This window comes from Bombus vosnesenskii, unplaced genomic scaffold (genome assembly GCF_011952255.1).
Source record: "Bombus vosnesenskii isolate JDL3184/JDL3185 unplaced genomic scaffold, Bvos_JDL3184-5_v1.1 scf7180000014540, whole genome shotgun sequence".
NCBI classification, from domain to species: Eukaryota; Metazoa; Arthropoda; class Insecta; order Hymenoptera; family Apidae; genus Bombus; species Bombus vosnesenskii.
This window is the reverse complement of record NW_022883508.1, coordinates 83,367-205,262: the sequence shown is the minus strand read 5'-3', so window position 1 is coordinate 205,262 and position 121,896 is coordinate 83,367. Positions and strand designations below refer to the sequence as shown.

At 35.0% G+C, this 121,896-nt stretch overlaps 1 protein-coding gene across 1 annotated transcript; it reads left to right on the top strand.

The window, feature by feature from the left end:
• The first annotated feature begins 9,889 nt into the window (after positions 1–9,889).
• On the top strand, positions 9,890–102,048 carry LOC117240066. Its single transcript, XM_033505923.1, has 4 exons — positions 9,890–10,022; positions 92,016–92,279; positions 95,809–96,038; positions 100,052–102,048. The coding sequence occupies exons 1-4, from the start codon at positions 9,890–9,892 to the stop codon at positions 100,385–100,387; spliced, it is 963 nt and encodes a 320-aa protein (XP_033361814.1). The 3' UTR covers positions 100,388–102,048.
• The last annotated feature ends 19,848 nt before the right edge of the window (positions 102,049–121,896 follow it).

Genomic DNA, 121,896 nt, shown 5'->3' with positions numbered 1-121,896 from the left:
TTGAGCATCGTTTTATTTAAATTCTGGGTTACATGATAATGGAAAAATAACTTAGCTCTTAAAGAACCGGAAAAGTGCGAGTAATTGTGAAATAACATATTTAGGGAAGGAAAAGTTCAAGATAAGTTGACAAAGTTTTGAAATTGTTACGTCACGAAGTATATTTCCGATTTGATAAAGGGTATAGAATTAATTGTCTCACTTTAAACATGCGAAACAACGGGAAATTCATTAACCGTCTGCTACAGTTCTATTTACATTTCTAGGTATTTCTTTCGCTTCATTTGCTGACTTGGCAAATTTGAACTGTGGGCTTTCACACTGAACGGTCAACAAACAACTTTCTACGCTGTAATGCAATTTACAAACCAATCAAAGTATAAGAATGAGAATTTTTTCTTCGTGGAACATGAGTCGACAGAAACCATTAGAAAACGAGCAATTGTTTGACGTTGTATTTATGATGTTTATGTGCTGTTTAATACTCTGGTAAACAGTATCCAATGTAATCATAATGTAAGTAATTATATAAAAATGAATTACTGATTTATTAATTTTGTGCTTATGCTACTACGATATTAAATAATCTATATTCATGCATCTACAATTTTTATATTTGTATTGCTTCTATTAGTATAAATTAATCTAATCTGCGTGTATGCAATACTAAAAACAACCTCTCAGCTTTGAAAGTTTTTATTAGCATGTACATACCTTTCTTTTCATTAAAATCCATTTGTGCTATTGTCTGACCAAAGGTGTATTTATACTACTTACGCCCAACTTCACGTGTGTTTCTATCATACATAAATTCTAGCCTGTTATACATAAATCTTTGAATCCAATCTTGAATCTTTCTATCCAAAACACTCTCAAACAGCGATCAACAAATAAAATTTCATTTTTGTTTTGGAAAAGAATTTCGTATAAAAAATGAAAAAATGTCGTAAAAAATAGTGTTAACAACGTGGTTTCAACAGAATTGTGTATATATGTACTGTGGGTCATGAATATAGGTTGCTATTGTAGTTGCAATTGTTTTTTCAAGTTACGTCGAAAAAGAGTAAACTATACGGTATTTAAAACAGATAACTTTTACTATAGTCAAATCCCACTACATCACTGTGCAATTTCATTTTAATTCATACGCTGTTAAATCTTATTCTCGTTCATTGTGGATATCAACAATTAGCGCAAGAATTTTAAAAGAATTCGAAGGAAGATTAACAAATTTTTATTTTTCAAAAAATTTTTAAATTACCGAATTTTAGTACCACCATGAAAAATATATGTGATATTTAAGAATTTAAGACTACAAACTTAATTAGGCTACTGTTATATGATCCTAAGCATAGTTAAACTATGTTTACAGTAGACTCATTCTGAAGAATAAAATATCTAAAGTCTGAACTACGTACTTATAAGAATATTACTCATAAGAATCTATTCGACTGGTTTGATGTATTCGTCAGGGCACATATTCGCTGTACCCATAATCTTACTCAGAATTCAGACGATCGTACACGATAATATTAAAAATAAAATTTTGTATGATAAATATACTATAGCACGCGTGATATGATTAAAAGTCCTTGCTATAGTAGATCGTACAACAAAACTAAGAGTGCAAAATTCCTTTTTACACCTAATACAACAAAGATTGATAGTAATACAAAAACTTAAATTCCGTCAGCTTCGAAACCGTTCTATGTCCATTTTCGCGTTTCCCAATGGCATTGTATCGAGTTCAATTGCAGGCTGGGGTCATCAATGATCGTTTTATGACCCTAATTACCATTTCCACCGAGATCCATTAATTAATTATTAATTTCAGCCGGTATTGTCCTTTCGAAGGGAGGCGACGATTTACTTTCGTATCCTGTCTCGTTATAACGTGATATTACGAATACAGTTTATTATGTGTCCCTCGCTTTACCATGCGAACCAACCATTGCCATCGAGATAATTTAAAGAACAATATGATAATAAGCGAGCAACCATGGTTACAGGTATCAACTCGTAAAACATTCATGTGCTTAACATCCACTTGCTGCGCTCATTGTTCGTTACTTCGGAAATCTACATCGTGTATTATGTCTTTGGAGACTTCCGACGCGATAAGTTTGTATATTCTGCGTAATGAGATAAGCATAAAGTATTTTCGACCTCGTTTTAATAGTAAGAATCGTGTTGATAATACTTATATTAGTTACAGTTTCTTGTATAAGTTAGGTTTGAAGATGTTTCAGGTTGTATATGTATATTAAAATTTATAGAAAGAGTCTTCTGTGTTACAAGTTCAATTATGTGAAATAATTAATGGCGCTCTTCGTGGGTATGAGTTTTCGGATACTATGATGATATTTTGAGAGACTCTCGGGCGAAGGAATTCAGAGTATGAATACTTGATGAGCGGAACGAGGGTAGAATAGTGAAGAGTCTTCATTTCATATTTAGTTGTACTTATGTAGTTATATATAGTTGTATTTGTTGTTTAAATATCATTTTTTTAATACTATCTGTGTTAAGTAATTTTAAGCTTGAAACATATGTTGAAATGTACAACAAACAGCACACGTTTGATACTGTTCAATGAAAACTGTTTTGTTTTCGTCAACTTTGCAAATGTACATACTCAAGTATATAAAATTTACTGTATTAAAATCCAACACGCCGTCTCTTGCGTTAAGGAATTCTTCAAACATATGTCTTTCGGAAAATGTAAAGAGAAAGATCAATTTTGTGGAACAAAGCAACACCGATGGGATTTACCATCGAGCGAACCAATAAGTTTTATTTGCACAACAACTTTATTAAATTTCCCATTTCTTGCTTTCGCGCGATACTCGTGCCTTTTCACGGTTTTTTTTTTTACAGAATCGTATCGATTTGTTGTTTTTCCCCTCTTTTTTTATTCCTTTATTCTAGAACATGACACGATACACTGTACACTATTACTCATAAGTACCTGAATACTGTGATCAATTTGTAATAGCAATATCTGAATTTTATCAACGTGCATAAATTAATAATGAATAAGTAATTAGAAGCCACGCTAACTACTTTTTAGGAATTATTAGATACAAGTTTTACTGTTTAGTACTCTATATGCATATTACACTACTACAATATATTGTATATATAATAGATATATATATGTGTGTGTATGTATATTACTAACTCACTTCATTTATAAATATTCTATTCTATAAGGCTTGACAACAACAGACGCCAATTTTATATAAATAAATATAAAAAAATCAGTTTAATTCGATTATAATATTCTGTTACAAATAGTGGGGATGGTTATAAGGAATAAAATCATTGAAGTTTGATTTAATCGTAATCAAAGTACATGTTGTTAAAAATAAGCAAATATTCAGATACTTTTGAGGGTTAGTGTATATCGAATCGATGGTGGAACGCGCGAGAGCATACAAGAGTCCTGGCAGCAGCGAACGGGAAACGACTTAATTTATAATCGTTGATTTTAAATTCAATACGGGCTATCCCCACACAACGAATAATTCTCCACGGTGATGAATATTAATCGATGTTTAATCGATATTCCAGGAAAGGTTGCCTACTACGGAAAGCCGGCTTATTCTATTCACCTTCGTCTTCGCGTGCTCGTAGAATAGTATTTTCTATTTTCCATGTTTCACACCTTGGTGCAAGGTGTTTTGCATGTGGATAATGAATAAAGAAGAGAGGTAAGGGAATAAAATATAGACTGTGAGAATAATTCTTTTGTTGGGCTGACGAGTGTTGCTGCATCACGTTGGATGATGTATTTTTTGGTAAGTTTTATCTGTTTCCATTTTTATTTCCTTATCTTTTATAGTTTATAGATATATTCATATACTTATATTATACATACTTTTATTGTATTTTGATAAACATTCTGTTCGTTTTATCATGAGGGGTTATCGTTTCTATTGTATCGAGAAAAGACTCTTACGATATGATTGTAAATAAATCTCGACTTTTTCTTTTGATATTACTGAGCTTCTACGATCCGCTCATGAAGAAACATTATTGAGCTTATTAGGAAACAATATTGATTGCATCTTTTAACTTGATATAAAGTTTGAAAATAATTGTTACAAAGAATTATTTGAATTTAATATAAAATGTAGAAAATATGAACATGTTGGTGTATACTATATGTAAGTTTAAAGTTACTGAATTTGAGAAACGAAAAACATGATGTATAACTTGTCCTTTTAGTTGTCGCTTGACAACTAAAATTACAATTACAACAAAATTACAAAAAAAAAAAATTAACAATCTTAACTTTAACTATTTACAAATTTATTTTACAAAATCAATCTGAATTTACGAATTTATCTGTACCGAAAACCACGAATACCATTCAAAACTCAAATATTCAGATGAAAGATCTGCGAAATATTATGATACTAAGAATGTGCTTGAAGACTACAAAGATTTACCAAATCTTCTCAAGACTTACGTTCACGAAAGTCTATTCTCATTCAATAATCAACTTCCTTCCTAATCGCTTTAATTCCTTTTATATTCTTTGCAATACGAAGTACGCGCGATTTAAAATCTCCAGAAACACTAAAAAATTTAGATATATAAGATATGCAAAATATCTGAAGAAAAATTTTCATTATAATTAGTTTATGGATGTTTATGTACCTATATAAATTCCTATTTCTATGAGCAAAATTACAAAAATGGAATTTTATCCCACTAAATAGAGATTTGTTTCACTCTCTAAATATTATAACTAGACTGTGGATGTTTATGCACTTGTGATACAAATCTGTATCTAAGATCCATTTCTTCAGTAATTCAGAAATATAAATTCATATAAATAACAGCAGTGCACGTATAAGCAAATAAAACTATATTTATAGACTTAACGACATCCAAAAAATTTCAGAAACGAGCTCATTAATCGCATGGATCCACGAACAGCGACGTATTCTACGATTTAACCCAGTTACTCGCCGCTTGAAGCTGGCCAAGATTCCCTCCCCTAAGAGTCTTCCACATCTATCCCCCTGGCTCATTTATTTTTCTTTTTTTTCGAAATTCCATGAAGGGAAAGATGGTTAATGCCATTTCTTTCAAAAGACTGCAGCGTGAGAGAATTTTTCAATTAGCTTCGTTCAGTGGCCGTTAGATACCTGCATGACAAAGTGGTGTGAGTACCTACCAGCACGATATTCCAGGCGAACTTTCAGTTGAGTCTGCGTAATTATAATCACGATCTCATTGAGTTTTCACTGTTTAACGATATCTCTCGTCAAAAAGTTAAAAATTAAAATATTATACGCAAGAGAAAATTCTTAGCTTTAAAGCCATGTATAAAATGATCTACTTTTATACATACAGTATATGAAACGAGAGATGACTATCGTAATTATATCGAAACGGAGCTGAAAATATATATGGAAATTACAAGATATTATTGGAAATACATCTACCAACATATCGCGCAGATCGCCAAAGTATTCGAACACCTAATTTTTCGCTATATTAAAAAGCCAAAATATTTAGCGAGACCATCTTTCGCACTAATTGTATGCTCAAGACTGTTCGCGTGTATTAATTTTTCATTAAATACAAGGATATGTTTGCAATAAATATCTTGTAACTTCGCTACACGCTTTCGGACACTGTTTCACATTTAACTGTTATAATCACGATAGTCGTGTCTCGTTATGGCGCTAACGAAATTCCAAAAAATTGCATGGTAAGTGTCCAGATGTTTTCGTGAGCCACTGTATAAATATACAACATCCGAGAGAGAAACGGGAAATCTTGGAATAATCGAAATATTTCGTTATTTGTCACAGAACGAATAACCGTGTCCCATTAAAAATTCAATCTACACAATGGCAGTTTTCCGATTCGCGTTATGGGTAATCGACGATTTGACTCTACTGATCAAATAAAGGGATGAAATCGGGGTATCTGATGCGCGTTCTATTACAGATTATCATCTTGGTGTTCCTACGTGACTTGATTAATCGTCCGATCTGTATATTTAATTCCTTGGCGTGCAATCGATAGTGACTCGCGTCGCCGACACCGGAACAATTATCCGTGAAGCAATACTCGAACGTACGTGCTATGAATTTCCGGAGTTGACGGCCGATTTGAATAGGACAGTCCGATCTGTCCCAAGGAGATCGTTGGTCGTCGTAGTTCCAGTGGAACGTGAGACAGATTAAATGAGCTCCGTGATCTCGAAATTGAAAATGAGCTTCTGGAACCCTTCTGTATGTTCACATTCCTTGGTTGCTTCGAGTTCTCTTTCTTTCCAATGAGTAACGAGCTAATGTCAAATAAGAGTCTTGATATGATTTTCAGATTTTCCGAATTTGGGTTGATAATATTCGGTTGGCTACATAGTAAGGTCAGATTTCTGCAGTAGATAGTGTTCTTTTGCTTTTCAATAATAAGAACACAGTAAGCTACGTATCCCAGTAATAACGATATAATCGGCAAGTGAGAGATTCTATGTGAAAAGACAAGTATCGATACGATTCAAATAAAATTGTCAGTTTCGTAATGTTCGACAAATTGCTTCGAAGTGTCACAAACGTCACGAATTTTCAGAATGCTTACAGAGCTTCAAATATGCCCAAACGAAACTCTTGCTGTTGCTAAAAAAATTAGCGAAGTGAGATCGTGTCAAAGTATTAAAGGCCCTCGAAACTTGTACAGTATTAAATATCCCAGAAACTTCCAAAGCGTTAAAAATCCCCAAAAGTTTCAAGATACTTAAATATTCAAAACATTCAAAACAGCGCGTCGCAAAGGAGACTCTCGATCTCTATCGAAAGTCATCTTCAATCAACTCAAGTAAGCATCAAACACTCTCTTACAAAAATCTCAAGCGAGTATTTATTATTTCAGTTGGACTTTATGGGAGTTGTTTGCTTGATGATCTCATATTCTAAAGTTTTCTAATACGATTACATGCCTCGAATTTTTCGTGTTATTCGATACAAATATATTATAATGCTTTATAGGATAAAACCATCGAACAAACATCTCCGATGTAATCCAACGTAAGCCACTATACACGAGACCTTTCATCGCTTCACAAGCAATTGTTATTATCCACCATAACCAGGTAGTATCACGCAAACATCTGATGAAACTTAGCCGTTGCGGAGTGCAGAGTCGATTTTCAACTTATTTCCCACATTAATTGGTTTATGGATCAGGCGGGTGGAGCGTGTAGCACGTGCCTGAGCAGCGAGTTGGTAGGGGATGGTTCGTGATCGACGAAGGCAATGAACGAACAGCGGGGTGAGGCGAAACAGAAAGAAAGCGCGTTCAAGCAAAACAAGAAACACGCGGCGACAAGAGAGAACGGTGAAGGAGCGCGTGCACTGGAATGGGGCAAAAGGGCGAGGTAAGGAACGAGCAGAGAGAGCGAAAGAGCGCGTGCGACCGAGAGGGCACGACGATCTAGAGTGGAGGAGCATGCGCGGGTGGGAGTGGCACCTTATTCGTCGTGCAGCTCCCGCCAAGGCTTTCTGTCAACTACGAACTCTCGGACGGAAAAGATACCCTGTCAACATATCGCGACGTGTACGATCGACACGACAAGTTCTCTATAATCCAACAGTTTTACAGTGAAACGTTTCGTTGATAACGTGACACTCGGACAAAATTCGACACCGTGTGCGATTGTGAACGTCGGTTTACACTTCGTTTTGTATTCCGTGCGTGTAAACGTTAGGTAACATCCTTCAGTGAAATTCTGTTTACATTCGAAGTCGTGCCCAAGTATCGACACAACTTGTTCAGGAGTGTATATAACGGATAGTGATAGAGGAATATAATTTAATCACGAAATACCTACACCTTATGAGGATTATATGGGTTCATGGAGGACAAGTGATCGGATGCAGCAAGTGTGATTAGAGTGATACAGTGATACTGTTCGATCGTATCGATCGATAGGAAGAGAGATGGTGACAATTAACCATATCGCGAGGCAGTGTCACGTGGTGTGCGGCTAAGTGGCACGTGGCTGTGTCTCGTTTGAATGCGTTTTAGAGTGACACAGGAAGCATCTCTTAGTTTTCTGCAGCAGGTTACCAGAAGTCAACGCGGAAGCCGACTACTGCAGTACCGTAAACACATTGTACAGTAGAGTGTACGTAAATCATTAGACGAAACAATCTCTTTGAAATTGTATTTAATTCCATTGGAACACCTAAATGTTGTTTAATTGGATGATTAACGAACTGAGAGGAATATAGTCGAATGGTATCGTCGGTGAAAAACATGTATCTTTCAGGAAAATAGTGGATAATTAATTCGGTTACTAATTAGTCGCTGACCAAAGTGACAAATACGGGTGGTTGACGAACTGGTTGGTTCGACGGATTTGCTGATTAAACTCGCCATCGGATGACCTGGTAGTGTTCGGATGAAAGGGCGGGCTAATGAGACCGGGGAGACGCCTCGAAACCTTCTCGTAAGAACGCGGTAGATACCGGAAGGACGGACGGAAAGTATCGGCAAGATTGGCAATTTCCATCGAGAGTGGATAGAAAAAAGATGTGGGTCACTTGAAGTATATGAGCAACTGCAACCGGTTTCTCTTAGCTATTATCGAGCAACTAAGCGATCCGTGAGCTTCAGCAGTGCGTATGGTCAAGAGTCTGGGATAATAGTGATGTGAGAATTTTGAAAAAATTAAATGAGTTTTATCGTGAGATTATAAAAAGTGGTCAAAGGTGATTTAAACATAGTGTCGACAGAATGATTTGTTAAGAATATTTCAAGTTTGAAATGAATTTCCAATATAAGGATTAAATGTATGTAAATTTCTCAAAGTCGATCTATCGCCTCGATTAATGGTGATCGAACTGATCTAGGTATCTATAAATTCTAATAGATTGGATTATTGGAAACGTTTGAAGCTTGTGCCCCAACGTTACACGAAGAAAATATATATACATCCGTTAAAGAGAAGCTATTTCCTCGATTTACGTTCCAGCATGGAAATATAATTATAAAAGATGATCGACGTGATTTGTGTGTCTATAAATCGGATTATCGGAACTGGATAAATTGGATTCTTGTTGAAACATAAATCTCCTAAAAACCATCTATTTCCCCGACATACGTTCCGCTATAAAAACATAATTATAAAAAGTGACAAAAGCGATTTAAGTATCTATAAATTTCATTAGATTGGATTACTCGATCTAATCGAGTCTATGATCCAAAGATACACGAAAAAGATACGAATTGTCTTATAAAGGATTTATTTCCTCAATCTACATTATCCAGTTATAATTATAAAGTGTAATTAAAGTGATTCTATCTGTCTATAAATCCGTGCATTAAACTAGATTAAAACAAAAGAAGAAGAAAACCTAAATCTCCAAAGAGTGACTTATATTGTTAATTTTTAAGCAAAGGATCAATCCAAAATAGAAGAACTCTGATAATAGCGATATTTCTGATCAAGCCCAAAAATCAATGTTTCAATAATCTGGAATAACGAATAAAGAGCGGAGGAAACGTTCGAGACGGTATTACATCTCGCCACCTCGATCCAAACGATCCGAATGTCCCCGCCCATCGAACGTTTCGACGTTCGGTGTCGACCACGAATTGCTGGAAGAATTCGAAGGAGCCTTTGAAATTCTAGGACGAGATCGGAAAAGAGCAAGAGGATAAAAGGGAGGAGAGGAAGTGTAATCTAGTAAGGTGGAAACTCGCCAAGTGGTAAAGAAGTGCGAGGTGTCCTGGATCGAGGCTATCCAGGTGTCCCAATCTGTTGGATTAACAGTCGCAGGGTGCAAATTACAAGACGCGAGTGGTTCCCTCGAGGGACGACCGGTCTGCGCGGAGACATTTCTCAGATGTCGAGCGAACGATGAAGCACTCGAGGCGAGCGAGTGGCTCGAGTGTCACTTCGATCGCGAGCGATTCGTGTTCCAGGTGCAAGGGGATGTGTCCGACGAAAATGCGGCTCGCGCTACTGCTGCTCTGCTCTCTGTTCGGGACAGGTGAGAAAACGTCTCTACTTCTTTCTAAGAATTCGCTTAACACTTATGGGCAGAAGTTTGTAGAATTAATCGGAGTCGGAACTGGGGCTATAGAGTTAATTCCTATTTTGGGTGAAATTTGAGCTCGCCGCACATTTTTTCTTATTTTAGAGGTCATTAACAATTTAATATATTATTATTACTAGACTGTGGATTTTTATTCATTTGTGGAAAATTTGAAGGCACAAAAATACACAGAAAATAAAATATAAAATGTGTGAAATATATTATTCCTTACAGTATTTAGTACATGAAAGAATTAGTACGTGAATAAAAGAATACTACTTAGGTACCGCTCCTTAAATTACGTTTATAAACATATGAATCTGCGTAAATATCTGCAATCTAATTATTACTGTCTAATAATAGAGAAGGAGCGGAAGATCTATCACTTGCAGTGGATATAAATAGCATTGTAATGGTATTATTATGAGACGACAGTATTGAAATAAAGAAAATTAGAATCACGATTGTAGAATTTTTTTCTATTCAGTCTATGATGTAGATTTTTAAATCTATTATAATATCTATAATAGTGACTAATAGTAGTGTGTGGATAATAGATTGTGGATCAATGAAATCAATTAGGTTATATCGGTATCGAAGTGAAATTTTAATTCTGATATTGACAATAGAACTGAACAAAGCATGGGCAAAATGATCAATTGAAGAGATTTTTGAAACAGATAATATTTTGTAAAATATTTGGATAAAAGTTTGTTTTTCTCATTGTATTGTGTATTTTCTTGTATATCTTTCATTTTAATTTCACAATAAATTTAATTTCAATTTAATTTGGTTTGGTACAAATTTCATACTTTAGTCATGAACAGTTCGAGTGTTAATTGTAAATTGAAAGATCGATGGAACGCGCGTATAATATTTCATTGTTTTGCTTTAGATATTGTGCTAATGCAGGAAATAGCTAAAGCAGTACACCACTATTCACAAGTCGCAGAACATATACAATACTACGTTTACGATAGAGATAAATGAGAATGCTCTGGTTAGGAAATGAAGTACACACTTGTTAGCCGTGTGTTCGGATAATATTAGGAAACGTAAATTGTGTTTCTATTTTACCGATTATTTTTCGTTTTACGGATCTCCAAGCATTCGTGAATACGTATACACATTATTAACTTGTTTGAATATTTAAAATTACAAAGAATTTCTATACTACAATTCAGTTTATTCAAAATGACTGTCTTTTTTTTCTCCTGTATATTTTTATATTCGGAATTTTTTTGAGTACTTATGAGAATATTTTCTCAAATGAAAGAAATCAAATCCAATTAAATCATAAATTAAAGCTTGTTTAGAAATCAGCAAATTTTGAGAAAATTTTCAATGTGAGACTGGAATCTGGAAGCAGGTTCTTCATATTTTTCTGCGAACTAGGAAATTTCGCAGCGATTGGGTACAAAATGATGTAGTTTAAATTCTTCCCTGTTTCTTGCTTTCTGTTGAATACAAAAGGCTGATGGGCTGGTAGACAAATTCATCGAGGGCCATAAATTTCCGTTTCTTCTTAACGCTTTAATCTCTGATGCCCGGCAGGGAATTTAATCTTCGCCTAGGATAATTGAAACTTTTTCACGGGTTTTCGCCTGCTGTTTACCGGCTATCTGACCGGATAGCCGAACGGTTGGTAAATTGAATCGCGTTTTTCGTTCAGACTTTGGCTTTGAGACGCTTAATTGCTACGGCGAGATTCAACCAGCTCTGAGAAATATAGCCGGCCGCTGTATTCACCCGCAACGAAACATCCTTGATCCCTTGGCGCTACTCCTGTTGGAGAAATCGTTTATTTTAGGGCGACTGGCAACCGAGGGGCGGAAGTTATTAACGAATGTAGACACGAGGATGATTCACGGGACAAGATTCTTCCATTTGGCCAGCCATCTGTTGGATTCTATAGAACGTAGTTTTGAACGTAGTGTTGGGTCTGAAAATATGCGAAATGGATGATAGTCTAGATGTTTGTGATCTTGAACAGAATTTTTGCGGCACAGGTGTTAAGTTGGGAAATATCGAACTGATCAGAACCTTTAGGATGAAGGTGTTAACTTTGTGAAATGTGAAAAATAGCCAACAGCTGAGTGTTCTTGGATTCAGATATTGGGATTTGGGTTGGTATTATATATATATAACAATTCGTAGGATAAATAATTTTAATTTTATTATTATAATTTCAATTTTCTCGAAAACAGAGCGTGCAATGAAAAATTACATTTTTTATTTTCCATTTAATTTTGCACGTATAATCGTTCCTCTGCTGTTTGTAATATGATTACGAAGACACCCTGTAAGTGAGTAATTCCAGCTGAACCATGGAAGAAAATCAATATCATTCCATCAGTAACATAAATATTCAGAAAACTCAATTATAAAATGGAATACTGTGCATACTAGAATAAAAATCAAAAGATTAATAGGAAATAATGAGAAGTAGTTTAATTTAGTCCATGATTCCAAATTTTTATTTTATTTTGTATCAATAATTCTATTATATCTTCGTTCGGAAAGTAGATGGACGAATTGCAACGAAATATTATATTACAATACTGACGAAAAAATAGATTTTTCATTGATATAGTGTATCATAACAGAAATTGACAGTTTTCAGTGTATTAACCACATGTTCATCAATTTCAACGTTTGTCGACATGTAACGTTAGAGCTTAATTAAATATACGTCAAAGTGAAATTTTCAGATCGAAATTGTTATAATTTCTGTCATCTGAATGTTTACTGGGATAACATTGATCATAAGAGCGCATTTGCGTTCAAATTCTAGAATATTTTATAGTGAATTATGTATTGAGATGAATGACACTCTCTGCTTTTTTCATCATGTTTTATACACTCGGTGAATCCGAAATTTTTTGTTGTATACGTAAGTGGTTACGAGAATACTTTATATATTTTTATGAATTTCGAGTGTAAAATATACCTTTTGAAAATGACGTTTATCGAGCATACCAATGGCTGCTACACAATGTCTAAACACTGACATTGTTTTGCATACGTATTGGATTCCATAGAAAGCATCTTCTGAGAAGAGATGTTGAGAAGAGCCTATTAGTTCAATATACTTTCAAATATTTCCTAACGTTTGTAATATCTATTCTTTGATATTCTGCGTCGTTACATGGAGAACAAATTATATTTACATTTGAAAAAATTAAATCGACCCATTTCAAATTAAGTTGTCTTTATTAAATTTCAATTTCATACTTATGAAAATGCATGGTTCTGTTGTTAGGATCAATATCCAGATTAAATGATACACGCGAAACGTGAAATTCATAGCAATGTTCTCCTTAATTAAAACGTCGCATTTAAAATATCTAGTAAATTTAATTAAAAATATTATTGTTCCTTTCATCTTTTTATTATCCTAATAATGGCTTATACAGCTATACAGCTTATGCATTTATTGAAAATTGAAAATTATATAGAATGCACGTATGAAAGATATATGAAATACCTAAAGCACAATACCAGTAATATTTGATAATATTTTGTAAAACAATTTTCTATCGAGATTCTATATTTTTAATTACGTTCTCAGAAACATGAATTTGCACAAAAATTTGAATACAGCTTAAAAAGTAAAAAAAAAAAAAAAATGGAAAATTTAAACTATTTCGACGTATTAAAAAAAATGTAAGAAAATCCTAAATAGAATATATTAACTAAGGATCGCACTGTATTCGTCATCATTTTATCTAATTCGTTGTCATTTTGAAGATGTAAAAACTAAATAACATGCGTGAAACGCAAAATTCGCGCCAAATGCAACGATTAGAACGAACTTTTCTAATTCGAGCTATTCGACGCGAACGTTTTCAGACGCAATCGCCTTCTCTCAACTCGTACAAAAGAGCGAGTTGAAAATCGTGGGCGAAGCTTTAAAAGCATTCCGTGGACTAACCGCGGCACTTGTTAAATAATGAATCCGGTAATCGTCGTTTATAACGTAACGTTTCAACCGCGCGTTTCTGTAATTTTCATTCACGTCGGACGATAAATACGAACGAAAATATATGTACAAGTAAATCGCGAGATGTTTCGACGAACGACTGGTGATAGCGAAAGAGCGTGGATTGGCAGGGCGACTGAAATCCCGTGTAATAAATATTTCAGCTAACCAAATATTTTAATATATTTCACCTACACAATTCGTTGTTTGACGAAACGAGGCGTACCAGGTGCAATTTCGCTTTTTATCGGGGTGATATTTGTTCCACGCGTTGTAAAACTCAAACGCATGATATTTTGATTAAAATCATAACTGGAAGTACATATAGAAATCCCAAGCGAATCGCGTAAAGTTTGACAGGTGATTACATTTTGAAAAATATCTTCCTTTTCATTAAGATTTTATTCTTGCATCGATCTATTTGGCTCACTAGCAGCCACGTTAATTTACAGAAGGCTGCAAATCAAATGAAGAATTCTAACATGTTTCGAGAACTTCAATAGACCTGATTTTGAATTTATAATCAGAATCACTTGTTTAGAATTTTCTTTGATATGGTACAATCTTCCAGTAGACAATAGTAGTAGTACGGTGGAATTTACGATAATGACATCCACTGCAGCTCACATTGAACTTAAATTTTCAGAGGGAAATTCTTTGTAATTTCTTTATGCAAATAATACCTTCAAGTTCATCCTTGAATTTAAATTTAAATCTTTTTTCCAGCTGAATTTTAAGCTTTTATGGTTAAATATTTTTAACCTCGTTGCAAAGAAAGAGCTTTCTGTTTAATCTTGAGTTTTCAAGCTCAAAGGTTTGTTCAAGCTCTCCACGAATATGTGAATAGTCTTCAGTTTGACTTGAAGCTTCCGAGTGTTCCTTTATTTCCTATTTAAATGTGTGCTTTAAATATTAAATATATTTGCTTAAGCTTAGACACAGGTGATTTTGAAATAATTGTATTTGTTCCCTCTTATTTATTCATAGCTTTTGCTATTTTTTAAAATTAATTCAACATGACTTTTACATATGGTTGTGTATTTTAGAACGCAACACGTTTCGTCATTTGTCACGATGCGTTGTTTACACCTAGTTACCTGTTATTTTTAACAGGAGTACCTGTTTGCTTTGGCCGTTGTTACATCTGAGTGTAACAAATTGCGCAAATTAGCATGATGTGCGTACCATGTTCTGAGCTCTCTCATCATTTCCATTTATATTCATGAATTGCATCCTTAGAGTTAAATCTGTGTTCTTTCGTTCGTTGTTATAATATTTTTTACTTACAATTTATGGACTTAGAAATAATTTGTGAACTACAAAATTTTGCAATCCAATTAAAGAAATTTCATTTCTATTCGTAATTTTGCCAAGTTTAAATATTTCCTACGTTCAGTTTTTCCTAAAGATTGGTATATTTTCGTGAAATAATAATTTTATAGTGTTATCTTATAGTACTTAAATTTCACAATATTTTTAAACCATCCAAAAATTTAATATCGATATTTATGTTAAACAGCAACTTTAATATTTCCTTGTATGATTATTTCGCAAGTAAGAGTAGAATATTTTCGTGAAATATGTACTAACTTCAATTAATTTCTTTTGACAGTTAAGATCCTTCAGACATTATATCGTGCATATTTTTCTCTATTTATAAATGATACAAAAAATTATAAACATGTAATAATTTAATAATTCAGATCGAAGTTTAAATTAAGTGTAATTTCTTGCACTTATTCTATATAAGATCCCACCTTTTTTTCGATGTTAGCAAATATTAAAGTGAAATATGTTTCTACGCGCAAATCCTTTACAACTGTAAAGGAATGATGGCAAATGGGAAATCGACTCGTGGCTTCGAAACACCGGAAACGTTGTTATACCGAGTCGCGTAGTGAACAAAGGGTACGTTGCGAATAAATTCGTGAAATACGACGCGGAAAGAAAAGAGGAAGAAAAAAAACAAAGGACAAAATGAAGCGAAAGTAGCGTACGCCGTTGAGATGGAGGAGGGAAATCAATTTATAGAGGAGAATTTAATGTGTCGTCACAAGCAACGTTGGATCATGAAGTTGGCGAACAAGGTTTCGAACTCGTTATTGAACTCATTACTGGCTTAATTAAGGAAGAAAAGTCCAGGTTAATTTTGAGCATATTCCCGTTACGTAAAATTGGAAGGGAAAATTGTACTCGACGTATCATTCGTACATCCCGTCTGGTTAAAGTCGTATTTCATTAATTTTTCACATCAATATAAATATTTTCCAATTTGAAATGTGACTAAATTATGGAAAATCGTTTGTGAATAGTATAAAAAATGAAATGCTTTATTTTACGTTAGAGGAAAGTATCTCCTTCCTCTTTTAATGTAAACAGCAAGTGTTTCCCCTCATCCGATAAGCTGTGTATATTAATCCCGTGTCTCTTGGACGGAAATTCAAATTTTATTCATGGACTACGTGATATATACAAACTTAGTTGTCAAAATATTCTCCTTTATTCAAGGAAGTCATCTGAAATTACATGAACATCGACAGTCTTCCAAAGCTGATATAAAAGGATAAAATACTTAAATTTAAGATAATCATCAGAAATAAATAAATTTAAAGGGATTGAATTAACTTATCCGCTTAATATTGTATCTACTATCTAATATTATCCATTTCACTCTTGAAGGTGCAGCTGATCCATGCGAAATACGTTCACATTGAAAATTCCACGCTTCAATACGAATGAGCACGCGAATTTCGTTGTCTCTGCGAATATTTCGTTCCTTTTGCCTCTACAAATCATTTATAGGTGCGTAACCTTTTCTTTTGAGATAAAAATTGTAAAGAATTTTTGTTTCCATCGTTTGAAAGGAATTTCTCGAATGGGGGCAGAATTGGTCGTTTGCGCGATTCCTTGCTATCGGTGAAATGGGAACTGCTTAGCTAGCGTTTCTACAGGAGAAGTTAAATGACGTTGAGTTGAAAGCGTGAGGATTCTGATTTCCTCTTTGAAAATCTTGTTCGAATCTCGTTGGAACATAATTTGAAACATATATACATGTACTGCCACTCATGAGTATTCACACATTTCTAATGATCTGTGATAATAGTAAGCACGTGAATTTTAGCAAAATCTATAAACTGTAATAATTGAATCAATATGAATTAGTAACTAGAAACAACACTCACTACCTTTTTATGGAATTAAAATATTTTATATGGATATTGAACTAATACATTTTACTATTTACGCTGTATATTATTACATACACTTTCAATTTATCCGTAAGTTTTTGTACTTCTGAATGGTAGTGTACATGTAAAATTCTAATTCCACAAAATTCTTTATCCGTAACAAATGGCTGACATTCCATGAAAAGATTTGAACATTAAATTAATATATACACTTATCGTTACTTGAATCAAGGCAGATAGTTGTCCATTCGAAATTTAGAAAACGAATACTGACGAATCTGTCTCGCGAGTGCTTAGAAGTGCTCGTCATTAGTCACCTTGAATGCAAATCTGCTGAATGTAAATCAGGCAATATATCAAGTAGATAGGTGACCAGATTGATTTATTGGTCCTCTGTTATTGAGCTCCCTAAGGAGAGGAAGTAATAACGCCTTCTAGAGATATCATAGCTTCGACAACGTATATCGATCGTAACTTGTGCTTGAGGATCTTATGATCGCTATAAATGCTTTTGTCGTTCATGATTCTTCCATGCTAGAAGATCTTTGACAATTAAATGCTGGATTGTAGACTGATTTTAATAATCATATTTGATATGATGTTAATAAAATTTGATAATACAACAACAGTCTGATCACGTGTATATCTATTTGATAAAACAATTTAAACAGCTCGATAATATTTATTGTTATAACATTAATTAAACCCTTGGTTCTATTTACAAAACCTCAGCATTATCGTCTGAACTGATTTGCTACCATCAGATGTATTCAAACAATTTTCCTTACACATAATTTTCAAATAAAATTAATCTTTCATTCCGAACGAGTCATAGTAGTAACTAACCAAACATAGCTAACTATCAGTCTTAAAAGAACAGAAGAAGGAACTGACTTTGAAAATTCTAATTTATTTACTCTACATATTATACGTATGGTATATAACCCCATAACACATAAATTTTCCTTATACGAGTATGTGCTCTTCAAACAGAATTAATTGCCCATCCTCAACTAGTAACAAAAGTAACTAATCAAACGTGACTAACTAACAACCTTAAAAAAACCTTAAGGTGGAAACCTAACTGGCTTTGAGGATTCCAGGTGTTTTATCTACTTCATCCATCACATGTATGCTATGTAATTCCTACATATCAATTTTCTTTGTGTAAGATCTTCAAACAGAACCAATCTCCCACCCTCCATGCAGCAACAAATAATAATCTAAACAGGTCGAAATACCCACCTCAATATCGTGAGAAACGAACGACGTAGTCTTTGTAGACTCCGTTCTATTTATCCTATTCATATAATACATATACGATGTATAATATACGATGTATAATTCGAAAACGACGGCGTACGGAAACGATCTTGCTCCTGTGATCGGGAAATCGATGGCTCCTTAGGAGAGCAGTAGCGACTGGAATAAATCAGACTGCATCTGGTCGTAAACAGCCGCAGCGAAAGGAAGGATGGAACCGCGAAACGTTTTCATCGGTAGTGTGCCAGAGAGTGGCGCGGCGAAGGGCGGAAAGGGGTGACGGCATGATGGAGGTTGTGCAGAAAGGGAAGAACCGGCTGAGAAGCGGAAAAGAAGCTGCCTGCACACACAGAATGCTTCGGTGTGCACGCGAAGAAGGCCGGAGATTATGCAAACGGCAGCCAATTCGATTGAAGTGCACCGCAAATAACTGCAGTTTTAATCCATTCGACTAAATGCGTTCATGGTCCGCATAAGGGTTGCCACCCATTAGAATATCCAGCGAGGGAATCAGCGTAGTCCCGAGGTCACGCGACTGAAGCGCAGCAGCTTGGTGTCGGCTCTTTCATTAAGTTTGCATTATCAGACCAACCCAATGATTTACGGATTACGAGCTTCTTTGAACATTGTCACCAGTAAGCTTTAATTCGTGCGTGATCTCCAGGGTGCTGGATCGAACCGTCAATGTTTGGTATGCTTTTCAGTCTGCTTTCTGGTTTTCGAATCTTTAGTTTAAGGAGTGATAGTGAGAATTGTTCCTAAATAAGTAATTGTGTGTGAGTGAGATGAATGTGAGTCACTGGAAATATTAAATATTAAGGATAGTAGAAGTATTTTAAGTATTTAATGCGACAGATCGAATATACGGAGACTTCAAGGGGCATCATTTCTGTTTTTAGTTTTAGAGATGATGTTACAAATAGCTGATAAATAATGTCTGAGTAAGGTAAACGTAGATTATCGGAAATGTTAAGCATACCGGGTATTTGAAGTTTTCCACGTCAATTCTCTCATCTCGTGCTGAAACGTTCGGCTCCCACAAAAACTGTAACCAACTAATTTCATCTTATCTGAAACAGAAAGTCTCGATCATGAGTAATCGTGCTCGTAACGAGTACGAGATAATTTTTCATGTCCGGATGCACCGCAAGAAAAATTGCAGCGGATTCTCTCCGAAATCGATCAGAGTAAGCTGACCGATGGATTCACGACGGAACGCGATCAATCACTTCGTAGTGATCCGCCTGCGAGGTAAATGAGCTTCCCACTCTTTCCCATGATCAAGCAAGAAAATAAAGACCGAAGGACAAGCATGGAATCGTTCGACCTCTGACTAACGAACCTCCGATAAAATTGATTAAGATACGTTTGACTGTAGATTCGATCGGCGATTTTGTCAAGACTTATGTGATTACTTCCAATGCAATGCTGCACTTACTTTGATCTTAGTTTCTAGTAAAATTCATATAGTGTGAAATTATTACTAGACTGTGGATTTTTCATGCATTTATAGGGAATCTGAAGGTTCAACAACGCACAGAATGTACGTAATTTGCAAAAATACATAGAATGTCCAAAATACAGTACTTTCTGCAATATTTAGTAGATAAAACAATTTTCTACCTAGGTTACACTTCTTTAAGTATATTTATTAAGATATGTCGCTATTACATTAATCAGAGGTGATAAGAAATTAGGATGTAAGAGTATTTTGATACTTATACAAAATATAATTAACCTAAGTATAATGAAAACACAATGAAAGAACAAAATCGAGTTGACATCATTTTATTTGCAATTATTTTCTATGAAATGTATGTTTTTGCTTAATATTCTTTCATGCTATCTTCTTTTCGAACATTATTATTTTATAATCTTATAAAGTATGAAGAAATTAAAGTACCTACCCGTAGCATTACGGTAGATACGTATACAAATTTCCTTTATATGGAATCCTATCTATTCAGCCCTCTTTCCGCCCCCTAGAAATACAACTAGAAAAAACATACAGATAGTAGTGCTCCCTACTCGTCGTTAAAGCACGTTTCGTTTCAAACATATCGCTTTTCGTTTCTCTATGTTTTATTTCGAGATATTTTTTACTTATTCGTGAACGTCTAAAGCGGAAATGTAGAAAATACAGACCGTTTGTAGCGGTAATTCAGCGAAACAGAAGGCGTCCGAAAGATCGCGCGAAAACGTTGAAATGACATCGTTTCGTGCGTATTCATATCGAAATTACGTTTCCAGTCGTCTCGCGATCTGAATAGCACTGCCGCCAGTAGGGATATAAACAAATATCATTCGGGGAAAGTTGGTGAAAGAGAGCAATATACAGACCGCAATATTTCGACCTTATATTGTGGACAATTTTCTGGCTTTTATCGTTTTCATAAGCACCATGGTTGGTTCACTCGACTCTAATCCCGCCTCTTTCTCTCATTTCCTACCTTTCATTGACGCTTTCGAAAAGTTGTTCAGAGCTGGATGAGAAGCCTCTCTTTAACATCCATCTAACTGTCATTTTATCCTTTAGACTGATTACATATTCCTTTTAAAGGCTAAAATCTTCTTTTCGAATACCATTCGACGATATTTTTCAACTGGAAGTTGTTAACGAAATCAAAACTTGACCGATTTTGTTTTTTTCTTTTTATATATTGAAGGATTATGTAATGTGATAAAAATAAATTAATATACGTAGTAATGTTTCTTAATGAAACCCAATGTCAAATTAAATAACGTTAGATAATAAATTGCAAACACAAAAGATATGAAATCAGACATTTTGATCGATTTAATAGATCTAACGTTAGAAACAATTGGAATTTATTGAAAAAAAAAATTGAAGATATTAAAACGTACATTTATTTCTAAATATATTAAACGAAAGTTTTTTTTCACAAAAATAAGACGAAATTTGATAAAGGTCGTTTTTATCTTTCAAATTTTGCTCAAGATATTTGTCCTCCTTTTTAAAATTTGACAATTCAATGTCATATAAATTCAGTTGATCTGTGGGATACGAGCTACATCGTTTTTCTTCAGAGGGAAAGCTATACGTAAGCTAAGAGATGTTTTATTAAAAGGTGTCAGTTCAAGTGAAAAGTTCTCTTTGCAGAGTTTAATAAAAACACGTAGCGAGTGCCAAGTTGTCGTCGAATAATCCGTGGACTTCTTATGAATTTCTCAGTTTGCTTGGAGAGAAGTTCAAAGTGCACCGTTGTTCAAAGACGCTTCGAGTCGAACTGTTCTGTCTCTGATTCTCCAAATTCTCTTCCGATGTCTGGATACGACAGAAAGTCCTCGAGGATCGTAGATCTACTAAGAATGTCGCATTGAATAACCTTTTGTCACTGTGAGGAGCTTTTTTCTTTTTCTCTTCTTCGAATCTACCATAATCTGCCACACGATGATCAAGATTACTAATGATTCTATTAGTATAAAAAAGAAATTTCTTTAATTCACCGACTGTAAAGTATAGATTTGTCCATTTTTCTTTATCCTAAAAAAAAACTCTTCGATATCGTGGTACTTTCAACTTTCTTATCGGCCAATTATATATTTTACATTTTTTGCTCTTTGAGTATCTTTATCAGAGCAAAAATTGATCCTTTCCCTCGTCAAAAAGGCCTTCAATTGTACTACATTGTTAGTTTTCTTATCAGGTGGCAAAGTAGTATTACCACCATCAAGTGCTCATGAAAGAAAGTCTCCCTTTTTTCTCTTCTGTTGAATGTTCCTTTTCGAAACAATGTGAAAGATTGCTAATGAACGATAGAACTTTTTCTCTAGAGTACAAATTGATTCTTTTCTCTAGTCTACAAATTCCTCCTTGCAAAAAAGGGAGCTTTTAATTTCACAGTATTTTTAACTTTTTTTTACTAGGCAGCATTGTGGTATTTTCACAATCAATTGGTTATAAAAGAAACCTTTCATCCATTGTTTTGTTACAATAGAAGATTATCGATGCTTCTACAGAACTCTAAAAGTTCCCTTATTAAGCAGCACAAATATTTTCTTTATCCCTCGAGCTTCTTTACCAAAGCGCATCATCATCCTGTTTTCCTTAAATAACCGATATTTATATTGCATAACGTTTTTCATATTATCCGAAATCTTCTCACCACAAACTTTCCGTGCAACTTTTTCACCAAAGTACAACTTCACTTTTCTTCTATCAGTCTGCAAATAAATAATATCTAAATTCTATGACGTTTCTCATATTTTCATAAAAATTTCCCTTTTCCTTTATCCTTGAATCCTCTTGACAACAAATCTTTCCGGATCTTCTCTTCGCTTCAAAGAAATAATGTCTTACTATAAATCGATCCCCGCTTCACGGAAAAAAAGTTTATCCCATTCTCTCTCAACAAAAAAAAAAAAAAAAAAACGGGAATATATTTCAGTTTCATGCCACATTCGAATTTTTCTTATCACGAAATTACTCTCTACGTCTCTCAAACATTTTGCCGATTTCACCCTTCATCCCCTCCGCTGAAACCTTCACTTCTGTTACATTCATCGTCCGTATGTATTTAAAACTTCCGTCCTCGTAGAATTAACTTGCAGTCCCAGTGGAAATCCATCCTAGAGGCCGGCTCTCGATCAGATACCTTCTAAACGCTACGCATTTCAATCGTACGCAACAAGCAAAAATCAACTAGGGAAAAAGACAAAAAAGAGTAAAAGGAAGCATCGAGGGATTACGCGCAGTGTATTAATCACGATGTAGAGAGGGTCAATATCGGGCGTCCTTTTATCGAGGATACTCTGGCGTTCGTAACGAGCGGATTCTCGACGAAGACGACTCGTCTCAGCCATTAAACGTAGCAGAGGAACTGGAATTGGCCCGCGTCCTCCGGATTACGGTTGAAGACGAGCGAGGAAACGCGTTTCCCGAACGTAAACGCCACTCGACCGCCTTATTGGCCGTGTTACCGAACCTCTTGGTTCACGTAAAGCGAACGTTATCTCGCGACGAATTTCGTACTTCTATCTACTCGACGAGTATCGAAAGCACCGATTATCGTCTGGTAGATTGCGCGTGCAAGAGGAAATGTTTATACGGTACCAGTTCGTCCTCGAGATTTAACGGCCGAAAGATTATGCTGCGAAGGGGGCTGAGTTTAAGGATGAAATAGCAGAGGAATCGTCGAAATAGCTTTCTAGATACGAATGATATATTTAAGCTCGTTTCTGTATAGTACGATATTATAGTTGATTCTGTGTTTGAGTAGTGGGCAGAATGTTTGAATTTATCTTTCCGGGGAAGGTGCTGGTTTCTAGCCTGAGTGGAAGTGGAACGGTTGAATTTAGTTTCAGTGGAAGTAAGTGAGATGCTAGGGGATTTAGTTTTACTTGAGAAAATTAGCTAGATACGTTGTTCGTTGCTTGTATTTTAAATTGGAGGTTGTTTGGTGAAATTTCGTCCTTTGGGAGGTCAACTCCGGAAGTTTGTAAATGCTTCCCTCCGAGTTGCGGATAGCAGTTTGTAAAATATAATTTAAAACATAAAATGTATGTATCGCTCTCTTAAACGGGAAACTGTTTGAGGTACTTCCGGCTTTCGAGGGATGGATTCTGAAAGTTCGAGATGTTTAACTAAAATGTAATAGCCTTATAAAGAATTATACCAAATAAATTTGTATCTTTCTGACTGTGCTAGAAACTGTGTTTCCAATTTACAGTATCTCGAAACTTCATACAATTTCATTTTCCATTTTTGCATCTGTCGAAAAGAAAGGAAACAAAAAGACGCATACTCTTTAACATACTGAAATATGTGTTGCTCTTTGAAGTCAATCAGTCTGTTGACACCTACACCAGCAATTTCCAGGAATCGTGTAATTTTCGGCCCATTACATCTCCGCGAGCCGCCTTTATTCCATTAAATGAATAAAAAATCCATTTGACGTTGAAAATGGACGTACACACCTGCAAATCGCTTTTCCGCTACATTGTACGATTCTCGTGAAATAGAAATGAAATTCCTCTCAGATTATGCTAATGACACGCAGTAGAACGTTTGATCCAATTAAAGTAAGCTTCAAAACGGTGGAATCGGTGTTTTCCTTTTTAACTCGAAAACAAATAATGAAAGCTTCTACGGAATTTTCATCGTAACAGCACATTTTTCGAATTCTGAAGAGATGAAAGAGTGTCGCGAGTCTTACAGTACCGCAAAGAATGATTTACGACGAGCGTGGAACCTTTAACGAAACGTTGACGTGAGTTGAAGGATGTTACTACGAAGACTCCGGTTGTGACGCCATGAAATTTCAAAACAGACGACGCTACGCTTCTGTATCTTCTGCTTTATGTACGACTCTGCTTCTTCTGCGAAACTCTTGTAAAAATACACGTCGCGCAGCTACGCTTCAGAGGCGAATAAGAGTAAATTTTTGCGCTCGCGGCATATAGTGAAAATAGAGGGCCTCCTCGTGAATTCTACAATTCGAGGAATAGTGACATTCTTGTTTCGTGCAATGTTTGCTTTAATTCAGCAGAGAGCCCGGCAAATTTTCAGTAACCATTCTTCGAGGTTTTTCAAGTTGCCCTCGTTTCGTTCTACTCATCTCTTCCTCTTTTGACTTTAAATAAGGTTTTCTTTGTGACTTTTTGCTGCTGCAATTCCTATGAGATGTTCATGTAGAAAGTATAGATCTGTGAAGTGGATCAAAAGTAATTTCATTTTGAATTAGTTACAGGAAGACCAAGATCCTTTATCTTTACGATTCTTTTTTGAAGCTTTTTTGTAGTTCGTGACCTCGGAAGATTAATTATTATTATGCCTTTGCGTGCTCGGTGAAGCTTATCGTTGTTTTACAATTATCCTCGAGAATATTAAACAGTCTTTACTATTAACGACGGTTCTTTATTCTTCCTTTAGTGAGTTACAGCACTTTTCTCATATCATATCGTCCTCCCTTTCTCTTATTCCAAATATTTACCGCATACTTCTTTTTCATAATAGCGAGTCAACAAATCTTCCGATCACTTTTTTTCGTTTCATCTAAATATAAACTGTCTTTACTATAATAACCTCCGCGAAGATTCACCTTCCATTGCATCAACCTTATAAATAGGTCAGCATGATTCCCATTTCGCTTCAAATCCCACTAAAGCAGATTAACCTCTCCGATTATCAAACATCTTGCTCTATTTCTAGCCGCGAGTCTTCCATGTTCGTAACGACTGCGAATTGTATCGACAACGAGGACGTTTGACGCGCTCAGCCACCGCTAACGGACTTTATAAATCAGTTAGCAACGCCTAATACAACCTTGCTCGTACGAGAATCTCGAAAGTTTCGAACCTGTCTCTGTCAGTTAGTCGTCGGGTGTCTTCAGCGCAGCGATTAAAGTTATCTGTCCGCCGCAGCTCGGCGGCTGTAATCGCTCGTACAAATAAGCGAAATAGTTTATATCGCGTTCCCACCGGGAGAAAAACGAATTCCCTTACGCTTGGTTAATGGATTAACGCAGGAATTATTCTTTCTGTCCACCATCGTCTCATAGTCGTAGTCGTGGTACGTAAAACGAATGCAAGGAATGCCAACAGAGGGGTGGATAGGAGCTGACACTATAAACTGTCACGGTTTATGAGCGGTAAAAAATTGCGAGGCGAATTTGAATGTACGCCAGGTTGGACTAGCTTTAATTACACGGAACGCGGCGGGAGACCAAGGATTAACGCGATGAACTAGGTTAGGTGTTTTCTTGGGACGTTAATGTTACATTAACTTCCGGGCATATTGGAGAATAAAGACGTTACGGATATGGCTGTTTTCGATTGGAATCGGTAGACAGGAAGTTTTACGTAGCTAGAACAAGCTATAGCTCTGAAACTATAAGAGATAGAAAAATATTTAGCTTTAAAATATCATGAAATTCTTTGAAAAAAAGTAACGAATTGATACGAATAAGTACTTGTATAATAAATATAGTATACGTACAGAAGAGATGGCTGTTATATGGTCAGATTCCGAATAATGATTGGTATAAAGTTACTAATACTCACAGGTAAATACCAATATTAAAGTTTCCTTTTACCGTTCTTATAAATATTTTTCTTCGAATTTGAGGTTTTAATTTTTGAATTTGCAATATGTATCGAGTTCCGTACATATTGAGCGTAAATTTGCATTCATAAATTTATATCTAAAGTTAGAAGCAAAACATTAATATGGAATTTTTGTTACATAGTAATTATTTGTTAGCTGTGATATATATATTTAATGAAAATTTGATTATCTCTTCGGCAGAGATTCCTTGATGAAGTAGATTCCTTACATGCGTGTAATTTTATTATTTAAACGTAAAAGTGTGTATATGTCTGTGTATGTTAAGAAATAGAGGATGGATTTGCAACAAACATCTACACGTTAATTATTACCATTTGATGCGTTCCGTTGAAATAATAAAACATATGTTTCGACGGAAAATTATGTATTCCTGTTATTTTTTAAATTAAATAAATGTTCGCGAATAAATATTTATTTATTTACGAAAGCCAGAAAGTGTTTTTCAGCTTGTTGCACTACTTTTAATTTGTTGATTCTTTCTGACATTACTTTTCCAGGTCAACATTTTAGGTGGCAAAATTTAGCGAATAGATTTTCCCTGTTTGTGATTTTTTTATTGGAATATCACTTACACCAGATGGTGTAACTTGAACTTTTGTAACTCTAAGCTTTATTGGAGTATCGCTTATACACCAGGTGGTGTAGCTTTAAGTTTAGCTGATAGGAATTTGGAAGGACGTTTATAACAAATTAGGCAAGTAAGGAGACTAAGCAGTGTGCAAGTCAGGGGTGGAAGAACGACGATGATGTATCTATGTCAGGATAATAAAGTGGAATGATTGAGAACGGAGTCAGTTGATAGAGAAACTGAAAGACTACTAGACGGTAAACGAATTTTTAATTGTGAAATTTCAAACAATCAAACAGTATAAAGCAAAATTATAAAAGAAGCGTAGCACTTGGGATTCATATATTTTTCTAAAATAATAAACTTAAAGTTGTGGGCTTGCAAATTGTAAAAAGTTAATCAATAAAACTTCCTTCATGGTCAAGTATGACAAATACGATTAATAATATTAACAACAATACTGCAATTAAGAATTTACAATTACAATCTCATATAAATAACAGAACTTGTGAACTAATAATTAGATAAAGTTTCGATTTAACGACAAAGACTCTTCCTGCGCACCCAAGTTTGCATATCTATTTTACCAAACGATCTCCAAAGGCAGCTATGGTTCAAAATATCTGTGACAACATCCGGTAACCTTCAAACAATCGATATCGCGAGTAACATCTCTAATTAAGAATTTAAAATTAATAAAGGTAGGGAATTTCTGGTTTAACAATTATTAAAGCTTTGATTCAACAGGAAAGAATCTTTTTCTTCCCATTTTTACTAAACAATCCTACTAAATTGCCACAGTTTGCGATATCCTGTGATTACAAAATTAAAAACTACAATTAGTAGCGAGAAACGAAGTTTGAACTTAATACTTGCGAAGCTTTCTCCATATTCGAATATTAGTTAAACGTTTCCTACGAACAAATATGAATTAGAAGCGTGCAGCTCTTCTTTCGAGTGCATTCAGAAGTGAGATTTTTTAACTAGACATTTTTGAATATTTTTGTCGACTCTTCAGCGTGTAACAAAATCATTAATTTCACCTAATAATCCTACAAAAGATCCATGCTTCGCAATATCGGCAACAATATCCGGAAAACTTCAAATAACCAGTCTTCATTGATATCCTCGCATCTAATCCCTTTAGCTCGATAAATCTCACCTCCAGTTTAGAAGTCTTCCCGGAGAAAGGTAACGAAAGTAGCCAGAAGCAATCAGACGGAGCACACGTAGTTGGTCTGGTAATCCTCGCGTCGTCAAACTCTAATCCGGCGAAAGAAGTTTTGCCAAACAATCCCCGCTTTTTTCTCAGGCGTTTCCGCCAACAATACGTGTCTCACAACTCGCAACGATTCGCTCCTTTCGGTCGTGATTCGACCGTGTTTCCGTGTAGACGCTTCCGGTTAGGATATTATTGTTCCTAGAAATTTGTACAGTAAAGAACGAAATCCAACAGATAAGGTATCTTTGTCACGTGTTTTAGAGTTTTTGAGGCTAGATTGCATTGGCTAATTCGACACGGTGGATGCCATTTTATGTTCCAAAGAATCTTCTTGCGAAATTTCACGAAAGCGATAGTTTGTTATTAAAAGGATATTAATACCAAACGCTTTCTTTTATTCTTTGGTAGGAGAGATTATAGGATTTGCTTTTTTCCATATTTCTGTTAAGCACCTTCTTTTTGTATCTGGTATTATTCTTATTGGTCTTATTATTGTAATCTGGTAAATTATGGACAAAGCAAAAATCTTTTGATAACTTATATAGCCTTTAAGTGTTAAATTCTCCATAAATGTATAAAAATTCGCGATCTAGTGACGTTCGTATTTAATCATTACCGATATCCATTCTCCATCCTCCATCTTCCAAAAATCATAACATTGCCTAGACATGAAGCGAAACCGAGCCACAGAAACGAGCTTAATTATGCGAGTCTCTTTAAATCTGATTAGCTGGAAGCAATTTGTGCTGCCGGTTAGTTCGCAAAGGTTCACGGTCCGAATGATTTCCGGATGTAATAATACCGTGGTAACGAACGTATGCGCGCGCGGAATACCGTTGTAATCAAAAAGAGAGAGGCGGACAGAATCTCAGACAGAGGAACAGAGATGGAAATTCTCGACAGGAAACACAAGTAACCCAGAGGAACGCCGAGACGAAGAGAGTCCTTGCGTCTACTTAGGTCGCATCATTTTCATATGTAAACATGTACGAATAAAGAGAAAACGGGCGGGGCTGGGATACGGCAATAAGACGAATGGTTGCTGCTGTTATCCCGAGGCGGTTTCGCCGACCTAGCGGATTTCTACTCTGTTTGAATTACCACAAAGATAATGCCACTGTCTGCTGGAAAATTCAATTTCACGCGGGCTATTAATTCGAAGGAGTCAAGGTGTTCGTCTCGTTGATTCTTAACTTGAAATTGTAGACTCGCTTATTCGATACAGATAATTCTTATATTATACTATTGTTGTAGATTTCTATCGTTTTAAGGATAGTTGGAGAACTGATGGAGAATTGTTGGCGATGAAGGAATTTAGATGAAACTTTAGTGGTAGATGGAGGTAAAATGAATTTATTTGGTGATTTGGGGAATGAAGTGTAAAGTTTTGAAGTAGTCCAGTGATTTCTGGCCGTTCTACTGTTTCAGCTGTTGTTCGAACTTTGGTGATACAGTAAGGATTCATAGTGTCTGCAATTCTAAACAACTGACTTGATTAATTTACTTTATCGTAATAATAAACTTCCCAAAATTTCCACCAAATCAAAGAGTGATCTGGTTTTTAAAACTCCTCTATATTATTACAGTAAGAAATCTGTAAATTTCACAATAAAATTCATTCTTTTCATCCAAAGTCCTCTGTTCAAATTTCAATTTCCTATCTGCAAAGCATCATCATATATCACCGAAAACCTTCTCGAACAAATCAATGACAAGAAATTCCTTAAAGATTGCTCTCGGTCCTAGTTGGAATTGTTCGTGGACCGAAAGCATATGTAACATTCTGAGAGCTAGACACTCTCAGGGGTTGCCATTACGGCAGCGTTTTCACCGAAGACTGCGCGATTAAAACGCTGCCGTCGTCGTAACGAAACAGTCCGGCAATTTCATTTGCCAGTAATTTCGAAATGCTATTTCTTCGCTGCCTTGGGCGCCGTCTTCGCAAAACGCTCGAAGATCAAAGAGACGCTGTTAACTCGCTCGAAGAAACGGGACTAGGCAGAGTAGTACAAGATAAATGGAACTTTTATGACGATTATTTGGACGTTCTCGAGTCTCGTATTCAACCTGATATTTTAGCAATCGATAAGTACAGATGTTTTTTAATTAGTGAGTCCTTATGCACTGCTCCGGTGCCTCTGATAAGATGGAAACGTAAATTCTCTAAGGTGGATTTTCACTGTATGTTATATAAGTTGGCTTTAACTCCAGTATTCTTTTGTGGAGGGTGCTTTTTTGTGAATGATAAAGTTGAAAAGGTATAATTATTCCTTTGAAGGGAATTATGGGATTTAGATGTGAGATTAGGTACTGCTATTAAGCTTGGGATTTTAATTAGGAATTTTCAGGCATTCAAAGAAGGGTATTTTTATAGGCTTCTTAGCGTTGTTTCGCTCATTGATTCATTTTCCATCGAATCGTTTTTTTTTCTTTATAAAGTTAAGAATTAAAGTTTCTCGATCGTGTTTTGCTAACCATAAATAAATATCTTTCTTGTTATTTTGCAGATGATGGCATAAACTGGTATAAAGGGTAGAAACTGGTATAAACTCTTTCTGATAGGAACGTTTAAAGTTTAATGGAAAATTTAATGAGCCTCTAAAAACATATTATGCACGAAATTACTTCACTACCGATATTAAGTCTCATTATAACAACATAGAACTTCCGTTTTAATTACTTCACACAATCAATTTACATACAGTTCGTACACTTAATAAACAAACTATAATTAAAATTAAATATTTTTATTTCGGACAAATCTTTGAAAGTTACTTTACTTGAGCCATTCTCAATTCTTGAAAATACATGTAATATGTACAATATAATGCAAAAATTCCAGCTCGTGAAATACTTGTAAAATGATTATTTAAATAAATGATATACCTCTCTCTTTAGCTAGACTTTATTTTGAAATAATTATCTGTTGGCTTCTTTGAACAAGCAAATGATATTTTTTCGAATTATTTCATTTGTAGCGGCACATGAGCGTGGGAAAGGTCAACGGAAAATTCGAATCTGGGAGAGACCCATATTATTATGCCTTTGTATACTAACGATTGTTTTGGTTTACAAGGTCTAGAGGCAAACGAATTCGGGACAGATTTGTTATTGCCGTTTCTTGTAATCTTCAATGGGAGTTACATAAGAAGGTTGGAACAGAGTATTGTTATTCTTTCTTCGATCGGCATAATAGTATTGAGCGAGCGACGATTATAACTGGAATACGCTATTTCTTGTACTTATATTGATTTTAATACATCGTACTATTACGAATTCATCCACTCGTTTCTTTATAAAACAAACGCGTTTAATCCACGTTTAATCCATCTCACATTATTTACTTGTAGTTTTGTACTTTAGTAATAGAGGTTTTCTAAAATCTCTCAAATTCTATAATGTCGATATTATCAAGTGCATTAGAAATACTAAATTTATCGCAGTATACACAAACTCAGACACGTATTACTCAAAAGTAATAGAAATTTTAGAATAATTTGGTTATATTGATTATAATACAAACGCTTGGAAAATATAATATCTAAAATTCAAATTATTAGTTATTTCAATTTAAAATAAAAAATTATTTATTTGATGTGAACAGAAGCAATTGCTCTATGCTAATTCTAGAGTAACATGAAGTAGTTAGAACGATTCATATATTAAATTATTATTTCGTGCCTCTATTTCAAAATAAATTTCAAACTTACATTCATTCATGAAAATAAAATATTTTTGTTTGGTCCAAAGCTTTTGCACCGTACCATACATACATACTTTGACAATCACACCATCCGTATTATACGATTCCATTAAAACTAACGATGTTTGAAATGGACTCAATTATAATATAATTCCTCATCTAAATCATAATCACAATTACATTCCAAATCAAACGCGGAAGGTTTCGGTCTACGAATGAGCTCCTTGGTTCCTTTTATTCCCTTCCGGCTCGACCTATGTCGTTAGCCTGAGGTAAGTCAATTATCTACTATACTTCCAACTTGGTAAGTTGATTATACACCACCAAATTAGTAAGTGGATTAGCCATTATCACCAAAATGCAGAAACTATAAGATGTAACAAAATTACATTCTAAAACGATTCATTTCAAATAACGATATATCAGAGATATTCTGTTTCTTAGCAATGACGGTATATGATTCGTCATCTCGACACACCCGCGCTCAACAGTCTGAGAATGGTTTGTATTTTTTATATTTGTTTCAAAACTGTGACGAAAGTTAAGTTTATGTCAATTAATTGGAAAACATTGATTATCTCGTCATTATTCGAAAAGTACAGCAAATTTTTTAAATCTGTTCAGGCTATCGTGTTGTATATAAAACAAAAAGGCGAAGCTTCATCTTTCCTTGTTTCTCTCGCAAACTTGTCATTTATAAAGCAAATTAAAAGCTATATATAACGAAGTAAATACTATGTAATGTCGCAGAATTGGAAACAGAGGAATTAATGAACTTCTGGTGCGGACACGCGTTGTATAATTTGTGACGTTTTAACAACGTTATTAAAAATCCACCACGATAAGCATTGAATCGAGTTTTAAAATCCGTGAAATCCCCGATGATTTATGTATGAGAGTGTACAGGGTCGCATACTACGCTCGTCACGATGCTTGGATTCGATTCGATACGCGCGCACAATGCATTTCCACCCTACTGTCGGTCTCTTTCGTTTGCGTGTAACCTGCACAAAACATGTGGCATTAACTTGGTCGGACGGCACAGTGACCCCTGGACAATTAACAATGAGACTCGCATAATAGCGGTGCATAAGCCGATTGCGAAATTATCGTCGCGCTGTCGCACGCGCCTCGAAATCGCGCAGCGTGTCGCGCTCGTTCCACGAGTGACTAATCGTGAATGATTGTGACACAGTTTTGCGAGTTGCGGATCTGTTTTCGATTGACAGTTAATTGAAAACTGTATCGTGAATGTTTTATTTCGGAGTAGAATTTGACTTTTATGAAATTTTAACAACGTTATACATCCACTGATTCGTTTATGGATCAGTTGTGTTGGAAATTAAAAATCAGATACTTTATTTACGTAACAAATATTTGTATTTTTCTTCTTTTTATTCGTTACTTTTTTCCATAAGCTTCAGGATATGCGGAGTACATTCTTTTCTGAACATTTTGTTTAATACGTATAATTATACAGTGATTTGTTTGGCGATACGCGTGTGTAGCTCCTCCGGATGTATACTTAAAAATTTATCATAGACGCTACTAAATGTTTCTCGCCTACTGTCAAACCGACATTTATTGCTTCGTTACTTTGAAAAATCTTCCAATTGCAAATACTGGAATTCTGATACCTTGCAATTTAAAACCATTTAATTCCAAATATCTCAACTTTAAAATCACTCAATTTCTAATGCTTCAATTCTAAATCCTTCCAGTTACAAATACCTCAATTTTAAAATTGTCCAGTTCCAAATACTTCAATTCTGAATACTTCGATTCTAAAAAGTACATTCTAAAATCTTCCAAAGATTCTGATTCTAAACCATTCCAATAGCAAACATCTCAATTTTAAATTCTTCCAACTCTAACGCCTTCCTGGTCACAAATATTTCAATTCTGAAATTTTCTAATTCCAAATATTGTTTCGACCACTCGCGGAGAGACGCGATCGCGAGGAAGCACGCCAACGGGAGTCGTAAATTCCCGTTACGATTAGATAATGGACGCCACGAAGATGATCGATCCACTATTTCGATTAGGATAATAGAAGTGGTTAATTGAATATTACACTGATGTAACAAGTTGTAAATGACAGTTTATTCCAACAACTTGGTGAAGAAGACAGTTACGCTGGTGCGTATGTATAGGATAAGTGAGTGACTGATCTTCGGGTGTAAACCCGGTCGAAGGAATGTTGACTGTTTGAAAGATGGAAAATCAGTGATGTTCGGTGACGATGCTGTAGCGGAGGAAAGCTAAGGATGGGTGTGTCTAGCGCACGGGACCATCGGATTTGTTGGTGACGATTTTGGCTAAGAGAGTGAGGGAAATAGGATTCGTTGTTAATTGGTTAAACGAAGGTTGGTGGACTAAGGTGGAAGGGTCTTAGTCGCCCTCGATAGAAAGTGGTTAGTAGGAGGAAAGTTGCATCGTATGTGAGAAAAACTAACTTTCCCTTGTCAAGCCGTAGTAGGCAATGGTGTTTAGAAATGATTCGGAAAACAGATGTTTGTTGGGTCGGAAGTACCTTAGCTAGCAAATTACTGGGATTTATGACGGGTCCTTAAGAATATTGAGGGTACGCAGCGAGGATGAGCGGACATCTAGTTCCCGCTTGGCCAGCGGTGTGTGGCCTGGTCTAGGTACAGTGTTGCCCGACGCAACAAATATGTTAATTTAAAAATCGTTGAATCGTAAATACCTCCTAATACCCTGCAATAGCCTCGCGCCATTAACATTCCTTATTCAGGCATCGAGAATCCCGTTGTATTCCGATAATATTCATTGCTAAACCGCTCTGAATAGAATCGAAACCAAGTCCCGGTCTTAACGTGGTAAGGAGAGTCGTCTTTGATCAGCGACCAACTCGAAAGCGCTGCTGCGTGTGTTTTAAACACAGAAAGCCAACACGGTGGAAGCAGCGCGTTTCAAAGGATGCTCGAAGAGGTTTTGCTCCAAAGTCAGACGCAAGGAAATATGTAATTATGGTTGCACGGTGTTCGCATGCATTTGTAACCGTTGTCCGTAGGAGAGCTTAAGGGACGAGAAAGGGCAATAGCGGTGGAGATTGTCTCTTGGGGGTTACCGTTGAACCGCTTTCTGTCGGTTGTTGCGTTCCTAAATAACTGTTTACTTTGCTTGTGCCTCGGCGCAGCCAACAGTAATACCTCTCACAATGACATTGGAGAACGAGATTTACGTCAGTTTCGTGTCACGCGTGCTTTTCCCTGTCGTCGTTACCTGTTTTCCCCCTCTCTTTCTGTTTTTTTTTTTTTTTTATATTTTTCGTCTGTTTCAAATGATTCACTGTCGAAGTGGGATCAGTCCACAGCAAATCTAACAGAATTCCTGGCTTATCTGGCACTCGTGATTTTTATATCCACTCCCATTCCTGTCACTTCCTGTATGTTTCGCTTCTCCCTATTTTTTGGCTTTGGTTTTAGTTGTTTTTTGTGATTTTGCTTCCCCTTTTTTCGTTTCGGTTAAATTATATTTGTATGTTTACGCGTATTGAAATTATGTTTTGGAAGGCGTTTTGGAGAAAAATTCGAAATGATGATTAACGATTGTGGCAGCACAGCGCGGCTTCGTGGCGCAGCATTTATCTCTTTTCCGATAGTCTGATATCCCGGAGCCAGGGAAAGAGGTTACTTTCCTTGTGACTTGACGGTGGTTAAATAGAAACTGTCGTTAAGACGTTGTTTTACGGAGACGCGTCGTTCTAATTTTGGTTTTATGTATCGAGAATGAAATGTTATAGTACTATTAACGGTTAATGTGAATTTAATAACACTGGCCTTTCATCTCTTTATCTTGATTTTACTTTTTTCGAAGTCTTTAGGTTGTACACTACACAAATTTTCTTCCTAAACGCAATAGAACTTGAGAAATTTCGAAATTCTAGATAGAATACATACTCTTGTTAGTTTAACATTAGAACACTTACAAGAAATAAGATAAGCTTGAGAAATCACTGGAAATTATTAAGATTTTTATAATTATTACTTTATTTTAGACTGCGGCTTATAGAAAATCCAAATATTCTATGTTATAGCAAGAATCCGTAAATGATAGTCTCCGTTTTGTATCGCTGTTTTAATTCCACGTGTGAAACTTAAATCTTGCGGGCTTCATTGATTTTCCCGATAAATTTATCCAAAATTTTCTCAATGAAATTTAAATCAAAGGGTTGTAAGCATCTACGTATAATCCTCGACGTATTATTCGTTGTGGTTCAAAAAATGGCTTATCCAAATCTTCTCTGCGTAGCCTGGATCTATATTTTGCATGAACGCATAATTCTAATTGATTAATCATTTCTCCGAGAATCTACGACTATTATTGCGTTTTTTACGAGACAGCAAGTATCTTTCAATATTTTTGAACGTTCCCCATAAACATACGTAAATATCAAAACCAATCAATACGATCACACGAGAAATTCCCGAAATTCTCGGTGAACCAAACTGGTGGAAACACATCGCCACGGTAATAGAATCCTCATCAGAGGACATCAGAGACGCTTGGTGAAGTATCACAGGAAACACAGCGATGGAATATTTCGAGTGGCACAAAAGCAGAACGGATAACCCGAGTTGCCTGATATCTCCGTGTTGCAGGAGACATTTACGAAGAAGTGTCCTGCAAGCCTCATCCTTTTCGGATCCGCTTGAATATTTCAACGGCGCGGGTGTCAGATCAAAAGGTACACCGAGACACGAATTTCTACGATCTTCACAACAACCAGTAGTATTTCTCTTTTTTCCACTCCACGCAACGTCGAGCCACGAATTTCAAGAAACCACGATGTCACCCGAAAATTCAAAGGATTCAAACTTATTCGCCCCCTTCAACCGTAGGCTTGAGTATTAAATTAAAATTATCCAGAAAGGCTTCTTTGGTAATCCCACGGAGAGAAGGATAATTAAACCGGAAATCGAGGATTATCCTCAACGAGGCTTTCGTTTGTCGAAGTTTCTGACTTTCTAATTGATTCGATGAGATAGCTTGAGTTTTCGGTTAAAAGGGATGGAACGCCAATTTGCAAGATATTGTAGGAGATGCATGCATATTAGGTTGATCGAAAGTTTATTATTAGGTTTTAATTGCGTCTTCCTAAGTAATTTACCTTGGAATCTCCGAAAATCGCACGCGCCATCGAAATACGTATACGTATATGTAATTATATGAATATAATTATTCTAAATAATTTTCACTTGTATTTGTACCTTGCTTTTTAAAGATTTTTTAAGGACAGATTCGTGGTTGAGTAAAAACTGACTTGCGCACGCATTTTTCATCTGCATCTTTCTTCCTTTTTTCTACACTTCTTTCACACTTGATTCAAGCAGACTTTGCAGATATTCCTACAGAACATTCAGTCACGTCCGCTGAAAATCTTGGGTGACCATGCATTTTGCTTTTATACCTCCAATCTGGAATATACAGTCCACTCCTAACAGTGAAAACTTTGTTACTCGCTTCAACGCATTCGCACGAGATACCTGTCCTTATAATATCTTTCAACAGGTTTTTAATTTTAAGAATATAAAGGTTAATGTTTGGAAGAAAAGGCACGTTTAATGTTTTCACCCCCTTCTAGAAGCTTTCACAATTTTCGATTTTTAAGGGATTACCGTTAGTTAAAATTAGTCTGTTGAAACTAAAACAACGAAGAAAAAAGTTTCCACAATCTCGTCTGTAAATTATAAGATACGTAGAAGCTTTAAACACGATATTTATAGAAGTAGGCTTATAAAAATTTAAAATACAACATAACAAATGTCAACTTCATTGCATAATTAAAATATTTATCTTTATCGTCTACTCTATTCTAGTTATCGTCTATTCTAGTTATACGTACCGGGTAAATCATGCATACTTAACATACTTAAAAAGGCCTCAGTAAATCTTCTTATGTTGTTAAGGATACAAATCTATTTTAAGCAGTTCCTTCTCCCTTCGAATTCGAAATTAGATTCTTCTTAAATAACGGAGCATTAAAATTCAAACAAAATCAACCACTTCATTAATATCAAAAATTAATTCTGCTGGAAGAATCTTCTTCGGCAGTTTCGAACCGAAGAAAGCCAACTAGACAGACCTTCGGTTCTTCTTCCTGAATTTCTACTTGCCCAATTTAAGAACGCAATATGACGGCGTCCAATTTCAGTCTGTAAGAGATCTTTCTTATGCATACTAATTTCTCTAGGATATTCATCACGAAGAATTCCTACTGCTTCCTCGTTTTCATGAAAACGATGACCCGACGTGTTGAAAGGATTAAATTTAAAGTTGCAAATGTTTATCTAGATTAAGGAGTGGGGTCGAATGCCGAGGCGCGCTAGCTAATCCCTCAAACAGAAAACTGGGATCCGGACCTCGAATATAACCGGCAAAGTTGACCGGCTAACTTCATTATCTGTTTAGAAAGTTCGTTTATTTTTGGTAAATGAGCTGTATTTCACGTGGTATCTCGTGTTAGCGCCCGGAATACCAACGCGAAAATTCTCCACCTCGTAATTTATTCACGTTCACGCGCGAATGCGCAAACATTGCTATGGCTGCCCGAGAATCGCGAATTCGAGCGATATTTTCTTCGTTTTTTGGCACCCTTCCATACGCATCACTAATATATTTTGCATGTTATATTAGAGTGAATGGAATTAGAAAAAAATTAATTTTCTAAAACGTATATGTATGTGTGCGCGTGCGTAGGAGTTTTCAACAGAATTTTTTTATTCCATATTTGCGGACGGAAATTTGAAAATGAAGGGGAAAAATGTATTTTTGTCTGCTTATTGGTGAAATCTTGTTGAGATTATTATTTCGAATGTATGCCAGAAATTATTGCAGATGTTTAATTAATTTTTGTTTTATTCTGTATTGCAGAGAATCTTTTTAAAAAATATTTCCATCGAAGCTCATTCTCGAGAAACGTACGAAATTTCTCAGCAGAATTTTTTAATTAGATGTGAATAGAAGCTTGGCAATAAGTAAAATGGAAAAATATTTTGAAATGCGGACTTCAATCATCTAACAGAACCATTTTCCCCGCATAGATTCCACTTATATATATGACTGAAATCGGCACGTGAGTAAGTAAGAATTGAAAAATAAGGAACGAAGGATTCTCTAAATAAGTTGAAAATAAAAATTCCTCTAAATACAAATAAAAATCCTGGAACAAGAATATCAATCGATTTCGCTGAAAAGAAGTTAGTTCGTTCTACGTACATTGATAAACGCAAACAGCTTATTATCGTCTTCTTCCGATCTAAGCAGAAAGACGTAGCTTCTCTATCCGATAACGATCTTCTTTTCCGCTATATTTATTCGAGGGAACGATACAAATGCTGCAGTAAAGTATTCGTAATATTCGAATAGTAGAAACATTTGTATGATTTATAATGTATGAATATTAGCGAATTTAATTCCGGCAGAAATCGCATAACTTTTCTAAAGGAAGAAAGATGGCAAGGAATAAAAGTCTGTCGACGTCTATTTGCGAGAGTGAAATAGTTCGCAGCTGTTTTGGATTGTCGAGTTGCTACAACTTAAGGGGGGCTAAGATTAATTCGTACAAAATAAGGCATGTTTTCGTGAATTATTTGTGACGACACAGTTAAAATCTCTTTATTAAAACCAATAGCACAATAAAGTATGACATTCGAAGAATATTGTATAAAATTTTCACAGAGAAATATTAAAAAATACGGCAATGGCAGCAATTATTCGGATGTGTCTGGGAAAAAAGTAGAATTGCTCATAACTTGGTGCTGGATCATCTGAAATCAAAAAATCAAAGTTCGTTCGTTAGGTAACAGTCTTTCCCGGGTAACGCTGGGAGGGTTTTTCGAAATTTCAATTTTTCACTTTTTTGTTTTTGAAAATTAGCCGCAAATTTTCGCAAAATCGGCTAATTTATCCCTTCAAAGTGTTCCAAGAAAGTGAAAAATTGAAATTTCGAAAAACCCTCCCAGCGTTACCTGGGGAAAACTGTTACCTAACAAATGAACTTTGATTTTTTGATTTCAGATGATCCAGCACCAAGTTATGAGCAATTCTACTTTTTTCCGAGACACATCCGAATAATTGCTGCCATTGCCGTATTTTTTAATATTTCTCCGTGAAAATTTTATACAATATTCTTCGAATGTCATACTTTAATGTACTATTGGTTTTAATAAAGAGATTTTAACTGTGTCGTCACAAATAATTCACAAAAACATGCCTTATTTTGTACGAATTAACCTTGGTCCCCCTTAATGAAGGGAAATCGCCGATTGTTAATTAATATCTTGATTATGCCAATGCCAACAAGTTGGAAACGTCTCGTATCCTTTTACTTAGAGACGAGTCTTTTCCTTTCTTTCTTTGTCTCTCCCTTCTTTCCTTACATTTCTCACTTTTATTTTTTAAGAAATGTAAACAGATCGCAATTATTAGATTTTTATATTATCAATAACAGGAGAATTAGCCCTTCCTTCCTTTATCTTTTACTTCTTTTTACTTCTATTTCTGAGGCAACGTAAAAAGATTTAAGGTATTAGTACGAGGAAATAATAGAATTTTCATTTCGATACTACACGTGTAGGATAGTACAATTCATTACGAAACATCAAGTTGATATTCGTATTACAGAATATGGGAATAAATTTTATTCCTCTCTCCGTTCAGCTTGTTTTTATGGAATCAACTTTAATTCAGACTGAAAACCGGAAGAAAAAAGTGTTGCGTTATTAATTTACATGTGAAGTGCTCTTATTTTGCCGTGGAAAAATTCAAAATGAAAAAGAGCGAGGAAATGCGACATCGAGTTCTATCAACTATTCAATGCCGTAAGGAACGTGGAAAATTAGTAGATATGTGTTTTTCTCATTGGCGTGAGAAATTTAATTGATACAGCGTAATTGTATAGGACAATTACAATAAATTTTGTAAAACAGTAATTGCAGATAAATTTATTTTGAAACAATTAACAATGCCTACTACAAAGATGAACGATCCGTGAATCGTTGACAATGTACGAACATTGAATCGTTTAAAAATCGAAACACTCGTGGCGGAAGAATTCATATCAGAGAGTTATCGAATCGCCTTTCGGGCAAGTAGTCAGGAAACTAAAGTCTAAATCTGTGCGATGCGCCCGACGAGAAACCCACGATGGAATCTGCCATCAATAATTGCGCGCGTTTGGTCGCGTTTCCATCGGGGCGAAGAAATCGCGCTTCGTGGGTGTCGCGAAAATAATTCGTGACCTGTCAACTGATGCGACATTGGCGCGTGCTGACGCGTCATCGCGGAAAGAAGTATATAACGGAAGTTACCGCCGATTCATCAAAATCACCCTAGGCAATCGACACTCCGGAACTGAAAATACAACAAAAAATATATAGGTATATACCTATACGGACGAAAATAAAAAACGGTGGAATCGCAGAAAGCGAAAACTTCCGAAAAAAAGTGAGAAATGAAAAATCGAAGTCGAACAACCCTCTGATATCGATTCGAAATCGAAATGCAGCGATCCGTTTGACGCGAGATTATTGGACGTTCGATCATATAGCTCGAATTGTACGAAGAATAATTGGAAGAAGGTTGGATTAATTTTCTATCTATCTATTCCATAAAAGTGTAGCAATTTTTCGTTCACGATTATTAACTCATCATTAATTTGTACATTTTAGTTAACTTAACGTATTTTTACTACAAATCAACCAAAATGTGTCTATACTTATGAACGATAATATGTGTGAATAAAATCTTGTTTTCTCCCACGAATTATATATCTTTTCATATGTATTTCATTTTAATCTCTTTGAGATACAATCTTCGTAAGATTCGCGTTTTATTTATCCATAATTCCAGTAAGTGTTTTTTTTTTTTTTTTTAATATAGCTGCATCATTCCTGCAGTAATCCGATTGTTGTGTCGCACGTTTCACGTGTCGATAACAGGCAGTATCCCAACATTGCAAATATTTGTAGTGTCACTAATTTGATGACGAGGCAACTGGCATGTGAAAATGATCGTTAAGTCTGGTGCCGTACGTTCCACCGAGAGCCTGTTCGGCTGATTCCGATGAAACTCTCGTCGCGGGGATCCTCGATTCGCGTGACATCAATTTATCGAGCTTGTTCTGTTCAGCAATCGGCTTGAAATGCCCGGCGATTGTCGAATAATCGGTCTATCTGGAGTTCGCCGCATGGACGTGATCGAGTTGAATCCGTCCAGCCGATTATCGTCGATTGCCGCTTCTAATTTATAATTTATCATGGTTTATGTTTCCCTATTGCCCACGCGGTACGTGTTCGCGCGATTGACTCGATTTGTTCGAATAAATACGGTGAGAAAATATGTACGGTTATTGTTCGATTGTTTGATGTTTCAATTAATTTTCAAGCCATATGTGTGCTATAGTGAATATTTAAACGAGCAGCATACGTCGATTTTTTATGTTTAATAAATATCTAATTTGAGTAATAAGGTTTATTGTATGCTAATATTGTTTGGTGTTTGTTCTTCATGAAATGTTATGTCGAGTTGTTTCTAGAAATATTCAATTTGGATAGCTGGGTATGAATTAATTTCAAACGAAATTAGAATGATTGTTTGAATGGATTTTGGAGTATTCTATACGATTTTGTATATTCTAAACGTTTTTATTTCTTTAACAAATTTATGCATTTATTCGCAGCTTAATAAGAAAGATAAGATTAATACAAATATCTTTCCACTAATAATGGTTAATGACTGTGTATGTGTAATTATTTTTCTTAGAAGAGGAAGAAATAAAGTTATCTTTTTTGGTCCTAATATGTACTGGTAATACCGAGAATACACCAAAGGATTAGAAAAGACAAAATCATCCGGTACCTTTCTTCATTTCGTATATATGAAAACACAACTAATTAAAAATTCTCACGTTAATCAATACACCTATCTATAAAGAGATCAATGGACTGCAAAATAGAATTTAAATACCTCTAAATATAATGAACTCAACCAGAAAAACCACAATAACGAATTAAATCTCACAAAAAACCCGATTCTTCATCCCCTTGCTAATCCAAAGTGCCAAAACCACGCTAAACCGCGACGGTTTGTTAACACGTGAAAGTTTCCGTCCATAAAAAGTCGTGAAACGCTATTCAGACACGGTGGAACGGTAGAAGCGGTGAACTTTGGTCGCGTGTTTACGTCTGTACAGGCGTGACGGGCCTAAAACAATAGAGAAAAAGCGGGAAATGAGAAATCCGATTATTATTCGCGTGCAGCCAGCTGTGCAGCTCGTCGATAATTCGATATACAACATCAGAAATAATAGATACTCTCTGTTCCATTCGCTTCCTCCGTCATATTTTCATTCTACGAAACATCCTCTCTCCGTTCTTCCACTTCCCTTTTTCAACTTCCGGAAATCCGGAAATATGGAGAATACACGGAATTTTATATTTTGAATCAGGTACATCCTTTGTCGTGTCTTTTAACATACGAGAAGGAGTTATCTTGTTAGAGTATCGAGAAAACCTTATCTGAATTTACAAATTTCCATGAAAATACATGTACGAAGATTATATTAATAATAACCGTTATCGTGTGATGTTCGATTTTTTCCATGATGCAAGAATCATTGAATACGATCAACGATAAATGTAGAGATATTGATCTCTATTTTTTTGCCGACGTAAGACTTTGAACAATGTCTTACGACAAAGAAAAGCTGTTGTAGAAATATTTGGGACACTACCCAAGAAGCCGCAGTTCAGTTTCGTCGATACTTTTCAATACCTCTCAGCAGTAAGAAGATTTCCCTCTGTTCCTTTTGAAGCCATGCAACATTCATTCGATTCGACTTTATCACGAATAATAATATTATCTCCAATCTATTATAGTCTCTCCGATTCTACCATCGAAATCTCTCAATGGCATCCATTTGCTTTTCGAGCATCTACAAATCAAACGTATCGAGATCATGCGTCTTATCGCGACGATAAGTTACTGTAAAGGTCGAAGACGATCTTCATTGCTGAATCGCGAGAAATATTAGGGTAGTTGAAAAATTCTACCAGGTTTCCCTTGTATATTTATAACTAGACTTGAGCAAATCTGAGTTGAGACTGAGATAATAGATGATGAAATTATTTCTCTATCGTCGAGATTTCGTACATTTTTTGTGCTTCTTCCTCCTATACGAAAGAATAGTAGATCTAATTTTTTGTAGAGAATATAATACTATACTAATACTAATACTTGTGTTACGTACGATAATTCTTAAGCTATGAAATTTGCATATATTTGAGCCGTAAACAGCGTAATTAAATTATTTTACAACTGATAATAATGTTAATAATAATTTCACAATTAAAAATAATGTAGAATGTCAATCGATTCAAGGTCATAATAAAAGAAACGTTCCCACCATTGTTCTACGATAAAATAAACTACGATAAACACTGCGATCCTTTTACTCTTCGCACAAAGACAGACCTGCAGTGATCACACAGGCCATAAAATCATGGATAAAATGCTTATGATGCTCCCAAACGCCAAACTCCAAGTACCATTAAGCGGTACCAAAAAAATTTACCTTCTCCAATTTCACCAACCAAGCGTAATCTCGACGAATCTCGGTATCCCGTGAGTTCCATTCGCATTTTGAAGAATCCACTCTTCGTGGATATCTCGGCACACGAATAAATCGTCAATGGCTGTAGGGGAACGCAATAAAACACGATGATCGTTCAACGTGGAACGCTTCCGTGGATCGATATAAAACGAGATATGCCTGGTCGCGACGCTGCGAATGGGCCTCTCTGATCGAATGAGAGAAAAGAAAAAAAAAAAAGATAGCCAGAGATGAAACGACGATGATGTAGAATGAGATGGGCTGTGGGAAAAAAAGAAACGAACGAAAGGGAAGATCCGTTTATTGGCGGTGGCGCGTAACAATGGCACCAGGCCTGGTAATTGACAATGAGGGGAAAAGGTAATGGAGGCGGTTCTGGTGTCGTTCGCCAGGTTCCTCTGGTCGATCTGATCGTCGTGGCTCTGATCGCCATTGTCCCTTGGATCTGTGCTGGACTCGCGAGTGGTCTGCCGAGTGGGAACTCGAATTTATTATTCGGTCGCGTGCTTCACGTCGGCCGCAGAAACAATAGGAAAACGAGAGAGGAAGCGGGCCGGTCCGCAAACGTTCGAGGACCACTCTCATCTGTCGATCTCCTCTCTCCTCTCGTTTCTCTCTCTCTCTCTCTCTCTCTCGTTCTCTCTTTCTCTATCTATCTATCTATCTCTCGGTCTCGAGTTGTCTACTCTTGTCGGCAATGTGGCTGGTCCAGGGAGGCGCTACTACACGAGCTGGACAATCGATCAAAGCCATCGACGCGTGTATGAATCGAGAATATCTTTAGGGTTCAGTGTGCGTGGTGTCTCACGACGAGGTGAAATGGTTCGAGTATAAATTGACTTTATACCCCTGTTTATGAGTTTGGACAGCCAGCAAGATCGTAGAAGATGCGATGATTAGTTCAGATTAATTATGTCTTATAATTAAACTGCGGATTTTTATGCAATTTTATATTTTCGTGAAAACGACTAGAGGAATATTTGAATGGAGATTTGTTGTACTTCTTAAGGAATATAACGAGAATTCTGCCTTGGATAATTTACACGTATCTGTATATTATATGCATATTGTAAAAATCCACTGTCCACTTGTGATATACGATAAGTTTAATATTCTGCGCAAAGTTCAAAATCGAATTTTAAGCATGATGACTCAAAAATAACCCAACCTTGCTATATCGACAGTTCCACTAAAAACCATATAAAAACTATATAATTTAAAATTTATAGTTTATACCTGATATTGAAGTCTTGCTAAAAAAAAAATAACACAAGGGTTTTAAGCGGGTGTGTACATTACCGTACATACACAGGTATATACATGTACATAAGACCGTATGCACCGTGCACGTACGTTTGACGATGAACAGCGTATCGTGTCAGCTTCGATGGTCCTGAAGATCATGGAAGAGATAGAGAGGATGATTGGAATTTCATGCCTCGGACGATTTTCTTCTCTACATTCTTTTCTCTTGATTTTTACTTGGTTAGAAAGGTTGTGACCGACGGCACGCGAGTAATGAGATTGACGAAGCGCAGGTGACGCGTTAGCGCCGCTTCGGTAATCGAGATCGCTATATACAACCTTTGCTGGTGACACCGACGCTCTTATTTTAACGATAGATTGAAGATTTTATGGTAATAGTCTGTGTACCAGAGAAGCGAGCCGTGATAGGCTGTTGAACCTGAATCTATTCGCATGCGTTTTTTTATCTCTCGGTGCATGATATGAATATGTAAAATAGAAGACTGTTCCTCGTGTAAGTTTGCATCGGTATTTGTATACTGGTATGCACTTAGTGTATGGTATATTTTAGGTTTTTCGATATTTCTAGAATCAAGGATGGCTTTTGGTTTGTATTAGGTCTGCGTTTTTGAAATTTTAGATTTTTACCATTTTCGTAGGTTGCTGCGTTTAGACGTTTTTTGATTATTGCTGATGTTGTTTGAATTTCTAGATTTGTAGAATTTTTTGTTGTATCTGATCACTATGTGATCTGTGTTTGTAGAACCTTGGAATTACATATGAATAATGTAAATGGTTTCAGTGTTCGATACTTTAGGTATTTGGTATCCTGGATCTTTGATCATTCTGGTATTAATAATTTGGTATTTTCAGTGCTCTTGAAATTTGATGCTTTCCATATTCCATATTTTAGCTATATATATTCTCGATTCTACATTTCTTTATGTTTTAGAATTTTCGATGATTTCTTTATTGCTATTTCTGGTATGTATGCAATACTTTCGATGACTTTCATCGTCGATATCCGCTTAAACGACTTGCTATACAATCGGTCATCGGCTATTCTATTTACAACCCACAGGACCTACTTCCAACATCCAGATGTTTCCATGATTCTTTCATCCGATTACTAAATCCTTGTTCACCGAACGAACGAGTTAGAAGCAGCAACTTCAGCACGATTACCGTTCATTAGCACATATAACATTCGTTCTTATCCAACATGACCGATAATCCTACCAGAATGAACGAGAACTTGGAATCACCTGTGTCCCCTGAATGTACACCAAAAGCATCTTGGTTCGTCGGTTGGTTTCACACCCTTAACCAAACATTGATATTCATTTACTTTCATAGTCTTCAACGAATGGAGGAACACCAGGCTACACATAACTTGCAAATATGCGTAATTAATGGCGGACGAGCGTAGGTGGTGTCGTAGCCATTACACGTGCAACATGAAGCAACATCGAATTACTTTCACGTGGTTCCCAGCACGACTCTGCAATTTCCAGCTTTTTCCGATATCAGAGTTGGTTTGACGATAGGAGTTCTCGTGGAAACACACACATCAGGCGAAACTTTCATTTTGTTTAAAGTGTATACGGGAAACCGTGTAACTGTGGAGAATTTTTCGAATTTCTTTGTCGAGCGTGTAGTTAACGTTATCGTGTCGTTTTTGACTTTTTTTTTTTTATTCTTCCGAAGATTCGGAAACGTTGGGACGATAAAACTATGTAATGGTCTCTGCATTGTTTCCAGTTGTTTCGAGTAGTAGTAGTGGGATGGTTAGGAGGTTTTGAGGGGTGGTTGTTATATTTTTCTGGAAGGTAGCGGAATTTTAAAGTGTCAATTAGAAGTATATTCGAGTATCGATATTTTTTGAAGTATTTATAATTTGAATTTATCTTTGTGCTATAAACAATCACCACAATAATTATCCATGTATTGAACCCTCTTACACCCTTGTAAACAATTCTTTAATTCAATTATTGATAATAGAAATATATTTCTCCTGATCTTAAATTAATAAATCTAGCCGATTAATAACAACAAGTATCTTAACATTTGTGAACACGAACGTAAATATAAGTACAATTAAAACGAAAAAAAAATATATATAAATAGATTACAAAATATTAGGATTAAAAAATCAGACTGTATGCTACCTGTGATACTGTTTTATGTGATACGTGATACGTGTACGTGTTATACGTATGAATACAATCAAGGCAAAAAAATAACGTAAATAGACAAACAAATATTTAAAAAATCTTAATATACATACCATATCAATACACGAAGAAAATAAATTAAACTGCACGTCAAAAACTAAAATGTGTCAAACATCCAAACGACGATAGCATCGAGGAGCCGGTCAAGCGAACGAGCGGTCATGAGTGGACGTTAAATCAAAATGGAAGCATCCGTGAAACACGATTCGGTTCTCTGACGCGCATTATTTACCGTGTACTTTTACACCGCCCTGCCGATTGTTCGACAGAATCCACCGGTACGTTCGTTGTTAAATTAATGATTAAATCGGCTGACGAAACGTGGTAGCGCACGCATATTATAGGCGTACGCACGAGGAACGTGCGTACGTGCGTGCAATATTCCACGACCGTGTTTTACGTATGCTTCACGGCAGATCTGAGCGATCTATAGCGCTCGAGGTCGTATGGCAGTGTGTGTTAGTTCACACAATACGTTGCCGATTTGGTGCAACATTCTGGTTGACTTGTGTCGATGTGTTTTCAACACGTGCAGCAAAAAGGTCCCCTCGAATTTGTTTTTTTCGTCTTTTTTAATGCTTAATCGTAAAACAACTTTGTATATTTCGAATCGTTTTACCGTAGTTATACCGTTTGATCAGTGAATCGAGAAATAGTTCTGTCCTTTTCGAAGAAGTTTCGTTGTCTTCGATTTCGTTTCCCCATGCCTTTCTGCATTTTTTTCTTTTAAACATACAACGAACTTAGAAATGAAAATTTTTATACTTTAAAAATTCCACTATTTCAATGCTTTTTAAATACTTGTGTTCTTACACGCTAGATAAAACAATGAGTTTCGTGTAATAAATGTTCCATCCTTTTCCGAACCACCATTTCCTTTATTTAACGGTAAAGAAAATATTATTATGAGCTTTAATACTTTAGAATTTTAATTACAGAAAGTTTCATCCCCTCCCCTCAACTTACATTTTTTAATCCTTTTCAGTCCATATATTTTAAAGGAACTTTTTATACGTTAAAACGAATGCTGTTACTTGAGAATTTTAATTAGAAAAAGTAGCTTCGTCCTCTTTGAATTTATCTTCCTATTACTTTTCGTTTCCTTTTTCTAATGCTTTATTTTTCCACGAAGTAATGAATCAATTAATATGTATGTTCTCTGATACAAACGTAATTGAGGGTTTTAGCAGAATTTCAAAACCAAGTTGAAAAAGAACTATGGAACAGATAATTGTACGAAAACATTGGTATTTTGCGCTATGCTTTATGTGGAAGTTATATAGAATCTGTGTCAAAGATTTTCGTTCAACTGATGAAACTTTTAACTCTGATGTTCTACTTTGCGTTATCCATTTGATCTGTACTAATCAGAAATGAAATACACACTAAGAGGATTAAATTATGGACAGAGATTTCCACTAAACGAGAACGATCAACATTTTTCAAGATATCGAGATGCATTGGATATAAAAAGTTGAAGATTACGTAATCCAGAATTTTTAATGTAAAACATTGAAGATTGAATTACAAATAATATTCGTTAGATGTTTTATTTCTTCTGTTTGTACAATAGCGTGAAATTTTGTAATCAATTAAAAGAAAATTATACTTAGAAAATTCACATGAAAAATTAGTTTCAACCATCTATAAATACCAAAATTATCATAATATTTCTTCGATATGTTCAGAAAATTCAATATAAGAAATTAGGTACAGATTTAACTGAAGCAAACAGAGAAGTTTAATCCCGTCCTTGCGTCGGTGAAAGTTCAAATTCTTCGTTAAAGAGAACAGCTTACAAGACAACAACACAAGTTTTCAAACCTTCGTTAGAAGTTTCCAATCTTCGTTGCAATGCTTCCACAAATTAAAACTTCCTTGTTTATCTTCAATGCAAGTATAAACATAGACCGTGTAAGCTCCATCAAGAATCACAAAACTGGAGCTACAAGACTACTCATTTTTTCTTGATGCTTAATTAGGATGTTTGGAAACACCAATTCTACGTCGTGCTAGATTAAAGTTTAAACAAGAAGATCGGACTACGCGAAATTTTTCTGGAATTAGAGTTTATTTTGACATTTAAATTTAATTAACAAAGCGAAGAAGAAGAAAATAATACAAAGGACGTAAGTACTTAATGTTCAGAATTTGATAATCTATAGAGTGTATACAATATGTTTCTAAAATCCGAGAACGGCGCTAACATTGTACAAGTGCGTATCAGTAAGCCGATTAGAATAAATTAAGGCCAAGATCGGCGATTAGCGATTACGCGAAGCACATAGATTATTCACTATTTATCGCCAGATCGCGATTGAAAGTGCGTAAGCCGGTTCCTGCAGTTTACTGATTTATACCGCTCCGTGCCCTTTATCTCCGCGGCCGCGAAACGAAAAATAATTACCGCCGAACACTGCCGAAGTAAGGCGAGCATCGCCGTTAGAACTTAGGAATTCAAAGAACAATGATCAACGGCTCGAAAATAATGTGAACGCAGATGCGACGACTTAGTCGGCCGGGATGCAAAAACTAAGCGCTAGATCCAGCGCTGTGATTATCGAAGCAGAAGCGATCATTGCCTCGAACCTGCCGTTAGATTCCTTGCTTTTACACTTGTTCTATACAAGAACATAAATTTTTATAACGAGCTACCACGATATCCTGTTACTTCTTAATTAGTAAAATTATTTACTACGAATTATTTACTAATTCTTACTAAAAATTTTCTAGACTTATTTATTAAAATTTGTAAATCTATTATCGAGGTTCTTGGAATTTCAAGATCATCGTAGTTTATAATTTTAGACAGCACTTATTGGCCGCTCAGTTGCATGTACACAGCATAATCGGGCAGAAAGTTATTCTATATGCAAAATTAAGTTCCAAATTCATGCAGAATACAATCGTCCCATTTTAAATCTCGTTTACGAGACAATAGAACTTAAAAAGTCATTCAGTATGCATGCATTGGACTAGCATTGAAAAAAAAGCTACATTGAACGTTTCAGAGATATTTTCGTATGCGGAATAACATTCTGTACAATTGTTCCCTCGTGTCCTGCCGGTAATTGATCAAATTCGCTACTTGACAAGCTTCCAAATTCAATTAACACTTTTATATTTTTGATTTGAAACGGAGCTTCGAGTGAAAAAATGTTCTTCTACATTTTTCAACTGAATGTTCGTATAGAACAATTTCCTATTTGGTTGTAACACGTATCCTACTACACGAGTATGCATAGTAGAATACGTCGGTTTCCATGTTCATTCTACTAACCAAAGTCAGCCAGTTAATTTCACGTGGCAACGATAACAGATGGCTTCTTGCCGCATCAGTCATAAATTAAAAGCCGTGGACAGTGGACGAATGCAAATTAAGAGCGGTAAATAAATCAGTGCGCCCATACGCGCGCGTTTTATGTTCGGAGTAGCGCTAATTACAACCATCCTTTGGAGCGGTGGCGCTGTGTAATTAGATACGATCGCGTGGAACATACGCCCACGTGAAGAAGAGGAAGGAGGAAAAGATGGGAGAAGAGAGAGAGAGAGAGAAAAATTAACGTCCACAGAACGGACGTTCAAGGGGTGCACTTTACTACGGTGAAACGGGTATGAGACACACGTTTGTGGGAGACGAAAAGGTGAATCGAGTGTCACTTCTATGTCGATGTTTATCGTGTACCTTTGTGGTATTAGCTCGAATTGCCATTTCTTTGAAAAGTCACGTTTAAGTACTATTGCTTTGTTATACAGTTGATACGAGTAAGTTTTGTAGAGCATGTGGCAAATGCAGAAGTTTGAAACGTTATACAATGGCTACAGAAAATACTTGAACGTACCTTTATTTCCCCCTGAAGCGTCTTTTTGTTAGATTTTACATTTTATTACAAATTTAATATATTTGGACTTAATTAATTAGCATAAAAATTCTATAATAGATCCAATGGTGTACAAATATTTTTTGTAACCACTGTAGTTAGATTTGGGTGTATATTTTTGAAAATTTATAAACATTTCATAATTTTCATTTATTTTTATTGAAACGCGTGAAAATAGATCGTAACACCGGTTGTTGTATGTTCTTGTATTATTAGTAATTAACAATTAATTTGCGTATATAATGATTCATTATTAAAAGTAATTAAATCTGGTTTGCATAGGGCTGAACAAGCCAATGCAAATTAACAAATGATTATATGATTGCGGTGTACGATGATTGAAAAGCGTAAACAAAGTGATTAAAGAGTATAGAGAATGAGTGTACCTGAAATGTGTGTTTTAATAATTTTCAATAATATTTGAATTCTATTATTCTGAAATATTTTTGTTTTCTTCGTGGGGAAATCTTTAAATATCTGTTATTCTATAATCAATTATACAAAATAATTAAAACACATGTTCAAACATTTATACGTATATTTCTGATTAAAAAAATTGTATCTCTATCTTTACATACGGAACGTTTTTAATTTTAATTATATTGAAGAGTTAATGGAATTTTTAGATTTTGTAGAGAATGCTAAAATCCTAATTTTGCATTCCTTTCAACTCGAAGAACTCGCATGAAAAATTCAAAATTATTTCTTGTCTCATTTTTTTTTCACGATATTCTACCATATGTAGGATTGAAAAAATTTTTAAATTTTAAAATTCGCATTTCGTAATTCGTAATAGACGTCAATTATCGTTTATAAGTCTCCTACAGACATCTCTAAAAACAGTTCCCAGGTTTAACGACCTCTCGAACAACACTCGGTACTTTACAAAAGCATCTTCATCATAAATATTAATTATCCATTAACGTGTGTTCCGTCCTGTCAAATATCTTCTCATTAATACCATTTTCCATTTCTCAAAGAAAACACAGTAAATTCCTACAAATCGTCTGCTAACTTCAACATCCACTTCGCAACTCCAAGATCCTTCAATCCCGGTAAACTCGTGAAAATTACAATGAACAAATTCAACTCGCGCAATTTCCTTTGCAAGAGTTCCAAGAGGGGACAATAACTCACAGACATCGTTTCTCCTCAGTTTCTTCTCAGAAGAATTTCCTTATAAGATCACGTGACAACGGGGTCCCGCAATCGAATCTGGAAAGAGACGCTCAAGCAACCAGAGGACTTTCGCCAACTTTCCAAATGTAGAAGCTTCCCAGCCGTATTGAAATCTGCCTTCGAGAAGAAGAAGAACGAAAACACTGGCAACGAGCTTGTCTAAAACGGGGAAAAAGTTTCGCTACAGCTCGTTGAACCGGTAAGAACGATACGGTTGCGAGTTTCGCGGCTGACGGAAGATACCAGAACGACGATTATTTGGTTATCGCGTTGAGTCTCGCGCTGATTGGACAGTCCTTGACTGTTAGCTTGTTACTTGGACGTTGGTCTTCCAGTTCTCGCGATTGGTACTCCTAGAACTTCCGATTGAAATTGCATCGCGTCCCTAATTAACGGTAAGAATTTCGTCGAGGCGATCCTCCAGCCACAGAATCGCCCTGATTGCTGTTTACCTTACGTGCCTTCTTGTACCGAATCAAAGAAATATACTACATATAGAATATATATAGAAAGAATAGCCTCATTTATTGGTTGGTTGGAACTAAACGGGTGATTGGGGACGTGGGGACTTAGTTTGTAGTAGTTTGTGGAGGTTCGTGGGGCAGGTTAAGAGTAAAATCGTGGAAGTTTGATAGAGTCAGTTTGGCGTTACTTGAAAACTTGGGTACAAATGAGATTGGTAAGATATTTAGAGTTTGAAGTTTGAATTCTTTCTGGAGTTGTAGAAATAAGATTAATTTGAATGGTATTTTTAGGATTAAAAATTTTGTAATGATGGAATAATGGCAATTTCTACATTAGCTCCTCTCGTCTACCTTTTTAGTCTTTGAACGAAGAGCATTTAGTAAGCATCTCTTATATGGATAAGAAGTTTCTTCTTTTCGGTAGTTTTAAGTATTATTTTATCTCCTACAGTATAACAAAGTATATAATATACACAGTATATAATATATACAGTATAACAATAGTATATATAAGATTAGTGTGATATGTATAGCGTAAATGCTACTAAGATACATAAATATTCCTGTCTTTCAATATATAAGTTTGATACCATAATATTGAAAAACATGTTGCACATATTTAATAAAACTATTCAAAGAACGAGCACCTAGTTATGTGATATTTTCACAAAAAAATAAAAAAATAAAAAATTGTTAAAAGAAATATATAAATGACTACCCAAATGATTGCCCAGGCAAAGATTGAGTCTCAAAAAGTGTATTGAATTTATATTGCTTATTTGTATCTCTGTACACTTCTGAGATAATCGAGAAAAAATTAATCTATATACCTTCACACGTAACTAAATTTTTATTGTTTCACAATTCCTTTTCACTTTTGACAAAGATGGAATTACGGAAAGTATCAAGATTCACCTTCCTCTTTATTGCCACGGATTAATCAACGCGCAAAAACTTCTACCACCACGCGATCAGACATTAAAAAATTATTCCTCGCTCTAAATCCATTAATTTACATAACTACATACTAATTTACCAAACACTTATTTTCCAATGCATCAGTCTTCCTCCCGCTCCATATTTAACCCAACCAAATTAATCGAAGCTAATAACTCACTGGCGAGATAATCACGAGCTGAACCTTTCCTTTTACCCCATTCATCTGGAAATCCCTCAAGGAAACCACTTACAAATATTAATCTTTACCGGTGATTCCTATCGAGCGTGTCGTTCGTTTCCGCGCGTATATCATATCGCGCAGATAAAACCACCTGCAAATCTCAGAGAACGCGAACATGCGCTTGTACTAGAAAGAACAAATAAATTTCCAGCAAAAGCGCGGACGATCTCGGCATTTATTCCATACGTAACAGGAATAAAAATAGCGGGCCCGATTTTGAACAAACCGTGTGTATTTATTGCTAAAAAGAAAAGTCTGCCGATACTGTGAAAATTCGTTCGAATAGGACGAACGCGAAACGGATGCACGAAACGACCAACCGAACGACAAACACGCGCGCAAAATTCCAACTACGTATGGAACTTCCGGAAAAATGAGAGCGAACGAAAACGTAGAAAGAAGATACGCGGCGGGAGAAAACGGGGCAAGCACATTGTACCGGTTCCCCGTACGACGTGTACTTACAATCGTTCATAATTATGAGGGCAACGCGGTTCTGCGTCCTAACAAGAAGCATTATTCAACGAAAATGCAACGGGGTTGCGATACATGTAACAACTACGAGACTACGAAGGATCCTCTGCATATATTTTCTTCTTTCTCTACATGGATTCTGGTTGTAGAGGAGATTGTGGTAAAATTTGAAGCTTGAGCATAAGGTTCTGTAAGTCTGATGTCTAATAGAATATCGGCGAAATTAAGATTTCAATAGATTCGTTCGATATTAGTATAAATTAAAAAGTATGGCTGCGTTTCTGAGTATGGAAATTGGTCTACTCTACATGTCTAGTAAATTTCTCAATTTTATTATTTACTTTCCAATGGACGAGAAAACTTGCTTCAACGCGTTTGTTTATTCGTTACAAGAAAATAATAGAAATGATCGAAAGTAAATTTGAAGATGAAACATTTGCAGTGACATTACTTTCGTCTTCTTTGTCAACTTCTGAACAGTGATCAGTATGGTTTCAACTATTGTTCAAAGATGCGATCGTGTAATTTCGACGTTAACAGAATAAAAGGCGAAGAATATTATGTAACATTGAATTGGTCAGAAAATTCTATCTTTCTTTTCTGTTAAAAGGTAATAAATCATTTGTCGTTTATATGAAAGTTGTAAACATCGAAGGACGAAGAGAAACGAGAAGAGAGCGATTTCGCAGGACAAAATAAAACAAACGGTAGGAAACCTCGACAAGCCAGGAGAACGTGAATGCGAGCAGACAACGAGTCGTACCCTGCTTGAATTGGAGAGGGTGTGCAACGTTCTGGTGTCGTCGACGACGACATCGTAGCAGCTTTTAATTGCGTATTCGGCATGTTGCTAAAAAGGACTTCGTTATCCGCCACCGATACACACGAACGCGCAACAAAAGACTGCAAAGGGAAGCATAATTAAAAATTACGAGGCACGTGAAAATCGTGATACCTCGTGAATGTCGTACCTTTTCGCGGCTGGCGGGGTTGGAATTTAAGGGAGATAAGAGAACAGCCTCCAGCAACGATCCATGATATGTATATACTGGCGTTCCCTCGTAAAATCGTCGCGAAACGTGAGATAAGAACCTGCCCTCTCCAAGTCTTCGAATGACGTTCGCTAATCTTACGGTACGAGATGAGGTTATTGAGGTCTACACCAAGAAAACTGAGAAGAATGAGGGAATAATGGTGATCAAGAAGATTACAAATGATCATTTTGTGCATCTTTCTTTGCAAGTGTTTACAGTAGCCTGATGATTATTGTATCAATTTTTATTGCTTCCTTTGAGAAGAGATTTTTTATCGAGTTCTTTACGCGATTGTATAACTATAATATCGTAACATCATATGATTTGAAAGTTGTGTACTCGTACAGGTATGGGTACATGTTCTAGTTCTTAGTTTATAATGCTATGTGTATCGAATAATTTGTTCCTGATGGTAATAGGAATTTTGACATCGATCAATTTTTGCAACCCGGCAAAGATAGGAATTTCAAAAGTAATCTCAACTTTTATATAAGAACGAGAATCGCAGTAATCAGTCAAGCTTTAATCTCACAAGGAATCGTTTCAGTTATATATATAACCTGCAACATAGAGAAGTAAAAAGCTTCCTCCTAACGACTTGCCTTCTCCAGAAAAGACAGTATCCCAATAAATATCTAGATACGCTAAATAAACCAAATAATACAATCTAACCCGGCGCCGAATCATTCACAGTTTCCCATCGACTGTTCTTAGCCCCGTATGCTTTTAACATTCGAACCAGCCGTAAACGCAGAGCGCGGCAGCAACAGGACGAAGCAATTCGAGTGACAAAGGTGAGAGGCGCGTCTTTGTCCGAAGCAGAACCGCGTGGAAATGCGAAATTTATCCGATGCGTAATGAGGCAAAATTAATCAATCGTCGATATTGCAGCTCGGCCGCTCCGGGAATCGGAATCCTTTGTGAATTATGGCCCCGGTGAATGGATGTGGCAACGTACGGACGCATAGATTACAAATTCTCGAATGCCCGATAGCTTCCGGTGTCGTCGCTAGAATGGAACTAGCGAATCGAAAACATTGAATTCATCCGAGACTTCCGGTGTTTTTATTATCATTCGAGATTAAAGCGTTCGTGCTCCATCTCTCTCTCTCTCTCTTCTCTTGCATTCTTACTTTTTCCATTTCTTTGCGCACTTTAGAAAAAAACGCATTATTCGTGGCAGACGAGCAAAGTGTTCCGTAACGTTAAGCTCCTGGATTCTTTTTTGTTGCGAAAAAGAACCAGGCTTCTCTTTCTCGTCTTTTTTTTTTTTCTTTTCTTTACAATGTAATGAAAAATCAATCGAGCACACGCCGACCGATTAAATTATCTTATTAACGTTATCGTCATGAGGGAGGAGGGAAAAGCGATCGTGAGAGCAATAGCGAACTTTTTTCGCATAAACGCTGTTTTTGTGTGAGAGTATGTATAATGTAGCGCTTACAAATATAAGATCTGCTTACCTTTAGTGGGATACAGCTTTATTATAAAATAATAGTAGGTAAAATGGTGGGTTTAATAATTTCATTCTTTTTTATCTGTTATACGGTAACTCTTAAAAATAGCTTGATATTTGTCCATTTTCCATAGAATGATAATTAATCGTAGTATTATTGGTAAAAGAAGGTAGAGCGATTTTATTTTTCGTTATTTACTTTTGTAATAACGTTGCAATAGAACTGTCCCAGTTGTTTGGTATATAATATCGATTGTGCTGCACAAATAAAACTGGAAAGGATAAAGTCCCGGATTCTCTTAATGAAATGGATGGAACTGATTGTTATTCAGTAAGAATAAAATAAATTTCGATTTTGTAGATTTTTTGTGTTGGCATTCTGGTCTATGGCAAACACTGTATTTCGAAAAAAATTGTATGGACGTGAATACATATGTGGCATGCGAATAAATCCTGTACGGTGTTGACCGACGCGATCCTATCTGAAGTAGGCCTGTGTTTATCTTGCACGCTATCATTGATGACATGAACTGTAGAATTGTTGTTGGAAAACATTGAATTGCGCTAAAATAAAAAAGATAAATAAAATAGTAAAATCATATAGAGAAAAAATAAAAATCGAGAGAACCGTAGAATTTTTTACCTACGTTCATACGTGCTTTTCTTTTTTTATACCTATTGCATACATACGAACATTACACACAGTACATATATCTTCATATATATGTTTTTTCGAGAAACATTTTTCACGCGAATTTTTAGTTATTTCAAGTCGTCAAAACCAAGATACTCGCTCTGTATATTTATACGTTTTATTTGACAATTTCATTTCAAACTATACCATTTTTTATTGTAATCTACTTATATTTTACATAAAGAAATTGAATAAAGGATCACATTTTTACAACTATTCATCAAATTTTTACAACTATTCATCTATTTACAAGACATGTTGCTAATACTTTTTTGTTCACTGCACGCCTAAAGCTATTCTGAATAATGTTTAATCAAGATTTATGAATAAGAGTAATTAGAAATGGATCACTATTTCGGAAGCTGCGAGTATGATTAATAATTAAATAAATTTTTTACACTTGGAACAAACAGAGGAAAAATTTTTTGCTATCTGAAAATTATGCTGGTTGAAATTCACTTTTTATATTCTTCAACAAAATACACTGTAGGGAAGGATGAAGCCAAAGGAGAAAGGTTCATGGAGAAATCTCATTACTTTTAACGCGCCTGCATTGTTTTCGTATGAAAGGGGTCCGTCATTAGCCGAAAAATTGCAATTTTTCAAACGGCAGAAGATCACGACGGCAGAAGATCGAGCTGCGTCTCTGTGCCACGTGTAATTATCATGCTCTTCTCATTTGAAACCTTTACAGGATATTTCTCTGTCGCAAGCACATGTTCACAATCGCAAACAGGCTTCTCAATTCCGTTTTATAGAAAGTTATTTCTCATTGCGCGTGAAAAGCCAACCTTCGTGCCTTTTTAGTGTCACTGGACAAAAATCAAAAGGAATTTCCAAATTCTGTATTCTGAACGAAATTTTCAAATAATATATTTCAATTTAAATCACCACGCAGCTATTCGATCTCTATTCCCAGCATCGAATTATACAATATGCTTTCATATCATATCGCAAGCTCAAATATCTAGGTTTTCCAAAGTTTGTTTTGCTCCAATATTCCATTGTGTATAATTTTAATACGAAATTCGAACTAAACGAAAAAAATGTGTAAAATGTAAATTTTTGCTTGCAACGCATGGAATCGAATGTTGTACGAAAATGTTTCAAATATCTTGTACATGCAATTTTTGCGATGAAATATCTTGTAAAAACGATATAATCACAAGTATAGTTCATAGATCCACTTGCTTTGTTATAATGGCAAATGAATAATAAGAATATATGAATGTAGAATGAATAATAAGAATATAAGAATGTAGAATCTAGACTGTATGGATTAATGACAAGCCAATAATACAAGCCATACAGATTTTGGTCTTCTTTCAAGATTTTTTACTCTTGCATTCAGATCCCTTATTATTAATTACCGCTGTATTTTCTTGGAAAAATAAAATGGACAAATAATTGCTTTCGCCAAATGAGAATTTTTCTATTGGTTCAAATTTTAATTGTGTTAAATAATTTAGTAAAACATTGACTATCATCGTAGCAATCATCGTGTTAATCTTCATAAAACAACACAAAGACGACTAAAACAATGAAAAGAATAGAATTTAACCAATTTTTGTCAACTGTAAGTCTCCTTCTCGACATCAATCATCGCGACATACGTTACTCGACGCAAGAAGGGGCCAAGTAACCATGTCCCACGATGATTAAAAAATTAAAGCTAATTACGAGCAAGGTGCAGCCTTCGCCGCAATGGAGGCAACGAGACGACGCGTCGCGTCTGATCCAAAAGGAAGCAACGGAAAAGAAGAACGGGGACGCATCTGAAAGGATATCCATTATATCCGTCGGTCTGCGTTTAAAATTACTGGCTGCACTCCGCTGCATTCCGCGTTAACAGACACGAGGGGAGTGCATGATTGTAACGCCACGGCCTGTAGAATGACAATGTGGGAGGACAGTAATCACGACAATGAAGGAATAACTGCGCTCGGTGCTTGCTGGCTCGTATAACGAGATTGCTGATGACGATGATCGCCACCGGGGACACCCACCTCCCTTCTCCGACTCGGCTGGCTATTAATTAACATCGAAGAAAGGGGGACTAGAACGTTCAAATCGACTCGATTCGATCTGTTTCGACGGCGTCGATCTATTTTTTGCCTTTTCATCTTTTAACGCTTGATCATGTTTTGGATTGAAAACTTTCTTCAGTGTATGATGAAAACACGTTTCAATTTAAAAAGATATATATAGTAGTCTCAAGTTTGTAGCAATTTTTAAAAATATTCTTGTTGATTCTTATGTTTAATCAATATTACGTATCACTTGAATTCTTGTTTTAATTCATAGAAATATCGGTACTAAAAGAAATATAGTATGCATAAGAAGTTGTTGAAGATATGTTAAATTTGTTGAAAACGAAGTAAAAACAAATGGTAAAAGGTAATAGTCATATATTGTATTATGTCAAGCTTGATGAAAGCATGAAGATATGTAGGGGAAGAAATATAAAAATGCAGACACATACTGCGTTTAGAGCAATCATCAATCGTTTATAGAAAAGAACGTTTCTTTAGAAAATATTTTACCTGTGAAAATATTATATGCTATATATGTATTAAATGCGTAGTTAATTTTACCTTTCCTATGAATTTTAATAAATCGCGAACTTTTTCATCATAGAAGTCGTTTGAATATGTTAATTTACAATCATCGCGAAGATAAATGTATGTACCGGTATTGTACTTTGAACACAGTTTAGAATTAAGTGGTCTGTTATGACTAGCGTGCTGCATTCCTTGCGTAAGTGGACTAGTTTCTTTGTCACGGGATGAATATGGCCAATTGTAATGCGTAAAATAACTACTTGATCCATTCTGGAGAGTATAACCGTCGATTCATAATCCTTGAAGAAATATTTTATAATGTTTTTCATGCAAGTGATGTCATCAAAGTGTTTGCTTCTATGTTATTAATTCATTTTTTTACTTCTATTGCCATGTCATTGGTGAACAATATTATTCCTTTTTGTTTCGATATAAAATATAAATTTCTAAGCATTTGAAACTTTCGCGAGATTTTCAACAGTTCTAGAAATATAAATAATTAGTTTGTAGAAAGAGAGATTGCACTTTTCTTCTACAGTTATAATTATGTGAGCAAAAAAATGTATTGCTCTCTTAACTGATAGAATATATATAGAAGTTTATTCTATTTAATTTCATTAATTATATTCTTCCTATTTCTAATTATATTCTTCCTATTATATTATGTTTCTGCTTCTTTTATTGCTCATACTGCTGTAGCCTATTTCTTGAGTCGTTCACCCTTTCTTATATCAACTGGTACGTAATCAATTACGATGGAACACCGAAAGGCTACGAGACACTAGGTTCTGCCGTTATCTGACCAAATTGTCGTAATAATCTCATGACGTAATCGAACGGCGGGAGAGTTCCTCAGAAAGAACGAAGAAAACCATCCAAATAAATAAGCTCTCTAATAATATCAACAAAGATACGGGCTACGGAACACCATCTGTAGCTCTTCCATCTCTAGATCCACCAGTTGATTAACTACATTGTAATTCTCAAGTATCACGAACAGAAAACCATTATAAAATATATTAAGAAAATAACATCATTTGAAAATTATTGAAGAAGAAAAATAATAATAAGTATTATTACATTATTTATGATGAGGTGGTATTAAACGTGTTGGTTTGTTTTACAAAGAAACGAGTGATGAAATCGTAATAGTCAGTTATATTAAAATCAGTGTGAGTACAAGTAAAGCGATAGTGTATGCCGGTTATAATCGTCGCTCGCTCAACACTCGTATGCCGATCGCAGGAAGGATAACAATTCAACTCTTCAACTCTCTAACTATTCAAATATTCAACTATTCTAGAGAGCACGTTCGTACATTTATATCGACATCCGATATACAGAAAGTTCAAAGTTAAAGTTCTTATGTAACTCCGGTTGAAGATTACTAGTAACGACAATAATATTTCGTCGAGAGTTCGTTTGCCTTTAGACCTTGTAAACCAAAACAACGTTGGTATTCCAAGGCACAATAATATGAGTCTCTCCCGATTGAAATTTTCCCTTGACTCAAGTGTCACTACAATGATAATTTTATTATAGAATGTTATTTTAAATAATAAATAATAATAAATAATAATAAATTAACGAAAATTTTAATAATAAAATTCAATTTCAAGTAATAAAGTAACTTTTTCCCTATGTAATTTTATTTTAACTAACCGTATCGCTTCCTGTGGAAAGGGAATTCTTTCAAAATTATTCTAAATAGCAATGAAATATTATTTACTACGTGACATTATTTTAAATAACAATGTAATAAATTCAATATTTAAGTAATAAAATTCAATTTTAACGGTAATAACATCGAAACAGCAGAATAATATGGTCTTTTCATCGGACAAATTTTTCACACGAAGTTGTGAGAACTCGCAATTTGTCGCGTCCTGTTCTTTAAAAAAAGAGAATGTTTCCACGATTTCAAGGTTTACATATCGTATTACACCACACGTATCCAGGCCGGATATAATATTCAACGCAGAAAAATTCTGGTTAATAATAAAAATTCATGCGGTCAAGGCACCGTAGAACAGCGAAACTGCACTGCTGGATATGAAAACACGTCCCTATGAATTAGTAAATTCAAACATTCCTCTAACAGAATGTGCGTTATGCTAAATGCGAGCGCGGCTGTGCGACGTTCAACCATTTTCTTTTTCCAAGTGTACAATGCGGAAAATTTTCCCGGTGTCTATGTATTTTTGTGATTACGATACAAACACACGAACGTAAAATAATTCAGGCTAAGATAAAGCTCAATTTTAGGAATGTTTCTTACTTAAATATTTCACCGATATTGATTAGTATCTACTAAATTCATAACCAAAGTCAAACAAAATTTTAAGTACGGTGTAAATGTATTTAGTATAATTCACTTATTACGTCAAACCGTTAATATAGGTATATATTTTCTATTGCATTTATGACTAGATAGGCTCACGCCAATGCTCGATGCCACTAATGCACGCATCGAATATTAATCTCCACCGATTCGAAACCACACTGTGTTAAACCCTGGATTATGTTTTAAATTAGGTAATTTGCGAATTGTTATCTGAATATGAATTACACATTTTTCCGGGGATGTTTCTACGAAATTGCAAGAGGTTTCAGTTACAAAATTAACGAATTTTCTGATTTGTCATTCAAATCTTCGATATTTATGAGTAATTTCCATCATTTCTACTAATTAATTGTTGATGTAAACGTGAATTATGTTTTAAACTGGTCAGATGCAACAATTCAGCCTCGATGTTATATTATTTGACAGGATTTCGAGACTCTGTACATATCTAAATACACATTTCTACCAATATGTAGATTTCTATTCTCTCCAAATTCTTTTGGCTTATTAGCTTATTAATCAAAAACATACGTTTTCTAATTTAACCGTCAGAGTCACAAAATTTATGATTCAGTATGAGGAAAAGAAAATTTCGTAGCCGAAGGGAGGAATACATTTAAAGAATAGAACAATTCGCCACTTGATACTTACATTGCACGGGAGGTTGTTCTTCGCACGATCGACAAACTAGTAGTTCCAAACTACATACATTCGAACTAGAGAATCAGAAAAAGGTGGGTTTACTCGTTAAACAAATTCAGTTCAACGGGAGTAGCTCGGAACTTTCTTCCGAAAAAAAAAAAAAGAAAAACACGCTGGGGCACTCTAACAAAAATATTCTCCGTTACTACTGTTCGTAAATTCTAACTCAGATTACTTTTACGATCCAACACTAGTGACCCGGTATCCGTCTGTGGTGAAACTTAATCAGGTATTTCCATTGTTCTTACAACGATGGGATTAGGCTACCGGCCCCGAAACAAGTTCAATCTGCACCTCGATAGGGTTAATGGTCACTATATGCATTCGCAGAATACACACGCGTCTGGTTGCATTTCCGGGATGCCTGGGTGGTTGGAATTCGATTTCCATTGAATTATGCTAATAAACGGAGCAGAACGGGAAAGAATGTTGCGTCGTATCGAGACCGAACGAACACGAAACGGAATAGAAAATGGACGACGGAATTGGATTTCTTTCGTCGAACAAAGGATGCAAGGAAACAGAGAAAAAGTTGTTGAATTTGAAATTATTCTCACATCGTGAATAATTAGGTCAGGATTTGTGTTTGAATATCACGGAACTGCGAATTCGACAGAATAATTTGCTCCTTTTAGATATTGTACGAGCTTGGTCAAACAAACAAGTTATTTTAATAAGCGGAATATATACCTCACCTCTTCATTTCCGATAATAATATTCCCTTTTTCCACGTTTTATCCAAACTGATCAATAGACAAAGTAGAATCGATCCATGTTTTCGACGAGTTACTTATGCTACATTATAAGTATATAGGATGGTTGGTAACTGATGGTATAAGCGGAAAGGGGGTGATTCTACGCAAAAAAAAAGAAGTCGAAAATATAGAATAACAATTTTTTTTATTTTTTTTTTTTTAAATTTTTCCATCGAGACAACGATCTACAGTGAAATCCGTTATAACGAGACGTGATAAAGTGCACGCGTACCGAGCGAAAATTCAAAGTCGATTTTCTCGAAAACAAAGCCTCAAACGAAAAATTTTTATTCGATATTTTCGACTTCTTTTTTAGCGTAGAATCACCCCCTTTCCGCTTGTACCACCAGTTATCAACCACCCTGTATATTATAAGTATTAAGATATATTGTTGCTCTGTCTATATGTTAAGCAAACTGACGATTCTTAAATTTTTCAGTAACATTGTAATAAATTTTCACAATTCGTCTCGTCATATCTCATACTGCACAATGTTCGAATACTTACAGTGGCGAATAAAAGAAAGTTTATAAAATAAGGAATATAGAGAGATCGCAGAATTTTACAAAATGTATTTCTATTTAATAAGTGCAATGAACGAATACATATATATCTTATCTATACCGCGGAACAGACGGCTGTTACCAATATGGTGAACACCTTTTAGTATAAAAGTTACTAAAATCCATAGTGTAACGAATTTTAAACTTTCGTGTATCCGCCACAGTGTACTGAACGATCTGTTACACGTGACACACGCGCTCTCCTTCTCTTTAAACCTACGTCGTATAATCGAGTTATCAGCCGCAATTCCGCTGCTACGTCCGTTCAACGACTCTCGTAATTCATCATAAAGTTCAACGAAACATCGAACGACGCCGATCAAACGGCGAAACTTTCGATCAATTTCCGTCGGCGGATGCCGAATCAAGTGGAGCTAGGTTGTAACTGGCTATCGAGCTCGAACAGATCGCTAAACGCGGCTAATCCACTTTCGTGACACCGATACCGGAGTCGATTAACTAATACTATAATTGAGCCAACCGCTGGAACGCGTTCGGCGGTAAAATAAATTTCACAATTAAAATTACGTGGTATACATGGCTCGTGTGTACGTTAATTGCGTCGAGTCGAGTAATAACACGAAATTAATTAGCCGTTAACCTGGTTTGCTTGATACGATCGAATTATCTCTTGGTTTCGTTATGAACATTGCACCGTTCGCGAGATCTCTTGTTAATTACAGGTTTGTAAGGGGTGAGATACACGATGTGTGCCGTTGATTGTTGATTTTTGGGATTGTTTGACAGGCATGAAGGCTATGTGATAATTAGGCTGCGAATCTTTATGCGGGTTTATATTTTTATGGACATAAATAAGGGCGTGGAAATTAAATAAAGATGTGCTTCAGTTATTGAATGTTATAAGGGATAGCTTAGCTTGGAGATTTTACATATTCGATTTGAGTAATTCCTCAAATAATTTTTCTGAAATTCTTTTCATGTTAAACTAGTTTTTGATTATTATTGAAGTACGAATGAAATAATATCAATGATATAGTTGTAATTTTATTGCAAATTCTACCGTGTGTTTTAATTGATCAGACTGCGATTTCATGGTAAAATTAAAAGAGTCGCAATCAACGAATGAATGTGAAATAGAAAATGAAGGTCTTTGATCTCGTAGTCGTCATTTATTGAGGCACAATAGAAAGAATCGTGATAATTGCGCATTTTTCTTATGAAATAAATAAAAATTTTCTACTAAAACAGTGATTCGCGTTTATCATACTTTCTTTTTTCCTTTATTTTATTATGCGAAAAATGCTCGTCCTTTATGCTTTTACATTCGGTACGTTCGACGTCGAATAATAGGGAGGATTTATTGTGCCACGTGATTTCTTTGAAAGAAAGACAATCAGACAGAAACAATTATAACATAATTACTTCTGTAGTAATGTTTCATGTTTCATTACGCTTTCGTTGGGAGATCATTGTTGTAAAACGTTTCATGACGTTTCTGTTACCACAATTAGGGCAAATCGATAGCTAGTGGTTGCGTGGATAGCTCTGGGAATCTATCCCAATTCACTTCTCTGATAGTTTACTATTTTCCCTTTTGTCAGTATTATGTTACATGTTAAAATAATCTCCTAATTTCCTTGGATCCTCTAATTTCAATTCTATGCAAATATACTTAATTTTATTTTTACGATAGAATCCCGAAAAAAACGCATAACAGTGAATATAAGAGAATGCAAACGTGATTTTTAACGTGAAAATTCAGTACAAACAGCGTATCTTTAATTACATCCTTATTTTATTTTTATTTATTCGAGTACATTTCATATTGTATAAAGATACAGAAATAATTGTAGGTATACATGTAAAGACAATTATTCTTCGGAGAGAAAAAGTAAATTTAATTCACTTTTTCACAATGAACGAATTCTTTTAGCCAACACTGATATTAAATTATTTTCATCGCTTGAAACATGAAATAACAGTGCAACAGAAAATCTGTAAACGCAAAGGATTAAAGTCGGTAGTAGCAATTTTAGTAAAGTATTATTTAAACCACGTTAGATCAAAATAATTCGTGAGAATCAGAAAAGGAGAATTAGATCGCGTTTCTAAATTGTATCTTAAAAAGATTTTTTTAGAAACAGAATTAAATGTATACATATCATCCCGTTTATGGGATTCCTAAAATACAGAAAAATGCAAGACAATTTCGTTTATTTATAAACACTACTATAATTAAGAGATTTGCATCAATTTTATGTGTATCATTTCCCGAATTCCAAATCAATTATTTCGTTGAAATTATGCGACCAGACTGTTGCTCTTGTCGGCTGCTCTTGATTACACAAATAACAAGCTTTATCAAATAAATACTCTCAAATCTAAACTTTCGGGGTAAACATCAAGAAGCAATATATGCTATAATTGTTTTACAAATATATTATTTATGACTGAATATATATATATATTTATAAATATATAATAATGTGTAAAACAAAAGAGAAAAAACTAAATCAAATACAATTCAATCTCTCCATACGCGCTTATAACTCGACTTTATAACCGACTACCGATATTGAGTCCGAACAAAATGCACGAGATTCAAAATATCCAAACGATAATGTAACACAAAAAATTCTTCGAAGAAGTTAAACGTTTCAACTATTTCCATGAACATTCTTTCCACTCTTTCTACGTTTCCCTTCTTCTCACATGCCATAATAGCTTTCCATTACCTACGACTCGTCATGCATATATACATGCAAAAGCGATTAGTCTCAAGGGAACTGTTAAAGATAGGTACCACAGTACGAGCACCTTCAAGTTTCTGTAGACTGTGGACCGGTGATGGCGTTTCAGTTTGCCATCGTTTCAATCCAAAGTTATCTCTATAGTGGCTGTGTTTGATTACTCAAACAAGGACGTGTAGATGCAATTATGCAACATGGTGGACCATCATGTATGTACTGTTAGCAGCACAGTGTATAAGTGTCTAGAAGTACTTGAGAAGTTCGAGATTTTTAGATGATTGGAAATTGGTTGGGAAATGTTTCGGCTTATCGATTGCAAAATTTCTGTTCTATGAATAAACGTTATTTATTCTGTTTGACCAAAATTTATATAATTTCATAAATATAAATCTGGCAAACTTGATCAGTTCCATCGAACTAATTGCTATTACACTAGTTAACGTTACATCAAATCAAAATCTACTGACATGAATCTCTATTCCCACGAAAGATTACAAGTTCTAGTCTCAACTTTAAAATTTCAACTTGAATAACAACTTATTTTACTAACCCAGTACTTCTTATAAAATCATTTAACTCCATACCTCCTTGCTCGATCCATGAATCTGTGATTCTCATTTTTTATACGAATCTATCTAAAGTATATAAGCAATGTTTTACAATATAGAGAAAGCCAGATAAAGAAAACCAGACAAGTATCGAATCTACAAAAATTATTTATTAACAGAACTTCGATCAAGAGAGAAAACACTATCAACACGAAAACGCTACCACCACTACCTACTAAAGAACAAAATCTGTATTTCACTATCTACAAGCCCGCCATTGGGCTCCGCCGGAATGGTCACGAAGCAAAGGATTGTTCATAGTTGGGTAAACTCTCGTAAGTAATTATCCGAGCATGGCCAAAGAGCGGCTGATACGAGAATAGCACCGACGGCATTCCTTATTCCTCTCGCGAGAACATTTCCGAATTAATGCATAACCCGTGGCTAGAATATCAGCACCTTTCGGTTCGACCAACGAACCAGCTGTGAATTACTCCGAAAAAGAAAACGCAACGTAGGCGTGGCGAGTAGCCAGTGGACGCACGACTCTTGAGAATCAATTATCGAGACTGTTCTCTGTCCTCTTCTCTAATTAAAATCGAATTAAAAATGCTTTGCGATTTTATGCATCGCGCACCTTTCGGCCGTGATTTTCACGTAATCTCACGATTTTTCATGTGAAATCCTTACTTTATGGGAGATAATGTTATTGCAGCGTTATCGTTACAGATATAGGGAATGTTTTTCATGGAGTGCTAATTGGTTTTGTTATTAAACGTGGAGTTAATTGTTTGGTGTGTTTGAATTGGGAGCACAGAGAGGAAATTTAGGAAGAATTGTGATCACTAAGATGTCTCCTTGGTGATCTTAACCCTGTGATTTAATTCAACAAAAATACGAAGAATAAAACTCTGGATCATTAAAAGATTAATATCGATTAGACTCATATATTATCTCAGAGTCATAGGGAACAGAAAAAGTGCACGAAAATCTGAGAATAATCCGCGAATTTCGAACTTCTGAACCAATTAATAATACTACTAATAGTAATACCTACATATGTAACAAGAGTGATGTGGAACTTTCTCGTCCGAAGCTTTGTTTTGTAGGAAATCGATGTTGAAAATTGATCAGATGCACGAAACACTTGGCTATCGTGTCACACATTTTTGCATACATATTATACGCATTTTGTGCTTCTATAAACTTCCCATAAATGCATAAAAATCCGTAATATCTACCCAAAATACTTTGCTATAATTCCATGTCAGGCTTGTAAGAGTGTCCCCAATCAATCAATTATAGTATTGTCAATATTTCAAAGTCCTCAACGAAAATGCGGTTCATTACTAAATATTGACAATATTCCTTTGATAATACATATTTTCTTTTTCCTTTTGAACCTTGAAATATCGACAATATGTATTGATAGTCCGAGGGCTCGCTAATAGAAACACTAGAAAAATTGTGAAACGATCTTAATATCCACTTTCTTTCTCATTTCAACGAATGGAAATTATCGCCTTCGATTTTTCCTTATTCGCTCTTCTTTTCTCGGTGCCGATATTTTTGCATGGGAAGGAAATACACGTACAATGTGTGTGCATTGTTTGTCAAAATATTTTTCATCGCATTTCCTTCCTTTCTCTTTCTTTTATCATTCACAGTAAAATAAGGAAAAAGTGTTTTAAGCAGATTTGGCCTCTTTGTTTCGAGAGTAAATACTCGCGACTACTCGAAATATAAATGATCCACAAGATATAAAACGAAGACAAAGAAATTAGAAAAATTAAGGGTTAGTTTCTCATCGTATGAAAGCAGTCTTGTAGCGAGTTTGCAAGACAAGTCGATCGAACATTTCCTCGTTATACTTCGAGGGGTTCTTGGGAAAACTGTTCGGAACAGATTGTGTAACTCAGGCCGGGTACGGGGTGGCTCATTAAAAGGGCGTCCTTGGTACAATATAGATGCTCTTTCGCGAAGAAATTGCGAGACTTACGACGCATCAAAAAGTTCTCTCTTCGGATGAAACTATTTTCAGGACGGTATCAATATTATTCGTGTCTCCTTATAGAATTGTATTGTTTCGTTATAAAATACACTGGGTGGAACGAGATAAGAGACTTAAATTTTTATATATTTGTAATTGAGGAAATGAATCGATTTGATCGTGAAAAGATATAAGTAGATTTTAATTTTACCGATATGTAATTGGTCTTTGAAAGTCCTTAAAATATTTAATATGTGTCTTTTTAGAATTAAATGTTTTCACATAACAATTAACTGTCATTTTACTCTTCGATCCTATATTTTCTTATCCCATATTATTGTTTTCTAAGGATCTCTTTTAAGTTTATTTTCTTTCTATTTTTTTTCATTCCGTATTTATTTTCATCGTCTTTTATTATAACCTTTTAAAAATAAAGTTGTATGTACATATTCTTGCTTTATTAAATTCAATATCTTCAACCCTTTTCTTTATTTTCTAAGAGCCTTTCTATTTATTTTTCTTTTCTTTTCATTTTCCCTTACACGGTCTTTGTTTTCTCGGTATCAAATTCTACGCTTTAACCAGGATTATAATTTATACAATGTTCCCCCGTTTTCTTCTTATTTCCTTTTATTCTTTCAAACTTATATTGTTCTACATTCTCTCAGATCATTTATTTTTTATTACTAGACAAGATTAGAACAAACTGAAAGGATCCATATTACGACGAAGAATACATATCTGTAACAAATAAATATTAAACACTCCATAATAGTCGAGATTTTATCGAATTACCTTTGTAATATATTTTATTTTTTCATAAGTCATATCGATTGCCGCGCGTATTAATTGAACAAAATTCGATTCCAACGAAACATTCGAGAGTTCGATTTGTACGAGACACACATGAACGCGGCACGGCTAGCGAAATGGATCTGTGATCAGACGTGCGTATGTTAACTGGCATTCTATCAAACTTTATCGCAACTGGAGTAAACGCGGATTCGCGTAAATATACCAGTAAGTAGTGAATATCCGATGCGATAATATACTCTGGTGAACCGTGTGCAGTGACCAGTAACGTCGACAAGTTTGCCCGTGTCCTAAAATTATATTATCGCCCAAAGAACAAACGAAACTTGCCTGTGGCGAAATCGCCTTCGTTAGAATAGGAACTCTATGATTATCTACGTGATCAGAATTGATTTTATGAAACTTATCGGAGTTTACTGTATTTTGTGCTGTTTTCTCTTCTGCCTTTAAGATTATTTTAAGTTTCATCAAGTGGAAATGATTGACTTTATGAAGAAAGAAATTTAAAACGTTCTAGAGCTTTGAAGTAAGAAATTAGGTGTTTTGAAAAGAAACTGATAGTTATTAATTTTATGGATGAAGAAATACGTGAAATATTTTCTTTGTGGAACTTATCTTCATTTTTATATAAAACTAGTATATGTAATTAAGAAGATGCAAATAAAAAGTAAACATATTTCAAAGTTACAGGACGTATGGGGGGATAAGACTGTAAAGAAAGTTTTACTTAAAAGATACGACTTTATGAGTATGAAAAGATTGGACTATGTGAAAAATTAAAAATATAGGAGAAATTTAAGAATATAGCATTATTATAGTAAAATTATTTCCTTTTTATAAGAGATTTTACTTGCTACATTTTCTAATTTACTTCTAATTTCCCTAGAAATCAAATACTTGTAAACGATTAAAAAGAAAAGAAATCTTCAAATATTTAAAACTACTTTTCATGGCAACCTTTTACATCAAGTTAGAGTTTTTTATTCAAAATAAAATATGATATAGTGGGCGTGATATTAAAGGATGGTTTAAATCATCACTTCGCTAGCTTCGAATTTATTTAAAAATATATAGAGTTTCGAATTTTACAATTTTTAGAAACTGTTATAAAAACGCTGTTGAATTCAATTTTTTATTTTTTATCTTTATTCTTCGTTCAAATGTAGAAGGTTTGACGCGTTCTAGCAATATTTTTTGCTACGTCATATTTTATTTAAAAAGAAAATCCCCGACATGCACGTCAAAGAGTGATCGATTTGACATGAAATGACCCGAATACCTAATAAGTCGGCAAGTAGACTTAAATCTGAAAAATAAACAGGTAAAAGATTCTTTAGAAATATATTAAATATCCAAACTAAAATACTTGTTAAAATATTCGAAAAACGAAACATACTATTTCTTTAGACATATATATATATATATATATATATATATAAATATAAGTTTGAATGAACATCAGCTTATACAAGCCGAACGTAGGAGAGAATTAGTTAGATTTTAAACATTTCAATCTTTTAGGACAAGATCAAAAGCTCGCTTTTTCACTGTCAGATAAATATAGCTATTATATTTTTTTTCGATGGATTCTGTGGATACAATTTCATAGAAAATGGAGAACAAAGATATATACGGTTTTGTTGCTAGGAGAGCAGAACAGGCATTTCAATCGTTTTGTCGTTTTCTTTTTATCCTGTTCCCTACATGCGATCTTTACGTGCGCGATCGATAATACATTGAAATTTATTTACGATATAACAATCGAGGATGCATCGACAGAACATGCTCGAACTGGCGACCTGAATTTTTGCATAAATGGCTGCCTTTGTTGTTGCTCGCCAAAGATTTCCTTGTGAAAACGCAAACTGATTACATTCGAATTTATTCCCGGCGAAAAATCCTCGCAATACAGGCGGAGGATTTATGTCCACCCTCTCGTAATGCCATTACGATAAATAACGACGATTTTCATATTATCTCAATGAATCAAATTCTGCGATCGTATTATATGAAGACGCTGGTTCCTTTTATGAATTGTAGAAACTGTAGAGCAGAACAGGATTAGTTATATATATTTTTTTTTTTTTTTAGACGAGAAATTTTTGAATTTGACGTACTTGAATATATTAAACTTACTTGTATTTAAAGGACTATTAATTAACAAATTTTCAATGCTATTAAATTCTATATTGATCAAATTTTATGCTTCTTAAAATTGTACTCTGTGTTAGTAAAATTTTATGCTATTCGTAGTATGTATTTCCCTTCGGCCATCAACTGACGTTAATATTAAAAAATTAATATAAAAAAATCTGGTCTTCATACGTACGTCTCTTTCAGTGATATATGCAGCGCGTTATAAACGGTTAGTTTCAAATACATTTTTTTCACAGTCTGTTTATGTTTTATCGTTCTTTTTTATTACATTGTATGTTTCGAGTTCTTTCATGAACACGAGCGTTCAAGCCAGGTGATAACAGCTGGCCCAGTAAATCAATTCTTTTTTTATCACTCAAAACTGTCACAATAACAATTTATGTCGACGAAAGACTCTTTCTACAGATTCAGATCTGCCTGCTAACGCTATTGAAAAATTTGAGCATCAATGAACTGTTCTATCTTCAGATCACTAAGAAATTATATAAAATCGTAGATATTAAAGTGGTAAAGTAATAATTTCATACAGTAATAATATTATCACTATATTACTGTTAATTAAATAGAAAGATATAATACCTATACATCAAAGTAGAGGATAGCAAATAATAAAATTGGACTTTATTTATCTAAATCGTTCGGGGAACAAAACGATTCGGACAATAGGAATTCATTAACTCTTTGCGCTATTTCTTTTTCGTTCGTATAATGGGAGCTGATGTTTGTATAACTGGTTTTACACTGATCTATTTAAATTCATAGACAGTGGTCCAACGAGTTTAAGGAAAAACGTCCACTGTCCTTCAAACGCGTTGCGATTGTTTCTACGAATGTCGTGAGTTCGAATGAGCGGTATACCACGGCAGTTGGTTCACGCAAGGGCTCAACGAGTTTGGTAAATCGGAAGTTCTGATTCTGACGGCATTGATTCGGCTAAACAGAGTTTGAATAAACGGAATCCCATCGTATATAAAATAACATGAAATAGTAGAATAATAAGTAGAGAAACACATGTTAAGTAACGAAAGACCAAATATTAAACGGTAAGTAATAAAATTTTAAACAGTAAATCACAGTAAATACTAAAATCAGGAAATCAGCATGATCCATATTACAAAGTTTCCAATAGACGAAAATTAATCCGCACGTAAATTATATTCGTAAACGAACGAAATGTTTGCGCGATCAAATAATGGTCATGAGTGCGCAGGCTTGGAAAAGCATGGTGCGCGGCTGAAAGCCACGAAGGATTAATAAATCGACGAAGGAGTGGAGATTTCGAAATCTGGCCCTCGAACCACCCTCTCATCTGAACCGTGCTGCGTTTTAACCCCCTCCACGCCCTCTGAACTTATGAAATTCAAACGCGCACACCCTTGTGCCGAGCATTATTTTCATACATCACGGTTTGCTAGTCGTTATAACGTCATGCACATAACATACTATGTAATATGTATTAACTTACGTTAAGGGTACGTACTATTACTCCGCAGCGGAGGTCCTATTATCATTTATAGTGACACAGTCATGACACCCAGGAGGGCTCGATATAATGTTCAAGGTATATTAACAGGAGCAGAGTATGCGCTAACCGATATATAAAGTAGTATATTGGGACATCGATAACACATGCTGATATCTATCGAATATTCATATCCCGTGCCGTTATTCAGATTCGCGGATTATAATTTCGACGTTCCAAAGGCTTATACCACGAGGATTGTTACTTTGTAAGATATCTACGATATCTGAAATTTGAGATATCTGCGTTTCAAAAATCATTTCTGGGCTGATCTTTTGCTTTCAAGCATCATTGCTGTTGAGCTTACACCTTTAATTGGAAGGTTAGATGGAATTGTTGGAAAGGAAGGTCTGTTGCTTTATAAGATATATATATATATACGTGTCAAGAAGTTTTACTTTTAGATCGATTTTTCGGTTTCAAGCGTTATGGCTGTTAAGTTTGGATCTCTGATTGGAAGGATGGGTGGGAAGATTGAAGAAAGGGATTGTTGTTCATTCATAAGATATATCCATGCATATATACGTTCCGAAAAGCTTCGTTTTTGCGTTGATTTTGGTTTGAAGTTAGATTGGTCTCGAGTTTGAATGTTTGATGGGAAGATTAAATAGAATTGTTGGATGAAGTGGAGGATTTCTCTGATAGAGAATATGCATTTCACTTGAACGCTATAGACAATTTTAGCATTTCCATTTTTACAGACTTAAATGGAGAATACGTGATAAAAAAGAAGTGTGTTATAGTTTAGTTAGCACTTATGTGTATATTATTACATTCTATCTTACGATAATCATAAGAGATTAAATTAATGAAAAATCGGACAATGGGATAAGAGAATAAATACGAAAGCTACTTTCAGATAAAATAAAGTTAAATTGAGCTTGGTAGCTGCTTCCTTTTGCGAAATCCGACCTTCCACAGAGTTCTCGAGTGTTCGCGACTTTATGCCTCATTATTGAAATATCCTTCCAATATATCGCTTTATCGTTGATATCAATTTATGTCATTATATTCTCTTCCAATCTCGTACATATATCAGTATCGTCTTAAAATTTCTTTCGAATTATTAGAATTCAGGTAGATATAATAAAACTTAAGGATTAAGAGTTATTGTTGTTTCACTATTAAGCTTGCACGTTTTTAAAACGTATTATAATAAAATGCAGGTATTAGAATTTAAACTCGCTCACTAGCAGAATCAGAACTTTACTGATGAAGTTACAATAAAGAATGAAATTAACGTTAGTCTATGATAGAATTATGCAGTAACAAAAATTAATTATACAAAATAATATAATTATAATAAATTAATTATAAAATTAAGAACGTGTTTGAGTTACGAAGATATAAGATTTAAAAAAATGTTTGACAAATTTCTTATAACGGTAAATATTAATTTTATACGCCATCGAAACGTACAATATACGTGCGACTTACATTTGGAAACTTTTGCTTCATAAAAAGTATTTAACTTTATTACAATAGAAAAAAGAGATATTTCTCCGTTATCCTACTTCATAATCTCGTCAATATAAGTTTTTCTAACTTATTCTACGAAAAAAAAGAGGATCATTAGCCTCGTTAATATAATCTCTGTAACTTTTTCCACGAAAGTAAACGAATAATTACTATAAATTGATTTCAACGACGAGCAAGCTTCTCAAACTCGTCTTAACAGAATTATTCGTCGTCGCGCAGCGTCACATTTGCTTTTACGACCACGCACTTCCGTTCGAGTTGTACGTCTTGTTACAACCTATCCCGAGTAGATCGGCCAATGAACGAGCAGCTCGTACGACCGAAATTGGATAAAATTAATGTTGCTAGTTTACCCTCACGATTACGGCTGACATTCTACTCTCTTGGATGGTTCGAGTCAACTATCGTTTGAAAACTAATCGTTTTTAATAAGCACTAATCAACGAGGCCAACGAAAGGTTCCTAGAGATGGAGGCCTGTTGTGGAACAGTTATTTATTTGCTTCGTCGTTTAGAGAATATTACCCTCTGTGAAGAGAATATGAAGTGACGTAGAATATTAATTTAACGGAGAAATATATTTTCTTTTTATTGCGATGAAGTTAAGTATCTTTTTATGAAGTCAAAGTTTCTAAGTGTCGAGGTTAATATTTATTGTATCTTTGTGAAACATAAATATAATACATTCAAGTGCATTTCGCCAGTTTCTTGTGTCTATGTGAATCATTTTATGAAACGTTGAAAGTCATTACGAGAAATCATAAAAATTAATGAAGATTTCTCAAAGTTGACTATCTTCCATTTACGTACGACGGCTCTACCTCATCACGTGTCTTAGTTACTTTTTTTGTGATATAGAGTATCAGATTATCCTACTTCAGATTATTTAAACGTTTCTGGCTTTGTAACAAATATAATGACTGTTACAAGATTTTTAAAAGAATTGGCTAATACTGAGACATTATTAGGAAATTATTAAAAAACCCCTTTTAATAATTCAACATTAAAATAAAATTCTTCTCAGTTGTTTTCGTCTACATGTATTTAATGTAATTGTCAGCCGCTGTTGTTATCAGTTTTGGCATTCGTGTCATTATCTTTTTCGTAGTATTTGTTATTTGAACCGAATTGATTAACCCTATTTTATAAAATTTCTAAAATTTTGGTGCAAGAACACTTGATTGATACTTATACAATTTCAAGAATTTTCTCTGTTATTTATTTTATGGAATTAACAGAATTGACAAATAAGCGATTCATTGGACAGTTTACCATAATCACATTAAAATATATATACGTACTCGATACTTTTTCATTCCCGGTTTGTGACACACCGCCAAAGGAATTTGACGTAGTGTTCGACGACTTTCAGAAAGGGAATGTACCGTGAAAATTTCAAGGCGCAACGTATAATACGTCGTGGCGGATTTTCTGGCGACAAGCAGCCAAGAAAGACTCAATTTCCTCCTTCAAGCAGCTTCCCTTTGCTACTGTTACAACTAGTTTCAAATGCAATCAGAATAGAACGACAGCAAGTTGCTATTGCTCGTTAGGCGAGTTAAGAAATTGTGAATTCTTCGAGGTTACAATGGAACTTTCTCCGCTGCATAATAAGCTCCGCTGCTTACTATAAGCTTATGAATTTCCTTTTATATTCATTTTTTTAGGTAGCTGTGATATTGTTATTATCATAATGTTTATTCGGATGTATTAAATTGGGAAACAATGCTTTACTCTGTAACTCTTCCGTATGTGTAGAATGAAATATCGTATTTCAAGAAGAGAGTATCTATTGTATTTCTCACAATGGAATCCACGATCTACGAGAATGTTTAACATAATTTTCATAAACGAACTTATATATGTATTAATGAAACAGCTGGGTGAATACTCGTATTTGGGAACAGAGGATAAAGTTTGTAATTGGGAATATTTAGTTGAGGAAGATGGAATACGGAACTGAATATTATTTCCGCGTGTTATGAGAAGTATTAGTTGTTACATTCTCATGAATTAGAACTTAAGTTAGTTATTACATAAGTCTATTTTTTGCGATAGGATGTTGTAAATAATTATAAATTCCGAGGTAAATTTTAACGAATAAAATCTGCAACACCATAACTTGTATTTGCTTTTCAATTTGTCGAGTTGATGAGATACGATTCAAATTACGTGATCTACAAAATCAATACTAAAAAGCATTAAATTAATCTACCAAAGATCTCGTGCAAAACGTTCTAAAAAATAATATCTGAGTCCCAGAGCTAGTGTATTGAGTCTACCTTTTAAAAAAATGACATATTTCCCGATATCAAATTCATTATTCTTCCCGATGATAACAATTTTCTACGACTCTGAGATGCAAAGTAGTTTCTTGTCACCGGAGAAATTCCGCTTCGAAGCGCGTCCGCCTACCCGAAAAAACCTCAAAATAGTCAGATGATGCATTCGGTTACAGGCTCGTCTAAACACAGAGAACAAAATATTACCAAAGTGGAGGATCCCTGTCAACGAAAAACGATGAATACCACGTTCACGTTCAATTAGCGATGCCACAAATGAGAACGTTGACGCTGGCTACGGAGGAGAGGGTGGGGCCTTCGCTTAAGAAACGCTCGTGAGCTCGTTAGCTCGCGATTTAAGCCGCGCGTTCGCAGCCGACTGCTCGCCGGAAAACGGAATACGAGGACGCGTCGTTAAATGGCACGCGTATATGGCTCGGTTTTAAAACGACGTCGTATATAGACGTCGTAAACGGTGACGACCGCAGCAACGACGACGAAGAAGCGTCGTCTTCACGGCGACGAGCCACGACTTACGACGGCCAGCCACTTGACATCTCGACCCGCCCACATCTCGTATACTGCTCCCTACAGCCCTTCCCACAAGTAGTCCAGAAATTTACAGCAATTCCCACTAATCTTCCCGCGTCCAACGAGACACGAGTCCCTCTGTTCCGTTGCCATTGCTAATTAATGGCTCGACCAAGGGAATTCTTCCAAATATTTCTTTGAGAAAAGTGCCATCTACATCCGGAAGTTTCAATTTTGGTAATTGAAAGAACATTTTTTGTAGCGAAAGTACGCTTTATTTGGGTTAGTTCGAAGCTGTTTGAGAACATGTAATATAACGTACAGTTCAAGAAACAATCTGAAATAAATAAAACAATAATAAGAATGAACGGATTTCTTCCAGACATCTCTTTGGAGAAAATATGATTTTCATTCGGAAGCTTCGATTTTGGTAATTGAAATAGTTGTTTTTAATGAGGAGATAATATCGACTGAGTAAGATGTATATGTTTGATTTGGTTTAGTTGGAACTTGATTGAGAATGTGTGAACGTATTTGAGAGGATAGAAGATTGATACGTTTTACAAGCGAACTGGATATAAAATAATAATTTTACTCAGAAATTATTTTACATTTCAAAACACGCAATCTGTGAGACAATCTGTGTAATTCAAAAAATAATTTTTAGATTGCACATAACCTGTTGTTTTTTTTTACGTATCGCTCGATTTAACCAGGAATTTATCCGGTTGCTAGTGGAACGATCGCGCAAAAGAAAGCAGCAAGATATGAAAAATAAAGAGGAGAGAAAAAAGAAGTAGAAGAATTATAGGAAAAAAGAGGAAGGAAAAAAAGAAGGAAGAATCTTGAATCAAGTAACAACACGGCACAAGTCAATGGGTAAACGTGCGAAATAAACAGGACACAAGGCGTTTCCAATAAAGCCTACCGGCTGCCTGTCGAATTTATTGCACGCTTAATTAATGGACAAATAACGCGATTAACGAGAGAACGGCCGGTACGCGATAGGCTGTCGTAGCCGGTTGGGAACACCGAGAATGTCAGTGCTGGAAAACTGTTGCTCGCAAAAAAATGGCCGAAGTATTTTTGTCGCGGTACCGCCGCGAAAAATGGGAGACGACTAATTGCTCGATAGATTTTATTTTAACACGATGTCCGAACATATTGCCATGGATTCTTGTAATTTTTTATCGATAAATAATGATTTCTCTCGTGTATTTTCTTCCCTTCTTTTTATTTTTTCGAGGGGCTGTTTTTCTCGTCGCGACGCCACCACGGAAAATGGGAAACCACTAATTGCCTGGTACATTTCTTTACGCCATATTTAAACGCGTTGCTATCGACCTTTGTAATTTCTTAGGGATAAATAGCGATTTTGCTCGTGTACATTCTCGTTTCTCTTTATGTTTTGATAGGAGTCATTCCGTTGGAGATGAGAAAGAAAACGTTGTAGCGGAAACTTGAGATCGTGGATTCAAATTCTTCTCTATTTTCTTTTTCGTTTTTAGAAGGAAATTACTTTTATGAAAAACAAGAGGGTGGTAATAAAAGTTTGAAAATTAAAACTGAATTTGTTATGTTATGTTTTTATGCGTTGAAGGCAATTGATTTCACGTATATATTTTATATGTACGGGACATCTTATAATCGTATTGCATGGGGGATGGATGGAGAGTGATAAATATGAAATTTTTATCTCCATGTTTTATGCAGAAGTACTTCGTTACAATATATGTAGAATAAGTAGATTATAAAAACTTTTTTAATGCGTAGGGAATCTTGGTATCTTCATTATATGCACGCGGAATTATTGTAGTTACTGTTCTTGATTATGAAATGTTGGTCGTTGGAATAGTAAAAGTTAAATTCGAAATTTATATCTTTAGTAATCCTTTGAGACAAAGTAATAATACTCTTATCTAAATTATACGAGTTTCTATAATTTGATACAAAGTAATTTTACTTTCTCCTCAATTCGGTTATATACATAATTCCAAACGACAAAGCGACACAAAAGGACAATACCAACGAGATTTTTCGCTCTCCTAAACGGAATGAGACAGTTAATTTGTTAAATTGTTAAATCCATTAACCACGCATCTAGCTAAAATAATTCCAATTCCCAATCCCATCGCTATTACCGCCGTTCCATTATACATTTTTTAAAATAATGACAATAATAAGCACCTTTATTATACACATCGAAATACACGTTATATCTATCAATCTTAACATTTTGGAATCTATTTAAAAAGAGTGACGCAAGAGTCGAGCCTTGATCCTAATAGAAATAAGTCTGTCAATCCCGTCTTCAGAGACTTCTACTCTCATGAACGCACACGCACACGTTGTCAAAGGTCCTTAATCAAGCAAGCAACGAACGGTGGTCGTTCAGTGACAGACACTCACTGGGAACACTGCTTTCAGCTGCTCCATCTATTGTCCTCTCGTCTCGTTCCGCCTCGTCGCGTGGCATGTTAATTAATCCGCTAATTATTAAACTAATTGCTGGCTTAATTGGCTCGCGAAAAGCTCGCTCCTATTCAGCTCGATCTTGATGCTAACGGAGGAGACGAAAGCAAGATCGAAGGTACAAGAGGGATGGAAAGGGTCAAAATAAAAACGAGCGAAAGGATAAAGGGAAGAAAAATAAGATAAAGAAAGGGGTGGTTGAATAGCGACGTAGTTGGTCGCTTGGTTCAACATCATCGATTCGGTATTCTCGACAGTGTCGCGAAAAGCCTGAGGATTCTTGCGTTTTACGGCTTGTTGAGAACCAGAACACGAAGTCAGAAACGAAGTTAGCAAAATAAATTCTTTCTGTTCATATTTCTACGTCCGATGATTTGAATATTTTTTGCGATCGCGTTTGTAAGCTAATGTGGAATTTATTTTTATGGAATATATAAATTTGTGTGTTATTATATCATTTGGTTTTGTGTAATATCATGCACAAAAAAGAGATTGTACATGTTAGTTTTAAAAATTGTATAGTCTTACACTGTATGAACAAGCCGAATCTTCTTAAAATATTCTTCACGGAAAGTTTCACGAAATTCGTAGGAATTTCATCTCTGTCATGATACTAAATAACTGTGCACAAACTGCCTTCTCAGATCTTCAAGACCTCGTTGTTCGTGTCTCTAATTGCCATTGTGTCTGCTCCCTCCGAGGGTGCTCGAACTCGATGACGATCTGTGTCTCAACTCAAGAACGGAGAACTGCTTTTCGAACGACTTAACGTCAACTTTATTCAACTCCTATAATAAATTTGAATGAGTTTACTTTGAGATTCGAACGGTTTCTTAGAGTCAGACTATTTCCCATTGTTAATTTCATGCAGGATGTATTATAGGTACTTGATACGATTAAGAATTCTTGTCATTGTGTGAACTTCGACAATTTGATTGGGTTGTTTCTATCGAATAATAGAAATAACATGTATGATGGAGGAATTAATCGAAATGAAAGAGCCAGTTTTGAATGAAGGCAAAGTTGAATAAAATCCACGTAATTATCGCGACGATCGCGCTTTTTGAATCGTCCTGTAGGACTGATTTAGTGCGTGCTGCGTAGCAATTGCTATCAAGATATTGCTTCAATTGACGCGTCGGCCAACGACAAAGATAAAATACACTGGATCGATGGAAAAATCGACGGATCAACAGGTTAAATTAATAAAGACTCGCAATTTTACATGGCGCATTGTATCATGAAAGCGTACGAATGCGTTTCAATGGCAGTAACAGTTTACACAAACCAATCTATATGGATCAAATAAACTACGTATCTTAAATATCATGTGTAAAAAAAACATTTTTATTCTTAAAACAATGTTGATCGCAACTTTCACGAAAATCTTAAATATCCATAAATTTCTGCAATTAAGTCAAAGATAATTTTCAAATAGAAATTTCATTTTATCTCCAGGATATGAACATTCAAAAAAGTAATATTTTAAAATAGTAACCGTGAGATTTTAAGCGTGCAGAAAATAATTTTTCGGACAGCGATTTCAAGATTATAAACACCGAAAAAAGTAACCTTTTAAAACAGCAAGTTCGTCGGAAAAATTCAATCTCGTCGACAAACCTACGCATCCATTCACTCCGATCGTATTCCTTCGCTTCAGTTGAAATCCTTTTCTGAATCACAGAAAAATAATCGACGAACCGCCGTGAAACATCGTGGAAAAGCAACGTGGGACGAAAGCAAAATGAAAGAAACGTAGAAACGGAAGGAAACAAAGCAGGATCGAAACATATCAAAATTTTAACTGCGCCCTAGATCCCGGAGCTCTTCACTGGGAAAACGAAAGAGAGAGAGAGAGAGACTCTGGCATTGTGTATTCACCAGGAACTCACGATTCGGCTTGCATAATGCAATAACTTGTCTCAACGAGCGACGGGCCCACGAATGAAACAGAAACAAAAGAATCGGTCGCCGGTATTTTTCTGTTTGCGCCAGACAAAGACGAAAAAAATGGTAGGCGGCGGAGAAGAAAGGAGGGTGGAGTAGGTCCCGACGAAGTAGGAAGGGTACTCGAAAACCCTAAATGGAACCACCCCTGTTCGAATCGTAGCCTAACTATAAGGGGTCTGGCCTTCATTCTACCACGGTTTAACTGTTGCTTACTGTGGCATAAAGCGTTCAAAAGACAACGAATTATTCAAAATGCCTCGTTAGATTGTTCCCTAAAGCCGTCACGTCTATGGATCCGGAGCCAGACTGTTTGTCGCTTATTGGGTAAGAGAAAAATTGTTGCAGTTTGCGGATCGAGGGTTGTTCCAGTTTGTTTGGATATGGGTTCGTCGAGCGATTGTCGACAATTTTTTGACTCTTTCGTGTTTTCTCGTCTTCCTTTTGCATCTTTATTTGGAAAGGACGAGTTCGACAAAGGATTTTCGATGAAGTCAATCAATCGATTGTTTCAGTCAAGCGATAATTTTGCAGTTACCTTTTTCAAATGAAGTACTTTATATTTAGATTAATTTTGTATCGTTTACGTGTTTTATGCGAGTTGAATGAAGCAGATGTGTGTGTTATATTTTAATCCTTTTCCTGTTTCTGTTTTGGTATTTTACTTCTATTTAGAGGGGATACGGTATTTGTTGAGTAAGATGAAAAACTGTTACAACGTGAAGAGAGAATTGCTAGGGATTCGTTGAATGATTGTCGAGGTCTTTTTACGATTCTTGTAACTTTCCTCTTCCTCTATTTTTTGTTTCCGTTTGGAGAGGATAAGTTCAGTAATAGATCTTTTTGTGAAATAGTTTTAAAGTTTTGTAGTTATTTATTTTTAATTAAGTGAAAGATTTATATGAGAATTAAATGAGAGATTTATGTGTGATGTATTTATTGTATTTTACTTCAGTATATATTTAATATATATCCAGTATATATTGTATTTTACTTTCATCTAGAGAAGGTTAGTTACTTATCGAATAAAAATAAAGATTGATACAATTTGAGAATCGAAGGTTTGCTAGAAGTTTTTTTGGAACTGATTGGACGATTGTCGGAAATGCTTTTATGATACTTCTTTCCTTTTCTTTTCTTATACTTTCCTTATACTTTCGTTATTTATGGATTTGAAAATAAAAGGTACAAAAATATTCCATATTTTTATTTCCATTTGTAACAAATAGAAATTGTGGAAAATTGTATTGAAAACAGATAAAAGTATTTCCATCAAGAAACTATCATTTTTTCATCAAATATAGAATAGAGATTCGATCTTCCAACGAGAAGAACTAGACCTATAGGCACTTTATTGACCACTACCAGGCAGAACTGTCGCTACAAATGGAACGCATCAATGAGTAACCGGTCGCTTGGGTCTTCGATCATAATGTTTCGTAGAAAGCAATCTAACTCGTCGGGCCATTCATTCTTGTACAGCTCCCCTAGTTTTCTGTTTATTTGCTTCTCGTCGATTCAGTAGCTCATGATAAATTAATCGCTATGGCGAAATAAAAGGAACCTGTCTGTCACTTTGAATTTACTTATTGTTTTGTGAAACGATTTTTCTTTCTTTTATTACGTTCTGTTAATTTTACAAGATATAAGAAATGAACTAAGGATAGGATGAATAAAATGCAACATGTTGCACTACGTGCTTGATGTTGTTTAATTACGTAGCATATACTTGAAAATATTGAATACATAATTTTGTTCCGAAACAGATTTAGTTAATATTTAAATGAATGCTTAAATTTTACTTAAAATACTACTTTCGTGATCTATTTCACTATTTAGCGTACAATAAAGAAATAAAAAAATGGAATAAAAAAAAATCAAATGTCTAGAAAAAGCTTCAAAATTAAAAAAAGAGAGCTTCGTGGCTTCTTTCAACAATTTTAATCATCACCTAAAAACAAAAAAAAAAGAACAAAGAAAGATATATATATATAAAAAAAAAAGGATTTCATGAAACTTTATAGTCTATAAAAGAAATTTTTATCATCTGTCATCGTTCTGAAGTATAAAGCAAGTCGAAACAATTTTGCAACTCGGCTCAAAAATTTCTATCATTATCCGTGAAAGAATACCCCAATTTCCGTTGAAAGGGGTTTCTTCGTTTATTACGCTGGATGAAATTAATTCCATAATCTATTCGTATAATATCTCGTGGGTTCGATTTATTTTTCGACCGAAGCCCGGAGTTCTTCGGCGATAAATATTTAATACGTCTGGCTTTATTTCGAGCGCGGTTCTCGTAATCAGTAAAAACCGACCAGAGAAGAAACTCGTTTCTGAATGTAAAGTACCTCCTCAAACTTTCATAACGCCGGATTAAAAAACCACCTCGAATTTACAATTCCGTCGCATTCGCAATTTTCTTTAAAATACACTGTGGAAACAATCGGGCGGTGTGAGCCAAGAGCGAAATGTGCTATGTGTCGTACTGTCTTCAAATATCGTCAACCAAACTGATAAAACACTCTTTTGTCCTAGTGCTTTTAAAAAAATATTCCCTTGTGCTGCTTTATATTTTTGTTATTTGAATTGTTTTAGCTATTGATTTTTATTCCTCGTGCTTCGAAATTGTTTTTATGTGAATATCAATTGTTTTTACTGTCCTTTGTTTCTTTTTTTTTTTTTCTTGAACGAAAATAAACGATTATATTATCTTGCTAAATATGGTAGGAAATTAAATGCTTCGCGGACAGTGTCTCGATATCAAATTTTTAACGAAGGATACAATAAAAGCTCTAAAAAATTCAAAGTATAATACGTTGCGCTCAGCTTTATTTTCTCTAAAATCAACATTGAAAGCTTGCGGTGTAGGTGGTGCACTTGACTAGAAACGCTTCGTAAACCTTTCCCGTGGACGTGAAAAGTTGACAAAGTCAGAAGTTAGCCCATTCCGGGGAAATGCATCTTCGTGTTTAACTTTTGTCCTGATCCCTTGCAATAATCCATGTGTTAGCCTAACTTATCTTCAAAAACTTTCACAAACATAAGATTCGCCGCAGGTAGAATTTTTCTTTTCAATTCCTTTAACTGTTATATCTTTTTGTAAATGCTTTTAGATTGACACATTGTACTATGATCATGCGCTAACAATAAATTTTTATGAGTTCATCGTTCTAAATAAAGGACAGATGTACAGTACTGTGCGGTAATCTTAGGCCATGTGTGATAGTGATCACAGTATAGTAACAAATCATATTTCCAAGAATTCTTTTACATGTTGTTACAAAAATGTGAAAACACTCACACATTGTGAATATTTAAACACTCATTGAATACTTTTATGAATATACTATGAACATATTACACAAAATATTTGAAAATATCGTTAATATTGCGCGTAAAATGAATGAATGAACAGTTTTAATAATATAGAATTTAGTCACATGTAATTAACTATTGAAATTTTTAATAGTTTGTCGTGTTCTTTTCCCGTATATAAATTGCTCCTAATTTTATAAATTAAAACATCTTTCATACAAATATTGCCACAAATTAGACTCACCGCATTTCTCAAATACATTGCGATGTATCGTACAAATAGATTCGAAGAATTGAGAATATCGACCAGAAGTTGAAATTTCTGCAAATAAATTTGCTTTTCAGGCAATAGTTATTCGATGCTTGAGAAATTTCTGCGTTTACGATTCGCTCATAAAACTATAAGCCTATTCGCGTCGGATCGTAAACAGAGAGTAAAGATTTCTAACAATGCACAGTTTCTCGCACGATAAGAGATTCAACAGACTGCAGAAATACTGGAGAGATTGCTGTATGGAACAATCACGGCTTTACGGCCGTTTTATTGCCTTTGTACGACTTCTTTATGCCGTTAATTGACGGATTGCTGGAAGTATTGCCAAACAGAAAGCGCGAATGGATTTGAACCATGGTTAAGCCGTTGAACAAATGTGTGCGGCGAAAAATTTGGGAATGCAATATCTGTATATGAAAGGTGAACGTGCGGTGAATACATTTTTTCAAATAATTCTGCATATTTTTCTTTTGACAGCATATTTTTAATTTGAACGTGTGGATAAAGTTTAGATTGCAAATGTAAATCAGATGTAGATAAAATGTAAATTTAAAAATGTAATGTAATTGCTGTTGGTGGGAATACAAAATATTTTAATAATACATTAGAAATATTCCGTACAGATAAGTAATATAAAATAAATAACTCGACAAATTTCTTTGTAAAATATTCTATATTTACTTCATTTAATATATTGTGGAAATATAACAGACAAATAGTATAAAATGATTTATTTTCAGAATTCCGTAAAGTGTAACGTTATGTATATGTCCTGGTGAATGTAACTACAGTAACGAAGAGCCTTTCTCTATATTTGTAATTCCTTTTTCGAGAAATATTCAAAATATTTATTTTCATTCATCGTCAATCCCCGATTGCTACATACAACCGCGGCTTTGTCACCAACTTCTGCAATCTTCTTAGGAATTCCAATATTATTTAAATTTTCGAAGAAATTAATCCTACAACCGTGTAATCAATTTTTATTCTAAGATCCATCCAAAAATTACGTCTTCAAATGCGAATGGGCTCTTAAAATAAAACGACACTTCCAACTGAGAACTTCTACAGAATCATTTCAGAATTCCAAGTAAAATACGATTACTTTCAAAGTAAAAAAGCAGAAGAACAATAGTCTGGCCATTCGCCTGCTTAATACCGGGAACCAGTTCTTTGACGCCTTTGACGCAATCGTTTCGTCGCGATTGCCTCCTCCATACCATGGGCCGAGGTAATTCCGCTTGTTCTCGCGGTTTTATCGCATCCGTTGGCGGTTCGGCTCACGTGCCAAACGCATGACAAATTCGTACGATCTGGAAATCATTTACGATTTCGCACATTTTGACGGTTTTAGCCGCACGTCGCGACTGCAGAATTACTTTTCACGTTCCATACTCCCCCCTCTTTTTTTTCATTTTTCTTCCTTTTTTTTACACCCGCTCTCTGTGTGGACGTGAACGACAGACTAGGTTATTGTTTTAAGTGGCACGTAGCTGGCTCGCGATTTGACGCGGAACGAGTGCTACAGCCTCCAGGAATATCGTTTTTGGCACTGGTCGCCGAATTCTTCTCTAGGCGGTCCCTAGAGGACGGCGATAAAATGGCTCACGTGAAATTGAAGAGGGTTATCCCATAGTTTGGAGTTCAGCAACTTGAGTTGCAGAGGAATTTCTACAATTAAAAATCCTGATAGTCCAGTTTCGTAACCGTAAAAACGAAATCATTAGAATGATCAACATTTGTTTATCCTCCACACACACCCATTACGCGAATTACTGTCATTAATAAAAATACTTACCAGCCGAATATAATAGGGACGATCCGAAAAATAAATAACTTCTTTTAAACTTTAAATCTCGAGTAATGTCAAAATCCGAATGAGCTATGTAAATGTAGAAATTACCGCGATTTCGTCGTACAGTAAGTAATCGATAAAATCAAGTCAAAGGAATGTTATGCAATCAAACAAGCGTCCATTTTCTCCAATTGGGAAACGTATGCAAACGATATTCTAAAAATGTCGATGCGTTAAAATCGCACAATCGGCTGCAAAAGGGAATATCGTGGCGCCATTTCCAAGCAACACCCATTTTGGAGCCTGTTGGATTGCTTTTTGGAGGACGATAATTACACGAACCTCGTCGATCGGATATTTTTAATTAGCCAGACTATTCGCTACGATTGCTCGGCGAAGCAGGGAGATAAACAAATTAATGCAATCGCGTTAAACACTCGATCGAAGGACGAGAGAAAATTATTCCCTTGTAGAGATTCGGAGTTCCACGATTTTTGTGCTTCTTTTTTTTTAACACCCACTCATTACGCCGATAATTGCTATTTTTTTCTGCGCTCAGCCAACCGATAAACGAAGTTCGACTAGGGGCGAGCTGCTTTCAATGTAAACTTTTTGTCGTTTGTTTACACGACTAGCCAGCTGAACAAATTCTGTCGCATTTACATCTTTCACACAGCCGTTCGTTAATGAACTAGCTTTTTTTCAACGCTTTAAATATTCTCCGTAACTCCGCCCGGTGATCTCTTAATCAGAATAACGCCGATTATTCGAGCGAAAGGATGTTAAATGCGTAAAATGAAAACCTTTTGTACAAAATTTCTTTTTCGAGAAATCCATTCCGTGAATCTTTTGTCTGCCTAATGCATTTACTCCATTTACCAAAAATTTGTAATTGTTTTTCAATCGTAGCTAGGATTGTGCTATACCGATTCATCTGTCAATTTGATATTAAAAACTAAGAATATGAAGTTAATTGAGAATTAATTCTACGCGTTTCAAAGACGATTTTTTCCGAAATGAAGCTTGAAATGAGATAATTTCATTCCATACTTTTGATTCATTCTTGCACAAACGATCATCTTCTGCCTGTATAATACTTTTGACCTCATTATATGTAATGAAGGTACTTTAAAGTATACCACTTTCGTTAAAATCCTGTTATAAACTAAATGTGTTTAGAATCCTGATAGTACTTAGGAGTACATGCTACTGCTATGAAGGAACTTCTACGAAGTTCTCATTTCTTGGAAGGAAGTTCTCTTGATATCCGTGCACTCAGTGCTAGCATGTCTGGTATATGCGTAGGTGAAGTATATATTTTGAAGTATCTGATTTGAACAAGACAGTAAAATATATGAATCGCACAGTTCAAGATGCAAAATGTCGAAATTTAATAGAGAATTGAATGAAGTTTAGTAATTGAGTGAATTTCAATTACTAAATTTTGGTTAAGATACGAGATTGGTAGAATCACGAAAATATTGCTGAATGAAAGTAATTAAAATTATATAAATTAGAGTGCTACATAAACTACTAAATTTTCTTATGGATTAATTCTGGTAACATTAAATGTCTATTAATTCTTTGAGTTACACATTGACAACACGAAATAAATGCACGTAATAAACAAAACTAATGCAAGTGCAAACTAATTTTAACTTAAAAAATAATAATCTCTTTGACGTGCAGATAACAGCGTAGTATTTTTTCCTTATACATAATATTTTCACTGAGAAAGGGATCGTTGCAGCAAAATTTTATTCCCAACGTTCCGAAATCATCGAACTCACAAGCATTGATTTATCTTTCCTATTTACATTCTTCGCCTTAAAGGAAACTGGTAGAAGATACCGATAAAAGCTCACCGCTCTTCCTTCACCTCCCATGAAATACTCTTCGTCTCAAACATAGTTCCACAAGGAAAACCAAACATCAATGGAAACCAATTTCTCTTTTACTCTCGAGCTTTGAAATTTACTGCCTTTCTTTCACCAACTTTCGACCTTTCTATCCCCATAAAATACTTCTCCATATTAAAGAGAACCAAAGAGAAGACATTCGATCACTTTTCTCCAATTTCAAAATTTATATCGGCATATCCGTTAAAACTTTATTGGCGCTTGATGTCGTAAAACGAGTTACAAAGTAAGATAAAAAAATAGGCGAATTTACATAAGTTAATTATCATCACTTGGAATGAATTCGAGCAGTAAAAGAAAATTCTGTAACACGTAATTGCAATGGCTACAAAAACTACACACACTTATTCACCAAGCATTATTTTAGCAAATCTTGCATATCATTTTCACAGTATCGATTTATTTCTAGTCGTATAAAACTACTATTATTTGCCTAATTGTTTATGGTCTTACGAAGGTACTATTAATTACTCAATGTTTTATAAACATATGAACGTACTACCAAATGACGTGGAATTTAATATACCTGAACCTAATTATGTATGCTACAATAAATGCAATGGTGCATACCTTTCGTAACCATTGTACATACGCTTTGCGTATCTTCAAAATCGGATAATTTTTCGAATTTCCGAATTGAGGACCTTCCCTTCTTTCCACGCAGGTCCTACGGGAATTACACTGTGAAACCTTAAAATTCTCAATTACGAAATCTAACATCTTTACCGTGCTCTTTTAAAAAATTCTCAACGTGTACGAAACTTTTATTTTTCCAGGAGCCTCCATACAGCTTCTAAGGCTAGATGTGCCGAAGATGGCGGACCCAAGATGGGAGAAGGTGATACTAAAATGCGAGTACGATCTGGGCGGTGAGGATTTGTATTCCGTCAAATGGTACAAGGACGGGGCTGAGTTCTTCAGGTTCATGCCAGGCTCGAGACCTCCTGGCCGTAATTTCTCCGTTGATGGAATATACGTTGACGTGAACAAGAGCGACAGCAAACAGGTGACGCTGTTGGGACAGGCGAACAATCGAAGAGGTTCGTAGAGAAACGCGATTTGTCCCGTTTGCTCGATTTAACGATCATTGTTCGTGCGTACTCGACGAGGCTTTTGCTTGTGCGATCGTAGTCTGAGGGGAAATTCACGGGCATCTGAGGATCGATGGATTTCGAGGAAAGGGGTGTATCAGGTGAATCATGCGCGACGATCGACTGTCGAGGGTTTGTCGAGCGAGAGGTCGTGAAGCTGTAGCATGGAAAGCAGCGCAATTTACCAAGAAATTATGCGGTTTAATGTGCACCGAGTGTTGATAAATTGTTAACTGCTGCGGGGAGTGTTTCGAGCTGAATTGAACCTCGACGAGGTTGCGCGTTTCAGGTTCTGTATTGGTTTGCGCATTTCAATGCCGGTAAGAGTAGGATGCCCTATCGCGATTTGTTTCTACGGATTCTTAGTTTTCCTGAGAGGTTTGAAGCATCCTGCGTTTGGATATTATCTGGATCCTTTTGTAGAATTAAAGCAATATTGTTAGTGAAATTGAAAAAACTGTTTGGTATAATAATAATAGAGATTGGTGATAAAACAAGCGAAATTTTAAAAATTGATCTTGGTAGTTTTTGTAAGATATTTAATTTTACGAAAACCTTTTACAAGGAAAATTTAAGAAAAAGAGTGTAAAATATAGAATCGTAAGTTTTTCTCTTCAACTCTAATGAATTTCATTATCAGTCCTAATATATCTTTTCTTCCGACTTTTCAACTCATTAAACTCGCATACATCTTTCCCATCATCTTTTATCCATTTATCATACAGGCTAAATTATTGAATTTGTATTTCTAGCTTTACATTTAATTACCTTTAGCCGTTCAGACACCTAGAACTCACGTTTTCCATCATTTCTTTACGTCCATTTAAGTTTTTCATCCAAAATACAGTAAGAAACGCGAATAATAAGAAATAATCTACACTATTATATTCCTTAATCTTGCAATTAACTATCTTCATTCCCTCAAACAGTGAAAATTCATCTCCTTCCTTTTATCCTCATAACAAACTGCAATACTTCTCCGTAATGTCTAAGCAAACGTGAAACAGGAGAAACAAATCTTCTTGAAACTCGATTTTTTCGCAATTTTAGATTAAAATCGAAACAGTAATTCTGCGAGATCTTACGAAACTTCAGGCGATGAAAGTTAACGGGCTGCCTGAAATTTCACTTAAATAACCAACGAACTTTCCTCGTCGCGAATGAAACTGGCCCCTATTAAATTTCTATTCCCGCCCATTTTTCACTGGTCCACGAGGATCTACGTTCTTCCACCATCCTTACGCCTGCTATTAGGTTTCTAATCTTCAAGGTGCTTGCATTCGAGCTTTCAAAGTAGTCCGCGTAATTTTCTTAATTCATTATAATCGAAAAGGCTGATCTTGTGATGAATTTCCATGGCGCGATGCCTTATTCTTTTCTATTTAGCTTCGTTCGTCGACGATGCTTTTCTAGAACAACGTTCCCCGACGTTTTGCAAATCTTGTTACTTAAATTTAAGAAAAAAATGTATTTAGTCGAGCGAAGAAAATTGTATTAACCCTTTGTTCTCTGACTCACTAAAGTAATAAAAGCTACTCCAGAAAACATGTTTTTTAGGACTTGAACTTGTACACGTCTCACCTGTATTTTTATTGCCCTCTTATCGCTCTTTCATTATAACAAAAAGATTATTTTAAAATATTTGAAAATTGATTCTGTTCGTACAATATCTTGTTTGCTTTGTAATTTATCAAGCTATAGAATGTACAAATCTATGGATCCATCCTCTTTCGAATATTTAATTCAGCACACATTAAACACCTAAAGGCGTAAAAATAGATTTTTCAGAATATTGTAATTTAACTATATCCAGATTTAATTGTCGAAAATTTGTCTAATGAAATTTCGTTCGAAACAAAATTGTAATTCAAAATAACCATATTGATTTCCCAGAAAACATTTTGTAACTGCCTCGAGGGTCACGTTTCACTGATTGGAAATCTAAATAAAATCTGAAGTATGCTTTTCAAATCAGTCTCGCAAAAAAGCACGAGTTCGTGTTTAACCTCGTCGATGGGGCAACGGCAACGATCGAACGTTTCCTTAAAAGGAATTAGAGCGTGTTGTAAGTCGTGAAAGAGGAAACTGACAGCATGGTAATTTTGTCTGCGCTAAGGCTTTTTTGAGATTGGTGCTGAGAAATGGTTGGGAGTGATTCGTTTCATCTAGATATTGTTCGTATGGATTCGACGTGAAGGAAGGTTTTGGGTAGGGGTGATCGATAGAGAGGCTGTGTAAAAGAAATTTTTGAAGTTATGAATTATGCGGAAATATATATTTTTTAAGAGATGACATAGAGTATTTGAAAACAACTTCTTTCTGATTTCATATCATAGAAAGAAAGTGTAATACCTTATCATAATAATCACTTGATATCTCGAGATTAACGAAGATATAGAAAATGAGAAAATAATTCTGTTTCTTTTTCCATTTCAAAACACTGGCTCGTCATTTCAATATTATTCCGTAATTGTTTAATATTCTTGTATTAATCCTGTCGCATTTCCCATCTTTGTGGAAATACCATACGGATACATAAAATGTCATATTGCGTTAAAAATAAGTAGGTCGGAACAATAGCAAGACATATTGTAATATTTGAGAAAGAAGTTAATTTTCATGGTAATGAAGTATTGTTAATTCGATACAGTAAAAAGCAACAGATTAATTCGATTTATTCGTTTAAATATCCTCTTTAACTGTTATTCAGGGAATTAGGGTCTTAACAGAAATAAGGGAATGCAAATTTTTTTCAATTTAAAAACTCATTAATTAAACACGCGTTAATCGGTAGGACATCAATGAACCCATTCTATACGAGCAGAGAGTACAATTTATTCAAACTTTTTACCTGTGCATATGATTATTATACGTTGTATTAAACGTTTTAATCATTGTTCCTGCATTGGTGTTATATAAATGCAGTTGGATTCATTATCAGTCACGAATGGATTATAAGCTTTGTTTTTCCCTCGCTATCCGTTATGTGTATTATTTTACTCTTGTTTTATTGATTCCATATTGACAGGAATTTTCTGTCATGAAATCTACATCCGAAAAATGTTCATGTCATTTAAAATAAATTAAAAAAGTCATTAAAAGTCATTCTATCCAATACTTTAGTAACAGAAACTACCTATATTATCTCTTCGGTTCTCAATTATTCCTCTTCTTTTATATCCAACGAATATTTAATTCGTAAAGGTATATAATATTTGTATTCGATATTTTTCAAAAAAGTGGCTCGAAAAATATTTTTCCAATATTCGAAAAAAATATTTTGATGCTACTGAGGTAGGTTATACTTTTTTGAGTTTCTAAGGTTGCTTTTACTTTTCGAGGAATAGGATTTATTCATAAGAAAAAAATTCAGCAAAATTGACCAAGATGAAGGTACGAAGACACTCCAGTCACCAATGTATTAATCGAATAAAATAAAGTAAAGAACAGCGATGTAACAAAGTAATTTACACGACAGGTAAGGTGAACCTCATGGGATCGTACGGTTGCGAGGTGTCCTCGGAGGGGCCCAGTTTTCTTACGATCTACGGCGAGGCAAACATGAGCGTTGCTATCCCGCCAAAGGAACGACCCAGTCTGCGCGGTCTTCGACCGTCTTACGAAGTGGGTGAGACACTCCAAGTGGAATGCAGTTCCGCGGCCAGCTACCCTCCAGCCCAGCTCGTCTTTATCCTCAACGGGAAAGAGGTAAGAGAAAGAAAGAGTTTTATGAGAATGTACGGGTATTAGAGCCTGGAGAGACATTTCGTTGCCATCCGTGAACTTCAGAATTCCTGATTGTAGTCGGCCTGGAAAAACGACTCGCTCGAGGCGGACTTCTTTTTCCTCAACTTCCTTCCGCGATTCTGATTTTTCCCTCATGTGTCTTTTCGCTTGTGGGTTCGTTTATCTAGTTCAACGCTTTAACAGTGGATTCTGTTGAATTTCTTGACATATTAAGAATTGGATAATTATCGATTTAATTATAATACAATTTAATATCGCCCATATAATTCAATTAATTTTTATTTGTTTCTCTTCGTTCGTTTAATTTAAAGTTTTGGAAGTTTTGATTCCACTCTATTTCACTTAATATCATATTGTTAAGCATTCGACCTTTCAACGTGGATCATAATTAAACCTTCGATTCTTCATCCAAACGAAACTCGTCGATTTGCATCCTTGAGAACAAGCTGTCGTCATCCTTCTTACAAATTTTAGCTCGATTTAACCCGCTGAGAACCGCTGAATTTTCTTGACACTGTTATGAACGAGCACTTGCCCTGTTTCTAGCGATTTAACACACAGCATGTCGTGTATAAACATTTATTATCTGTAAAACAGCGCGAGGTACGTGCGGTCCGTTTGATCGCGCGATATCCAATGTGAAATACGGTGCAGTCTATCCTAATGTATCGCCTAGACCAGATATACGAAGAAAGGTGCTCTCAGGCGATTCTCTGATCTCAATGTTTATCGTTTCCTTGATAAACGATCGTCTGTGACGATAAATATGATTCCGTCCCACTTTGTTTTAAAGAATCGTTCTTGTATCGAGTTGGTCGATGTTTCACATTGCTTGTTTCAATATTAAAACTGTCCTAATTGCATTCTCCTTTTTCAAAAGATTTTCTAGCCATTAAACGAACTTGGTTTTCTAAAGTACGTTTGTTTTAAATGTTTGATTAAGTATTTTTGTAAGTACTAAAAATAAACATGTTTCGGATGAAAGTTCGATTTGATGGAGGAAACTTAACAAGATATTTTGATTTTTCTTTTATATTCTCATTTAAACAGATTTCAATGCCAATGTAGCTTTCTTAAATGGAATTAAGATACCTGGATCGAAAAATTTTGTTTCAAGGGTATTTTAACTCTAATCTCGCAAGACTTATCATATGAAGAACACGGAAAAGAAATAATACCTAAATATAGAAAATAAATGGTAATATTACGTATTGAATATTACGTATCAATTTTTAGAAAAAATACAGGTAATGGGTATGCATGGATATTTAATTTGTTTTTTCTTAATTGGAGAATTTTTTGTATAAAAATGGAAACAGTATTTATTCAAGTGGAATTATTTTAATTGAAAACAATAATGAATATTGAATTCTTTTAATTGAGAGGCGATATACAGAAACGATACCGAATTATTTTTGAATTAAAGATTGAACAATCGTTTCACGAATTTTTACTTATTTTAAATCGGGAATAACAACTCGACTCCGGATGCTCAAACATTTCTGAGAAATTTCAAAATGCAAAAATTTCAGGACTAGATACAATGTACGTAAAACTATATAAAATATTTAGTGGGTGTGACAAGTATATAAACACTTATTTTGTAATAAAACAAACAAATGTATATATGTCGGGTTTACATTAGAATTAGGGTTAGGGGCGTGAAACGAATTTTCGTTTGGGTTACACGTTGTCGTTATGCAATAGAGAAGACATTGACTAGTGCAAATACGATTATTATAGAACCGGACAAGTAACCGTGGTAGTTAGGTACTCGAGAAACTAATGACAATGATCCTAGGTTCAATAACGAATCCGCGGTCGACGGGATGATAGATGAACGTACTCACAAAATCTAAGTCGGACGCGTAATATTCACTGGTCGTAAGGGGTTACTCTTTTTCATCGATGAGATCGCGAGCGGGAATGACTTTCCCGTCCCGATGATGCCACAGAGGAAAACTATATTGGGGTGTGTCTAAGGACACGAGATCATCGGATTCGTCGAGAAAAGCCTTCATTCAGAAAGTAAGGGAAATTGGCGTTGCTGCTAATTGGTCAATCTCCATATCGGTGGTTAGAAAAAGATGCTAGCCGCCCTCAAGGGAAAGTTGCTAGTGGGAGACGCCGCTCGTTGAAAAATAGGTCTCCCCTATTTTCCCGTAGTTGGGACAAAGACTGTTTGTCTGTTTGAAGGACTTTAGTTGACTAAATCTTAAGATTTATAACGGGCCCTCGAGCTAGCTGAACATGTACTGCGGAGACGCATCGACATCTGGCAATCATCTTACTCGAAGAATAGGGTCTGCGTGTGGCGAGCTACGGGACAGAGACCGTTGGTATGTTTATTGTCGAGTGTTACAACTATTTCCTTTTTAAGGAGAGCTATAGAATTATTCCATGCCTTTGTTAGACAAAGCGTTCATCCCGTGACCGCGGCTACGTTCGGCGACTGACTGTCGCCTCGAGCCCAAGCTCATTATCACAACTCTCGAACAATTACAATCGGATTGAATAACTACAATTGTTCAATTACAGCTATAGTAGACTCTAGATTACAATGTTGCGGGATTATCCAAAATTCCAAAGGCTCCGGTGTTCTTTCATCTCCGACATATATATATATATATATATATATATATATATATATATACATAATATATATATATATATATATATACATAAAAGGATACTTTAGAATATTAGAATAAAATAAATATATCGATTTACATAAAAACATTAATTTTCATAAACGTCCATAATCCGATAATATTGTACATCAATCTGTAATATTGCTAAGTGATCAGATACACGATTAAATTGATCAAAAAAATTGATAGATTTTGATTGAGGCGTAGAAACTTGCAAACATAGAAACTTTCCCAGTTGGAATGGTCTCTCGAAATTGACGGTGTCGTAAACGTAACAACGTAAAACAACGAGCGTTGAACTGGAATGGGGTGAGGATTGAGAATAAAAAGTCCTGGAAATTAAGAGAACGCGCGATGCCTTTGAATTGCAAATTCAACGCTAGCGAAGGATATAAAATCATGGGAACCGCTTAAAAGGTGCTCGTTTAGTGTTCTCGCGACCGCGCCCCTTTATTCAGGCCCCTTAAAAAGTTCGTCGTGGTGGGGCATGGAGAAATTAAAACCGTCAGTTTAGACTCGAGCATACTTTTAAAGTTGCTTACTGTGCATTCAGCTGCTGTTTTCGTTTTAAAAAAAATAACAGACGGAAAGCTGCCCTATTAAATTTGCCTCGACCATCAACCAAGAAAGTCAGTTCAGTTAGATGGTCGGTTAACGTCTTGCGTATTGCGATGGTGTTTTAAGAACTGTCATTAATAGAAGGCGGATTTTTATGAAAATTGATATTTGTATGCACGCAACTAAAGAAACAGGACTTAGATAGAAATTTGTTTTATCTACTAAGAATTATGACAAACACTCTACTTTGGATATTTTATATTCTTTTGTATATTATGTGCATTCTATGCATTTTTACGTCTTCAAATTTCCCATAAATGCTTAAAAACTTGCATTCTAAATATTCATTTCTTTTCCCTGCATTATAACATTCTGATAGAGAATTATTCAACGATATTTTTAAACAATTAATCATCCTGTTGAAACTATGATAACCATATCCAGCTTAATTTTATCTATTAATGTGTATCAATGGTTCTTATTAATTAATTCCTATCAATTTAAATTCACTTTAACATTTAAAATGGCTCGTGTCTAAACTGCGCATTAATAATCCATTAAATCCATGCATCCCCTAATTGATCAAATTTCTCCAGTCATCCAAATACGTTATCTTAACGTCCCTCCATTAACCAGAAAATTTAGTGCAGAGTTCTCTAGTATACTCGCCATTCATCTCTCCACTCTTGCATGAAATTTCACCTCGAAAGACAAGGATCATCTCACTACCATCTCACTCTCACTATCACCCTCTGTCATCAACAGGTGAACAAAGTGTTGACCAGAGAATTGCCAAGCTCAGCCTCCTCAGAGGATAACATCGTATCCTCGACGCGACTAGGGCTGACTCTACGCCTGGAACGACACCATTTCCCCGGAGGAACTTTGAATCTCAGCTGTCAGTCCACTTTGCCAGGGATCATGGACGCGAGGGCGCTTGAGAGAACGGAAACCGCAACGTTGGCCGCCAGCAATCAACGACTGGCGCAAGAACCGCCTAGATCCGGATGCATCGTAAACCTTCCATCCCTGTTCGTCATGACCTGCTGTTTCTTACTGCGATCGTTTAATCACGGTATATTAGCAGTTTCTTATGTTTAACCTACGACCAGTTGGAAATCGCCACTGGAGCTCGTTCGATCGTTCTGGGATCACTTTGTTCGGTAATGTTGCTTTACAGGTTTGGGTATACTCTGATTGAAATATAAATAAAAATATTGTATCGTTTTAGATGCTTTATTAGTTTTATTTTGGAATTAATTAAATGTTTAAAAGTAACATAAGAACTATTTTGTGTCAAAATTCGATAATTGTATATTTTATGTTTTAGTCAATTCTTTCAAACAAAAGTATAAACAATTTGGATTTTAATATAAAATTGAATTTTAAATGGCATGTGTTTGAAACTTATGTGGTACAACTAGGTTGTTATATAATATATATAACAAGATTTGCATCCAGAGTAATTTTATATCTAATTATATTTTAATAATACGTATTTGAAAAATTATGAAATAATCGGTTCTCGAATATTTTATTTACATAAAATATATTCACGACTATCAATCGAATATGCCCAAGCTTGTTGCCTCTCAAATATCGAAAGAAGCCAAAAGATCCAACTTTCCTTCACTGCTAGTGTGTGATTTCATTTCTCCTGCGGAAGCTCTCGTTGATATTTCGTGCGAGCAATTTTTAAGAAATTTCCTTAATTTTTCAATGCAACTGAAGACTAAAAAAAGTTAGATTTCATTAGACTTTTTAAATTTTAGGCCGATATTAGTCAGGAAAACAACTTTTTTTTAATTCTTCGCTATCACTGTGAAATTCATCGTATCACAGAAAATTGCTCGCATTAGACGTCTTCTCGGTCACATTCGCGGGCAAAACTTTTTTCTTAACTTTTCACTGACAAAGAGAAAATCTTACAAAAAGAAGAAGAGACAAAATTACTGTTGCTAGGCTTTTTGAATTCGTTTGTTAGGCGAAAATTAGCCTTGAAACGAATTTTTTCTTCACTGCCACCATGAAATTTCGTTGCTCATGCAGAAAAGACTCTTGTTAAAAATAATTCCACGAAGGAATTTTACGTACACGCATGTAATATGTTAATATACGTGTGAATAAATGCATAGGATGAATAAAGTACGTGAAGTATATGATTCAAGTATATCAATGGTCATGTAGAGGAGATGGAAAGCGAAGATGAAAAAGCTCTATAGCAATATAATTTAATTGAAACAGCGAGTCGTTTACGCAAGACGCGACATTGTACATAGTGTATGATTGTGAATTAGATTTATGACGGTGTGTAATTAAAAAAAAGAGAGGGTGGGTCGGGGTAAACACGGTGAAAGTAAGCAGGAGAATTCATTAGGATCTCGATGAGGATGAAGTGATATCACAATCACGCGACGTGTGATTCGTTTTACGAATATTAAAAAATAAAGTGAGAGAGTGATTGGTATCGAACGACAAAAGGCATAAATTTGAATCGATGGCGGTTGAAGTATAGGGTGATTCACGTTTATGGCGTTCGGGATAATTGAACTGTTCTTTTTTTTCTCTTGGATCTCTCAACGCATCCTTTTTGGTGGCGTACAAGAATTTATATATACATACATAAATATATTATATATATACATATACGTATATGTATACACGATGATGAATTCGTCATATTTACGTTTTACTGTAATTTTACATGATCCATATCTGATCGTTATGACATTTCAAACAATAAAGAGGAACATCAGGCAGAATTTTGTTCATGTTCTTTTACTTTAAAACCTTCCCTTTTAGAATTTGAGAATCAGGTAAGATTGCCATTTGACATTAAAATTTTTTAATATTCCACATATTAATGTTGTTTTAACTTAGGTTTAAAAAATTTTTATATTTTTGGACGCTATCGCACAATTGTACTAATACTATTGTATTACTGAAATTTTATAAATCACGGATCATCTTATTGTCCTGTTTGATATAAAATTGCGAAAGGGAATTCTATAATTTAAATAACTTACAATTCGTCAATTTAATAATATATTAATTGATAAATTATTGTGCAAGAGTGTACTGTAGCGTGTATATATGCATATACTTTAATATACAATACACAAAGGATTATGAAAGTGGAGTTATGAACAAAATGGACAGGTATATATATAAATAGGTATTAATTATGTTTTCAATAAAAGATAACATTGTCTCGTCAAAAACGGCATCCCATTTCTAACAACTACAAAAGCATTATAATAAAATTGATAAATCTAGTATTAGTTCAAATTAAGTATTTTCTTCATTCACAGATATACGACTTTCATATTTCTAGCTAACTGCTAAAGTAGAGAATGTGAGGGACACATGAAGAGAAACAACGCAATTAAACATAGTAAAAAGCGGTGTTATGCGGTATTGTAACGTAAACCATAAATTATATCGATTACTAGGTTTGGCTATTCCCATAAACCTCCCTATCTCTTCCTCGAATCATAATCCGAACCCTTAGAACCCTTACATAACATTAATTCACTCAATATTTTACATAAATGCTTAAATACACCTCCAGGTGTTACATGGGTCCGTTATCTGCACCTTATACTACGATTGCGTACGTATAAAATACAGTTCCTGTTAAGTTTCATAATCTTATCACTTAACACAATCGTAAATTCGCGCTAGACTCACTAATGCTTAAAAGTCTTCCAATTATAATTTTCGTACTCATATCATAATCTCGCGGTCATAGCCGCATTATGACGTTCATTGCATTAAAAAATACTGTTATCTTCCCCTTCTGTCACTTTTTATTCCTTTAGCTTTACCCTTTTAGTAGATACTATCATCTAAAATAAATACTCTCTCTGTCTTTCATTATTTCTCTTTAAAATTGCCACACGATTCCCTAATACATTATTTTTTCCTTAAAAATTTCATTTCTTCCTTTTTCTCCCTTTTTTTAGTCATTCTTAAACATATTTGATACTATATCAAGTCTTCCATTAAAACTGTCATCTAAACTCTTAAAATATTACTTTGCCCTCTCAGAAATAATGTTCTCTACCTTTCTTCCCTTTTCTTAATAATTTTCTGAAATATCCGACACTACACCGACTATTCCATTAAGATTGTCACCAAATCCTTTAAAAATTTATTTTCCTTTCCTTACTTCCCATCTCTTTCCACAAAATATTTCATAAAAATTTGACGTTTTCTATAAAAATTGTTACCGAAATTCTTACGAAAATTATCCACTTCTTCCAGAACCTTCTTCTTCCATCTTTACCACTTCTTCTTCAAACTTTTCGTTATTAACTCCATACGATGTATAAACTATCAGGACCCGTGATTGTTACTCTTTAAAAATCTATTAAACACATTATTATTACATATTAACTACGTAACCATCAGATAAACTACTATACATAAGATCCACGTAAGACAGCTTCTTCTAAAACCGTGCCGGGCTTCTCACAGCACGTCGCTGTTTTAATCAATGTGAAGCATCGGTCTTTCTCATTTCAAAAAACTAATAGAAGGCATATTTTCGCAAAAAGAAAAAAAATTGATACACTATCCCACCTATCCTACAGAATTTCAATTTAACAATGTACATATTGTTCTTTCTCCGCCAGTTTTCATTTCCGGTAACACGGGTCTTCACCAATGAATTACCTTGCATCGTCAGGATCGCGGCCCTCCTCGATAACAGGTTCGCCGGGATAAAAGCGATTAGAGATGGCAAAAGGGGAGGAACGATTTAGCAGGCGGTAAACAGTCGAAACGGGAAATCCAAATCCCGCCAGGAGGGATTTCCGGTAGCTCGATCATCCCCTTCCAACTCTCAAACCATCCACTAGCCGAAGTATACCGACTTCGACCTATCGGCCGAGAATTCACAGGTTCCTCTTCCTTCCCGATTCGATTTCCAGATTAATTAAGGATAGCTGGCCTGAAAGGACGCCCTCGAGGATCCTTTCGAGCGTCGAACTTCCGAGGAAAGGCGTAACGAGACACCGATTCGTGTCCGTTTCACGAGACACCGAACACGATAATGACATTTTTTCGCCGATTCTCAACGACTAGGCCACGGTAGCGCGTTAATGAGAAACGACCATTGGTCCCTCTGATACGAATTCGTGTCCCTACCACTTAAGGGAATGGTTAACAGCTGCTTCGATCGACAAAAGGGGCTCTGTTGGCCTAGTCACGATCCGTTACAGCTAGGAGACGGGCTCGTTTGCGATACATGGGGAAACGGTTCGAGTTGATCGATTCAATTGATGGTTGACAATGGCCTACGGCTTCTCGATGCTGTCTGTGTGCTCGTTAGGATAATAGAACGTTGTTGTAGGGTTATTCTTTTCATTATTGATGGACAGAGTTTGAAAGTTTATCGATATTCTCGACATATTGGAATTTGTAGATAAAATCTTTAATCGTTGAACATACAATTCAGTTATTATAAATTCATTACTATGGTGATGGTTGCAATGCATCTACGGCTACTTGCTGTGATCTGTGTGTCGATGGAGTTTACGGGCTGTTTAAGGATAGTTCATTAATATCTCCAAGATATTGGGATTTGCACAATAATATACTATACAATTAATTATATGAGTGAATCTTGAGAAAACTAGAGACTCGGCTTAAATCACGAAAACTTCTATCGTACGCAATTTTTTCAACTGTATAATTCTGCAGAGCTTGACTAATTTTATTTCCAAACTTTTACTATTACTCAAAAAAATTTATTAACACAGGCGACTTACAACTCGCGAGTTAGAAAATTTCGCTAATAATATTAGCTCAATGTGTCGCAAGTTTCCAAGTACTTCTATAATATTCGTTTTAAGTATAGTTCAGAGTCTGAAGATCGTAAAATGATTCTTACTTCTTGACCTCCTTTGTATTCGCAAATGAGATATCTGCTAATACGTTGTCGTTTATACGACTCTTTGGACGAGAATCTCGTGTATATATATTTTACATTATTTATAACTGAATGTTATCTGATATAATAGAAAAATTAATAAACTATGCTTTTAAAGGTATAATATATTCTATGTTTAGCGTCGTTAATCTCTGCATTCACGAGCCTTGTGAAATGTTTCTCGAATATTTGAAAGAAATATCTCGTGTGTCTGTTCTGTAGAATTTCAAATTGAATGTTCTTTTGTATAAATACAAACAAATACATACATATTCTACATATAGCTCAATAAATGGGCTGCGGGTATTTATGGAAATTTATGTTTTTATAAACACAATTAAAGAGATAGAACATAAGCATAAATTTATTTCACCACCCTTCTAGAATTATACTTTAAATCTCACAAATTGCGTTTTCATACAATCCGATTTCGAAATCCTTTGTTTCGATACTATTTTCAAACAACGCTCGTTAATTCCTTCTGTATAAAAGCCTCTTGACGGAATTAACCGAATAAAAGATCAAATCAAACAAGTTAAAATGTAATTAGCAACACGATGTCGATCATCTTTGAACGAGGCCAGGTAGGGATAAATAAAGCTCGAGCTACTACGATCGAAAAAATAGCTCTCGAACGAAGGAAATATAACGCGACGAGAGCAAGCATAGCATATTCGAATATGCTTCAACGATTGGTTTCTTCATCGTACAAAACGTCAATGAGTTCAATGAGTTCGTTTCACCTGCAACGACCTACATAATCCCCTCCAATTCTCCTATTGCCAATATATAGGGTGTTGTATTATGTACACTGTTTTGCGAATATTTACCAATAAAGATATTAACCCGAAAACAGAATTTATTTAATACAAACATTTAATACAAACATTTAGTAAAAGAAACTAATATATAGCACGAACAGTCATCTTAAACATATAATAAGTGTAAAGAAAATAGTGTCACTGACAATGAGCATCGTCTAATGTAACGAATAATTAACTATTTGAATTTGTTTGCGATCTCCACCAAATATACGCACCTATACTTGCACTAAATATCTCGTAGCTTCTACCTTAAGTTTCGAACTTTATCAATATGATCCTTGTAGTTGGGTTTCATTACAGTGTCACAGAATTAGAATGCCTTCGCGAGTTGCTGTATATTTATTTATCTTTATTATATCTTATCTACAACCTTCTATGCATGTAAGTTTAACAAGTACAGATTAAGTACTTATTAAAGTCTTCCTGATGCAAGTACGGATTAGAGGTTGACAGTTCTAGCGTTAATTTTTGATTACATTGGTTGGAATCGATCTTATAAGCCAATATTTTTTTAACACGCTGTAGAAGGAAGGCTGCGGCTGAGAAGAAAATGAGACGAGATCAACGTAAATTCAGAAATGGCACACGCTGTTGAGTTCGAGACGTTCGAAGAGTTAACCCGCGATTATCTTGGCACTGTTTCATCGCTGTGATGATACGCCGGCAAAAGCTAAAACACCACTTTGCTGGGTGTAAAGGTTAACTAGGCCGTGTTTGTGCCGGTTTGCAGACGAACTGGTGTTGATTCATCACACAGCCCGTTTTCGCGTGTATAGAGTAGCGCACGCGTACAATAGTTCGTAAGCACACGAAGGATTCTGCGTTTCAAGCGAATGAACGTACGGACATTATTATTAACTCTTGCAATAGATAATAGTGGTGATGCGAAGCTTTTCTGTAAATTACGCATGATTTGATGTGATTAATATTGGGATATAGATATTTATATATTTACGAGAAATTTCCAAATTTACGGAATGTGTACGATATACAGGTATCCTAATATATTGATGTTTGAAATTAAATATTTAGATGGAATCGGTGGTTTGCGTGAAATTGTTAATAATGGATATGTACCTTATGCGGTATCGACAAAAAAAGCAATTATTTACATAAAAGTCTAATTTTGTTAAAGCAATAATGTACATTTTACAAGTATAATATTTAGTACAGATTTAATGTTTACTATCATACTTTACAGAAGGGTCTCGATATGAAATAAATGAGATAAAGTATATGAAATAATTCGAACGAAAGTTAAAAGCTTGGATGAAATTATTACGAACAACGTTCAATTGCTGGAACAATCCTTTATTTCATGCACTATCGAGTCAGAGGAGAAAATTGTTCGTATGATGGTGTGACTTTGCATTCTTACTTTGCATAGATAATATCGGATCGAAAAAATTTTACGAAATTATTATTGAAGTAATATTAATATCGGGAAAATGAGATAGTTGAAGTTGACGGTGAAATTATTAGGATGCATATGTTGAATTTTCCACGCTACAGAATTTCTGGTTTCCCCTGTTCAAACAAGTAATCCTTTGCATTTCTGGTGGCGCGTACAGTAGTATATGTATGTTTTTGGTCGTCCCGTTTCTAATCTTTCCTGGCCTGAAATTTATTTTCAAAGGATTTATCTGTCTTCGACTAAGTAAACCCATTTGCATTTCAAATATCACCCTTGATTCGCTTCCTCCGACTCCGTGTTTCTTCTTTTTTCCCCGAATTTATCGTTGAAAGGTCACGCGCGCTTTGCCTAACGTCTTTTTCATCTTTGGCCTCCGGTTGATTCTCCGAACTTCAGCAAGTTCACTAATCATCGTATAAATTTGTAATTTTTTAAGCCAACGTAAATCGACGATATTTCAGAAATTGAAAATTTCTTCGATAAGTACAATAATTGACACACTTATAACAGCGATTTTTTGTCAATCATCGTTGATCTATATTAATTTTAGCAAAAACACTGACCACTTTTATGGACTTCTGTCATTCTGCAATACGTTTATTTTCATTATTTTATACAATTGCAACTTTACACATCCAATATTGTACATCGAATAATAATAATAACAATAATAACGTACCAATTCCGAAACAGTTTTCAAACCTCGATAATAATAATCTGTGCGACGATACAATCTAACAATCCCATCGAATCTTTCGAACCCACCATTATTCTTCTGGATATTAAATTTTTACACAATCTTCTCTTTCGATAAAGTTGTTCTACGTAGAAAGTAAATTTTCTCTTCGTCCTTTCACCTTCTTAATATCAAAGAAATGATCAAATTTATGCGTTCGAATCGAGAATATTAAAGACAAACCGTTGTTTCCAAATAATGTAACGCAAAATCACGTGAAATAATAATTGTGTTTACAAACGCACCGTAGGATGTTCGCAGGAAACATGGAACGCGCGGATAATCAGCAACCATGCGTATATATTGATTTCATTTACTTGGATTTCCAAGCAGACAGCCTCGTCCAGTATTCTTTTATGGTATGACGGAAGAGAAAGAAGACTTGATGCAGGCTTGAGCGAGCAACGCGCTCGTGCATGATGCACAAGTAATATGCACTACTTGGAAATCGAGTGAGACATTTCCATCGGTCACGAAACACAAGAAGCAATCGTTCGAAATTAACGTTGCCGCCTGCGCTTATATTGCATTTACTATCCGTTCGTTATTTCCATGGAAACGTCGCATAACAATTTCGTATATAATTTGGATGGAGAAATACTAAAAATATATTTAAATAATTTCGTCGCTTGTAATCACTTGAAATTGAAATTTCACTTTCATCGTCAAAAATGATGTATCATTTTATCGGGAATGTTGTTTTACACTCAACTTCGTTATACGTCATTATGTTCGTGGGCGTGAAGGAGTTATTATTATTTATTATTGCTTAGTCCGTGCCTTTCGGCTTTGGATGAATTTTCGGTTTTACATCTCTTATGTCTATTTCGCTTCTTATATGTCTACCTCCCCTCTTATCCACTCTATTCTATTGCACTCCCTTTATTATTCTATTTCTAAAACTAAAACTAGAAACTATAAATTAACAACTAATGACTAAACATTATTGCAACTTTGGGCTTTAGCCTCCTTGCTGTACTTCTTTCCTATCGTTTGCCCTTCTCTTCTCTATTATTGCTTTCAGTTCTATTAAACCTTCTCCGGTCTTATTTAGCGTTTTTCCTCTGTCCTTTGGTCTTCCCGTTATTTCACATTCGTCTATTACATGTCCCAGGTCTTCTTTTTTCCTCCTACATAGTCTGCATCTTTTTCCTCCCTCTTCTTTCCAATATTCCCTTGCTTTGGTCTCGTTTCCACATCTGAATCTTGCCAATATTCTTCTGTCCTTCCACTTCATCCTCCCTTCTAAGTGCTTTGGTAATTTTTCTTTGGCGATATTTCTTTAGCGTATATTGTATTTGGATTCCCTTATCCTTTTCCCTCTCTCCGTGAAGGAGTTATCAAATGAATTCATTTTAAAATTTCCATTTTAAGCGTGAAGACGCTCCAGGTTTCTACGGTTAATATTAATCAATATTCGATATTTAACCATATCAAGAGCACTTGCGTATAGCTTCAATTGCAGGAATGAAAATCTGTAACCCGCCATTTTAACAAGCGTAGCAATTGTAGCGTGAAAGTAACTACGTCGCCATACGTGTGATTAGTACATTGCAGATTTTTATGCAAATTTATATTTTCATCAACACAACTCGAAAAGTGGAACGTAAGCAAAGATTTGCTTCAGCCACTAAATATTATGAACGGCGGTATATTTTGAAAACTCTGTACATATTTGCGTATTACGTGTACTCTGTGCATTTACGTAACTTTCGCATAAATCCATAAATATCCTCGCTATATTGATTACAGTGATTGATTCTAGGGTAAGAATTTCGTTACATTAATAACGCTTCGGAAATCCGTTTATTAACTACAAGCGTCTGGTAACAAAATACTATACGCACCTCTAACCTCGTAAAATTAAGAAGGCGATTCTTTCAAATACATTCTGAATATTCAACCCTGAACGAGTATACGACTGCATAAAATATAGCTGGATCGTACAAACGCAATAAGGTACGGAGTTTGAAAGAAAAAAGTTTCCTCTCGTGGTTTCGTTGCGGCTTTTAAAATTGAAAGGATCGTCGATCGGATCGTTTCCGAGAGGGTGTGCGCGCGGGCACCGGGTACAATTACTTTTGGAGAACGATGCAATTTGCACCGACGACTAATTTCAACTTCCTACGGAAACGTTTTGCCCCGAGGGCCGCTTGATTTATTTGCTTCGGGCTCCTTCTTCCCCGTGGAAACTGCATAAAAGACTTTGTGTAACGTACCAGAGAGAACATCTCGGCTGCTTGAATGGATCCACGCGAGATAACGGGGACACCTTGATTCCCATTAACCTGAGTGTACTATGGTTCGGGCTCGAAACTAAATAAGTGGCAGATAACGCGGCGACGCTGCAATTTATTAGCGTCACCGAGGAAAAATTGCCGGGTACACTTGGCCACCAAGGAAACATGCTTACGAGAGATGATGTAAAGGTTGTCAAGGTACCGGAGAAAAATAAATAAATAACTCTTACTGTTTTTCTAAATCAAATTAAAAATGATGCTAATTTATTAAACACCGACGTTGTATTAACGTGACCTTTCATTTGCAACTTTTTTTCAATCAATTTGCCCTATTGAAACCTATTGTTTAACTTTGCAGCTATGAAAGGAAGTTCCAGAGATTCGCTCAATTATTTTTGTCACTATTTCTTTCATCTACATAGATTCTACGATTTTATGAAATTTAGAGAAATTCAAATGTTCGGAACATTATGATAAACTGATTGATTACGCCTTAACGGGTTAAAACGTACAATGTTAAATGATCAATTAGAAAATTCTTTCTTGAAATGGATTACGTATTCGGTTTGCAGTAGATGAAAATAAGAAATACATTTTAGCATATTATGAGCTTATTATCTTCTTTGTTTCATATCATGTCTATGAATATCTTTATGAACTCTTTATTATTTTCGATGTTTTGGCACAACAAATACATTCTTTAATTATCGTGATGCGCTTCAAGTATCATACTGAATCAATAGAATAGATCAAAGTGGTCCTTTTGAATAATTTGAGAAATGAAATGGTTAAATTAGAATGTTGTTTCCATTTTATATGTTAAAATCTTTTTTGTGCTCATAATTCACGATAGTTCACTTCAAGATCCTGAAATTATTTCTAGGCTATCTTTTAGACTTCTACTTCCACGTTGCTATTGTATACTTGCATTGCATGTAGTGACAAGATTATTGTGCGACGTGGACACATAAAATATTATTCTTACTCTGGTTCCATATTACCAACTCCTCTATTAATTTTTCAAATCGAATTTGTTAGAATCTATGGTCCAAAAATATTTCAAACTTTCACTAAACATTTGATACTACATGATTGAAATGCAAAGTTTTTAAGAGAAGTGTGCCGAGCAAATAGCTTCTGAAATTTCTTCATGAAACTTCGGAGCTTCGAAGCTGAAGATTTATGTTTGAAATTTGTAATTTTGATAGTTTGAGATTTTACAACGATACTCGTTATTTCAGCGTTGCGTGCAGGAAAATTGATTTAAGAAATCGAGGTCGTGAATTTCTCTTTTTCTTTCTTTCTCTTTGCAGATCCTCCGGTATCCGTGTACAAAGTGAACGGGATCAAGGGTCAGTAGAGCCAAAGAAACTGTAACTCAATCTTCCACTTCTTTATTTTGTTCATCGATGGTTTACTGGAAATGCTGGCCGGTAAAGAAGGCGTGCACTTCGAAGTAAAGTCTGAACTGAATTCTTCAGGCGTCGGGCACTATTTTCTTTACAGAAAATTCTTCTTGTCAAGGGAAGAATCTTGCAGCAAATATAATCATTTAAGTAGAAAATTAAAAAATTCACGCGAACAAAAATGGGAATTATCGATTTTGTATAAAAATCTAAAAAGAACATTCCAATAAGTATCATTTCCAATTAGTATCATTACTTACAGTCAATAGATCACAAAACACAATACGAAACCCTATTTTCAAAAATAATTTAGATTATATTTTCTTATATCGAAAATTCCACGCGCTTTCTAATTTTTCCTACGAAATTTCGTGCACGGTTTCGCTTGATTAAATTACGTCTTATATCGACTTAATTCAGGACACAGTCTCAAGGGTTTCCTTCATCACGCAAATCGAGAATTAGCGATAATTAACTACCTTACACTGGTGTCGTCTGCATTTAATCAGCAGTAAGACGAGCGACCTTAAGCCATACACTGCTCGAAGAATATTCGTTGTACGATCTCGTGAGTTTTCCTTGTTTTCTTTTTTCTTTCCCTGGATACCTTGGCTGGAAGCGTCAAAGAGGAGGGGAAAGCGTAATGTGACGACACCGAACGCTAATGAATTCGAAAACGGATTTAAATTTGTTCGATGGAAATTCATAATTCATGCGGATCCCCCATTTATTACGTATTCCTTTTCACGGGGCGCTGCATTAAACGATTTCATCGCGGACTATTTCGGCAAAGAAAGTTGATTAATTTTTTACTCGTGTAATGGATATGTTGGAATTTCGTAGTTTCCAGATTTCACACGTGTTGCGGGGAATCTTTCTTATGGATATCTCATAAGAAGAACAGATAAAGAGACAACACAAAGAAACAAAGTTTTGGTAGAGTGTAAGAGATTTTTAATGATTCGACCTTTAAGTCTTAATATTCGATATTCACCTCTGAAACTTTAAAACATCCGCATGAGGGCATTATCAAACAGAAATGTTCGACTGGAGCACGAACACGATACAATGACGTCCTTCTTGATTCAATTTTTCCTTCAAACGTTCACCAAGAACATTAAACTCTCGAATATTAAACAACATTAGAGAAACGTCAAGCGAACGTTCTTTTTCAACCATTGAGCGCTAAACAATTTTTTTCTTATCAAACACTAAACAATTCCATCTTTGATATTTCAATTCCATCTCTTCACCTTGAGATATCTTTTAAAATATCTCTCTATAATTCGTGGAACGGTACAATTGATCGATTATTAATATTGATGAGGAGGTCTAAACGGTATCTGTTTCGTATTAATTTAAAAAAGGAGCTCTAGAAATATTGCCAGGCACCAAACGACGAACACAAACGTGGTCGACAAATGTACAACAGTTAAAGCAATCTACAGTGTGTCCCAGTACTTAAAGACCAAACTTCATCAATGTATTCTACAGGTAATAGTTATACCTTTATTTGGTTAAAAGCGTTACGATAAACATGGATCATTTATAACTTTATTAAAAAGTTATAATAAAAATAAGAAAAGAGGAGCGATAATGTTAATCTGAGATTTTTAACTTTCACGATATGTCACATTGTTATTCTTTGGATTACGATTGTGTTTTTAATATTAATTTTTAATAATTGCGCCTTGTTGTTACTCGTGAACATTCCAATTCATTTCTTCAATGCAGACCAGTTTCAGGCCAATAATGTTAATCCATCGTATTAATAAGCCTCGATATACGACGATCGCAAAAGGTATTAGCACATATTCTAATTTACCAATCAGGTTCTACATTTTATTTTTATAATATCAAATTTTTACAGTCGTATAGAAATACTGCTAAATGAATTCTAATATTCTTACACTTAATCAATATGTTAATCTTATAACAATTGCAATGGTGTGCCAAGGTTTTTGTAGTCATTACAGTCATGCAATACGCTAAGAAAGTTAAAACATTAAACCCTGGAACACCCTGTATATTCATAAAACATTCTCGATTGCGTTTTTAAAAGACCATTTGTATCCGTCTCGTTCATTATCGAGGTCCACGTCGTCATGGGCCCTCGTTAAACATTTGCGTTATATATTTATGACGCGATGCTACACATAGATTCACATGCATATTCAAATTCAAGCCACGTCCTTTACAATAAATACACGTTAACGAAGAAACATTAACGGGTATAACACTTGAATCTTTCGAATTGAAAATGCACCACAAGATAAATACGTTTCGCGGATGAAAAATATATACAAAGCGAGAGAGAAAGAGAGACAGAGAGTAGGAAGTTGGCTCGACGTTACTGAATTTAACAAGAATAAAAGCAAGCTCTACCAGCGAAGTGAGGTACGCAGAAGAGAAGAAAAACAGAGGACGAAGAAATTCTGAAGAGATTAAAGCATTCGCAAGGACGGAAGCGGAGATACGAACGAATTTTTAAAGCGGTTGAAAAGTTCCGATGATGAATCGTTATTTTGAGGAAAAGACCAGTTGCTTTCAGAGAATGGAGGAGAAGAAGGGGAAAAAGATGGTGGAAGGTCTCTGACATGTTTCTTCACAGCTCCTGTCTTAATTCCTAGTGACTTCTTATTCGTTTCTGTTTCATGTTCTTATTACGTAATCTGTTCAAAAAGACTGATGCTTTGTTTCGTATATGTTTCTTAACAAGAGTATACGCGAACGCTATCCTTTCCATCCTTTTTCCTTGTTTAACTTTTCTCAATTGTTAATGACAAATTGATTAGAAAGAGATTCGGACCACGAAAATGTGAGCAAAATTACAGATTTTGGATTTTCTACTATAATATCCTTTCCTTTAAATCATGAAAATCCTTGTTGTAATTCTAATTTATACAGGACATTTTTGCAAGATAAGTATCTGTTGCTCTAATAAATATAAATATACGTATAAATATAAAAATATATATAATAAATATAAATAATATTCATGTCAATTCCTATTTTTACGAATATAATCAAAGGAATGGAATCTAGATAAACAATTTTATATATTCTTGCATATTACGTACAATCTGTGTATTTTGCTAATTTCTCATAAACGTATGAAAATCCGCAATCTGATAACAAGCTTGTTCTACCTAGACGATACAGTATGTGACTTAATTTAATTACGTTTTCAACAACGTTGCATTAACACAACTTTTATGCATGATTTCACTGCATGATCCTTAATGGATCAAACACTTAAGAGAATACTTACGGTTATGCCTCGATTTTCCAAGATATTAAGCAATGTGCCAAAACAAAGATATAATCCGCCTAATCACCGCAACCGATATTACCAACCGTAGCAGATGCTGACTACCAACAAGAAATAGCTCGAACAGGATCCTAATGAAGAAAGGTATCACTGTTTCACAGCGAAACTAACGGGATGAAACTCGTTCGACGTGTTGGTAAAAACTTTCTCTTCGAACTCTTAATCGCCTGTCATAACTACGGGCAACGTAATCCCACGGGATTATTTCCTTGGTCAGGAAAAGGAACTTCATCAAACAAACAGCGCAACAAAGAATCTAAGCTGGCAAAAAGCAAGGATCGAGAAAGTTAGTATATACAGTTAATTCTCGAAGTATTGATGCATACGAAATTAGCGGGGACGAATCTGCTCCGAATTTTTGCATGCAAAAAGATTCATATAATAACAATATCCAAATCCAGATAAAATAACTCATTTTTACTCTGTTGTATTTTACTGGATTCTAAAGAATATTGATTTATATAAATGAAAGTTAATAAATCAGAGTTATACACGAAAGACATAATTTTTAGTTTTAGAGACACCATTCGAAATATTGGAAAATGAAAATTGAAATTAAGATCAGAAAATAGAAATTGGAGTTATATATAGAAATATTGTTCGGGATATTAATGCACACGAGACATATAATAATGAATCCACAAGGAGAAAAATAGTTACAAGGAATATCAATCCTGGTAATTATATTTTTTATGTGGTTTGAAATAGTACTATGAAAATTCTCACTTTTTACATGAATAAGCAACGTTTCGATTTTTAAACTATACATTAAGCGGTCTTTGAAGAGATACAAATATTTGTTGCAAGAAAGAAGATTAAAAAATTGATATGACGAAATTTCCATTATATTTTCTCCCCTGACTTAGTTCGTAATCAAATCACTGTTCCAATATGCTTATTTATTTTCTCTGTTTATTTACATTTTCAGTTATCGTTTACATTTTCTCTTTCCTGTTTATATTTTCAATTATTTGTTTATTTACTTCCGTCTCCCCTCTGTTTGTTTTGAATCTTTTTTCTCACATTCCTCATTTTTTATTTAAATCTTTTTCCAGGGGAAAATCTATCATAGTCCATTCAGAATTGTCGAAGCGCTAGCAACTACATTTGTCAGAGTTAACCAAGATTTATGACATGTTCGGGGATGATAGCTATTTTTGAGAGTATAGATTTAACGTTTTTATCATCTGCGTGTCAATATTCAGGTACATTGCGTGACTTAACATTTATTCGGAGGATTTTAAACAATCTGTTCAGGTTTTTGTATTTTCAGTTTTACATGGCTTACTAGCAAGTGATCCTGTCACAAGCGTCTATCTGTAATAACTCTTTATCTCCTGCAGATTCTTTAGTCTTTTCACAGTGTAATAACATGACGAGGAGTTCAGAATAATACACTTAAAAAATGATTCTCTTCTCAGGTTCAAAATTTTCTACATTCTGGATATCAAATACGAGGAATGCCTACTTTTTATTATTTATATTACGTGAAATTCATAGTACTAGATAATTTACGCGTCTCTTTCAGCTTATGCTGTTAAAGGATTAAATCAACACCTTTAGAAATATATTGCTAGGAAACAAATATGCATAGATATTTGTCATTCATGACACGCATGTATAAGATATTTATTACGCCGGTAAATGTCGATCTACAATACATTTAAGTAATATTTTTATTTACGATTACAATACATAGTGAGTGATTGAAGCATTCATTTACCTACAATTGTCGACTTTCAGCAACCGATATTTTTTACAATACATATTTCGAAATTCTGATGAGCACGTATGTTAGATTAACCAATTTCAACGATTCAAGGCAATTCGTTTATAAGATGTACTCTCAAGGGGCATTTTCCAATACAATAAAAATCACCAAAGATCTCGAATCCCATTGCAAAAATTTTTCAACGATTTCACGACTCCCTATTTTCTTTCCGCAAACAGAGACCGGATCTTCAGTTTCATGTTGTTAAAATTTCATAAGTCGACAAGTATGTTATCGAACAACAGTTTCCGCGAGTTTATATTTTAATATGTTCACAAACAAATTGTTTTTGCAACAGATCGTTTAGTACGTGGTGTAATATACAGATTTCATAAAGCACCAGATAAAAAGGATGGAAAAATGGGAAAACCAGCATGTGCTGTTGCTCGTAATCGCCACGTTATTGTCGATCTCCTTGCCCTTCTACGGATTTCTTCCTGTTACAAATTACTTCTAGCAGTTCGATACTTTAACTTCTTTCCGCGGCTGATTGATAGAGGATTCCCAATGCTGAATTGCAAAGATAACGCTGTTTACAACCGTTGATAGCGCTTTAAATCCTGGTTAATACCCCGCTGGTCGACGAATGCCCTTACATAGGGTGACCATTTCAATGTTAATAATGTGTCATTCGTGAAATCTTTTTAAGGAGAGGAAACAATAAGTTCTTTTTAGAATAAAAAGCTTTTCCGAGTAGAAAGCATTTTTTACATGAAATGTCGTAATTTTGTTATTTCTGAGAATCATAATTTTTAAGCCACCGCGTTTGTTTTCAGCGCTTCAGTATTTTGATTATTCTTAATCCTCTAATTAGTTTGCAATGTGTTTTAGGCATAAAAATATCTCTGCCTATAATTGTAAAGAGAGATTCAAATTTTTTGAAAGATACAGGTGCTTACTACAATTTTTCTATAGAGTCCCGTGAGTTATACATATCATTATCAGATTATCAATCTGATTTAGTACGTAAATGATTTACGTATTTTATTTGTGAAAATAATTTATCTATTTATATATGTATAAAAAATGAATTACAAATTGCCTTACAAATGTCTTCTAATTCTAAAGAATTTCTACAGAATCCTTTAGAAGGTGTAATTCTATACGCAGTTCCGAAGAGTTGAACAAAAAGTTCAGTACAAGTAGAGTGTGTCAAAGGAGTTCATATAATATCCATGAAGAAATATTGACAGTGATAAAAGAATTCTTCAGCTCCACGAAATTCTCTTCATCCTTTGTAAGCACGTTTATTCGAAATTTAAATGTATCAAGAAGTAACAAAACATACATAATATGCAAATAAATATAAAATAACCGGAGTAAAGACTTCATTGCAATATTAAAAGGATAAAGAAAATTTCCATTTTATAAGTTTTCAAATATGAATTTACATACAACATACCTATATCCGAGTGTATGTAATTATTAGACTGCGGAAGTTCATGTATTTATGAAAAATTTGGACGCGTAAAAATTTACAAATTCCGTATAATATTAAAAAATGTATCAGATATATAAAATATAAAGCATATCTGTAAGTACACGTTGCAATATTTAGTAGGTGAAACAAATCTTTATTTAAGTTTCATCCGAAATATATCTTTAATCAGTGTCGTATTGATAAAAATATGGATTTTCACAAACATTCGGACATTAGTAATTATTATTAATAAAAACGAATGTCACTGTATCTTCTATTAGATAATACCCGAACACCCTGTACAGGACTAACTCCACGACAGGATTGCTTCACGCCATCTGTTTCCCCCACGGTCCACCGAAACGTCGGACAACGAAAGATGCATTATTCGTAATGGATTTGTTCACGCCGTTAATGCACGTTGCCAATAGTACCGAAAAAAAACGAAAAATAACCTTTTGGTAGTATTGGGAGCGTCAATGGATTAGCTCCGTATCGATATCGCAGCAACGAAACTTTTCTTCTATTTCCATTTCTCTTTATATTCCTTTCTTTTTTTGGGAAGGGGCGGGGGGGGGGGAGAGAATAACGACACGTCGCATTTTTTACAGTATTTTTATAGCACTCATGAACTGTACTGTGAACAAATATATCAGACTTGTGTGAGAGATCATCATATAATGCAATCAATTTTTCGAAGACTTTAAGTTCCGTATTTATGGTGGTTCATAGTTTTCAATAGAATCATCAAATCCTGTGTTGCATTTTTATGGTGACATGTTTTTTATAGTTAACTTAATGACTTGACATAATTAGAAAATTACTTTCGATTATTTTTATATCGAAATTAATGTTTAAAAAGCTCAACAAATTCGATCTTTTCTTATTTCCTAATCAATAATACGAAGCCACGATGTTGCTACATATCCTACAATAATGAAAAAGAATATTTTAATTTCTTATTCAAATTTAAATAGAAACTTTTATTTAAATTTTGTATCGTCGTATTCTTCTATAGACGTCGACCAATTGTGCATCGTCGGAATGACAAGAGACAAAAATAATTGCGTAGAGAAGCGATCATAGCTTGAGACGTGCAACGTAACGAGACACATGTAATCAGGATGAAATCATTAGCAAGTAGCATTAATTACAATTAGTCGCGTTACGTCGACTCGGGGATAGTCTAATTACCGTAAATATAATTGCGTATTGAACCGCTTTTCACCGGATGAACATTGTTTAAACGGTTATAATTACATATTAAAATCAAGATATAGAAATGGTTTAATAATTATGGCCCCGAGCTCGTTCTCTGTATGTCGTTTTGCTTTCGAATGGTTCGTTCGACTGGCAAACCAAAAAAATTTCATTTGTATTAGCGTAATTAATGGAATCGAAAACGTGTGTGATGCGGATTGTAGAAGGATGCGGTTAAATACATAAATTTCAAAGCGTGCGAAAACTGCAAAGGAATCTTTATTATGCAATCTCAACAATGAAATCCTACGCGTGAAGATGATAAAATTCTTTATCGTTGTTATGTACTGAAGAGAATTGCTCTGAAGCTGAATTCTCCCCTCTATTATAACCTGTTTGTATTATAATGATTATTAAACTTTTTAATGCGATATGATTCTACTGAATTTACAATAATAGAATTCCAGGAAGGCTGTTAATTCAGTTTCGTAAGTTCCTGGTAATTTTTCGTACCTCTCACTTTTTAAATTTTGTTCTATTCGCCACTGTAAGTACACACACATATTGTCTTTTTAAAAGACTGTTTCTTGTATATTTTACAAATACGCAATGTCGATGCCGACAACGTCTTTTACGTTAAACAATATCTTTTCTTCATTTCTTTTATTCCTTACCTTTATTTTACGCATTGTTATATTTTAATCTTATTTTATATATTGTTATATATCTTCTATATATCCTATATGTTCCTTCTTTTATACCGTATACATATGCATATATTCTTTCTGACTTTTTCGAGATTTATAATGTTTACTTCAATCTAATTAACTTATTTATTGTAATAAACTTTATTACTTTAAGGGGAACAATTTGTATTTATATTCCTTCATTCCAGTTAAAGTATTTGATACATATACCATTAAAAACACAGACAATGTGATAAAATATCAACCCAGAAGAGAATTGATGTATTTTTTAATTGGAAATACTTGAACAAATTCTACGTTTCGTGGAGTTAATTAAACGTGTTCTCCCAAATCGATAATCGATGAAAAATCCATGAAAATGATTTACGGATCGTAAACGATGCATTTAAGTGTGATCTGAAAGAAACGAGGGCGGGAAGGAGAGCTTCGTGTGAATAAGTAAAAAGTATCTCGCTCGCAAGACGTTAAATATTTGACCAGTATTTTTTTACCAAGTATGGTAATGTAGTTTGTTGTGCGGACAGTACGAACCGTATACCAGAATGTCGGCTTTAATAACTTTTGTTTATGCCGCGTTAATTAAAAATTTCACTCGCGCGATACATTCTGGTAGATGAGTAACGCGAGCCCCGTGTCTAGATATGCAAAAAGCATTCGCCGTTCCAATAAACCGGCGCAACACAAATACGTATTTGTTTGGTTCTGTCATTTTTACGCTTCCTTTGCCTGCAATTTGTACTACAAATATTCTGTTCTTTCTCATGGATCTCACGTATTTATTCTGCGAATTTTCATTAAAATATCGTAGATACATTCTATAGAAAGTTTTGTATGGTCTCACTGGATTTTTCCGAATCTATATCTGTGCATCAATTTGTAAATTAAGCATGGCGAACAAAACATCGGAAGACTACACTTTTCTAGATTTATATCTTTGCAATAAATTGCACGTTTTATTAACCCACGCCTGGCCGAAGCCCTTATCGTTGGTCATAGCTGTCGCACATATCGGATGATTTATCTTATAGTAACAAAGCAAAGAGCTCGACGAAAGTAATTTTCATTCCTATACGCATACTGAGTAAGTGACAATAAAATTTACTTGTGAAGCAAAATTCCTCGACATGGTACTTACAAGTGTTGCGATTACTCGACCACCGAGTGCCAGTCTCGTTGTATAAAAAGTTGGCCGCTAATGAATATTCCTCGAGTAACACTCACGGCCTTATATCCTATACGAAACTCTTCGAAACGACGAGAACAGACGCACTCGGATAAAGTCTGAAGGCTTGAAGGACTTGCAGAACCCCTACTTACGTAACCTCTTCATATGGAACGAGATCTAGTAGCAAGAGACGAGAGGTTAAAAGGGAATAGAGAAGTCTGACTTAATACACGCTTCGTCACTGTCGATGAAGAGGGTCGACGATATTTCCTGCACCGCGACCAACACCCCGCCGCAACCTCCTCACCAACCCTTTAAATCCAATTTTTCTCCCTTTCCATTTCCCTCGTTACGTGGCTTCCTCTTCCAATTTGATAGCAGCGTTCCATTTTCGGTTCTACCGTAGCCAGATACGATCGCTTCCGCGGTCGCTTCGATCTCATTTACAAATGGACCGGTCA

What these genes read in the sequence shown, in the direction of transcription:
- LOC117240066 (XM_033505923.1), top strand. Translation starts at nt 9,890, where the DNA reads ATGAAGCACTCGAGGCGAGCGAGTGGCTCGAGTGTCACTTCGATCGCG. An exon ending in ACAGGCGAACAATCGAAGAG is followed by an intron (nt 92,280 to 95,808) that starts GTTCGTAGAGAA and finishes TTTACACGACAG; the next exon opens with GTAAGGTGAACCTCATGGGA. An exon ending in TTATCCTCAACGGGAAAGAG is followed by an intron (nt 96,039 to 100,051) that starts GTAAGAGAAAGA and finishes TGTCATCAACAG; the next exon opens with GTGAACAAAGTGTTGACCAG.